The 144179-nt window shown below is 42.6% G+C and overlaps 2 protein-coding genes and 1 non-coding gene across 4 annotated transcripts; 1 reads left to right on the top strand and 2 right to left on the bottom strand.

The window, feature by feature from the left end:
- Positions 1–17440: 17440 nt before the first annotated feature.
- On the bottom strand, positions 17441–17578 carry LOC119941113. Its single transcript, XR_005455141.1, has one exon. It is a non-coding gene; the product is annotated as a small nucleolar RNA SNORA7 (small nucleolar RNA).
- A 14284-nt stretch (positions 17579–31862) lies between these two features.
- On the top strand, positions 31863–80730 carry CENPF (centromere protein F). 2 transcript variants are annotated; one of them, XM_038761054.1, is made up of 20 exons: positions 31863–31909; positions 36029–36246; positions 38154–38350; positions 42664–42785; positions 43412–43503; positions 45628–45904; positions 47946–48148; positions 49825–49950; positions 52246–52374; positions 54001–54123; positions 61247–61370; positions 62592–66076; positions 66790–69096; positions 69940–70092; positions 71152–71328; positions 72365–72526; positions 73464–73623; positions 75640–76116; positions 77087–77274; positions 79955–80730. In XM_038761054.1, the coding sequence occupies exons 2-20, from the start codon at positions 36085–36087 to the stop codon at positions 80162–80164; spliced, it is 8874 nt and encodes a 2957-aa protein (XP_038616982.1). In that variant the 5' UTR covers positions 31863–31909; positions 36029–36084; the 3' UTR covers positions 80165–80730. The 2 variants fall into 2 exon arrangements, with proteins under 2 accessions (XP_038616982.1, XP_038616981.1); XM_038761053.1 differs by having other exon boundaries at positions 61235–61370.
- Positions 80731–84189: 3459 nt separating this feature from the next.
- LOC119940632 (spermatogenesis-associated protein 7 homolog) lies at positions 84190–139208 on the bottom strand. Its single transcript, XM_038760849.1, is given in 12 exon segments — positions 84190–84225; positions 84228–84296; positions 104910–104967; positions 111988–112065; positions 117324–117388; positions 120077–120137; positions 120296–120774; positions 122431–122552; positions 130870–130917; positions 133699–133791; positions 134763–134806; positions 139030–139208. Coding segments are annotated over 12 exon segments (1332 nt in total).
- Between the last annotated feature and the right edge of the window lie 4971 nt (positions 139209–144179).

Raw genomic sequence — 144179 nt, 5'->3', positions numbered from 1 at the left:
TCTTCCTGCAGTTAAGCATTCACTTATTTTTGTCTATTCTCAGCACCGGTGTATATAGGTATATTCAATTGAGCATCCGATTTTATTTATTCCAATTCCACTGCTCATGAATATTTCTAGACCTGTCTGCCTCCCCACTGGAGTGTAAGCACCTCACGGCCAGGAAACCTTCAGTGAACTTCTCAAGTACTTACTACAGGGTCTTGCTTTATGGTTACTAATGGGCCCAGGCAATGGGACCTAGCAGTTCCTTGCTCCCACACTAATGAGGGTTAACAGCAAAGTTCTTCTCCAGCACCCCTGAAATGTCTTCTCCTATCTAACATAGCTTGTTATGGAGCAACCCTACATATGGCAAATGCTATTTGGGGAATGAGTAGGGGATAAGTCCACTCCCTTCCCCATCCCCACCAGCTAGCTACCCATCAAATTTCATCAACATCTAAAGATAGAGGAGGAAGAAGCTGGCCCCATCGCTATGGAATCTGATCCGGGGTTTCTCATGGCCCTCAGACCCCTCTTCCTAGTCTCTTTTCTGGGCATTTTAGTGGAAGAGGTAGTAAAGGAGTTACTGTTTCCTATTTTATTTCCTTTCCCATTGGAAGGAGTTGGGGGTCGGGGGGAGATCTCCATGGGAAAAACTTTGCACAGCAACAGGCCTAGCAATCTCTGGCTAAGGGAAGAAGAGAAGGAATGGGAGAAGGAGGAAAGAGGAAAAAGATAGGAAAGGGGGTGAGGAGAAGAAAGGGACGACGATCAAAAGGGGGTTAGAAATGAGGAAGAGGTTGAAGGGGAAAGGGGAAAGTCAGGGGAGAAGTGAAAAAGAAGGGAATGAGGAGAATTTCCCTACTGCATTTTCTATCAATGAGGTATATCAAGCGCTTACTGTGTGCAGAGCACTGTGCTAAAGCACTTGGGAGAGTACAACGCATCAGAGTAGGTCGACACGTTCCCTGCCCACAACTCTGCAGCAATGAAGCTCAGTGGCACACCTGAAAAGTGCTCCAAGTCTACGGGTTTGTGGAGGAAAGTCAGGAAGAATAAGATCCGAGAGGGGGAGAGGCTTTCAAACGGGTCTGCCCAGAGAACGGTGTCTCCTCTGCCCTCTTCATGATGATGATGATGATGACAGTATTGGGTAAGCGCTTACTATATGCCAGGCACTGTTCTAAGCTCTGGGGTGGATACAAACAAATCTGGTTTAACACGGTCCCTGTCCCCCGTTGGGCTCACAGTCACCATCCCCATTTTCCAGATGGGGTGACTGAGGCCCAGAGAAGTAAATCGACTTGCCCAAGGTCACACGGCAGTCAAGTGACGGAGTCGGGTTAGGACCCACGGCCTTCCGACTCCCAGGCCCGGGCTCTATCCACTAGGCCATGTTGCTTCTTCATTGCCCCCCCCGGAGACCCGTCTGGCTAAAGGGGCAGGGCAGCAGGGGGAGAGGAGGGACAGGACCTAGGGGTCGGACAGACAGCCAGAGAGAGAGGGAGGGAGGAACTGCCGGCTCTACATAACTACATATCTATTCTATTTATTTTATTTTGTTAGTATGTTTGGTTTTGTTCTCTGTCTCCCCGTTTTAGACTGCGAGCCCACTGTTGGGTAGGGAGTGTCTCTACATGTTGCCAATTTGTACTTCCCAAGTGCTTAGTCCAGTGCTCTGCACGTAGTAAGCGCTCAATAAATACGCTTGATGATGATGATGCCGGCCCCCCCCAAACTCCGGGAATCCGTGGGGAACACTAAGCGGCCTTCTGGGGTCGGGATGGAGGGGGAGAAGGGGCTTCCCCTCAACAGCCCCCGCCTCTCTACAACTCCAACCCCCGGGAATGGGGGGAATACGCTTCAACCTCCAGGATTCAGGGGGGGGATCCGCACTAAGTTAAAGTCTGACCTCTTCCCGCACCCCCTGTCCTAACCCAGCCGACGGGGAGGTCCGCTCAGTCCCTTCTCCGCAACTTGGCTCTGCAGCCTGCCTCCTCCGGGCAGCCAACCTGCCTCCTCCGGGCAGCCTGCCTTCTTCCTCCGGGCAGCCTGCCAGCCTGCCTCCTCCGACGCGACTCCCGAGCCGTCCCTCCCGGTTCGGCAGCCGAAGCCCCCCTCGCCCCTCTTACCTGGTTACACGGCCCTGCGTCCCTCCCCGCGTCCCGTGTCCCGTGTCCCGTGTCGGGGGCCAGCGGCGGCGGGGCGCCTCCGACCCCCCCAGGAATTTATGGGTCGGGGGAGGGGGCCTCGGTCCCGGGGACACGGCCGAGGACGAGGAGGAGGACGACGACAAGGAGGAGGAGGAGGAGGAGGAGGAGGCCGGAGGTTTCCGCTCGGGCCGGGCGGGGTTTGGGGGGGTGGGTGTCAGCGGGACCCAGCGCCTCCAACCACCTGCCCCGGGCCCGCGACACTCGGGAAAAGTTTTGCAGGAACTTTGGGGTCCGTCCGGCAGGAAGGCCGGCGGGCGGAGACGGGACGGGAGCAAAGAGCAGGGCGAGCCCGGGGGAGGGGGCGGCCGCGGGGCTCCGGCCTCGGGGACGTCACAGCGCTGGAATCCCAGGAATGCGGGGCCGCCGCCGCCGCCACTTCTTCTTCTTCGTCTTCTGCTTTTTTTCTTTCCCCTGCCTTCTCCCCATTTGCCTTTGCAAATGGGCCGACTTGAAACACACCCAGCAGGAGGAGGGGGAAGGGGGGGGAGAGGATTTTCCCTAACCAATCCTGCGGCGCTCGGTTGGAGAGCCTGCCCCCTTGCAAGAAGGAAAACTCCACTATCTACCATCACCCCCGGAGACCCCAGAGAGAAAGGAGACTGGTGGGCAGGGAAAGGACCCCCCCCCCCTCCCCCGGGAGAAAGCTAAATCCCTCACCCCCAACTCCTCCGGACGGGGCAGAATATCCTAGAGGGAGAGGCCTAGGGAAATCAAGGTGATCCCGAAGCCTACACCGCCTGCTCGGTTCCTTAGAGGAAGCCTGCTGGAGGCCCCCAGTGGCCTCAATTCACCCTCTCGATATGCCCTTTTGTATTCCCCTTTTTTCAGTGCCGAAAAGAAGCATTAACGTTTTACGAGGGGCATTAGATCATTTTCCCTGGAATCCTTTCACATTGCCCCTCCCTGGGCCTGGCGCTCAAAGCGCTGAAGGGAAAAAAAAAACTATCCCACCTCTCTTTGAAAAGGTTTTCTAACTCTGCCCTTTGGGCCCATTCCCCGACTCCAGCTCCCAAATATGCCCCATTGGCATTTGACCAAATTCCACAGTTGTCCTCCCCTTTTTCAGCAATTATACCTAAATCCAGCCCCCACCTTCTTAACCCCCAGCACTTCAGAGTCCTAAAAACCACCAGTCATCTTTGACATGTAGGCATATATTTATACAGGAACAAAAGTAGGACTATGGGATATTCACTTTACCTAGAGGAAGAAGGCATCTGTAAGCACCAAGTGAATCAAAACACCTTCCTAGTCTCAGAGCAGTTCATCTTGCCTCTGGAATGCAGCCCAGATCCCACTCAGCCCCTGAGGATAGTAGTATGAACTGAGATTGATCTGTAGGATGTTCATCTGAGGACTCAGCTGACACCCTGTGCAGTCCCAGGTCAACCCCTCTGGAGGCTGTCACGTGATTCAGGTCCACTCCAGGGCAAGTCCAGTTGGGCCGTATGCCCCGCCAAACCAGCTCCAGGCAGACTGTGAATTACAAAGAAGGAAAGCAATGGAGGATGCCTAAAGTCATGAGTTTGTGAGCTCTGCAAGGTCAGGGACCACTGCTGTTGTGTGTTTCCCTGTGCTTGTCCGCTGTACTCTGTACATAGAAGACGCTGAACAAAGACTGCTGCTGATGATAATGATTAAATTGCAGTACCGGTTGTAAGAGGAGGAATAGTTTTATTGTGTAAGCACTAGGAAGTGGTAGGATGTCTGACAATTTTCCAATAGATCTTTCCATTTTAACCACAACTCGATCCAGGGCAAACCCAATGTGACCACATTTTCCAGAGCCGAGAGGAGGATAGAAAGTAGAGCTTCCAGGGATTGGGTCTAAAAGTCTGAGCATTGTGAGGAGGGAAAAGTCAGGAAAGGGAGACAAGTATGAAAAGACATTATAGGCCGGAAGTACCTTGTGGGCAGGGATTGTGTCTATCAACTCTAGTACACTGTATTTTCCTATCAGTTAGTACAGTGCTCTGCAGTCAATAAATACCACCGAACTATTGACAGAAAAGCACAATACCGAGAGAATCAATAATCAGTAAATGGGAGGGAGAACAGCTATCTAATCTCCATTATACAAATGAAGAATCTGAGGCACAGAAAAGTGAAATGACTTGCCCATGGTCGTAAATCTCCTGACTCCCAGTCCTGTGCTCCATCCACAAGGCCAGCTACTTCCATCCACTAGGGCAGGCTACCTCCGTGGTTCAAGAAATTCTAGTTTCCAATCCTCCTTTTATTGAATAGAAAACAAACCTGGGACCTCAGTGATCATCAAGCAAAAGGAAGACCAACTCAAACTCATTTTTCTTTTTAAATTGCAGTACCTTTTACCTAGCATAGATATGATTCCTGAGTGCTGTGGCCAGTAATTATTAGAGCAGGCTAAGGAAGCAAAGGGTAAATGTGTAGAAAGAGGTCACTATGGCTCTCAGATATCTTTCCTCAAGGCTCAGTTGTGCATGGACTGAAGCAGAAGCCCATAACCTTGTAAACTTCCCAGCTCTTAGAACAGTGCTTTGCACATAGTAAGCGCTTAATAAATGCCATCATTATTATTATTATCTAGCACTGAGGCTTGCCTCTCTCTATTCAGCTGAAGAAGGGGGAGTGAGCCAGTTGAGTGGGTTAACGAGAAACTAGAGTGAAACAGCTGAAAGGGTCTTTATTTTTTTTAAAGATCTTCAGAGAGGAAGATCCCCACAGTTTCCCTCCACAGTCTGTTCCAGTAAAATGTAAGCTTCTCAAGGGCTAGGATCATGTACACTAACTCTACTGCTACTTTCCAAGCATTAGTATGGTGTTCTTTGCAGAGTAAGGGCTCAATAAATACTATTAATTGATTCCAGTGTTTTATCATTTTTACAGTCAAAACCTTTCTTTTGTCCTAATGTGTTCTTTCCTGGTGCAATTTAAACCCATTTCTTTTGGTTCGGCTCTCCATGGCTATGAAGATTTAACAGATCGGTTTCCCCCTCAGAAAGACCTCCTTATATGTGGCGAGTTATTAGGCTATCCCTCGTCTTCTCTTCACAAGACCAAACAACCCAAGACAAATGAATCTTTCTTCACAGGATCTGTTATGTATCCCTTTAATTATTTTTGTTGCTCATTTCTGGATCCCCTCCAGTTTCTCCAAAACCTTTTTAAAATGTGATCAAAACAGTTAGAAGCATTGTCAATGATCCACTGTCTTCGATAAGTGACATTCAACTATATTTGTCTTTATCACATCACTATTCAATCATAGATTTCATCAAGTAACCTAATTTACTCCATTTTTGTCTGGTATCTTCTGCTCACACCTCAGACTCCAAATTTCAAAGTTCCTGTTCTCACCTTTCTTTAACTTCATTTTGCAAGCTCTCAAACGCTGATGAGCCCCTCTAGACTATAAGCCCCCCATAGACTGTAACTCCCCTTTAAATTGTAAGCCCCTGCCTCTAGACTATAAACTCCTGGTAAGCTCCTCTACCAATTCTGTTCTTTTGTACTCTCCCAAGCACTAAGTACAGTGCTCTGCACACAGTAAGCACTCAATAAATATGATTGATTGTGATAGGAATCATGTCTACCAGCTCTATTTTATTGTACTCTTCCAAGCACTTAGTACAGTGCTCTGCACACAGTAAGCACTCAATAAATACCATCGATTGATTGATTGGCCGGCTTCTAAAACAGTGTGACAGCTACCTTGAAGGCATTTCCTGTATAAAGTAGCTTACACTTGCAGCTATTCCTACAAATCCCAGTTTATTAGGCATGTCAAGAATATCCCTGAGCCAGTGACCAGTGATCCTTCAGTGACCTGCCAGCACCATTAAGTAGCAAATGCCTTTGCTTCTTTGAAATCTTCAAACCCCAGGGAATTTAGTGGGGCTAGCCTGAAGAGCCTCCAAACTCTACAACTGCAGAGGACTTCTGATAACTCTTATGAGGGAGGTTAAAAGATATCTGTAATTACCTTCATCTAACCTTCCCCCAATTATCTGCCTTACTGGAGGATTGCCATATGGAGCGCTGGAGCAGATTCGGTGGCAAACTCAACTGTCCTGAGGCAAGTGAAGGCCTTCTGAGTTTTAAAAATTACAGGTTCACAGGAAATGAAGAAATCAATGAAACAAGTATTATGTTAGGCATCTTTAATATTTTGTGATACCCCTCCAATCTAATTCAGTGCATATTTTCCGGACAGTTCTCTGCACCTCCTAGAGGCTCCAATACTAAGGCAGGCAATCATTTTGGCTGAAGGACCATAGAGATTTTGGAGGCTTGCAGGGTGCCACACATCAAGCCCTCTTTTCTGCTCTCAGGGTGGGGCAGGAAAGGAGAGAGAAACAGAGAGAGGGAGGGAAGGAGGGAGGAAAAGGAGGGCAGTCTAAACTGTAGAAGTGTAGCCACTTCTTCCTATGGTGCTCCTTTCTGCCTCCAAGCAGAAGGTGACAGTCATTTACCGTCCCCCAGCACTGTTCTGGAGTTTTCAGGGTGCCGCGAGGGGGCTGCTACCTGCAACTCTCTCCCCCATCCCCCCCAAGCCTGTCAGAACCAGGAGCTAGGCTAGGTCTGGCCCAAGGGCCAGATTAAATCTCTTGGTGGGGTGGGGGAGCTCTCTCATATTTTCCCTCACTGGGCTCTACACTCCTCAATGCAATTGTAGTCACATTCACTATGCTCCTCCCAATCAATATCATTACCAATTTCTCTATCGGTATTAATGAGTGCCCTCTGTGCTCGGAGCACTGAGCTAGACACTAGGGGGTACATTCAAAATATGTAAAAGATGGGATCCCTACACTTAAAAATAATAATAATAATAATAATAGCATTTGTTAAGTGCTTACTATGTGCAGAGCACTATTCTAAGCACTGGGGGGATACAAGGTGATCAAGTTGTCCTACGTGGAACTCACAGTCTTAATCCCCATTTTACAGATGAGGTAACTGAGGCTCAGAGAAGTGAAGTGACTTGCCCAAGGTCACACAGCAGACATGGTGGAGTCAGGATTCGAACCCATGACCTCTGACTCCAAAGCCCGGGCTCTTTCCACTGAGCCACGCTGTTTCTTTACACTTGATGTTCCCCTGCTGTGTGAGAAGAAACAGCGTGGCCTATTGGAAAGAACACTGGCCTGGGAATCAGGGGACCTGGGTCTAATCCCAGCTCTGCCACTTGCCTGCTGTATGATGTTGGGCAAGTCGCTTCATTCTTCTATGTCTCAGTTTCCTCATCTGTAAAATGGAGATTAAATATCTGTTCTCACCACCCCTTTAAACTGTGAGCTCCATGTGGAACAGGGACTAAGTCCGACCTGATTATCTTAAATCAACCCCAGTGATTAGTACGGTGCTTGGCATGTAGTAAGTGCCCTGATCTCTCGCCTTCACTACAGTATTTCCTCCTGCCTGCAAGACATCTAGACTTGGATGTCCCACTGACTCCTCAAGCATAACATGTCCCAAACCAAACTCCCCATCTTCTCATCCAAACCCTGTGTCTTTCCTCCTGGCTTTCCCAACACTATAGACAGCGCCACCGTCCTCCCTATCTCACAAGCCTATAATCTTGACATTATCCTCAACTCACCTCTCATTCAACCCACATACTCAGTCTGTCACCAAATCTAGTCAGTTTTACCTTCACAACATCCACCCATTCCTCTCCATCCAAACTGCTACGACAGTGATCCAAGCACTTCTCTTATCCTGCCTTGATCACTGCATCAGCCTCATTGCTGACCTCCCTGCCTCCTGCTTCTCTCCACTCCAGTTCATATTTCACTCTGCTGTCCTGGTCATTGCTCTAAAAAATGTTCAGTCCATGTTTCTCCACTCCTCAAGAACCTCCAGGGGCTGCCCAACCACCCCTGCATCAAAAAGAAACTCCTTACCATTAGTTTTAAAGTATTCAATCACCGCCCCCCCACCCCCACCCCATCTTACCTCTTTGATTTCTCAAAATTTACTTACAATAAGGAGTATAAGTGAAAGGCTATGTCACTTACACTGGCCACCTCCAAATCATCGGCAAACATCTGGCCCCCTGGATTTACTGGGGGAAAACCTCAGAACAGAGGTGTTAAATTCCTAGGTGATTTGGAAAGCAAAAAGGGAGCAACAATGTATTTGTTTCAAACATCTGCAGCTGCAGCTCAGATCCCCCTCTGTGAAGAGGGGACATGAAAGACATCTTAGACTGTGAATAGCAACAGGCAACCAAGTCAAGGGGAGGGAATCTCACATGTTTGCAATCCCCCACACCTTCCCAATAGGGCCTGAATCAGATGATAAAGTTACCTGTCTAGGGCCAACAATAAATCAAAACCTCCCTGAGACTCAACTAGCTTCCCGGCTATGTAGGGGTGAGTCCAGTGGTTGCCTATCAACCTCCATATCAAACTCCTCACTATTGACTTCAAAGCTCTCCATCACCTTGCCCTTTCTTACCTCACCTCCTTTCTCTCCTACATCCCAGCCCGCACACTCTGCTCCTCTGGTGCTATCCTTCTCACTGTGCCTCCTTCTTGCCTGTCCCGCCGTTGACCTCTGGTCCATGTCTCTCCTCTGGCCTGGAATGCCTTCCCTTCTCAAATACATCAAACAATCACACTTCCCCCTTCAAAGCACTTATCCTCCAAAAGGCCCTCCCAGACTAAGCCCCCTTCTCCTCTGCTCCCCGTCCCCTATGTCACCCCAACTCACTCCCTTTGCTCTACACCCTCTCCCCACCCCACAGCACTTGTGTATCTGTACATATCTATAATTCTATTTATTTATATTGCCTGTTTACTTGTTTTGATATGCATATATCTATAATTCTATTTATTTATATTGATGCCTGTTTACTTGTTTTGATGTCTGTCTCCCCATTTCTAGACTGTAAGCCCGGTGTAGGCAGTGATTGTCTCTCTTTATTGCTGAATTGTACATTCCAAATGCTTAGTACAGTGCTCTGCACAAAGTAAGCACTCAATAAATATGATTGAAAGAATGAATGAATGAGTCAGAATGGGGTTGACCCTTGGAGTTTTAAAAAGGCCTGAGTAATTTCCACAAACAAGGGCAATTAGGGAACAACTTTGGGATAACTACTGAGGATACAGAGATGCATCTTTATGTTCTTATTCCATTCAGCCGGACTCTTGGTGGCCTTCTCAAATTTGACAGTGGAAGCAGCAGAATGATGATGATGATGATGATAATAATAACAATAATAATCATAATCACTATAATAGAATTTGTTAGGCATACTATGTGTCATGTACTGTATGAAGTGCTGGGTTAGATACAAGACAGTCGGGCCAGACACAGTGCCTATCCCGTATAGGCCACACGGTCTAAGTAGGAGGGAGAATGGTAATTCATCCCCACTTTACAACCTTTCTGCTCTGTACTGTTCAGTATTTTGTGATTCTGCAACTTCATAATATTTAATACAGTGGCAAGTGTGTAAAGAATTCGGCTAGGGGTAGACGTAATGATAATACAGGAATTTGTGCTGAAAAATGTTAGTCATAGCAAGCAGTATCTTCAAAATATCTGCCCCATAATCCGTTAATTCCCCCCAAATCAGTGGTTACTAGGATGTGATTTCCATACAACACGAGGTTCTTCAAGAATCAAACTGCTGTGTTTTAGCAGAAGTGACTTCACATAGAATTTCTTTCCGGACATGAAAACAAAGGATGGAATTTTATATGAGGCTTCCCAGCCTCTAACTGCCTACTTCCCATCTGTTAAGCCATTTATTTTTCTCCTCTCTTATAAAACTGTTCCAAGACTTAAGACTCACTTCTTCCACCATGAAACTTTCCCTAATTAATCAGTTTGATCCCAACATACCACTGACTCCCTTCAACCACCACACCTACACCATCCCCATGAACTCCACCCTGTGATTTTGAATGGGTTCCAGATTCTTATGTATAGAATATTATTTATCTCTTCCCTTGTCTGGATTTAGATATATATTATTATATGACTGCTTGTTTACAACCACTGGGAGGGCATCAGTCACATTATCTCCTTCTTTTGTATCTCTAGCACCCAGCAAAGAGCTTTTTGCACAGTAATAGCTAAGTAGACGTATTTCTATAGTCATTTCTATAGCTTCCAGTGAAGGTATAGCTTTAGATATTAAAAAAAAAAATGACTCTGGAGGTAGATATCTGTTCAAATCAGGGAAAACCTTAATTTATTCTTGCAATCACACATTATGGACCTGAGACCAATATATTTATCCAAACCTTTCAATATGTATTTTAGTCACCACCATTTCTTATAGAATTGAATTATATATTCATTAACCATTGGATTTTTAGAGTTTTACACAATTTAACAATTTCTACCTCCTAAATCTTTTTTTTTTTAATGAAGGGTATTCCCCCGCAAGACTGTAATCTCATTATGGGCAGGGAACGTGTCCACTAATTCTGTTATACTGTACTCTCCCAAGCGCTTAGTACAATACTCTGCACATAATAAGCACTCGATAAACACCAGTGATTGACTGATCCTCAGGCCTCTTAGTCTACCCCTTCTCCAGCCCTACTGCTCACTCCCTGCTAAACCCCCTTCCTTGTCTGACCTGAATGTTCCATCCTGCCTTGTAGTCTCTCACCTGGGCTGAGAAGCAGCATGGCCTAGTGGGTAGAGCATGGTCCTGGGAGTCAGAAGGACCTGGGTTCTAATCACAGTTCTGCCACTTGTCTGCTGTGTGACCTGGGCAAGTCACTTAGCTTCTCTGAGCCTCAGTTCCCTCATCTGTAAAATGGGGGTTAAGGCTGTGAGCCCAATGTGGGACAAGGACTGTGTACAACCCAATTATCTTGTATCTACCCCAACATTTAGAACAGTGCCTGGCACACAGTAAGTGCTTAAGAAATACCATTATTATTATTATTATTATTATTACTGATCCTGACACATTGACCCGAGCAACTTTTTCCTTCAGGATTTCTGACACTTCTCCTTTAGAGCCCAACAGGGTGTCTCACCCATGCCACTCTGCCCCACCCCCGTGGAGGCCATGATCTCTGGGTTTCTGGGTTTTGGGGTTCTCATTCTCACTGTCTTCTCAGCTCCTTTCTCTCTAACTCCAGCCAGGGGAAAGAGAACCTCTGGAGCAGATGTTAGAAGTATAACATGGTCAACAAAAAGAGGAAAAATGATTCTGGCAGGCAGAGGGAAGCTTAATCCCTTTCCAGTGTAGGCAGATGACAGGAATGTCCCACTGAAGAATGAGTAAGCAAAATACCCATCATGAAAAGGAGTGGGAGAGCAGGAACGCAGGAGTTTGAGAGAGTTTACTGGCTCCAATCAGAGTTCTGCTATTTAGCAACAATCACTATTTAGCAAGGATCACATTCCAACACCCTAGTTTGCAAAATCCAGGTTTCTAAACAATCAGCTACAGGTCAATTTTAAATCATAAGAAGCTCAACAAACCAGGGTTCTTGAATTTACACACTCAGCTTTCGATTAGTCAGTATCTTGCCTTGTCTTCTCCCTTTTATCAAAATGCCTAAGAGTTTTGTAGACACAGTGTGCTCTAGTGGAAAGAAAACAAGACTGAGAAACAGGAGGCCTGAGTTCCATCCCTACTTCTGCCATCTGCCTGCTGACTTGGGCAAGTCACTTAACTTCTCTGTGCCTGTTCCTCCCTCCCCTTTAGACCGTGAGCCCCGTGTGGGACAGAGAATGTGTCTGATCTGATTATGAAGATTTGATTTTTGAGTCTGAGTTCTCAGATCAACCAATCAAGCAATCAATTGTTTATTGAACACTTCGTGCGCAGAACACTGTATGAAGCCCTTGGGAGAGTACAATATAACAGAGTTGATAGACTTGTTCCCTGCCCCTCTATATCTAGTGGGGGAGACAGACAGTAAAGTAGCAGATATGCCAATAAGCCCTGTGGAGCTGAGAGTGGGGGTAATACAGATTACAGATCCAAGTGCAAGGGCGACGCAGACAGGAGGAGTTGGGGAAATGATGGCTGAGTCAGGGAAGCCCTCCTGGAGGAGATCTGCTTTTAATAAAAGCTTTGAAAGTGTGGAGAGTGATGGTCTGTTGGATATGTAGGGGGTGGGAGTGCTAGACCAGAGGGTGGGTTAGGGGACAGTGCCAAGATAGAAAAGATTGAGGTTCAGTGAGTAGGTGTTCAGTGAGTAGGTTGGCATTACAGGAGCAAAGTGAGTATGTTGCGTTGTAGTGAGAAATCAATGAGGTATGATAAGAAGGGGCGAGGTGATTGAGATCAAAAGGCAACAAGAGGAACCATGTCACGCCCCCATACAAGCAGATAGATAAGGAAAAAAAATCTGGAGAATACTATATTAATCTTGTCCACTCTTCCTACTTGAATTAGAGCAAATGATCCTACAGAAGACCAGGCATTTTTCAATAACGGTTTCCATTCTTCCAAAAAGCACTAAGATTAAACTGTCACAGGTTGGACTGCGTCAACTATTTGTGCTCTACTCTCTCCTTCTCCTTCAGTCACATTTGACTGAATTGAGGAGAAGAGGCAGGGGTTATGCTTTGGCTTGAATGCTAGGCATGCACTGAATGAGAGGATAAGCACATTTCTTCCTGTAAGGTGCCAGGACAAAGCACATTCCTGTCTACACCAACCAAGGACAAATTGTTCTGGAATCTGACACACAGACATAGTTACATACCCTAGCAGGACTCTGGCCTGAGATACATTTGCACATCTTTGGAGAGAGGAGCTTTGGAAAGGCAATAGAGGAAATCTCCGGATTTGCATGTCAAGCCATATTAAATGTGGCTTTGTTATCTCTGGGTTTATAGATCACATAGCAGAAGTCACGAAATGACCAGACGCCCTAGAAGAAAGCTGACATTTAAAAGCACAGGGGAAAGCCACCACACTGATTTTTCCCCTCTTTGGTTAAGTGTATTCATTGAGCACCTATAGCATGCAGAGCATTGTTTCTGTGCTTGGGAAATTACTAAGATAACCATTCCCTGCCCTTAAGGAGTTTATAGTCCCATAGTTGGATTCTTCATTTTCACCAAATCATTCCATTTTGGCCTAGAAGGATTTTTCTCATTTGAGACCAGGGATGAAAGTAAAACAATTCCTAATGGGAACAGAGCAGCAGTCATGCTGGGGGCAGGGGAAGGGGCAATAGGCATTGTACAGGGAAGGGGGGGGCGGGGGCGGTGATGCAGTGATAAGTGGGTGTGGGATGAGGGCACAGAGCCAGCCCACTACCAGGAGAAGGTCCCAGGACTGTCTGGCATCAGAAGGCACTGAGTGATGCTGCCACTTTATGCCACCTCCACTGTCTCCCGGGCAGGCTCCAAGTATACACAGGGCCCACAACCTCCAAGTAGGGTCCAGATGGCAGTGACCAGCCTGTGCCTGCTAGTGACTGAAAAACTGGGAGGGAAACTCAGGGTGGAGTCCTGCAGATACTCCCGGCCAGGGTTCACGGGGACAGGGGCACCATCCCCCAGCTAGCTGTAAGGGCTGAGGGAAAGGATTTTCATAGCAGAACAGTCACTCCAGAACTTTATATGAATAACAATAATGGTATTTGTTAAGCTCTTACTATGTGTCAGACACTGTACTAAGCACTGGGGTGGATAAAAGCAAATTGGGTTGGACACAGTCCCTGTCCCACGTGGGGCTCCAGTCTCACTCCACAGTTTACAGATGAGAGAACTGAGGCCAGAGAAGTTAAATGACTGGCCCAAGGTCACTCAGCAGACAAGTGGAGGAGCCGGGATTAGAACCCGTGACCTTCTGACTCCCAGGCCCATGCTCTAACCACTACGCCATGCTGCTTCCCCCCAAAATATGGAGTCCTTCGAGCTGGAATCAAACCAGCAACCTAAGGATCCTTGCCCAGAGCCAAGTTTCAGCCCACTCCAGCTTACTTTCGGCTTTGTGAGTGGGACCTAAATAATGTCTTTGGTTTACTTTCCTCTACGTTCCACTGGCATAAACCCCAAATCACTTTTTTGGAACACCTGGTCTGACATCCAAAAACACCTTAGGCGGGCCTCAGGCCCACAGCCAGAGCAAGAATCCTCAGCTGCAACAATCAAACTGTTCATCGATGGGACTTCCGATTGCCCAGGCAGGGAGGAGCAGGGAGCCTGCTTGAGCTTTCAAAGGTTATATGAAATAGAAAACTCTCAGCAGCGACTTGCTGTGGTTTTAAGTTCTGACCTGGAAGTTAGAAACACGGTGAACTTCTCTTCTCACAGCACTCTAATCAATAAGCAGCCAGCCATTGCCCAGAGCCTATGAATGATGTGGTACACGACTGTGACAAAATGTTTTCACATGATGTCAGTTTTTAAAGCAAATTATGGCAGGCAGGAGCACACAAGTTGGCTTGTTCTTGCTGTTGATTAGGGTGCTATTTCAGGCTAGGCAGATCAAATACTTCCCTAGGAGTTCTCTGTGGGTCTTTTCACGCTTTTTTTAAACCTCACTCAGCCTAGGAACCTTCGTTAGGATGCCAACTAGAAGATCTTATGGGTCACATTTACCTTGCATTTCACAAATAGGCGCTTTTGAGGGGTGCTTACCGTAATTACAAGGACATTTTCTTGCCGTTCAAGCTGCTGTGCCTGTCGGTAAGTTGATTTACAAGCTCATTTTCAAATCCTCTCTTGGAGAAGGAATTTGGATTACATAACCTTGAAAAACAAACCTGATGCCACCCTGCGTGAGCTAACACGTTGCAGTACTTTATGGCCTAAGGTTATTGAGCCAGCACCCAGTTTCACGGACCAAGGAGAGAGCAAGCACATCATGCCAATAACGTCTGTCCCGTTGAGCACAAAGCCAGTTTTGTTAAAGTTGCACTCCACCTGGGTGGAAATGAAACTAGAAGCTTTATCTCTTTCCAAATCACAGTTAGGTCAAAGGTATTTGATGATTTGAGATCGATTAGAAGGGTGACGGACTGTGTTATTGTTAACATCACCAGATTTATTAGAGCAATTCTATAAGACAGTTCTTTCAGGTTGTAACTGAAGCATCTGCACAGAATCATTAAGAGGTTTTAACCTGTAAATCCCCTAATGGTGATTCTTCTGAACTATAGCTCTTATCAAGAAGCCGCTTTATTCATTTATTTTTTTTAACTCCTCAGAGAAGTAATGAGGCCTAGTGGAAAGGATAATGGACAACAGGAGACCTGGGTTCTAATCCTAGCTCCATCGCTTACCTGCTGTGTGACCCTGGGCAAGAGACCTGTCTGCTCTGTACCTCTGTTTCCTCATCTGTAAAATGAGTATTTAATGGCTGTTCTCCCTCCCTGTTAGACGGTGAGCTCTGAGAGGAACCTAGAGGAACTGTGTCTGATCTGATCATACTATATCTACCCCAGTTCTTAGTACAGTGTCTGGCATATGGAAAATGCTTAACAAACATTATTATTTTTGATTACTACTAGTAGTAATAATAATAATAATAACCCTCCAAAGTCTTGAAAACCAGAAACGATCCACTCGTTCTATCATTAGGCTCATGCATCGAAAGGAATCAGCTAACATTAGCTGTGAGGATGGAACAGTGACGTAAAAAATAAACTGGAGAGAAAGAGTCAAACTGGAGAGAAAGAGTCACCCTGCTCGAAGTAGAATAAGGCCTATTCTCTGCCTTGATCAAAGATTTGAACCCTTGGCTCGATTTCTTGTAGTCCTGCTTCCAAACCAGAACAAACCACCACCCTAATTCAGCACTCATTTTAAAAGACCAACATGGCAGTATTAGAACTCACCAAATTTTAAGAACCTGCAATTCTTGTAGCCGATGAACCACTTCCCCATTTTGTGATTGACTGCAGGTCAGCTGATGGTGAAGAGTTGTTAAGGGAGGAGGAGGAGGGTTTAAACTGCACCAGTGCAGTCACCCCTGATGTCTCCTACCGGCTCCCAAGCCATTGGAGGATCCTCTCAGCAACCTTCCAATGGCCATGACTCCTCAGACAGTGGAAGGCGGGAATTTCTGAGTCTGTCTATCTATCTATCAATCAGACTTCACTGTGGAAGGAAGCAGCTGTCTTAGAAACAACCGTATCCAGTCAGCTGACCATATTTTGCGCATTCCTTTAGGGTCACTTAGCTAATCTGGTAAAAAGATCCCCGGAGTTTTTCCAGTTTTCCTAAGAAACTGCAGTTAGAACCCCCAGGGGAGTTTTAAATGTCACCCTTCTTTGCAGCCTTGTATTTCCTCTTGCCTTCAGGACATCTCTACTTTGGTGTCCCACTAACACCTCAAACTTAACATGACCGAAACAGAGCTTCTCTTTTTCTCGTACAACATCTCTCCTCCCCGTGACTTTCCTATTACTGTATACAGCACTGACTTTGGTTACAGCACCTGTAACCTTGACATTATTCTTGAATCATCACTCTCATTCAACACGTACATTCAAAGTCAACAAATCTTGTCGGGTCTACTTTCACAACATCTCTAAAAATCCGCCCTTTCCTCTCCAGCGAAATTGGTACTATGCTGATCCAAGCACTTATTTCCTGCCTTGACTAGATCAGCCTCCTGGTTGACCTCCCTGCCTCTTGTCTCTCCCTTCCTTCAGTCCATACTTCACTCTGCTGCCCAGATCATTTTTCTGTAAAGCCATTCAGTCCATATCTGCCCACTTCTCAAGCTTCCAATGGTTGCCCATCCACCTTGAAAACAAAGAGAAACTGCTTAAAATCAGCTTTAAAGCACTTAATCAGCTCATTCCCTCCAATCTTACCTTGTTGATTTCATTCATTCATTTAGTCATATTTATTGAGTGCTTACTGTGTGCAGAGCACTGTACTAAGCACTTGGAGGAGTACAACAGTAAACACATTCCTTACCCACAGTGAGCTTACAGTTGAGATGAGGAAACAGACATTAATATAAATAAATTACAGCCCAAGTGCTGAGGGGCTGGGAGGGGGGAAAGATGTCTCCAATGCCAGCATATTCACTGTACCTTCATCCTAACACACCACCAACCCCTTGGCCATATTCTCCCTCAGGCCTGGACCTCCCTCCCTCTTCATAGCTGACAGTTCACCACTTTCCCCACCTTCAAAACCTTCCTAAAATCACATCTCCTCCAAGAGACTCAAGTTTACTGCGCAGAAGGAGGCAATGGTAAACCACTTTGGCATTTTTACCAAGAAAACTATGGATACGCTACCAGACCACTCTCAGGGTCACACCTGGAGAGTCTGCTGCCCAGCACAGGGGAGTTTTGACTTGTAGCAGATTGCCTTCAACTCCCTAACCACTGCCCAAGCTAGGAATGGAATGGGTATGCCTCTGCTTGACTCTCTCTCTCATAGTCGAGGCTGATAGAGTACTGGAAACTCTCCAGGTGTGACCCTGAAAGGGGACTGACTGACTCAGTGGCTTTTTCAGGAGAAATGATAGATCATGAAGTGAGGTGATGGATTGTGCTTCTCTAAGTACACACAGAAATTCTGGGCTATGCAGAGGAAAAGACCATTTCTCTGCAGGGCTATTTAGATTCTCCCCAGTACCATCTCTCTGCCCCTGCTTCTTCTTCTTGGTGGGGCTGTCAGTTGTGCCAGAGAGGCAGAATTCATCTCCTTGGGAGCCCTCAGAGCTGAAACAATTCAGATTGTCAAATCTCTGGGGTCTGTTTCTCCTGACGGCCAGACCCTCACCCCAAGGAGCTTGGACCCTTTCCCAAAACTGTCAGAGGGATGTGACTAACCCTCTTCTGCTTGCAGTTGCCTCAGATGCCTGGCTGGGAAATCAAACATCATCATCATCATTATAACAAGTGCAGAACTTGTTGAGTACTTACTATGTGCCTGGGACCGTACTAAGCACCAGGGTAGATACGAGGTAAGCAAAATGAAGATAGTTCCTGCCCTGCATGGGGCTCATGGTGTAAGAGGAAAGGAGAACAGATATTGAATCCTCAGTTTACAGGTGAGGAAACTGGAGCACAGAGAATTTAAGTGACTTGCTCCCGGTTACCTAGCTGGCAAGTCGTGAAGCTGGGATTAGAACCTGGGTCTCCTGAACCTCAGGCTTGCACTTTCTCTACTCTGCCATGACGCTTGATCAGAAGCTCCTCATGGAGCTCACAGTCTTGGCACTTTCAGTACATGGGCTATTTCCTGTCTCTTTCCTTTATCCCAACTAAGGGCATATTTTTTCAACCTTCACCTCATTACCAGATCTGAGAATCTGTGAGGTAAAGCCTAATATTGGCATACTGCTAAAGCCAAGAGTGTTATTTGGCAAAAGACACCTTTGTTTTTGCAGAGAATCCATTTATAAAGGACTGAATTCCCCTGGATTTGGGCAGAAATTACTTGAAGGAATGGCCTAGTGCTTGTGAACTACTTGGAAGAGCCTTGGTGGGAAAGGTTGGAATTGACGAAATTACCAAGTGGACACTTCATCCATATTTACTAACTTAAAGAGATAATCATCAGACAACTCTCTGAAGGCCAGAGTAAGAGGAACGAATCCTTAAATCCATGTCACAGAATGGTCTCAGTCTATCCCTTTGCTTTGTCAACACCTCATTCTATTGTGTCAACTCAGGGAGCTAGATGAATCATGTTCCATAACGTACATCCTCCATTGTCTAGTTAGACTATTGTGAAAGGGTGGCAAAGACAGTTTAAGATATAACTCAGATGTGTAATGATACAGACTGACATTTCCCTAAACAATTTTTTAACGAGAGTTGGGGGGGGGGGGGGGAAGAGGAGTTATTCTTGGCTCTTCCACTGATTTATCTGTACACTCTGTACAAATTACTTATTGCCTCTTAGCTCCAATTTCCTAGTTGGAAAATAGAGATCAAGGTGGAATGAGACACCAGTGCTTGGAGTTCTTTGATGTTATTAATGAAAAGAGAATAAACAGCATTTAAATAGATATGTTTTACAGAAAATTATTTTGAGATTCACAAGTCTAAGCCTCTCAAAATGGCAGCAGGTTCTTAAATTGTAGGTTCTGGACTACTCAGGTGTTTTTTGTGCAATTTGGTCAAAGGCAATTGATAGTCCTTTAAGAGAAATTAAGCACACCACCTCTTGCACAGTGTGATCTTGTAATTGCCTTAATTAGTGCTAATTGAATTCTTATTCCATGTGGATCCTCCTAAGCTCAGAGGAATTTCTAATATTGTGCCATTTGAATTCATTTACACTAACGATAGGCAACTTTTAGAATGCTACTTTTGTGGACTTATACTTCATTCTGTTCCACTCAAGGCACTGCTGTCATTTATTGAGCAATCTCCTTCTCTGGGAGAGATAAATGAGAAAAGAACATCTAGAGAATTACCGAGAGAGGGAAATTGACTACAGAACACCCAAAGAGAGGAAAAAATGGAAGGCATAAACACAGTATGTGGGATTTGTTAAAGTATGTATTTCTAGTGCATAGGGAATCACCTAGTGGCAGGAATAGAGAAAACTTTTTAATTTTTCTATTTTTAGTTCAATTCCCTCGCGAACAATGTCCTAAAGACTGTAGTTGATGTAGGACTATCAACAAGAGGGAGTGAGCCCCCTGCGGAGTGTAGGGAAAGGGAAGTGTGGAAGAGGTTTTTCTGCTCCAAGCATTCTGTGTCAAACAGTCCTATTAATGGTGATAATGATAATAACATTAGTATTTGTGAAGTGCTTACTTTATGCCAATCACTCTATTAAATGCTGGGGTAGTAGTAGTATTCACTAAGTGCTTACTGTGTGCACAGCACTGTACTAAGTGCTGGGAGTGACTTTATGGCTGGGAATTAGCCACGGTCCCTGCCCTTTGGGGGTGCTCACAATCTAAAATTAGATGCAAGATCATCAAGCTGGACATGGTCCCTGTCCTGTGTGGGGTTCAGAGTCTAAGTAGGAGGGACAACAGGTACTGCATCCCCATCTTACAGATGAGGAAACTGAGGCACCGAGATGTTAAGCGATTTACCCAGGGTCATCCAGCAGGCAAGTCGCGGAGCTGGGATTGGAATCCAGGTTCTCTGACTCCTGGACCCGTGCCCTTTCCACTAGGCCATGATGTTTCTTGGACCAGGTATCCCAGAGATGTTCTTGGGCAGTGTAACTGCAGGCAGACGCAGTGCTGGAGCAGGATCACCATCCTGTGGGGAAAGGATAGGCCTCCATGTCTACCCCACCACTGCTATGAGTCTTTCTGCAACAACTCACCCTTGCCCCTGAACATTTTTGTACATATCCTTATACTCTACTTTTTCCTCTACCTGTAGTTTATTCTGTCTGCCTCCCCCAGTAGACTCTAAGCTCTTCTCTTATGTATTTGTTAAATGCTTAACAAATTAACAAAGTGCTGGGGTAGATACAAGTTAATTAGGTTGACCCAATCCCTGTCCCAAAGGGGGCTCACAGTCTAAGTAGGAAGGAGAATAGGAGAACTGATGCCCAGAGAAGTGAAGTGATTTGCCCAAGGTCATGGAAGAGTGGATAGAGCACAGGCCTGGGAGTTAGAAAGTCATGGGTTCTAATTCTGGCTCTGCCACCTGACTGCTGTGGGACCTTGGGCAAGTCGCTTCACTTCTCTGGGCCTCAGTCACCTCATCTGTAAAATGGTGATTGAGACTGTGAGCCCTATGTGTGATAGGGATTGTGTCCAACCGGATTTGCTTGTATTCACCCCAGCGACTAGTACAGTGCCTGGTACTCAACAAATACCACAAGTATTATTAATTAGTCTTATAGCAAGCAATTGGCAGAGTTGGGATTAGAATCCCAGTTCTCTGACACCTAAGCCCGGGCTCTTTCCACTAGGCCATGCAGCTTTCTCCCTGCTTTGTGAGCAGAGATTATGTCTACCAATTTCTGTTATATTGTACCGTAACAAACTCTTAGTACAGTACCTGCATCAGTAAAAGCTCAATAAATACTGCTGATATCTTGATTGCTGCTCTTGCTCCGGGTGTGTGCAGCGAAGAGGAGTTTCTCAGCCATGCTGCTCCATAAGGAAATTTAGCCTGAACTGGTGGAGTGAGCCAGCCTCCAGCATATATGGAGCCCAGTCCATAGAAACCGGTTGAACCACCCTTGAATGGTCCTAAGCTATGGGCATAAGACATTGAGGTTCTTTGGATTTTAAACATTTCCTCTTGCTTTTTCATACATGATTGGCTTCAGTTAAATCCCAGGGAAGTCCCACGTTTTTGTTACTCCATTCTGAAACAATGCCAACATTCCTACAATCACTGCTATTTATTGAGCACTTGCTGTGTGCACAGCAATGTACTAAGCGCTTGGGAGAGTACAATACAACAAAGTTGGTAGACATATTCTCTGTCCATTAGGAGCTCACAGTCTAGAGGGGGAAACAGCTAGTAAAATAAATTGCGGATATGTACCTAAGCACTGTGGGAATGAGGTTATTTGTTGCCGAATTGTACTTCCCAAGCACTTAGTATAGTGCTGTGCACACTGTAAATGCTCAATAAATGCAATTGAATGAGTGAATCAAGAGCCTAAAGGATGGAGATCCAATTGCGGAGACAGACAGAAGGGAGAAGGAGATGGGGAAATAAGGGCTTAGTTGGGGAAAGCCTCTTAGAGGACACGTGATTATAATAAGACTTTGAAGCAGAGGAAAAGTGGTGGCCTGTCGTATATGAAGAGGGAAGAAGTTCAGGCCAGAGAGAGAATGTGGGCAAGGGGTCAATAGAGAGACAGACGAGATCAAGGTACAGAGAGTAATTTGGTGTTGGAAGAACGAAGTGCGCAGATGGGGTTGTTATAGGAAATCAGCGAGGTAAAACAGGATGGGGCAAGTTCATCAAGTGCTTTAAGACTGATGGTAAGGAGATTTTGTTTGATGAAGAGGCAGGTGGGCAATCATTGGAGGATTTAGAGGAGTGGGTAGATGGGAAATGAATTGTCCTTTAGTCAAACGATCTGGGCAGCAGAGTGCAGTAAGAACTGGAGTGGGGAGAGGCAGGAGGTTGATGCAGTAGGCAAGGCAGGATATAAGTGCTTGGAACTGTGTAGTTAGTTCAGATGGAGAAGAAAGGGTGGATTTTAGTGATGCTTTGAAGGTAGAACTGGCAGGATTTGGTGACAGATTGGTTATGTGGGTTGAATGAAAGAGGTGAGCGGAGGATAATACCAAGATTACAGGCTTGTGAGACAGGGAGGAGAGTGATAGGAAAGACAGGGGGACATTTAAATCCTTTTTCAAAAGAATTGGTTAAGTGACTCCACTTAACAACTAACAACCATTACTTGTATTGAGCACTTACTGTGTGCAGAACACTGTACTAAGCACACTTAACTGGTGTGCTAGTTGCCAGATAAACTAAGAGGGATAATAGACTTGGTTTTTACAGCTTTGTAATTCAAAAAGGAAAAAAAAATTAACATCTTTAATTTTCAGGTAAAGAAACTAAAATACATTGGCCAGGTCTATACGGGGAAATGATCTAGTTAATTCAGGTCCAAAAATAACTCTGTCTCAACCATATGGGTCAAGCAAAAGTATTTTTTGCCTTGAAATATCCAGATAAAGCCAGAGTGTTTTTTTCCTGAATTATCTGGATAATTTGATTATGTATATGTGGTATATATACATTGACTTGTCTCAGGTATCATGAGGTGACAAGTCAATTTTAACCCTAAATTCTTGATAAAAATAACGATATTTGTTAAGCATTTACTTTGTGCTAAGTGTTGCTCTAAGTCCTGAAGTAGATCCTAGGTAACCAGGCCAGACATAGCAGCTGTCCAACAGAAGGCTCACAGTCTAAGTAGGAGGGAGAACAGGCACTGAACCCCCATTTTACAGATAAGGGAACTGAGGCACAGAGAAGTAAAGTGACTTGCCCAAGGTCTCACAGGAGATATGTGGCACAGCCATATTAGAACCCAGAGTCCTCTGACTTCCAGGCTTGTGCTCTTTCCACTAGGCCCTGCTGATCATTTTAACAAGGATTTGAGATGGTGAAGTCTTCTCAGATTACATATCAATAGCAAACCCAGAAATAATAATGGAAATGCCTCTCCTGAGCACCATCTCTTAGAATATCGGGGTTGAAGGGGTCAGGGGAGCCTGGGCACCGTTTCACAAGGTAGGATAGTGGGTATTGCCCTCTTGGGATTGGCGTGAGGGGATAAAACCATTAGCTTCACCCCCACGGATTTATGGGTAGAGAAGACAGTCATAGCCTGGCCTGTCCTGACTCTTGGAGCTCAAAAGGGACCAGAAGTGGAGCCAAGACACCTACTTGCTCCCTGCTGGCAGACATAGCCACCTGGCCTGGCCCCAGGATCCACAGGGACTGGTCCAGATACTCTTCTTGCCCCAGGCCCCGGAGCTCATGGAGAATGAGCTATAAACTTGCCTTGATGGCAGCTGCCCCAAACTGCCTGGGAATGCTCTGGGGGCAATCTGCCCAGCTGTCTCATCTCACCACCCTCTCCTTCCCCTGATGCAGCAACTGCTGTAGCTCAACTGGCCCATCCTGAGCTGCCACCCTACCCACTGGTGATGGCAGCTGTCCTGGTGGCGGTGGTGAATGTGACAGTGGGAGGTAAATACCCTCGTCTTCTTTCTAGGCGCTTAGTATAATGCTCTGCACAGTAAGCAGTCAAAATACCATTAATCAATTCTATGCCCGTTTTCTCTAGGAGTGGTAGTAGTTATAGCATTTTTAAGTACAAGTGTAAAGCACTGTAATAAACACTAAGAAAGAGTACACAGCGATCTGCACAGGTGGTCTCTGGCCCCCTCCTCTCTCTCTTTTCCTTTCTCTCTCCTCTCCCCCGACTTCCTCTTCCTTCTCTCTCCCTCTTTTCTCTTTGAGGGATGAGGCAAAAAAATGAAGGAGGAAAAGAGGAAAGGGAGAGGAAAGTGCAGAAAAGCAGCGTTGTCTTCCCGTGTGTCCTGCCCCTCAAGGCGCTTCATGCCTGTACTCAATGCTCCACCCTTCGTTCTCCACTGTGCCCAAAATGTAAGGTTGGCCATGTTGGAGGTCAGCAAACGTAAAACTATATAAGAACCTGGGGACATACTGCTGTCCTTGGACTTGGGACATAATTGGTTCCTGAAAAGTGCACCTAAGGCTGAAATATGTCACAATATATTTTGCCCAAGAAACATTGTTATAAACAGGGTAATTAGTGGGTAAACCATGACTAAATACCTTTTTTAAATCACAACTACCCCAAATTGTGTATTAAATCAATTAGAGATTTGTTTTAAATAGAGGACTCTCTGAATATCTATTAGCATGTGACTGACTACTTATTATTGCATTCTGCAGAGCCATGGAAGGTCATTTACATCTTAATTACTTCTAGCCACTGTGACCAATGACTTTCTTAGCCTCAGAAGAGTAGCAGAGAGTGAAAAGTAGAAATGGTATTTGGGCGGTATCATCCACATCATTATCCCTATCACCCCCTTGATGCTGTTGGTTCCTATGATCTGTATGTCTGCAAGCTGTGTTTGGGTGTGTCTGAGGGTGAGGGTGCATTTTTTGACCTCTTTGACCCTGTGACTCCATTTCTATCCCTCTGCCCCTTCCCAACTCTCAATCCCTATCCCTATACTAAACATGAACTTTCTGCTAGTTTCCTGGAAAACAAAGGAGTGAAATAGTGTGGTCTAGTGAAAACAGCCTGGGAGGCAGAGGGCCTAGATTCTAATTACTGCTCTACTGGTTACCTGTTGTGTGATCTTGGGCAAGTCACTTAACTTTCTGTGCCTCAGTTTCCTCATCTGTAAAATGAGGATTCAATTGGCCTATACTCCCTTCCTACTTAGACTGTGAGCTCCATGTGGAACAGAGACCATGCCTGATCTGATTAACTCCTATCTCAGCACTGAGAACTGTGCTTGACACACAGTAAGCGCTTATTAAATCCCACAATAATCAAAACAATTCTTCATCAATAGGACCCCACGCTGTTTTCCTCCTGGGGATTGTTGTCCAACAGGAACTCAAATGATTAGCTATCATTTTCACTTTCCATGCCTCTGCCCCATAGTGCCAACGTGACTTGAGTCAGACAACCCCTCTGATGAGGTTTATTCATTCAATTGTATTTACAAGCACTTCTGTGTGCAAAGCACTGTACTAAGCATTTGGGAGAATAAAATATAACAATAAACAGACACGTTCCCTGCCCCAAATGAGGTTTACACATGAGCTTTTCCACTCAAGTTCTGTGTGCCTTCCTTTGGATAAGACAGTAAAGAACTGTTTCAGGGTTTACTTCAAGTGGTGGGCATGATGTAGCCTAGTGGAGAGTGCATGAGTCTCAGAGTCAGAAGGACCTGATTTCTAATTCCAGCTCTGCCAATTGTTTGCTCTATGACCTTGGGCAAGTCACCACTTCTATGTGCCTCAGTTTTCTCAACTGTAAAATTGGGACACCTGGTCTCCCTCCTTCTTAGACTGTAAGCCCCAAGAGGGACAGGGACTGTTTCCAACTCAAATAATTTGTTCCTACCCCAGCACTTAGAACAGTGTTTAACACATAGTAAGCACTTAAATACCATGTTAAAAAAAACAGACCTCCAAAACACCACTTATGCTGGGAGGCAACAGAACTCCACAGTTCTCTACCTCTCAAAGCACCAACCTACTGGACATTTGGTTATGATTTTGAGGTTCAAACAACCTTGGTTCTAACCCAGGTTCTAATACTTTCCTGCTGTACACTTCACTTCTGTGGGCCTTAGTTTCCTCACCCCTAAAATGGGGATTAATAACTGCTCTCCTTCCTATTTGGATCGTGACCCCTGTGTGGTACAGGGACAGTTACCTGATCTGCATGTACTGTGGTTACCCCAGAGCTTAGTGCGGTGTGTGGCATATAGCCTTTAATAAATACCTTTATTATTAGTCTCCTTTTTCATCCTTCTGATGGACAAGAGTGTGGGAAGGGGAGAAAAAGTTTAACTTCAGGGACTTCTGCAGATCAGTGGAAGGTCATTTACATCCTATTTGCTTCTACCAGCTGTGACCAGTGACTTTCTTAGCCTCAGAAGAGTGGCAGAGAGCAAAAAGTAGAAATGATATTTGGACCATTATCAACGTCATAGTCATTATCACCCCCATGACACTCTTACTTCCTAAATGACTAGGTAGCCTTAGAAGCATTTGCCTTAAGGTACTGTTCCCAACTCATTGATGACCTTCCAATTGTATAAAATCAGTCCTTCTTAAATATGCTTACCAAAGTGTTTCCAAACATCCCTTTTGGGACGTTTGGGAAAGGACGGGTCTTTGAGCTTACCTTATAAGACAACCAGGCGATTATGCGCCACTTTGCAGAGTCAGCACAATGCTAGGGATTGACAAAATGAAAGAACAAGGTTATATATCAATCTATACCAAGGAACCTCGATTCCTCTTTGGATTCCCTGAAGTGAAACAACTAAGGGAATACAGAACTCTCTAAGAATATTCTATCCAACAGGGTTCTGAAAGTCAAGTTAGTAGAAATCCAAACAATAAGGGAGATAGGGAGCATGATCATAGCAAGGCATTAGACTACAGAGCAAACTGGAGAGTAATTGACTGCAAACACCCACTAAATTCTAAGCCCTGTGAGGGCAGGGATCGTATCCAGCAACTCTAGTGTATTATACTCTCCCAAGGGGTACACAGGAAGCACTCAATAAATACCATTGATTGACAGAGCTGCAGAGTTTGGCAATACAGCTATTGCTGCGGGATCAGCAATCCATAGCCCTGATTTGGGGCAGTGAGTGAAGTTGGGAATGGGATCTGGATTGCCAGTATTTGTGTGCATTGGAAAGAGGAAATGATAGAAGGGCAGCAATTTCACAGAGAAAACCTCTTATCACCTCCTCACTACATTGCCCTATCCCCACAAGAGAGTCAGGGCCTCACACCTCAAGTGCATTTGCTGTAATCCATCATATTTATTGAGCACTTACTCTGCGCAGAGCACTGTATTAAGCACTTAGAAGAGAACAGTGTAACAGACAGCTTCCCTGCCCACAAGGAGATTACAGTTTAGAGGGATGAGTCCCATTTGTATTTTTTGCCCAGGGCCAGCTTCCCATGGCTGGACATAACATCTTCCCTTCCTTTTTCCCTACTCCTGTCTGCTTCCTGCAGGTAGTTGGTAAAATGCACTGTCCTAAGCACTTGGGAAAGTACATCAGAAACATGAGACACATTTTTGCCCAAAAGGGGATTACAGGCATTAAAATATTTACAACTAGGGTAAGCAGAATAGGGAATTGTCTGTACAGGTAAACACATGTATACACAGATACTGAGGAAGGGTGTAAATAAATAATTGCCTTAAAGACATGTTATATGTACTGTTTTCTCCCTAGTACTTTGAATATAGTGCTCTGTATACAGTAAGTACTTAATGTATTTTGCCAATTGACAATTACTAGAAGTATTGGGAGATAAAGGGGGGAAGGTTTGTTGGAAGGACCTGGGATTTTAGGAGGGCTACGAACATGGGGAAAGAGTGATCCATCAGACTGGAGGAGGTGTGGGAGGGAAAAGTTCCCAATAAAGGAAACAGCATAAGTGGAAGGCACGGAGGCCAGAGAGTAAGTGGCAGCGGTGCCTAGTGGAAAGAGTGCAGCCATGAGTTCTAATCAATCAGTCAATCAACACTATTTATTGAATGCTTACTGCATGCAGAGCACTGTACTAAGTGCTTGGGAGAGTGCAATACAGCAGAATTAGCAGACCCATTCCCTGCCCATAAAGAGCTTATAGTCTAGAGGGATGCATTTACAGTCTATTCCACTCACACAACTTGTCTGCTGTGACCTTCATCAAGCCCCTTAACTTCTCTGTGCCTCAGTTTCCTCATCAATAATATGAGAATTCTACACCCATTCTCCCTCCTACTTAGTTTGTGAGCACCATGTAAGACAGGGACTGTGTCCGACCCTAGAGTTAAGTACAGTTCTTGTCATATAGTAAGCACTTAATAATAATGATGGCATTTGTTAAGCGCTTACTTTGTGCCATATTGTTGGAAAGAGTGCAATCTGCCCCAGACTCATGGTATTGCCTTTGCTATCTACAGAATGAAATAAGTCCTTGCTCCTCACAGAAGGTGAAAGATCAGGTCCATAGCAGTGTGTTCTGAGTTTTCTGAAGTCAGGTGTTACCTGTAGCATGTTGGCTTCTCCTGCTTTAGACAGTTAAAGTGCCTTGAACTTAACGCAGGATCCATTTCATACCCGAGCAAGCGATTCTGGTTTTACATACTATATAAGACAGGACTAGGAAACCCACTTAGAACAATGCTCTGTCCAGAGTAAGCACTCTGATCAAAGTAACTAAACTAACCAAAGTAATCCAAGTAAACTTTTATTGGGCAAAGGTTAACAAAAGCACTTGGAGCAGTGCTTTGCACAAAGTAATGGGAAGCAGCGTGGTGCAATGGATAGACCACAGGCATGGGTTCTAATCCCTGCTCTGCCACTTGTCTGCTTTGAGACCCCGGGCAAGCCACTTCACTTCTCTGTGCCTCAGTTACCTCATCTGCAAAATGGGGATTGAGACTGTGAGCCCTATAGGGCACAGGGACTATGTGCAACCCAATTTGCTTGCATCCACCCCAGCGCTTAGTGCAGTGCCTGGCACATAATCAGTGTTTACCAAATACCAGAATTATTATTATAATACTATTGATGGTGCAAAGGTTTAAACCCTTATAATAATAGTACTAATAATGGTATTTGGTAAGCACTTACTATGTGCCAAGCATTGTTCTAAGCGCTGGGGTAGATACAAGATAATCAGGTTGTCCCATTTGGGGCTCATAGTCTTCATCTGGGTTCTAATTCTGGCTCCACCACCTATCAGCTGTGTGACTTTGGGTCAGTCACTTGACTTCTCTAGGCCTCAGTTCCCTCATCTGTAAAATGGGCACTAGGACTGTGAGCCCCATGTGGGACAACCTGGTGATCTTGTATCTACCCTAGGGCTTAGAACAATGCTTGGCACATAGAGAAGCAGCGTGGCTCATTGGAAAGAGCTGGGGCTTTGGAGTCGGCGGTCACATGTTCAATTCCTGGCTCTGCCAATTGTCAGCTGTGCGACTTTGGGCACGTCACTTAACTTCTCTGTGCCTCAGTTCCCTCATCTGTAAAAGGGGGATTAAGACTGTGAGCCCCAAGTGGGACAACCTAATCATCTTGTATCCCCCCAGTGCTTAGAACAGTGCCTTGCACATAGTAAGCACTTAACAAATACCATCATTATTATTATTAAGTGCTTAGTACAGTGCTCTGCACACAGTAAGCACTCAATAAATACGATTGAATGAATGAATGAACATATACCATTATTATTTACAGATGTGGGAACTGAGGCCCAGAGAAGTTAAGTGACTGGCCCAAAGTCACATAACTGACAAGTGGTGGAGCCGGGATGAGAACCAGGTTCTCTGACTCCCAAGCCTGGGCTCTTTCCAGTAATAAAAGGATAAGTAATAAAAAGATAATGCAACTGAGTAAAACAAGGAGGGCCTGCAAGAACAGTGAGATGGAGTGGAGGAGATGCTGTCCTGAATTTGGGCTGGCGAGGGACAGGGGAGCCAATGATAGCCCGTTGTGTTGATTCATTCATTCATTCAATTGTATTTATTGAGCACTTACTGTGTGCAGAGCACTGTACTAAGCGCTTGGGAAGTACAAGTTGGCAACATTTAGAGATGGCCCCTATCCACCAATGGGCTCACAGTTTAGAAGGGGGAGACAAACAGCAAGACAAAACATGTGGACGGATGTCATCAGAATAAATAAAAATAAAGCTAGATGCACATCATTAACACAATAAATAGAATAGTAAATATGTACAAGTAATTATGATGGTATTTGTTAAGTGCTTACTATTGTGCCAAACACTGCTCCCGGAAGGCTCTTCTCCTCAGGGCGCCAGAGAGGCCCGCCATAGACGCCCGGGACTCCGTTCCCGAGAGGCCCGCCCGCCATCACACCGCGTGGCCCCTGCTGCTCCCGGAAGGCTCCTCTCCTCCGAGTGCCGCCATAGACGCCCCCTGCTTCCACACACCCCCCGCCCCACTTAAGCGACCTTCCTTATAGTGCCCCCCAACCCCCCTTCCTGGTCCGGTCCTGACTGACTCTCCCCCCAACCCCACCCCGGGAAAAAGGCCCTTGTTATCACCAAGTTACATTAATGGCAACCTCATTCACACCTACTCAGCCCTCCTGTCCCGCCATCGACCCCCGGCCCACGTCATCCCCCGGGCCTGGAATGCCCTCCCTCTACCCATCCGCCAAGCTAGCTCTCTTCCTCCCTTCAAGACCCTACTGAGAGCTCATCTCCTCCAGGAGGCCTTCCCAGACTGAGCCCCTTCCTTCCTCCCCGCCACGTCCCCCTCTCCATCCCCCGCATCTTACGTCCTTCCCTTCCCCACAGCACCTGTATATATGTTTGTACATATTTATTACTCTATTTATTTATTTTACTTGTACCTACCTATTCTATTTATTTTATTTTGTTAGTATGTTTGGTTTTGTTCTCTGTCTCCCCCTCCTAGACTGTGAGCCCACTGTTGGGTAGGGACTGTCTCTACATGTTGCCAGCTTGTACTTCCCAAGCGCTTAATACAGTGCTCTGCACACAGTAAGTGCTCAATAAATGCGATTGATTGATTGATTGTTCTAAGCACTGGGGGAGATACAAGTTCATCAGGTTGTCCCACAGTCTTCATCTCCATTTTACAGTTAGGGTAACAGATTTGTTGCCAATTTGTACTTCCCAAGCGCTTAGTACAGTGCTCTGCACATAGTAAGCGCTCAATAAATACAATTGATGATAACAGACACGGAGAAGCCAAGCGACTTGCCCAACTTGTACTTCCCCTGCGCTTAGTCCGGTGCTCTGCACAAAGTAAGCGCTCAATAAATACGATTGAATGAATGAAAAGTCACACCGCTGACCAGTGGCGGAGGCGGGATTCGAACCCGCGACCTCAGCCTCCCAAGCCCGGGCTCTTTCCATTGAGCCACGCGGCTTCTCTATTTTATTTATTTATTTACATATTTATTACTCTATTTATTTATTTATTTATTTTACTTGTACATTTCTATCCTACTTATTTTATTTTGTTGGTATGTTTGGTTCTGTTCTCTGTCTCCCCCTTTTAGACTGTGAGCCCACTGTTGGGTAGGGACTGTCTCCATGTGATGCCAATTTGTACTTCCCAAGCGCTTAGTACAGTGCTCTGCACATAGTAAGCGCTCAATAAATACGATTGATTGATTGATTCTCTAATGGCCCACGCTTGTCTATCTAACTCTTTTAGACGCTGAGCCCACTGTTGGGGAGGGACTGCCTGTATAGGTTGCCAACTTGTACTTCCCAAGCGCTTAGGACAGTGCTCTGCACACAGTAGGCGCTCAATAAATACGATTGATTGATTGATTGATTGATTTAATGGCCGCTGGCTCGCGGGGGGGCGCGCGCCCTCCCTCCCAACAGCCGCTCGCGCCCGCCTCCGCGGCGGGTTTTTGAATCGATCTAAATGGACCAATCAGAGGCCGCGGCTTCAGCGCGGCGAGGACGATTGGTCGAGCGGCGCCGGGGCCTGGGGGCGGGTGGCCAATGGGCTGCGAGATGTGGGCGGGCGTTGCGGACTAACGGCCGGTTTTGTTTGCGTCGAGGTGTGGGGGAAGGCAAGGCCGGTGGCAGCCGGAGCGAAGGGAAGGGAAGGTAAGGAGAAAAATCTCCAGCGGCTGCCTGTCTGCCAACCCCTTTCCCCCCAGACCCAACCCGGTCTGCAGAGATTCGGGGAGCCCAGTCGACTGTAAACTCCTTGTGGGCAGGGATTGCGTCTATCAATTCTGTTATATAGTCCTTTCCCAAGCAGTTCATGCAGTGCTCCCTGTCCCTAGTAAGGGCTTGATAAGTACTGCTAATTGCCATGCTCTCTTGACACCACCAATCGTAAGATAGACTCTTGGAGGGGTAATTAAGGCTGGGGAATGGGGTCGATATCTTGGAGGAACTTTCAGGCTAATAGAGAGAGAGGCCCTCCAAAATGTAAAAACCTGAATGACAGAGATCTACTGTGAACGTCTGCAGCTAGACAGAAGGATACCCTAGATTTAGGTATACTAAATATATATATATAAGGTATACTCCCCCTTCTAGACTGTGAGTACGTTGTTGGGTAGGGGCCGTCTCTATATGTCGCCAACTTGTACTTCCCAAGCGCTTAGTACAGTGCTCTGCACACAATAAGCGCTCAGCAAATACGATTGAATGAATGAATGAACCTACGCATCAAGCAAAAACTCCTCACTCTCGGCTTCAAGGCTGTCCATCACCTCGCCTCCTCCTACCTTACCCCCCTTCTCTCCTCAGCCCGCATCCTCCGCCCCTCTACCGCCAACCACCTCACTGTACCTTGTTCTCACCTGTCCCGCCATCGACCCCCGGCCCACATCCTTCCCCTGTCCTGGAATGCCCCCCTCCCTCCACACATCCGCTAAGCTAACTCTCTTCCTCCCTTAAAAGCCCTACTGAGCGCTCACCTTCTCCAGGAGGCCTTCCCACACTGAGCCCCCCTTTTCCTCTCCTCTTCCCCTCCCCACAGCACCTGTATATATGATTGTACAGATTTATCAATGTATTTTACTTGTACATATTTACTATTCTATTTATTTTGTTAATGATGTGCCTTTAGCTTTAATTCCATTTGTTCTGACGACTTGACACCTGTCTACATGTTTTGTTTTGTTGTCTGTCTCCCCCTTCTAGACTGTGAGCCCGTTGTTGGGGAGGGACCGTCTCTATATGTTGCCAACTTGTCCTTCCCAAGCGCTTAGTACAGTGCTCTGCACACAGTAAGCGCTCACTAAATACGATTGAATGAATAAATGAAGGGCCCGGGCTGCCGGGGGGGCGGGGGGACGACTCATCATTATCATAATAATGATGGTGTTTGTTAAACGCTTACAATGTGCCAAGCACTGTTCTAAGCGTTGGGGCAGATACAAAGTGATCAGGTTGCCCCTCCTGAGGCTCACAGTCTTCATCCCCATTTACAGATGAGGTCAATGAGGCCCAAAGAATAATAAATAATGGTATTTGTTAAGTGCTTACTATGCAAGGATACAACAGCAGACAAGTGGCAGAGTCGGGATTAGAACCCACGTTCTCTGACATCCAAGCCCAGGCTCTTGCCACCAAGCCATGCAATAATAATGATGGTATTTGTTAAGCGCTTACTATGTGCCAAGTACTGTTCTAAGCGCTGGGGCAGATACAAGGTGATCAGGTTGCCCCTCCTGAGGCTCACAGTCTTCATCCCCATTTACAGATGAGGTCACTGAGGCCCAGAGAATAATAAATAATGGTATTCATCAAGTGCTTACTATACAAGGATACACCAGCAGACAAGTGGCGGAGCAGGATTAGAACCCATGTCCTCTGACATCCAAGCCCATGCTCTTGCCACCAAGCCATGCAATAATAATGATGGGATTTGTAAAGCGCTTACTATGTGCCAAATACTGTTCTAAGCACTGGAGAAGATACAGGGTCATCAGGTTGTCCCACCTGGGGTTCACAGTCTTCATCCCCATTTACAGATGAGGGAACGGAGGCCCAGAGAAGTGAAGTGATTTATCCAAGGTCACATAGCAGACAAGTGGCAGAGCTGGGATTGTAATGATGCTATTTGTTAAGCGCTTACTATGTGCCAAGTACTGTTCTAAGCGCTGGGGTTGCCACAAGGTAATCAGGTTGTCCCACCTGGGGCTCACAATCTCAATCCCCATTTTACGGATGAGGTAAAGGACACCCAGAGAAGTGACATGACTTACCCAAGGTCACACAGCAGACAAGCGGCAGAGCTGGGATTAGAACCCATGACCTCTGACTCCTAAACCCAGGCTCTTTCCACTAAGCCACGCTCCTTCTCAAACTGTTTTCTCTGCGGGGCACTGGGGCTTCTACAGTTTCCTCACCATCTCACTTACAAACACTATAAGCGTCGCATGGCATCTTCTATTAATGATAATAGTATCTGTTGAGCGCTTACTATGTCCAGGCACTGTACTAAGCGCTTGGGGTAGATACAGGCTAATCAGGTGGGACAACGAGTTTACAGTCCCTCCACACTGTACGCTCCTGTGAGCAGGCAATGTGTCTGTTTATTGTTTGTTCGTTCATCCATTCAGTAGTATTTATTGAGTGCTTACTGTGTGCAGAGCACAGTACTAAGTGCTTGGAAAGTACAACTCAGCAATAAAGAAGACGATCTCTTCCCACACCGGGCTTAATTCAGTGGTATTTATTGAGCGCTTGGAAAGTACAATTCAGCGATAGAGATGATCCTTGCCCGCAACAGGCTTACAGTCTAGAGGTGGGGAGACTGACTTCAAAACAAGTTTGTGTCCAACCTGATTACCACGTATCCACCTCCAGGGCTTAGAACAGTGCTTAGCACATAGTAAGCACTTAACAAATACCACAATTATTATTATTATCATCATTGTACTCTCCCAAGCGCTTATTACAGTACCCTGTACACCGTAAGCCCTCAATAAATATGACTGAAAGAAAGAATGACACAATCTCTGTCCCACTTAGGGCTCACCATCTTAATCCCCATTTTACAGATGAGGGAACTCAGGCACAGAGAAGTGATGTAACTTGCCCAATGTCACACAGCAGGCAAGCTACAGATCCTGATCTGCATCTCAGGTTCTTCCAACTCTCTGGCCCCGCACTTGTATCCACAAGGCCACGTTGCTTTGGACTAGAGGGTGAGAGGGGCTGGGTTCATCATCATCATAACTGTGATATTTGCCCAACACAGGGGTAACTACAAGTATAATCAGGTCAGACACAGGGCCCACAGGCCAGAGGGGAGTGAGAATGGCTGTTTGCTCCCCCCCCCCACATTTTACAGATGAGGAAACTGAGGCACAGAAAAGTTGAATTGTCTCCCTCTTCAAAGCTGCCAGACTACAGCTCTCCCCATCTTCAATCAATCAGTGGTATTTATTGAGCATTTATTATGTACAGAGTCCTGTCCTAAGGACTCGGGAGAGTACAATACAAGATAATTATCAGACACATTCCCTGCCCATAATGAGTGTACAAGGCCTGTCTGAAGTCTCATGTCTTTCAGGAGGGCCTTACTCAACTTCTATTCTCAAATTATTTCCCCTCCAATGATCATCTCAGTACTTTGTCAGTCAACTCTCACACACCTCCATGGCATGGTGGAGAAAGTAGGCACTTGGGAGGCAGAGGTCAGCATGGGATTAAAGAGTCTTGCTGCATCACTTTTCAAGAAAGTGGTTGACTTTATAAATCTGACGGAAGAAGGTGGCCCTAATAGAGAAGTGTGCAGAAGGGGTCGGTCATTAGCCTAGAGCGCTTACTGGGTGCTGATCGCTGTACTACATTCTTGGGAGAGTACAGTAGAGTTAGTAGGTGTTCAGAGGGAATTAGCCTACCACAGTGTGATTTTTCAGGGGATGCTGTTTAACTGGAATTGGATAAATTCATCACCCAAGTTGAAAACCACTAAACTTAGAACGACACACTTCTACTTCATGATCATATTAATTATTCAACATTGTTTGACTCACTTAAGAAATTAAACCATAGATTGGTGGTGTCTATCATTACGGTATATAGCACATAAAGGAATTATCACTTTGCGGAGGTTTTTGGAATGGTTCTTGATTTATATCAGATAAGTCTATGGGGAAACAAACCCCGTGATGCAAATGGCACCCTCAGTCTCTAGAACTTCATTCCTCTTAAGCCTTTCCAGAGGACCAAATGTAAACTTAACATTTCTCTTTCCAGGTTTGTTTCTTTTTTAAAAGAAAACACTGGTTACCTGGTAAGGACGGCCAGGCAAAATGAGCTGGGCTATAGAAGAATGGAAAGAAGGCCTTTCTACAAGAGCCCTTCAGAAAATTCAAGAGCTTGAAAGCCAGTTAGACAAGCTGAAGAAAGAGCGCCAGCAAAGACAGTTTCAGCTGGAGTCTCTGGAGGCGGCGCTGCAGAAGCAAAAGCAAAAGGTAAAGCGACCCTTCCTTCTCCGATATCCCAGAGCACTGTACAGCTGCTCGGCATCCAAAGTGGCAGGTTAGAGCCCGTGTCAAAGGCAACAACAGAAAAGGGAGCGGCAATGGTGACAACTGCTCATGTGTACAGCAGTAGGTCTGAGCATGGTTTACATTGCAGTTTAAATTGTTTGGATTCACCCAGGAACAATTCCTTGTCTCTGGCCTAAATCAGACCTTCAAACACAGACCTGCATATGGGTCCTACGTGCAGTTATGCCTTTGGGTGGGTTGTACTTTTAAAAAAGACAAGTTATGGTTAAATTCAGCATAAAATAATTACCAACCTATTAATATTAAAATGAAAATGACACTGGTGAATATCTTTAAATGTTCTAACAAATACAAATTTGGTGCTTCTTATAAGTGGAGACAGCTATCCAAACTTCTGCAGACACTTGGAAACTGGGAGCAAAGACTGGAAAGGGACAGGATGAGAGTGACAGAGAGACGCACATTGTCGCACATGCCCACAGAGGAGGCACATTCACGCAGATGATTTTCCCCGCACATTGAGGATGGCAGCAGCAGGTGGATGAGCGAATTGGAGTTGACAGCCCCTCCTCAAATATTGCCTCGCATCCTGGCTTGCCTGGCTTCCTGATCTGGGGTGATGGGATGCTTGGGCCACTGCTCATTGGGGAGTGTGGGATTTGCAGTAGCTGTAGCCACAACAGCAGTAGCCCCATCGGGCTAGTGCAGGAGGCAGTTGACGACATTTGGAAGATGGGAGCCCCAGCTGCTTCTTGGTCCTTCTGCTTCTCTGCTGGGGCTAGCAGTTTCTCTGGCTGCACAAGACCTTTAGGGTTGACAGGCCCACCCCGAGTCTAAACAAACTGCTACTCGAGTGTCAACGGTGATGCTGTAGTATGGAACTCCTGCATGTCTGCTCTGGGCTTTAGCTAATGACACAGGAATCCTGACTAGTAATTATTGGCAATCAGGTCCTTTGCCTGCCTGCTGAGCTGAAGATTTTGTCCCTTCTAGACACCATACTTTAGCCTATTTGTAACTTGTCCTTACGGACAATATTAGTGGAATTGTGAAACATGATTTTTCTCCTCGTGTCCAAGAGCCCCACTCGTTTGGGAGCACGTCCAGGTCGCCACATCGAGGTAGGCAGACATGTGGATTGCAGTTTAAAAATGTCTAGCATCGGCAGAGTAGGGAAGGGGCTAGAGTAGGGGAAAGCCCAGACAGTGGTCTGAGTGGATTTCTTAGGTTGGATGCTGTGAAGTGGAACTTTCCTCTATTTTTGGACATTTAAGATTGAAAAAGTTTAAAACTAAGCCGAGAATTTTCCAGACAACTGAGTCGTGTCCATGGTGGGTTAGGCATTAGGAGTAATTTCCTACCAGAAAAAACTGTTGCACAGTTTAGTGAGTTTTGAAAAGAAATTTGGAGGGTCTCCACTGGGAAACTTTGGAATAGCTCCACCCCTCCCAGGATTAGTTGAGGTGCAGTCATCCTGTCTGAGAACGGGGAATGGACTGGATCAGTGTGTCCAATTTTTTTTTTTTTTGGTTCAATTACATGTTGAAGGCATGAGCAGGATGCGGGGGTTCTCACAAGTTACTTAATACCCAGAAGCCCTCAGGCTTGCACTGGGCATGTGACAGCTCATCAGAAGTATGTCCATAGCCACACACACCAAGAGGTCACCATTGTGCACAGATGTTGGTAACCACTGGACTGAAGGGCCTCCCAGCCCTAAAACTGGAACCCAGTAATCCAGACATTACATTTGGGTGAGATTATTTTTGTGTTATTGAAATCATCATAGCGGTTGGGTTTTCCATGTGTGATTACTAGAAAATTCTAAATAGAAGGGATTATATTTTTGTTTGGATGATTCCAATTAGATTGAAAATGAAAAAACGGAGGCAGCCACGCTCAAGAGGGAGAACCAGGGTCTGATGGAAATGTGCGATAACTTGGAGAAAACGAGGCAGAAGATTTCTCATGATCTTCAGGTCAAGGAGTCACAAGTGAATTTCCAAGAAGGACAGCTGAATTCAAGTAAAAGACAAATAGAAAAACTGGAATTGGAGCTTAAAAGGTAAATGGAGAGGGTTTTATTTTGAGCTAAACCATTTTAGTTGCCTATTTAAATGTTATGCCCATACTAAGTTGTGGTTCTTATTTTAAGTTGGCTATTGAGTTTACCTGGACTTTTTGGAAGCTAGTGAACACCCAGGAGGGTGTATCAGGATAAAATAATTTTATTCTTCACACTTATATTTTTTTGAATTCCCTTAATAGTTGCTGATTGTTTGATTTTTTTACAAGGTTTTTCAATTCATGAACAGACTCTGTATGGGGTAAATATAAACATTCACTGCCAGCAGGGAGAGCCCAGCTTAGATTCAGAAATGTTTGTGAATCTCTGAACCAACGTTTCCAGACTTCAGCCCTGTACTCCCCTTTGCTCCTCTTAGCCTCAGGGTCTAGGGAGGCTGACATCAGGGGGTGGAGAGTGGGCCAGAATTTTTGTCTTCCCCTCTAGACTGTAAGCTCCTGGTAGGCAGGAAAATGTCATCTAACTCTTTTTTGTATCACCCAAGCACTTAATATAGAGCTCTGCACATACTCATCACTCAATAAATATTATTGATTGGCTCCATGGACCAACCACAAGGCCTGAACAGTCACATCCCATGGCTAAAAGTCTGTGGGTACATGAATTTGGACAAATGATTAAAGCCCATTGGAAAATCCCCCTTTTACTTTATTTCAAGTGAACTTGCTTCCATTTGAGACATCAAAAAAATGTGTGACTTTGAGAGGTATTCTTTCCTTAAATGAATAAACAATCCAAACCATAATTGCGTTTTAGCAAAAGCATACAGTGGAAACACACATTGGTGATAGAACTGAGGGTGTTGTAAATGAGTTAAATCAAACAGAGGTCTCACAGCAAACAGGTTTTCTCTCTCTGTCATCAAAGTTTCTGATGAGAACCAATTAATGTTATTTATTGAGTGCGTATTTTGTGCAGAGCACTGTACGAAGCACTTGGGAGAGTTCAGTGTAACAGAGCTGTTTGACATGTTCCCTGCCCACAAGGAGCTTACAGTCTAGAGGAAAAGGAAATACTAGAGAGTGCTGGAAATTCACTGGCCGATTCTCCCAGATAAACATGAGGATTTGCAATGAACTCAATTCCTTGAGATGTTTCTCCTTTTATTTTTTCTTTCATCAATGTATGTGACTGCTCGTCACATTTATTATACTTGTACATATCTATTATTTATCTTGTACACATCTAGTCTATTTATTTTATTTTGTTAGTATGTTTGGTTTTGTTCTCTGTCTCCCCCTTTTAGACTGTGAGCCCACTGTTGGGTATGTTTGTACATATTTATTACTTCATTTATTTTATGGGTATGTTTGTACATATTTATTACTCTTCATTTATTTTACTTGTACATATCTAGTCTATTTTATTTTGTTAGTACGTTTGGTTTTGTTCTCTGTCTCCCCCTTTTAGACTGTGAGCCCACTGTTGGGTATGTTTGTACATATTTATTACTTCATTTATTTTACTTGTACATATCTAGTCTATTTATTTTATTTTGTTAGTACGTTTGGTTTTGTTCTCTGTCTCCCCCTTTTAGACTGTGAGCCCACTGTTGAGTATGTTTGTACATATTTGTTACTCTATTTATTTTACCTGTACACATCTAGTCTATTTTATTTTGTTAGTACGTTTGGTTTTGTTCTCTGTCTCCCCCTTTTAGACTGTGAGCCCACTGTTGGGCAGGGACTGTCTCCATATGTTGCCAATTTGTACTTTCCAAGCGCTTAGTACAGTGCTCTGCACACAGTAAGCGCTCACTAAATACGATTGATGATGATGATGATATTTATTACTCTATTTTACCTGTACATATCTAGTCTATTTTATTTTGTTAGTACGTTTGGTTTTGTTCTCTGTCTCCCCCTTTTAGACTGTGAGCCCACTGTTGAGTATGTTTGTACATATTTATTACTCTATTTATTTATTTTACTTGTACACATCTAGTCTATTTTATTTTATTAGTACGTTTGGTTTTGTTCTCTGTCTCCCCCTTTTAGACTGTGAGCCCACTGTTGGGTATGTTTGTGCATATTTATTACTCTTCATTTATTTTACTTGTACACATCTAGTCTATTTATTTTATTTTGTTAGTACGTTTGGTTTTGTTCTCTGTCTCCCCCTTTTAGACTGTGAGCCCACTGTTGGGTATGTTCCCACTGTTGGGTAGGGACTGTCTCTATATGTTGCCAATTTGTACTTACCAAGCGCTTAGTACAGTGCTCTGCACACAGTAAGCGCTCAATAAATACAATTGATGATGATGATGATGATTTGAAGTTGGCACACTACTCCTCAGTGATAAGTAACTGCGTGTGTGTGGATGAAATGACTGGGTTTCTACAGTCTTTTCTCACTGCCCGTTGTCAGTTGCGCAGTAACTCGTGCTATAATGTATTCTTCTCATTTTCATTTCTGAATGAGAGTTATGAAACTGCTGAGTTGTGAAGCAAACATTTCAACAGTATGTGATAGCATAGATATATATGTGTATGTGTGTATATATACTTCAAGACAAGGATAAAGAAGCCCAACTGCATTGGCAGACATTTTCAAGTTAATGCTGTCTCCAGAAACAAAACATTTATTTCTGTTGAAAAGTTGTATTCAGCATCTTGGAGATACATATTTTGATCTTTTGGAAAGAAACAAGTATTTGAAGGATGTGTGATCCCTGTTGCTTTTGAACATATTTTGATCTATTTCAGTGGGAAAGTGCCTGCTGGTGGAACTACAGGTCGAACCTTGAGGCCAGCTAAAAATCATTGTCACTTTTCTTATGAGGAAAGGGGATGCAGTCTTTTAAGGCATTTTGCTCTGACTGACCCTTCCTATTGACTAACACAGCACCATGGGAAAGGGAATTTTCACCTTGATGGGGCAGGTGCTTAGGCAGGGGTGTAAAAATAAAGGTGGTCAAGGGCTTCCCCCAGCTGGGGTTCAAACCAAAGAGCCTTGCTGTGGATTCAGGAGAGGCATAATATCCTCCCAGTCGGATTTACTTTGTTCTTGGCAATCTTTGGATTGAGTGAGATCGTGCAAGTGTTCCTCATAACCAGCAGCCCAAATGTGTGTTGGGTAAAAGTACTCTTGTCATCAGGTCACAAACCTTGGGGGTTTCTGTACATTTTTGACCGTGTAAATACAGCCATTCTATGGTCAATATGTAGATCTCTGCATAGTATCTATTTTGAATTACATTTTTCAATTTGGATTTGCTATGGAGTCCATTTCTGACCTCTCAAGTCTGGCTTTTTAGTTTTGCCCACTTCTCAAGAGAAGGGTGGTGTTGAAACCTATATGCAGGTTGTTGCACCTTTATCCTTTGGGCTTTGGAATGAGCTATGAAATGTATCAAGTGCAAAGTTTACTGGCAGTGTAGTATTTCATGGCAATACACAGCAAAACCCTACCTGGGATGGGAAAGCGTTCTTGGAAAATATGTCTTGATTGAGTCTTGGAATCTCTAAATTACTGGTTAGCCCACTGGGGGCCAGGGATCTTGTCTGAAACAACTTCCATCTTTTTTTTCCAACTGTTCAATAAAGTGTCTTGCACACTGGAAGCACTTTAAGTAGTTAATAAAATAATTTAATTGAATGTTAAGCTCTTACTATGTGACAAGGACTGTACTAAGCAATACAAGATAATCATATCAGACATAGTTCCAGTCCCAGGGAGAACAGGTATTGAATCTCCATGTAACAGATGAGGAAACTGAGGCCCAGAAAAGTTAAGTGACTTGCCTGTGGTCATAAAGCAGCTAGGTAGTGGAGCCAGGCTCATGCTTTTTCCACTAGACCCTGCTTCTCAAAGTAGTTCTATTTACTGGCAAATGTTAGTTTTTCATCATTCTAGCAAGAAGTGGGATCTGAAAATGTAATACTCAGTTTCTTTTTGACATCAAGGATTCATCTGTATTGCAGTTACCTCCTTGAAGTTTTGGGATGGAAGGATGCCAGGTCAAATTTTCCTTCTCGTCCTCTGTTTCTCCCTCTCCCAAAACCCCCAGCCAACACACACACCTTCCCCTTCCTTTCCCTCAAAGGTTGACACAACCCTCTTTGACTCTGGGAGCCTTGCTATGCCAGTATAAGGTGAAGGGCTGGAAACTGGAGCTAGCTGGGATTGTGGGGTCCAACTGCCATTTCCCCCCAGGAATCAGTATTCTTGGGAGCCACATTATGGTGAATGTGCATCTCTTAGATATGCATGACTTTTGACTTTCGCTTGGGTTTTCTATAATGTTCTCGCTGTCTTAAGGAGTTAATTCAGGGCATTTTTCAATCCAACAGGTGCAAATCTGAATTTGAGAGAGGTCAGCAAACTTTATTACCTGGAGATAGCTCGGTGTCACTAAGCAGTACACCACAGAAGAGTTTTACTGCCCCTCTGACACCAAGCCAGTATCATAATGGTAAATGCTTTGTTACTTTGTTCTATTAGACTAATAAATAGAAAGATTGAAATTGCCATGCCAAGCCTCCCCCTCCTTTCCATCCCCTTGCACTCCTACCCCATTTGGGCACATTTGGGTTCTTTTTGGGAAAAAATGACCATACTTCCTTGTTTATAGTTTACTTTGTACACTGATTAATTGATTGAAGACTGGTTATAATTCTGTGGTTCAAGTTGAACGGGTAGAGTTTTTGAGTTTGATATTATTATTATTGTTTGTTAAAAGGAATTTGGTGTTTTTAAGCATTCTGTTTGGAAGATGACTTTCAGAAAGTTTTAAGATATTGTGGGCCCCTCTATTATCTTAGACTTTATGCAGTTTATCTTGATAAAGGCATCCTCACAGTCATTGTAAGCACTGTGGAATCCCCTGTCCTAGTTTATTGACAAGTGTTTTTGCTTGGTGCATTTGTTAGTTTGCTCAGTTTGAAATTGTGCTGAAAATGCTGAGTATCACATGGTCTGACAAGTCTTTTCTCACTAGGCAGCCTTTGTGTAAGGCATCAGGTGTCAGGTGTGAGTTAGAAGACTTTACATGATTCCCAATAGTATTGAAAACACAACAATGTTGCATTGTATTTTTAGATGCTAAGTTTAAGGAACTTCAGGAAAAATACAATAAAGAAGTTGAAGAAAGAAAACGATTAGAGGCAGAGGTGAAGGTGATGCAGGTTCAGGTAAGCCCAGTACAAGCAATCTGGCTTATCTTAACATGGGGGAAAAAGTTTCTTGCTGTTTCAATGCCTATGCAACAGACATGAGCAAAATAGGAATTACCTAGTTACCTAGAATTACCCCTGCAGTGTAAGTGCTTATTCATCCACTCAAAGAACAGACGACTTTAGCTCTTGTTATTCTCCATGGCCATACAAATTCCTGTGATGAAACCTTTTCAAATAGCATTGCCTAATGATCAGAGTAACATTTAGGGACGTAGTTGCCCCAGATTCTAACTGCTTCTCAGGTATAAGACAATGGAAGTTATTAGTCTGTATGTAACTGTGTTGAATTATTTTTGAGGAAACGGGTAATTTTATAAGTGTAGCCGTATTATCATTTCTGTTGTCTTTGGCATTAGCTGGCAAGATTTATTTTTCCCATTTTAGAGATGAAAAAACAAGTCCAGTGAGGTGAAGAGTTGTTTATGGTTAACCAGGAAATCTATCCCAGTTGAAAGTTTAAGCTGTTACCCCAATTCCAGTCTTGTACTCTCCATTGTACCATACTGAATGCATCTGATGTCTCGCATAGACGAAACTTGTTCATACTGTTGCAGTTACATTTCCATTTAGAAATCAGTAGGACCAACAATTCAGAGCCAAGTTGCTTATTTCCATAGAAGACAAAATATAAGGTACATGTTTACTGGGATTTCAACCACACCTCAAGGGGCAAAGATGTAACTGATGACTTTAGATAACAGTTCAAGATAGAACTAATGGTCCATTGAATCTCTCAATGAAGACAAATTGTAATCAAAACTTTGTGCTATCTTAAGTTGCTACATTTACCAACTTTTTAAGATAATAATGGTATTATGTGCTTACTATTTGCCAAACCTGCTAAGAGTGAGGTAGATAGAATATAATCTGGTCAGGATTCCTGTCCTACATGGGACTCATGGTTTAGGAGAGAGAGAGAACAGGTTTATTTGTAAATTTTTTTTTTTAATAAGCATTGTACTGATGAGGAAACTGAGACCCAGAAGTGTTCAGTGACTTGCCCTTGGTCATACAGCAGGTCAGAAGCAAAGGCAGAACTAGCGCCTAGGTGCCCTGACTCCCCATCCCATCCTCTCTTCCCCCAGGCTGCTTTTTCATCCCCCATTAATCCCTGTATCTCAAACCTTGGCTCATTCCACATATGGAGTTTCTGTTGCTGTAGTTAAACCTTGGCTCGTTTCTGTTGCTGGATAAGACATGTAGTGTAGTAGAAAGAAAATGGCCATATAACTGATGGAACATCAAAGATATGGAGTATATCAGTGGAAAGAGGACCTCGCTCTTTGAAAAAGTGACAGAGTAGTACCACTGTCTTTTGGTACTACCATTGTTTGTGGGGGTTGGTTAGAGAAATCCCCACAAACAAGGTGAAACCATGAGTGCTGTATACAACCAATTGTAGCTACACTTTAAGCCCTAGGGAGATTATCCCCCAGAATGGTCATCCGGGCTTTCCTTGTTGGAAGGAAGGAAGGGAGCCAGCCACTGGAGAGGGATGCTTGGCTAGTGGCAGACAGACAGCAGAGGCTGGGGGCTCATCATTGCCTCAGCCGTGAGTGTGGGTCCAGCCAACCTTGGATAGACAAAACTGCACAGCAAGAAATCAAAGATGCCAAACTAATGGCATTTATTGAGCCAGTCTCACCTGAGTGCATCACACTGCACTATACGCTTGGAAAAGCACAAGACAAGTTTCTTGTCCACGAGGAGCTTACATTGCACTTTGATGGTAAATGAAAGGAGTCTAGGTAGGTGATAAAAGATGAAGGCCATCTTAAATACATTTGGGCTTCATCTGATACTCATTGAACTCCTCAGGTGTTGATTGCCCAGAACTGTAGAAAATTCAGTTCAGTGCCAGGTCAGCGGAAGAGAGCAGATAGTGTAAATAATTTCTACAGCACCTCAGCCTATTGGATAGATTTGCTGGTTCTCATTGGAAATTTTAACTGACCTTAAGTAAAGATAGGAGCTATTGTGCTGGCTAATTTACGTTATGGAGAATGAATTTTCCCTTAAAGTTAGAAATGCAAATATGGGGACATTCAAGGAATTTATAATTGCTTTGCTGTTTCATAGAAAATGAATCAGGCACTTCCCCAAAGCACTGTCAGTCATCGAGAGATTGCTCGGCATCAAGCCTCTTCATCAGTGTTCTGGCAACAAGAAAAGACCCCAAATCGTTTTTCAGCCAATACTCAAGAAACTCCCCTTAAGAGAGGTTTTTCTGCATCCCATTTCCCTTGGGAACAAGAGGCGACGCCAAACAAGCCAGAGAGGAAAGAGGCTAATACCAGTGTCTGCGATAATTCTTGCAATTCTCAACTGATGGACCAGTTAAAAGCACAGAACCAAGGTAACTTTGCAGATTGACTGTTCCTGAAATATAGATTCAAGACTTTCAACTGCTTTGTAGACGGTGATAATGTTTTCTTACACATATGGCTTATTTCTGTGGCAGACTGTAGATTTTTCTGCATTTGCAAAATGAAATATTTTATTTTGGAAAGTACGTCGATGGATTAAATTCTACATTCTCTCACCTTGCCATTGCTTTTTTTTTTTCCCCCTTAAGCCACTGGTTTGGGGTAATGGGAGTCTACTATATGTTGGTCTAAACAGTCCCTAAATTTGTTGAAAACTCACTGCTAATTGGTATAGAACTGAGTAATCCTATGAGAGCAAAGTCTCTGGAGGATTCAGCGGTGTAGGTGGATTTTTTTAAAAAAATATTGTATTTGTCAAGCACTTACTATGTCAGTCACTGTTCTAAGCGTGTGGTAGGTAAAAAGATCATTAGGTTGGACAGAATCCCTGAGCCACATAGGGCTCAAAATTTTAATTCCCATTGTACAGATGCAGTAACTGAGGAACAGAGAAGTTAAATGACCTACCCACACAATTGGTGGAGCCGGAATTAGAACCCAGGTCCTCTCACTCCCTGGCCTGTGCTCTTTGAACTGGGCCACACTGCGTTTTGTTGTAACCATTCACTTCTAAGCACCCCCAAATGTTAATTGTGCTGTAATCCCAGTAGTAAGGTTTGTTATGGTAGAGAGCCTAAATAGCAGCCTCAGAAGCCCTTGTTTTTTCCACCAAATAATGCCCTTCAGTTTTTCAGTTTGGAGACACCATATAAGTACTGAGTATGTGAAGCTGGTTAACAGGAAAGTCATTGCTGGGTGAAAACAGAAGGAAATCTATTTCTTGTTTCTGTAAACCTGGGCAATCTTTCATTTTGGCAGAGTGGTGGTATTTGTTCGATTGTCTTTAATCTTTTTAAGGAGGAACATTTCTGAATGAAACTTGGCAGGGGAGAAACAATGGCATCTGATGACAAAGAAAAATGTTAGCCTTAGAGTTTTTGGGAAATACTCTTTTTTAAAAAAACAAGACAGTAACACTCTGGCAGAATGTTCAGATTTTTAGCTACAAAGCCATCCTATAGAATGAGTCTAGATTTCAAATAGTTGGTGAACATTTGTTTTGTCTTTAATAAAAACAATTCTCATAGGAAAGAAGGCAGTGTTTTCTAGTAGACTGGCTCACAAACCTCTCTGCCCAGACCTTCCCCCATTTCGCATGAAACCAAATTTCAGAGGAGCCTGGCTGTCCAGTGGAAAGAGCTAGCTCTGGAAATCCAGAGACCTGAGTTCTAATGCCAGCACTGAAGTCTCAGGCCTGAGGCTTGTTCTCAACCAGAGAGTGAATTCTCAAATTTCGGAGATCCTAAGGTTCTTCTCTCATGTTACCTTAACAGAGACTATCTCCAGGGCTCCAACTTTCTCTCCTTTTGCCATTACCATCCTTGGAAACTCTAGACCACTAGAATAGTTTATTTCCCAATCGTTATTCTGCCTTCCATTTTTCTGCCCCAGCTCCCTGAAAAGGCAGGTGCTCAGAATGACTGCATGTACAGGGCTTTTGGACTGCTGGGACTTCTTGTCCCACGGCAGCAGCCCATCCAGGCTTTTTTTCCCCCACTGGTCTCTGTCCCACTGCTTGAGAACCCTAGATTGAATTTTGCCACTTCTGTGTGTACAGGTGCTGGCTTTTTATTGAGCATGGAGACAAACTGGGACCAGGCAGGGGACTGAAGTTGGAGGGGTCTTCCAAACAGAGAAAACAATATCCTAATAACATTTTACTAATTCATGTTTAACCACATTTCATTCAGTCCTCTAGACTGTAAGCTTGTGGGCAGGGAATGTCTGTTATATTGCTGTGTTGTACTCTCCCAAGTGCTTAGTACAATGTTCAGCACACACTTAAGCACTCAATACGATTGATTCAGGTGAGTTGTTTTTGATGACTCCAATTAGACAAAATACAAACTATTGTCACTGGTAAAATTCCCATGAAAAATTTTAGTTATTGACAAGTGTTGTTGTTTTAAGAACTAAGGAGCAAGGTCAGTGAATTGGAACGTCTTCTGCAAGGACAAGAAAAAGACATGAAAGTCCATATGAATAAACTGCAAGAGATGCAAATCCAATTGGAAAAAACAAGACTGGAGCTCATGGAAAAAGACAAAGCTTTGAACAAAAGCAGAGATGAACTGACGAGAACAGCGGCCCAGCTCGACCAGGCCATGGACAAGGTAGCCAGCCCCTTTCTGATTGCTGTTTCCCAAAGCTCTGCTCTACTTTCCTTCTGGACTCAGGCCAGATCTTTTCCTTAGTCCTGGTGGGCTCATACCATTCAGTCAAGCCTGCTCAATTAATGTCAGTAGTGTACAATCACAGAGCTTAAGTGGAATTGCAATGTTTTCCAAATAGGGTGGTTATGAGTGAGATTCTGAGGTGGCATTAGGATTCTGAACATTTCTAAAACAGGCCCACAGAGCAATGTTGACATCTAGTGGCCACTTAATCTGATTAGAAGAGTGCACTTTACTGCCCAGAGAAGAATGTTCCTTTCGTTCTTTAATTTTTAAATTCCATTACAAATTTGTCCTGGGCCTACCTCCGCCTCCTGGTCTCTTGGTGTATCATGTTGCTGAGGGAGCACCAGTAGAGGGAGGCAAGTGTTTATTATTGCTTACCCGACACAGGCATCCCAAGCTGTGGTGAAGAAACTCTAGACTGTAGGTTATAAAATGTCAGTGAGCGGCTGATAGTATTCAAGTTTTATGGAGCCAATTGAATATGGAGTTCCCATTGTGAAAGGAGACAAATGCACCAACACCATTTTGTCTCCTGGTAGTCAGCAGTGACAGACCTCAAATATTTATCGACTAACTTCTCTCCTGGAGAAAATGTGCAGGAAATAATTACTATCTCTTGTTATGGTTGTGCCATAATAGTAATAATGGTGTTTAAGTGCTTACTAAGTGCCAAGCTATGTACTAAGCACTGGGGTAGATACGAATAGAAAGATGGCATATAAATAATCATTGTAAGACATTGCTGTGTGTGTTAGGTCTATAAGTTTAAAAAGTTTATAATGACCTGTGACATAGAAACTCAGGGCCATAGTTTATAGAACTGCCTAAGGATGGTGGCAAACCAGTAAACAGCATATGAGTACTCACAAGGAGTTAAAAAAAAAAAAGGCCCCAACTGCTAGGAGTAGGACAGTTTTTCTTGGGTGGCATCTTTCTTAATCTTTTATGGAGTATTAGATTAAAACCGAACATATTTATAATGTGCCTTCAACAAGATGGAAAAGTGTCAGATGAATCAATCTAATCGGTATTTATACTGTATGTGGAGCCCTGTACTAAGTGCTTGAGAGATTACAGTGCAACAGAGTTGGTATATGTGTTCCCTGCCCACAATGAATTTACAATTTAGAGGGAGAGAAGCCAGTGAAAATGTCCTCTTCGTGTGCTTTTAAGCATTGCCCTTGAGTTAACTAGCTGAGAGGGCAGCTTTAAATTCAGTCACGGTGCAGGTTTTCAATTAGTTTCCAGAATAACTTGCTGGGTGCATTTGTGAAGAAGGTCTGTAGGTAACCAACTTTTTCCTGCAGAAATACATTATCTCTTCAATTGCAGCCTGGTTGGAAATCAGTAGTGCGTCTCCTTAAAGTGCTGTGAACTTAAAGGGAAAAGTGATAACATTACTGAAAGAAGAAACCCATCACAAAATCTACTATGTTGATTGCCTTATGGAACCTACTACGGGCAACTTATTTGCAGATGCCAAATGATTAGGAAAAAAAATGTTCAGGACCAACTAGTTAAAATATATATGGTATACAGTCCTTTTCTGCCTTTTTCCTGTATTTGAAGATGACTCTTAGTTTGCATCCCAGTGTTTCATTTTTCACTAGGGTACAACGCTGGAGCAAAAGATGAAGAAAATGACAGAAGAATTGAGCTGCCAGCGGCAAAATGCAGAAAGTGCCCGGTGTTCACTGGAACAGAAAATCAAGGAAAAAGAAAAGGAGTATCAAGAGGTAAAGGGGAGGCGTGCTTTAAGATCATTTCAACATATTTTTAAAGGCAAACCTAGTTGGCTATTTTAAGCAATTCTCCAGAGGCTGTTTAGTCTCATTTCCTCCTCCCGCTCCGTGACCATTGTAATTGTTCACTGATTCCTTTCTGAAAGTACTGATGAGTAGAATAAGGATAAAAGGGACGGTTTAAAACCACCAGGTTTCCTCTTCATCACAATCCCTATTTTTCTCACGGTTTTGGTTTGTAGGAAGAAGGTGATGGTAAGAATTCTCCAACAGTGTCCACCACGTTCTCTGACTCTGAAGCAGGATGGTAATACCAATGAAAACAGTATTGCCCCCCTTTCTCAATCGCTTTCACTGGGGGCCTACTGACAGGGAAATTGGGTGACATTTTTCAGGTGCTAATCCTGAGATTTGGCAGATCTATTTGGAGAGGGTGGGAAGATAGAAATAATAGAGTCTCTAGAGCCCAGCCCGGAATAGGCCCACCCGTGTCCCAGGATTTGAGCCAGTAGGGTCAAGCTGGGCCAGAACAAAAATTAACACGTCTGGTTTGCATGAGCTCAACAGGCTCCGTCCCTCTGCCAGGTGAAGCAGAGTAAGTTTACCCAACACACGAAGTAAGCACTTAATAAATGGCATGATTTTCCCCCCCTCCTATTTTAAAGCATATAATGAAACATCTCTATTAATAATAAAAATTGTGCCATTTATTAAATGCTTACTCTGTGCTGGGGTAGATACAAGGTTAAGAGATGGATTATGAGCTCTGTGTCTGTTTCCCTTGTTTGTTAAATGGGGTTAAATACCTGTCTAATACCTGACAAACAGATTATGTCCAGTTGGGGCTAAATAAGGGTAAATTTCATCTCTTTGAAGACAAGACAAGATTATAATTCCAGGAAATATAATTATACCTTCATCAGATGCACTATATCATTTAGGATAAGATTAAAAGTAGCCCCTTTAATAACCTCCCAACACAATTTCCTTATCACTTTGGTCTAATCTACACTCTAGCCTTATAGAGTACAGCTCTGAAGAAGGAGTTCCCAGTGTCCCCATTACCCAAACCAAGCTAACAAAATTTCTTCTTTGGGACTGCTTCTGTAGTCAACTCAGACTGCACAGATCCCTGCTTCCTTTTGCCTTGGTACTTTCCTGTATAGGTCAAGTCTGGCACTTGGGTCCCAAGTCTTCAGAACCAGGTAAAAACACACAAAACCAACTGGAGTTAGGTCCCCATGGGCTCCATCAGAGCTCCTTCTCCCCTAGTTTCCACTTCCACTGCCATAAATACTAGTGAGGGAGGTGGAGAAGGGGGAATCAATATTCCTTATTCTGGTACAATTCCTTGCTGTACTGTGAACCCTTGAGGATAGGGATGGTATCTGCTAACTGTACTGTATTCTCCTAAGTGCTTAGTGCAGTTTAATACTCTGCTCACCCAAGACCCACAATAAATACTAACGATTACACAGAATAACATAGAAATGGCTTATGAATCTTCCCAGTGAGCCCTTTGTTGGAATCTAGGACAATTCTGCCCCCACGGTCAAAATCAGTTAGTCACCAGTTAAGGGATTTTGGTCAGTTAATTAATTGGAACCTCCATTTGAATCTGAAAGAAATTTGGAGTTAGGACAGTCTGGACCCTGAATTTTACTGTGCCTGTTAGTCTTGGACGAGTCCTGAAAATCTGGCCCAAGTGTGGCTCGGAACTGGACCCACAAGAACAGTCTAGAAAGGCTCATACTTAGCTCTGCTTAGGTCAAAACTAATCTGAAACCTAGCTATAAAAAGGTCTGGTGGAAAATTATGGATTTGAAATCATTTGGTGGTTACTAAATCGATTCTCAGCCACCTCTTTTGATTGTTTCAAACTTGCTATAGACTTAGGGTGTTCTATTCCATGAAGATTATTGCTATTTTGAATCCCATCATTCTGTTTTTAAACTGGATTAGTAATCTACATTTGCATTTATCACTTCACATCATCTTCATCCTCCAAAGCTATAGAGAAAATCATAAGAATTCAGAAGGTTACTTTCTATTTAGTCGAATCTTTCGCCTACCTTTGAAAAGACTTGAATTTGATTACCAGGTCTAGCAGTTATGTCGACTGAATTCTGTTGTAAAGTTGATGAAAAGTCTGGTTCCTTGTTGTCTGCGACTCTCTTCATCCTAACGATGGTAGAATGAAATTCAGGAGACTGTCCCCATCCTCTTCCTCCACCACCACCCCCCAGATGAGTCTGATGGCTGTATTGTTCTCCTTCCCAAATTTTCCAGGAGCTGTCTCGTCAGCAACGTTCACTGCAGGGGCTGGACCAGGAATTGACTCAGATAAAAGCCAAGTTAAGCCAAGAGTTGGAGCAAGCCAAAAATGTTCACAACGCACTGCAGGCAGAATTCGATAAAGTAAGATTTTTTTCATACCTCCATCTTATTCTGAAATGCTGACATCACTAATATTGTTCTTGATCACTTTTGATTCATTCTCAGAGTGTGTGCACCCTTTGTGGTTAAAATGACAATAAGTTTATTTTATATTTTATATACTCACTCTATTGGTTTGTTTCCATGAATTTTTTTTTTTAAACTCAACAGCTAGTATGGAGATTGTGCCGGTTCTGTTTCTGAGAGCTTGGAAGAGTACAACACAACAGATTTAGCAGACATATTCTCTGCCCACAAGGAGCTTACAGTCTAGAGGGGGCATCTGGCTTTTGCCCCATGTGGCTTTTGTTACGGGAGCAAAAAATTGGGGTGTCAGGGCTTCTGGTAGTGAATTGAGTTGTAGGCCAAGCTCTTTTTAGATTCTGAGCCCTGTGAGGAATGGAGGCTGTGCCTGATTCCCACCTGAATTGGCAGTGTCATCCCTTCAGGTCCTGTTTAAAGAATATGAGTGAGTTAGTGTATGAGAAAGCCACTTACAAGCCTATCTATCTCTCTCACCAGTGCTTAATCTATTTTATATGACAGGAAAAGTAAAGCATTCCCAGATATTGGGCAGTTTGAACCTTTTGCATAAATGCTAGCCTGAGTTTATTAGTGTTGAGGAGATACTTTTAAAAATCAGCTTCTGTTTCAGAAAGACACAGCATTAAAGTTGCATCATATCCTGTTGTATTATCACTTTAATGGTTGGGGTATGTAGGCTTTGGGATTTGAACATTCACTGCCTTCCCGCCCTCCAGTCTCTCAATTTTTTGTTGAGCCATTGAGAAAAAACTGAAGCAATTCTAAGCATGTTATAGTATTTTAGTTTCAAAAACCTTCCTAAGAAGTCACTTAATGGTTTTGCTAGTGCAAATATATGTAAAGAAGAGCTTTGGAAACCAAGGAAAACATTGGTTCCATGTAGATTACAAGCTAAATGCTCAAAAATATGGATATTGCCATTATGAAATACCAAATCCCTGCATTTTGGGGTTGTGCAGAATATTCCTGTCTTTAGGGAGGATGCCTCCAAATCAAAAATACAGGAAATGCACAAACATAAAAAGAGTTACACAGATCAGGACAAATTTGTATGTAGAGCCAGTCAAGGATTTTAGTGATCACTTGTCTTTTTCCCTTCAAATGGCCATGGACCCAGGTGGGGCGATGACAGTGGTAGTTGTAGCTTCATATTTGCCCTCCAAGTTAATAGTAATTTGTAGTTTATTTGTGATAAATTATTCTAAGTGCTTTGGACACCTGTAAGGTAAAGATCAAAGATAGAAACTTGTGTTGGTGTCTTTAGTTAAGACTAAGTCAAAAGTTCATGATGCAGCTTGAAGACATGCTCCCCTTCTCTGAAAGGGAAGTTGTGAAATTTGGCCTGTTTGACAGGAGGGTTATCTTTTTTTGTTTTCTGTTCTTTTCTTGTTTTTTGTTTTTCTTTTTTTGTGTTTTTTTTGGGGGTTTTCCCTCCCATGGTCCTCAGGTCTTTTTCAGTCACTCAAGGGAAAGGACATAGGATTAATTGTTGTTTTGTAAACTTACCTTCAAGAATAAACTTTTCTTAAAAATTATTGTTCAATGTGTTATTTTCTTTCCTAGATGATATCAGTGAAATTGCAACTTGAAAAAAGTTCTGATGAACTTAAGCAGAAACTGTGTAGAACAGAACAGGCTCTTCAAGCAAGCCAAACACAGGAAAATGACTTGAGGAGAAACTTTGAGGTATATGCATGAAAAGTAATTGGGATGATGAAATTATAAAGCAGAAACTAATTATGATTATTAATTGCCTCTAAAGGCGTTCACTCAGGATTTCAAGCCAAATTGCAGTATGAGGGATAAAGGATATCAATACAGAGGGTTGTCATTTTCTACTTAGTTCAGAATATTCATCTTTTGTAACAACTGGTCAAAAGAGGTGAACTGGTGGACGTGCACAATGAGAGAAAGGCAGTCAGGCCCGGAAAATAAAAAAGACTGTTCTTTTCATTTTAATCTAGGTGAAGACTGCATATCATTAATATTACAATTTCTGTTAACTAGTAGTATTTTTCATCCCTTCATAGACTTTTCAAATTAGTTATACCACAATAATCAGAATGTGTCTGTACAGTTGGGCTAGAGTTACTATTTTTGAGTCCAATTTTCTGTGTTAAAAACGATTCTCCCCAGCCCCCATAAGTTGGGCATTTTGGGAGGAGCATTAATTCCTTCCGACCAATAGCAGGTATATCATGGGAAAACACAGTGACTGTAGCAATGCTTCAAAGAGCCTCTTGGTCTTAAAAAGTTAAAGTTCCTTCCAAAGTGCGTGCTTACTTTATCAACAGCTAAATTTAGGAACTGGGAAAAGTGGGCTCCATCTATGTTGAAAATCCTCAATTCCAAATGTAAGTGAAATAATGTGGTTTCTTCAATCATGGTTTTCCATCTGTAGTTACTTTGTAATTGGCATTTCTTTGAATTTATGCAATGAGCTTGGCATTTTATAGTAAAGGTTTTAATTAAAAACTCATTGAGGGCAGTTAATAGAGTAGCAGTTTGAACAGTCATCAATCTAAATCGTGTTGAAATGTACTTTACAAAGAGAAGAACTGCAGACTACCATGGTATTTCTTTACTATTAAATGAAGATTATTTTCCATCAGTTTTGTGAGTGTGTTTGTGGCCACATGTGTGAGGGAGAGAATGGAATTTTTGTGGTAACTTTTTGGGATGCTCATCCTACATCTGATAGCTCCTTGGTTTCCTTTGATGTCTTGTTTTCCGCTTTTCACTCTTTAGCTGTGGCTGTCCCTCAGAACTCTGCTTTAGGCCCTGTACCCTTCTCCTTCCAATTCAGTCTTGGGGAGCTCATCAGTTCACAGGATTTCAGCCACCTCCTATGTGCTTTCAGTTGGACAATTCTAGTCCTGATCTCTCCCCTGGTCTTTTGTTTCCTCCTGATTCGGGGACCTGTCTAGCTGGATCATCTGCCAGAACCAGAAACTTAGTATGGACAAAGCTGTGCTCCTCCTCTTCCCACCTAAGCCTTCTCTTCTGGCTAACAACACCACCATCTTGATGCCATCTTTGAGTGTTCTTGCTCTCATGCCACCATTGGTTTTTCTCTGTCTTGCTGATTCTCCCACAGTCAGTGTTTTTTCTCAGGTCTTACCATTGCAGCTCCCATCCTGGTGCATGCTCCTTTCACATTCATGCGGAGCTACCGAAATACCCTCACTTCTTTGTCTCCTCTCTCCAATCTGACTTACATTCAGCTTCACATTTCGCCTTTTTAAAAAACCACTGATCAGAGCAAACCACTCCCTCAAAAAAAAATCTCTCCTTCTCGAAGTCCCTGTCAATCTTCTGGCTTTGTAATGGCAAATGTTTTTACATTTTTAGCAAACAAACACTTTTTTAGGGAGTGGTCTACCTGTTCGAATGGAGAATTTTGCCAGCTGCTTGCTGGAAACATTTAAGAATAGGAATGCTCAATTAGAATGGCACTTTTAAAGTGGCATGGCAAAACTTCCTGGAAGCACAATTCTACCATGGTGCCTTTGAAATTAATCAATAGTATTTATTAAGTGATTGTTTTGTGCCAAGTTCGGTACTAGGCTCTTGGGAGAGTGCCGTAGAGAGAGTGGGTAGACCTCATCCCTGCCTTAGCTGATCTTACTACAGTCTGGCTGGGGAGAAACACTGTATCTCTGTAGTTCTGGTGCTTTCTGTGTGGCTTGGACTGTTGAGGTTCCTGGGATGAAATGCAGGTCTGTGCAACTGCAAGGAAACCAGCCAGATAAGTTTTCTCGAAGAAATGATTGAATAGATGTATTTGAAGTTAAAATCAAGATAAGGAAAACATCCTTTTACTTCTTTAGCCCTCAAGATGGACTTGCTCCTTGTCAGTAAAACAGCCAAAGGTCAGAGAAGACATCTGCCAGTTTTTTGCCTGCGTGGAGGTAGGGGGATGAACTAGAGCTAGGTCTGACATCTAGTGAGAACTTAAGAAACCAAGGTACTACTGGGGAAAATGATGCCTCAGTAGTACTACTTGGTTTTTAAATTTTATAATCGTTCACATCAAGATTTTTGTCCAGATAAAGTAGGTACCAAACCTTAGCCTCCCTGCTGCTCCCTTGCTTCATTTTACTGTTGTACATGTTGCATCCAATTAAAAACCATGTCCAAACTAGTTGAACAAGCTTATAGGTTTTGGAAGCAAAAGTAACGTGACAGTTGTATAGGAAATTTCCTTGTTTATGTTTGGTAAGCTAATATGTTGCTTCAAATGATAAGCTATCAAGACTGAAAACATGGATTTAACGGTCCAATCAAGTATAAAACTACCCTGTAGTATTGAATTGGTGTAACATGTAGTCTGCGAGTCAGCCAAGGTTGCTATGCCAGTGCAAAGACATTGTGATAGAGAATTAACTTACTACCGTGTTGATGATCCAAATTTGGGGACACATCACTAGGGACCTTCACGAGCATGGAAATCTGGGTGTCTAGGTACTCCAAGGAGCTTTATTTGAGTGCCAGATGATGAGATGGCTCGGGGAAAAGAACATCTTTCTCTTCATATCACTCTTGTGATATATAGCTCTGGCCCAAAGAGGACACATTAAGCTTCACTCATGAATGAGATTGTGCCATATCTCCCAGCAAGTGAAATTTGTCTTGTCTGGCTTTAGGAAATGATGCTTCCCTTGTTGCTCCTAAATGGAGCTGATCTGGGTGGAATTGCTTACTGAGCTGTAGTGTTGGCTCCCCGTTATAGGATTTTTGTGTTTTTCCAAGAAAATACCTAATTTGCAAAAACCACGTGAGGATGCAAGTGTGGCCGTGTTGAATACATCCTTGTGTACTTAACTTGTTGTTGCTGATGAGCCACCCAATCAATTCTTAAGTGGCTTTAGCCTCACTGAAACTAATTGCTCGTGGATGGTAGCCTGCAAATTCCATTTTCAGATGTTCAGTATATAAACCTCAGCCCTTTACAATTCTTGAGTTTTGTCACAGCCATATCCTTATTGGACTTCTGGGTCCCTGGTTTGGCTGAACATTTTTTTTTTTTTTAGTTAGAACCAGCATGTATGGAGCCAGTGCCAGAAAAGATAAAATCAGAGTTCTCAGTCATGTTAAGCTCTTCATCAGGAGTTCTTTGATAAGTCCTTGGAGGTTTGCGGCCTGGTCTTTTCAGATGCTAAGTGAACAAAGGTGCTCAGGTGGTTTCAGGCACAGACAACTCTAAACAGAAGTGGAATCAAAGGTGGTCGGGTGGGTTTTTTGCTCTTTTTAGAAAAGATGATTATTTTGGTTGGCATTTTAGGACAATAAAATGCATGAGGTGCATTTGATTCTAGTTGAAAGAAGGCAGAAAGGAAATAAAAAGCAGCGACAAGTTCCACTGTGTGACGATGAGCCTAAGGAAATATTGACTAAACAGCTGCCAGAAAGTCTTCACATTCACTTGCTTAGCCAGAATTTCTCTCTTCTTGAATTTGGCTTTTGTACCCGGGAACCCATCTGCTGGTAGTAACTAGACTGATAATGGAAGGCAACCTTCCAGCAAAAGCATTGCCAGTGCCATCTGTTATCTAGCAGAGAGCAGCAGGCATGAGGGGGTGAAACTTGTTTGTTTCTTTAAGAACCGACTTAGATGGGATAGAGGTTTTGCACACTTCTTAGGAGTACATTTGAAAAACAGGCTAAATAATAAAATAGTCATGCTCCCTAAACAAAAAAAAATGTTTTGGCTTTAAGACTGAAATGTTGGGTCAGGTTTTGTGGTGTACTGCTGAGTATTTATTTATTCCCAGGGACACTGCCAGTGCCTGCTTATCTTGCTATTGAGGGAGGGAGTAGCATGGGTAGTGGAATTACTGCAATTCATTTTTCATCTCTAAACCTCACTGTGGTCAATAGTTTCAAATTTTTCCTTCATCACCAAGTCCTTTTTTTTAAATAGCATTTCTTAAACGCTTACTATGTGCAAAGCACTGTTCTAAGAGCTGGGGGGGTTACAAGGTGATCAGATTGCCCCACGGGGGGCTCACAGTCTTAATTTTACAGATCAGGTAACGGAGGCACAGAGAAGTTAAGTTACTTGCCCAAAGTCACGCAGCTGGCAATTGGCGGAGTCGGGATTTGAACCTATGACCTCTGACTCCAAAGCCCGTGCTCTTTCCACTGAGCCACGCTGCTTCTCTATCCTTTATCAGGAGCTGCTGATAAGAAGAAGCAAAGTGGTTGAGTTTCATATACTCATGTTTTCCCCTGCTCTTCTGTTGGAGCAGATATCCATGAGCAGCCCACAATCAATCAGTGGTATTTACTGAGTACCTAATGGATTTAGAACTCTGTATTAAGCTCTAGGGAAAGTACTACAAAACTAAAAGACATGGTTCCTGCCCTCAGGTAATTTCAAATGTAGTCGGGGAGATGAGCCTGAAATTGTTGACAAATAGTGGATGCAGGAGAAAGAATGTTATAACTTAGAAGTCATGTGAAAAAATAACTAGAGGAAGCATAAATTAACAGGCATTGAGATGTGTTTGTGTGTGTATGTGTGTGTGTATTTGTATATAAACATACACACAAATTAGATTATCAGAGGAAAGAGGAGAAGTAAATGGCCCTGATACTCCAAACACAGGTAATCAGACCCTGAATAATTCAGTTGGATTGCATCTTGTGTTGATCAGAGACTGCCATCATTTAGTTTCTTTGTGACCTAAATTTTCTAAATTGCAGAAAAATATAGCACAATATCACTTATCTCCAATTACCCAAGTGGACATCCAGAGAGTCCATGGAGCTGAGTTCTTAACAGTGGGAGTAAAAAAATATAACTCTTTACACGAGTCTAGTCAGGGATGCCAATACTGGCTAAGGCTTTCTTCTAAGAAACTGAATGGGAATTGGGTGCTTACAGTCATTCTACCTGACTCTTGTTCGGCTCTGGGGAAATTAATGATAGTTGTTTTCAAGCCTCCAGCTCACACAGGTAGTGTCGAAGGCACTCCCAAGTTCGGAGTTGTTTTTTTCTTTAGACAGGAATGCTGAATCAAGTGTGTGTTTGATCCAAGTTCTCTGGTTCAAAAGAACCAGGATTTCCGGGGTTGGGGGAGACATATAATCGGGGTCCCACTGTAACTGTATGTTCAGAAAAGGTTTGCAAATTATTTGGTAGGAGCAGTTCAAGTATGCCTAGGTTATGATGACATCTTAAATAATGGACAAATAGACATTTCTGAAAAGAAAAAAACATCTTAGGGTTAAGGCTAAGAGTGATCTATCTACATGTTTTTTTTTCTGAAGAGCGTGAATAACCAAGCAGAAAACAGAAAAAAATGCCTGATTGGTTCAGATCAATGGTGTATCCAACCCAATATTCTGGCTCTAAATGGCAATAAAAGGTTACTGGGAGGAACATGGTGATGGAAACATTTAGAACAGTGTTCTGAACTCAATAAATGCCCTTGGTGGATTGACTGAAATCCATCTTGCTGGTCATTAATGTAATATTTATCACTTTTGTAGTTATGCAAGCCTTTTCAAGCCTTCTAACATCCTTAACTTTGCTTTAAAATTCCTAACATTACCTTCATTAATTCATTTTATCATCTCTTGTCCGTGAATTTTTCTGAACCCTTCTTGAAGCTATTGCTAATGTTCTGCCTGCATATCTTTCTTTGGAAGCTAGTTCCATATTCTTTTCTTTGTCTTTGTCAAAAAAAAAATGTTTCCTTTAGTTAGTTTTAAAAACTAACCAACTTCAATGGGTGGCATAATTCTAATCCTGGTATTGAGATTTGGTGAACAGTTCTATGTTTGCTCTGTCCTCTTTCCACACCCTAGGCTGCTTGAGGGCTCAGCCTCCCCCCAGCACTGGCCCTCCACCAAATACTCCTTGCCATGGCACTGAAATCCTGTCCCACCACCAGTGCCGAGAATGAGTGAAAGAAGCAAATCTTTAGATTATTTAGGATGCCAGGAGGATTTGTTTAGATTTTTATTTCACTGAAATTGTAAATAATTTCTGTTTTGTATTCATCCCTTAGATTATGAGCATCTACTACAGTGTTATATGTGTAGCTTAATGGAAAGAGCATGAGACTGGTAGTCAGGGAACCTGGTTTGAATGCCCACTCTGCCCCTTTCCTGCTGTGTGATCTTGGGCAAGTCACTTAGCATCTCTGTACTTCATTGTCCTTATTTGTAAAATGGGCTCACTTGGTGAGACCTTTGTGGGGCAGGGACTGTGTCCATAGTGTGATTACCTTGTATGTACTGCAGTGCTTAACATAGTGTTTGGTACATAGTAAGGCCTTAATAAATAGCAGAATTATCAAATACTGTGTGCATTGTAAACTTATATTCTTTTATAATGACATATCCATATGTACATGACTTAATGAGAATTTGTATGTAATGAGGGGGAAATATAATCCCTGCCTGTTATAGTTCATAATTGAGTGCTTTATGAATGCCAGTACCCAATGAGCACCTGGGAAAATGGACATATAGAAATCATTTAATTTTGATCAGAGGTCGGGGAGTACTTGAAATTTAAATCTGGTTTCTGGACTTAAGCCTATTCTGCTCTGTACTCTCTTCATAGTATTCTTTGTTAAGGAGTTGATTTTTGAAAATGGCAACATGAATGCATTTATCTATGGCTTCTTTTTTAACCCTTGTGCTAAACAAAACATCACTGGCCAATTCTGTGTTTGTTTTATATTTTGCTAAAGGGCAAAAGCATATCAATTGCTTTAAATTTGAGGTTCTTTCCTTGTTTTCTTTTGAAAACACTTGGTTATAACTGAATGTTTTGTTTTAGGGAATGAAACAGGAAAAAGACATTCTCCGCAATCAGACAGATCAAAAAGAACGAGAAGTCCGCCAATTGGAAGAAGAACTCAAGGAAACCAAAAAATGTTTAAAACAGAGTCAGAATTTTGCAGAAGAAATGAAAGGTAAAAATGGGCTCTCTTTTGACAATGGAAATTTCTAAACTATTGAAAAGATGGACTATTTGATATGTTAAAGTTCCTTGGAATTTTAAATTGAACTCTTTTTAAAAGACATAAGAAAGCTGAGTTCAGCTTGTGATGGAGGAAACAAACTTTACTGTATGTTTCTTCAACTTTCAGAGCAAGAAAAAGAGAGTTATTATTGGGAACATATTGGTCCCAAAATGGCTACTAAGTTGCATCACTTTGAAATTGGAATGGTAAATATTTTGCAAACAAAGCAATATGGTAGATTAAACTTATTGCCCCAGAGTATTGTTGGATATCTCATAAGTGTATTAGTTAAATCCAGGCCATTCAGCTCTTTGGTCCTTAAAATTGTCTTTGTGGTATAAAACCTATTTTTAAATTTTTGGGTACCAAGCTCCTAATGGCCTTTTTCTTTAGACTACTTAGTTGACTGACTGATTTCACTTAGCTACTTTCTAGAGCAAAAGAACTGGGCCACGAAAAGCTAGCACGTTTGCAAAGGAGTATATTTTATTCCATGTGTCTTTTGAGTCATATGTTTATCTTTATTCCCTTCCCTTTATATTCTCCAACAAGAAACTGGTTGAAAGTTAGAGTAGGTTTGCTGTGCAGGCATTTGCCTTGTCTGGCCAATCCTTAAGGCAGATGTTGAAGAATTATAGGGTTATTTTCCACTTTTTTTCTCATGGTCCTCAATTTGGTTCAGGGTCCATTTCTCTTTGTGGAAGCAAGGCTGTGTGATCTGGCTAGGATCGGCATCTGAGATGGAATCAATTCAAGAGTTTTGCTCAGCCTTGGACTCCAAGTGGAGCAAGAATAAGGGGAGACTGTCTCACCCTGGAGTAGATCAGAGCCGTTGTCTTGGAACAATTTGGGGGATAAAGAAATGTATCCTCAGTGTCCACAAGCCGATGTCCAAATAAATTCCATGGTTGGCTTAAAGGTCTGTGGTTGTACTGCTTCTATTCCCTTTTGGGTCCTTTGGATAAATCCATATAGCTTGTCTTGGCTATATAGAGAGATGCCAAAAATTCAACAGTCCTTCTCCTTCCACAAGATGGGAAGAGAATGCAGCATTAAATTTTACTCTTCCCATATAAGTAAATGAATGGTTCTGTGCAATTTTGTGACTGGCTTTTTAAAATTTCTACTGAGGGCCAACATTTAATGGAGGCACTTTTTTCAATTTTATAGATCAGAATGTCTCTCGGGAAGCAATGGTAAAGACACTTCAAGAAAAACTAGCTCAACAAGAAAATTCTCTGACTCTGGAAAAATTAAAGCTAGCAGTGGCTGATCTGGAAAAGCAGAGAGAGTTTTCTCAGGATCTGTTGAAAAAGAGGGAGCACCATATTGAGCAGTTAAACAATAAGCTAAGCCGAGAAGAGAAAGAATCTGAAACAATAATGAGCGCCTTGGGATTGAAGGAGAAAGAGTGTGAAGAACTAAAGAGAGAGACAGTTTTGTTTTCTCAGTGGAAAACTGAAAAGGAGCAGCTTTTAAACCAACTTGGAGCTGAAAAAGAAAGATTGCAAAGCACAATTAATAATTTGGAAGTTTGTCTCCAAACTCAACAATTGAAGAATTGTGAAGACAGTGAGAGAGTCAAAATAATGGAGACTGAAAAAGAAAGCTTTAGTGTGGAGATGAAACACCTCCAGAAGAAGATGGAAGGCAAGAGTGCAGAGTTAGAAGCTCAGAAGCTAGCCTATGCCGAACTCCAACAGAAAGCAGAGTGTTCTGATCAAAAGTATAAGAAGGAAATAGAAAATATGTCTTGGAAAATAGCTCAGTTAACTGGGCAAGTTGAGGAGCTAGAGCAAAAGCTGCAGTCTGTGTCAAATGAAGCACTGGAAAAAGACCAACGCTACCATGAACTGCAGGTTGACTATGAGAAAATCAGTATGTTAGTGAAATCCAAGGATGATTCTGCCCTGATGACTGTTGATGGCTGTAGGCCTCTTTTGGTCTTTGACCAGCAGTCTATGATGAATAATTCCACTGCAGATGTAGTAATTGGAGAAAAACAGAGTTTATTCTCAGGGGCGACAGGTCAGAGTACAGATCTCAGCTTAGGAGTGGGACAATATGAAAAGAACGCAGCCCTCCTACAAGACAAAGTGTCTTCACTTGAGATTTCACTAGAGACTCAGAAGCAGTTGAATACTGACCTTCAAACACAGTGTGAAGAGTTGGTGAAAATAAAAGCTGAAATAGAAGAAAACCTGATTAAAGCAGAACAGATGCATCAAAGTTTTGTGACTGAAACTAATCAACGTGTTAGTAAACTACAAGAAGACACTTCTGCTCAGCAGAATGTTGTTAATGAAGCACTAGTTGCCCTGGAAGACAAGGAGAAGCAGCTGCAAACCTTGAATGAAAAGTTAGAAACTAGACAAGTGGAGATTCAGGACTTAAAAACCAATAATAAGTTGCTTGAGGACTCTATGAAGCAGCTACATCTTGTGTCTGAAACTCTGAGCTCAGATAAAAAGGAAATGTCTGTTATCCTCACTCTAAAGGAAGAGGAAATTGAAGACCTGACTAAAGAGAATGGAAACCTTAAGCAATTGAATGCAACTTTACATCAGGAAAAGATTAATTTAGTCCAGGAAAATCTTACAATTTCTAACCGTGTAGTTGAAAGAGAGAAAAACATTTCTGAATTATCCAAGAACTATAATGAGGAAAGACAAGCCTTGTGTCAGAGATGTGAAGAAGCTGAAAAGGATCTTGGGATCATTCAAGAAAAATACAAATCATTAGAAGAAAGGAACATCAATCTAGAATGCGTGGCAAATGAGCACAGCAGTCAATTGGAAATTAGGAAATATGAGCTGGAACAGCTAGAGAGTGCACTGGCAGAGGAAAGAAAGGAGTACCAATGCCTACTAGCATCATCCGAAGAAGAGAATCGGAACTTGATTCAAGAACTTGAGAGGGTGCAGGGTGTATTTAAAGCTGAAATAGAAGAAATCCAAAATGTCTCTCAAGTTGAGATTAGCAGTTTAAGACACGAAGTTTCAGACTTCAAGGCCTTACAAAGTACAATGCAGGAGAAACATGATGCTTTGCTCCGAGAGAATGAAGCACTGATGGAAGCAAACCAAACAAAGGATGAAGAGCAAAGACGTGAGCTGACTATTGTGGGGAATTTAACAGCTGAACAAATCAGAGAGTCAGTGGAAGAAAGGGAAAAGGAACTAAATCAACTGCAGGTTCAACTTGAAGTTCTTCAACAGGATCTTAAAGCTAGGGACATTGCTGTTGACAGTTACAGCATACAAGTAGGAGTGCTGGAAGCAGCTGTAAAAGCCCTGGAACACAGACTCAGAGAAAGTGAATCAGAGAAAGAGGCATTGCAGCAAGAATTACAATTAATTAAGGAAGAATTAAAAGCTTCAGATTCCAAGTTCCAAGAGGTGCAGCTGAAAGACCAATCTTTAGATCTCAGTGCCTATGAAGACTGTAAAAGAGAAATGGATGAGAAATATGCTTCCATTCTCCAAGAGTTGTCATCGAGCCAAAATGATAATGTACAACTATTGGCCTCTCTGCAGGAAACAAAGAGCAAACTCAGCAAGTTAGAGAAAATGTGTGAAATGTTGCAGTTTGAAAAGTTAGAATTGACATCTGCGCTGAATGATTCTAAGTCCGAGTGCGTCGTGGCCGAAGAGGTAGAGAAAATGGTAGATGATGTGAAGATGCTAAATGAGGAAAATACTGTCTGTCAGGATGACTGCATGGAGCAGAGTGGTAAGGATGGCGTTGGTGAACCATCCAGTGAGCCAAAGCCCGAATCCTTGAAACTTCAAAGAAGTGATGTGGAGGGCAGTGCTGGTGACTATGAGAATTTGAAGCTGTCCAACCAAAAAGTTCAAATGCATTTTGTTGAATTACAGGACAAATTTTCAACTTTACAAAGCGAGCACAAAATTTTACATGATCAGCACTGTACAATGAGCTCCAAAATGTCCGAACTACAATCCTATATCAACACTCTCAAGGCTGAGAATTCCGTGTTGTCTGCAAATCTGAAAAATATTCAAACTGACTTAGTGAGTCAGGTGTCTCCAACTAAAGATGACTTTGGGTTAGGGGAGACCGAGCCTGTATTTTCTACCCCTTCTGTAGATGAAATTTCCAGTCTTACAAGTTGTGTGGAGTCCTCTTTTTACAAAAATCTGTTTGACCAGACAGGGGAATCATCTCTGCTGACCAGTTTAGAGGAAAATTCTTTAGAAGACCAAGTAAGGGCTGACACTGAACTGGCTCACTGCAGTCCGGGGATGGACAACAGAAGTAAGAAGGACATCGAAACTGATCTGGAAATGAAGATTAAAGAACTTGAGACATTGTGTCAGGTACATCAGCAGTCCATGAAGAAGCTTGAGGAAAAACTTGAAAACCAAGAAATAATGAAAAATGATGAAATACAAACACTTAAACAATTATTATGTTCTGAAAGAAAAGAGCTAGATTGCCTTAGGAAGCAATGTTCGTCAGAAAATGAACAGTGGCAACAGAAGCTGACTAGCCTAACCTTGGAGATGGAGTCAAAGTTGGCAGCAGAAAAGAAACAGACAGAGCATCTTTCCCTAGAGCTAGAAGTAGCAAGACTCCAATTACAAGGTCTGGACTTAAGTTCACGGTCCTTGCTCTGCACCAGGATTGAAGACGTAAGGATTTTCCTCAGATTTTGTTTTTTTTTTAAATGGGTTATTATTAAAACTATGTGTTTGGGGAGAATGGTGCTATTTTAAAATCTGTTTCTATTGGGGTTCCTTTTGACTTAAATTAGCCTCAAATTTCTGAGGGCTTTAATACCTCCTAGAAAGTGATGCCTAGGAAAAACAATCATTAGATTTTTGAAGTTACAAAGCTAAGGAAATGCACATTATTTGACATACTAATAAATTCAAACCTGGGAAAAATAATAGCTGTGGAACACCAGATCCGTTGGAAATAGATCATAATTCAGATCTATTCCTAGATTGTAACCTCTAGACTGTATGCTCGACTTAAACTGTAAGCTCATTGTGGACAGGGAATGTGTCAGTTATATTGCTGTATTGTTACTTCCCCAAGCATTTAGGACAGTGCTCTGCACACAGTAAGTGTTCAGTAAATATGATTGATATAGGAAATAGGTAAATTCACTATTGCATTCATTTAATCATATTTATTGTTCTTACTACATCCCCCTGAGATAACGAGGAGGCATCATTATCCCCATTTTACAGGTGGGAAACCTGAGGCCCAGAATTATTAAAAGACTTACCTAAAGAAGCAGCCATCTTTAAGCTATTTGCATGCTGAAATAAACTCTTACCACTTTATATTTTTATGGAAAAAAACCCCTAACATTCTTGTCAATCTATTATAATTGCAGACTACTCTGGCAGAAAATGAAAGCAGTGGCTTGGGGGATTCAGAGGAACACATTTTAGGCCCCAAAGAAGAGATCCAAAAAGATGACGATCTGCAGATAAAAATTCCCTGTGATGTTAAGCAAGAAGGAAGTCCTAAAAATGTGGTGGTAACCATACTCACTGGAATAGGCTCTGGAGAAGAGACATCAGAAATCAAAGGTGGAAGTTCGCCAGTCAGAAGCAGTGAACCTTCTGAACGTTATTCTGAACTCTCATTTTGTAGTCAGGAGACCTCTATGGCTCCTATGGATTTCCTGGAGAATCAAGTTAGCATTCAAAACATGCAGGAGAAACATATACCCAATGAAAATCTGAGCCTGCTTCAAGATGTGGAAGAAAGTGATAAAAAAGAAGACAAGTTGCTGAGTGAAATGAAAGAGTTAGATTCCAAAATAGATTTACAGAAGCAAGAATTAACTGCAAAGAGTGGATCCCACACAGAATTGGAAAAATTAGTACTGCTACTTGAAAGAGAGAAATCTGGCTTGAATGAGAAAGTGGAATCTCTTTCTTGTGAGAATCAGCAGTTATCACATAAAGTGGCAGTTCTGGAAAAACTAAATTCAGAGTTAGAGATTTGCAAAGTCAGAGTTGCAGATGTTACGGCTATTAATGATGACACAGCAGTAGCAGAAAGAGTCTGGAAAGAGAAGTTTCTTGAAATAGAAAATGAACTAAAGAGGGTGAAATCAGAGAAGGCTAGTGTGGAGAATCATGCCCTGACAATGGAATCTGACTTTGAGGAGCTTCAAACACAAAGGCAGAATTTAGAAAACGATAACAAAAATAAGCGGGAAACAATTACCAATCTTCAAGAACAACTTTCTGTGATTACATCAGAGCAGAGCCAGCTTACTGAAAAACTGAACACTTTGTCAGAAGAAAAAGCAATAGTTGGTCAAACCTGTGAAAAACTGAAGGAAAAGATAAAAGCGTTTGAGACCAGTGAAGAGGAGTCTGTCCGACATATTCGAAGGGTGGAGTCTGAAGTGAAGGAAAAAACAGTACTAGTTCAAGCTTTGTCATCTGATATTAGCCAGTTATCAAGAGATAAAGATTGTCTACAGTCACAGCTGCAGAACTTGGACAAGACCATGCAGGCGTTCATTCTGGAAAAAGAAGAGTTTCAAAAGCAAATCAAGCAATTAAATGAAGAGAAAGAGTTGTTTCTTCAGGAATTGGAAACTGTGCAGACCAAATTGAGCTTGTCGGAAGGTGAAATTGTAAAACTCTCCACATCTCTGAAAGGCTCCCAAATTGAGAAGGGTGAAATTGCAGCAAGACTCAATTCGACCCAAGAAGAGGTACATCAGATGCGAAATGGCATTGAGAAATTGAAAATGCACATAGAGGCTGATGAGAAGCAAAAACAGCACATCACTGGAAAGCTGAAAGAAAGTGAGCGGAAAGCAGACTCTCTTCAAGACAAAGTTGAGGTGCTTGAAAGACAATTGCAGATGTCAGAAGAAAATCAGGAAGCTATGATTCTTGATGCAGAGACTGCCAAAATGGAAGCAGAAACACTAAAAACAAAGATAGAAGAGTTAACCAGAAGATTGCAAGGCTTAGAGTTAGAATTTGGTACCTTGAAATTAGAGAAAGAAAATGTGGATGAAGAAAAAGAAACCATAGCAAAACACCTCCAAGAAAAGCAAGACAGAGTGTCTGAATTAGAATCATGCAACTCTTCATTTGAAAAACTATTGGAAGACAAAGAACAAGAAATCGTACGGATGAAAGAGGACTCTAAAAATGCAATTGAGTTGCTACAGGTGCAATTGAAGGCTCTAAAGGACAAAATAGAAGCTTTTCATAGTGAGCACAAAGCATATAAAGTGACAGAACAGGATCTGATTAGTCAAGTGGATGGCCTTGAACGTGACAAAGTTCAGTTGCTACAGCAACTTGAAGAAACTCAAAGTAAGACTGCTTCCTTGGACTTGTCACTGAAAGATCTCATTCAGGAACTGGAAAGCCATAAGCAGAAGCTTGGTGAGAAGATGGCAGAAAATGAAGTGCTGCTTATACAAGTTAAAGATGCAGAACAGCTCTCCTTGAAAGTGTCCCAGATAGAAAATGAACGGGACCTCTGGGAGAAGGAAAGAGTGGATCTCCAGAATCGAACAGTGGAATTAGAACACAAGATCCAAGTGCTCTCCAAGAATGAAACTCTGCGTGATACCTTAGAAGCTCTTCAGAGTTCTTACAAAAATCTTGAGAATGTCCTTGAATTAACAAAGGCAGAAAAATTGGCCCTTCTTGAAAAGGTAAGTGGCCTAAACCATTTGTAGTAGTTTTGTTTTTTTTTTTTTCCTTTAACCTGGAGAAAGTCATCATGTGGGTGGCCAGATTGCAGACTGGACTGTTTAATTTTCACTATTTCCAATATTAATGCAGGTGGAACCTTTGGGATGGTATTGGCTTTTGCTAATGGGCAACATCTCCAAGTTTCACAGCATTTAACCTTTCAAAAATGTATGGGTGAGAAGGTGGAGCCTTGACAGTCATTTAGAGCAAATCACCAGAATTGACAGAAAATTCTTCAATTGGCAAATCATAGCAAAATCCCAAATATAAAGAACAGTGATGGTATAATAATCTGAAAGGGGCTTCAAGAGACCACCTAGTCCAATACCCTACCTCCATGTAAAGTGAAAAGATTACTGAGATTCCTAGGAGATGCACCAGCCAAGTAATAGCTTGTTCCAGGCCAGAGAGGCCATGTTGTGTGTTGCCTTCTAAGTCTTGCCTAGTGGGAAGAGCACCGGCTTGGGAATCAGAGGACTAGCGTTCTAATCCAGGCTCCACTATTTACCTGCTCTGTGATCTTGGGCAAATGACTTCATTTCTCTGTTCCTCAATTTCTGCATTTGTAAAATGGGGATTCAATACCCATTCTCCCTCTCCCTTAAACTGGGAGCCCCATGTGAGACAGGGACTATGTCTACCCTGTCTACCTTGTACCCAAGTGTTTAGTACAGTGTTTGGCAGATAATAAGCACTTAACAAATACTACAGTAACATTACTAATACATGATATGATGATTAAGTTCTACTGTTAAAAACCCCACAAATGATATTTTAAAATGCATTGTAAAATTAAATTTTAGGTAAATGCAATGACTGAAAATAGTGCCATTCTCCAGAGGAAGATGAGTGACACAATACAAAATATGACGGTGCTACAAGAAGAATTTACTGGAGAGAAAAATGGGCTGATTGAAAAAGTAGTGGTCATGGAGAGACAAGCAGAAATTAACAAAGTAAGTGGCTTTTTGAGTGGCTTATATCTTCGGTGTTCAGAAAGGTGTTTTTTTCCTCACTTCAGTAAGTCCCCAGACAACTAGGTGTTAAACTATCAACAGCCTTTAAAATGTCTTTTTTTCTCCCTCTTGCCCCCCAATAAATCTGTTAATAAGAATAATATCATAGCTTGAAAATCAATCGAACTTCATCCATGGTTCACTAAAGAGCCTATTTTTCATAATCTGGTGTATTATGATAAGCATTTCAAATAAACCGCAGTTTTACAGAGAAAAGATAACATCTTGGATGTATAGCTCATTTTGGCTCTGTCGCACTGTGTTGTTAAGTATGCAAAGGATTTCCTATAAATTAATTCTTATAGTTGAAATTGAGTCAGCTGTATAATTATTCTGTGCTAATGGAGGGGAGACATGGGAGGGGAACAAGAAGTCAAAAGAAAACTGTAACTGCAGCTTGACCCCAATCTAGGGGCTGGTTTTGAAAGAGTGGAATTTGTCTATGGCCATTGCTGTGGATGCTGGATCTTCACTGTGGGATGTCAGGCTCACAGATAGCGAGAGCAGAATGGCAGAAATTACTACTGTGAATACTTCTTCTACTACTACTACTGAAAATAATGATGAAGATGATATTTAGAACTTGCTGTGTGCCAAAAACTGTTCTAGGATAGATAGGACAATCTGATCAGACACAATCCCTGTCCTACAGGGGGCTCAAGTGTCCCATCAAGGAGGATGAAGAGTTTGCCTGTCTTTTTCTTAAAAATCTGAGAGATGGGCATCTGTTACTTCCACATCTACTATAAGGATGTTTACTTAAATAGATCCTGTTATTATAGATAAGGTCACTTTAGGCAGAACTGATTTTTGAAAACTCTTTGTTGCTTGTGTTTATCAGCAGGTCTCCTGGTTTCAAATGTAGTGTTAACTTGATTGTAGATCTGGTGTCGCTACCACGAGACACAAACTCTTTCACATACTCTTCACTTTTTCCAGCGGAAAACTTACAAATGCAAAAAATGTTTTGGAAATACTAATTCCAAATTTGGTGTGTAGGTTCAAATCGACAAAATCACACTAGAAAACAGCAACCTGAAGAAGACTTTAGATTGTGTCCAAAAGGAACTGAAGGAAAAAGAAGTAAAAATGGCAGAAGAAATCACTGAATATCAGAGCAGGCTAAATGAAGCGGACAAGAAACACCAGGCTATTCTTGTGGATGCCAATGAACAGGTAAATCAGGTATCATGGAGGGCCCCATTTGGGTTTTCATTCTTAAACTCTAATCCTCATTGTGATTGACATGCTGCCAGTATACTAAAATACTTGGGAGAACTCACTCTCTACTCCGCAGCTTGTGCTCACTCCCCGAAACCCGGCATGCTTCATTTTGTTGAAATAAAATACAGAAAATCTTGTGGCAGAGAAGTGACGAAGTTGAAAAGATTTGCTTTGAGGGAGTCACATTGTACTCAATCTGCCATTGGAGAGTCATTTTCTCTTAGAATAAAATGTTAATAAAACCTAAGTACCTGTAGTCACAAGAAGCTTGGTGTGCATTACCAATTTTCTCTTCGCAACTGCTATTTAGGGAAGGTGGAGCACAGGCTAGAATTATGCCCATGAGGATTGAAAGCCCACCTCACTTACTAACTCTCAGCCCATTTTTGAAAGCAAGACTTTCTGATGGGGATGTGCAGTGGGGCTTTTTAAGTGAGACAGGATGGAGGGAGTTTGAAATTTCTCTAGTTCTTGCCCCCTTGAACATAGTTCCCTCACCCTTCCATCCATAGCTCTTTGGTGACAATGGGAACTGGCAGAAGAGAACTTGCACCTGTGCTCTTTCCTGAAGACCCTTAAGACGGGTACAGGGAAAAGATTCAAAGCCCAAATTTATTTTAAAATACCTTGGGCAAATAATTTGTTACAGTGTAAATTTGCTGTTATACAGGACTATTTTCTTTTCTTTTTTTTGGTGAAGTGCTATTGCGTGGGAAAATATCAGGTTGGTGCAGGGAAGTGAACTTTTGAGAGTGAGGTGACTGGATTCTTATCCTCATCTGGGCAGATTCTTTTTTTTTTATACCTTTGAACATGCTTAGTTTCTCAGTTTCTCCATTTGTAAAATGGGGAGAAATAATACTTACATGCATATTATGAGAATAAAATATGAGAATTGTTGTAAAAACTTGTTAAATGCTTAGGAAGAAAGTGTTCTAGCAATCCAAGGCATTATAATACCATTGCTTTTTTCTCCTCCGCCATCTAGCATAAAATAGAAATCAAAGCCTATCAAGATAAACTGAATTCCACAGACCAGTGTCTTAACTTGCAGAGATTGGAAATGAATATCTTAAAAACCAGTAAAGAGGAACTTACCAATTCTCTGAAAACTACTAATCAGGTATTAGAAGAACTCCAGAAGACTAAGGTATGTTCCTTGTCTTGTAGCCCCAACACTTGTTTTGTTCTGATGAGTAAAGTTATCTTGTGGTTTAGAAATTATCATGCTGACAGGGAAATTGTCAAGAGAATGCATGTTGTTGAGAGAGAATTATCGGCACTCTGTACAGCCCCAAAGTATACGACTGACAGAGTAGTGTGGGCTTCTCAGATCCATGAGAACAGTTGTATTTGGAAGTATGAGTGATTCAGGGAAGCAGATTGCTCTTTGCCCAAAAACAATATAAAGAGACGTTAAAGATGAATTTAGGTAAGTTTTACCTTGGCCAGTTATAGACCCTGCAGCCCTGAACAGAGTACAATCCAATATAGTTCCATAGCATTCTGGGATTTCTAGCATCACTGTGAATACAGGTTCAGTGGGTATACTGCTCATTCCCCAAGTCCTATTTTCGTAGGTGTTAGCTATACGGAAAGGAGAATGTGTAGGAAAAACTGGTTAGTAATTTTTCATTGATGTTTAGTACAGCCATACTTATCCACATCCCAGTTATCCTGATCTCTGGCGTAATTGGACTGCCTGTGTTCAATACACAATAATTTACAATAGTTGTGCTTGAACTATTTTGGGTTGCTTGGCATGTGTTTGCCGAGTTACGATTCAGAGCTACAGTAAATTGCCTGCTGCCAGAAGTGAACTACTACTTTGTATTACATTGTTTGCTAAATAAACAATTTCTCTGGATTGAAGACCAGTGAAAATGTATCTCTCTGGATTTTCCAGACATTCAAGTAGTTGGATTGTACCCAGACCTAGTCAGCCTGAATGTTTAAAGTTGTATTTTCTAGGGGAAATATTTTAATGAAGTATTCTAGTGCCTTAATGATCTGACGAAGATGCGTCATCTAGTGATTAGACACTAGGAGTAGTATTTAAGTCGATTTTTCTTATCTTTGTTTTGTAGGTGGACAATCTGAAATATGTAGCTCAATTGAAGAAAGAAAATGATTCCATACGGGGGAAGTTGCAAATGTTGTTAAAATCCTGTAAACAGCTGGAGAAGGAAAAGGGAGCATTACAAAAAGAAATGACTGAATGGGAAGCACTGCAGAAGCAGAAACAAAGTAAGCATTCCCTGAGCAAGAATGACCTGATTAGTTCTTCCAGGCAGGAGGTGTTCTTCAGTTAGCACATAAGTTGTTTAGGGGGTGGACTTTCATTAAGTATAAATCCGAAGTCTTGTCTTGGTAGTTGTCCATATTAGGCCCCAATTTTGGGCTTGTGGTAATTTACACTTCGCACATTCTTGTCTTTTAACTTTTGCTCCGTTACAAACAATGGGGTTAATTGCCTGAGGTACCCTGAGTTAAGAAAATCTGTCCCCCGTCAACCGGTGCTGCACACATCCCCACAATCATTTCTTCTGACATTGCCAATTGTGTGCCATACTGATAAGCCTGTGCTGTCGGAAGAACTCTTCCTAACTTCCTATCGGCATTCTTTCCAAAATGTGGGTGAACTTCTTGGTATGTTTGGTTACCACAGGGTCTCTGGCTGGCCGTTTCTGTATCCATTCTAACAGTTTTATGTATCAGGTCCATTAGAAATAGAGTTGCTTCCTCTGCAAGGAAGGATTGGCTTGATTTTTCTTTTTAATTTTTATTTATTTGGTCTTTTACTCCCCATTGGCTAGAAAGTGCTGAGCACATCACCAAGAAAGAGAGAGAGAAGTGGGTATCTGTCCCTCTTTCAAGCAAGGTCTTGCTGTTCTAGGCAACACACACATGCCCTTTTGCCAAACAGGTCACTCAGTGCAGGGAGAACGCTCTGATCATCTTGAAAGTATCATAGTCTGCCTCTGTAAAGCCATCAAGCTGCACAGCATTTTGGCAAAATCATAGTGCTCCCAGGGATATAAAAAGAGGATTTAATCTGATTCCAGGCCTCCACCTGAATTCATTACTCAAGCTCATCACTCCTTCAGGCAGTGCCAACCCGGGGTTCTCCATTCTAAGCTCCTCATTCTAATATGGCACAGGAGGGTGGGGTCTTTCCCTGGAAATGGGCAAGAGGGAAGGAGCCACTTGCGTTCAGGGGGTCCAGCTGGAGATTATAAGAATAATAAGAATAAAAATTATGGTATTTGTTAAGCACTTACTATGTGCCAAGCATTGTTCTAAGCGCTAGGGTAGATACAAGGTAATCAGGTTGTCCCACATGGGGCTCACAGTCTTAATCCCCATTTTACAGATGAGGTAACTGAGGCACAGAGAAGTGAAGTGACATGCCGAAGGTCACACAGCAGGCACGTGGCAGAGCCGGGATTAGAACCCATGTCCTCTGACTCCCAGGCCTGTGCTCTTGCCACTAGGCCATGCTGCTTCTCTATGGGGCTGGGGCCTGTATGGGCTTAACAAATACCACAATAATAATAATAGTAATTATTATTACTAGTAATAGTAATAATTAGTAATGATAGTAATTATTATTATTATCATCATCATCAGTGTGCTGAAATCTCAGTCAATCCATTTGACTTGGCTGTGCTCATAAAAGGAATAATGAAGGGGGTTAAATAGCTGGTTAAGCTACATGTGTTGGCTTATCAGAGGGTATCAGTGATCTCTGTCACAGTTTGGCCACTCCCAGGACTCACACCACAGGATGACATGCCAAGCAGTTGTAGCTGGTGTGTTTAAAGGCACAGGTGCTTACTTCTGGGGTGATGACAGCTCTCCCAGCTAGGAACAGCAACTCTGGAGATCTTCACTGTCTATTTGGACACCCATACTCTTGCTCTCTGGCCAATCGGGTCCCCAATAGAAGCAGTGCCATTGAGGAGTGGTCCTTCCTGGCATCACAGTTCTCGGACTGTTGCCCTGAAATGGCAGAGTTGGCTGAGACTGTGAGCACCCAGTCTGTGCTCTGGGCCTGGTTGGGCCCAGGAACCATATCCAACTGTGCTCACACTCCTTTATTATACTGATGATCGAGAGTTGGCAGTGGAGGGGTTTCTCTCAAAATTGCGACCCAGACGAATGACGTTTTCTTAAATGAGGTGCTAAACTTGCAGTGCAATCATCAAAGAGCAAAGTCGCTTTGAATTTAGTTAACATGATGTGGCATTTTGACCTGAACAGGTCCTGCTGCCAGTGTTAGAATGGAAGAACTGATGTCTCAGCTTAAAGATCTGAAAGAAGCTTTCGAAGAAAGATCCAAGGAGGCTGATGAAAACTTGGATAAGTACTGCAGCCTGATTGTTAATTATAACAAATTAGAAGAGGCCAACGAGATGTTGAAAACCCAGGTCTTCCTCCTGAATTCCCAGCTGAGTCAGCCGGTGAAACGCACCCTTAGGAGTTCTCCTTCGCAGTGTGCAGCTGGTGCCACCAAGTCTCCGGTTCAGCTTGATGGTGAGAAGACGACACCAAAGGGTGGAAATAAACTTTCAGGCAAGAGGTCAAGGTCATATGGAGCCAAGGACAGCATTGGAGGATTGGAGCCTTGTACACCAGAGACTTCTTCTAAAAGACTGAAAAAGGGAATGACTCCCTGTCTGAGGAGCAGTGACCACAGGGACTGTGAGCTGCCGGGGCTTCCAGAGGTAGTGCAGAAAGGTAAGCAGAGTTTGGAACCCCGACTAAATCTACCCCTCCTCATTTCTGGAGCCACTCTGAGGCTTTGCTTCTTGGAGGCGTGAGCTTTTAAGGATGGGTAGAGATCGGTGTTATCTGAAGGAAGCAAGAGTCCAAGAATCCCCTTCAACATCTGACTAATTTCACAGACTGCCTGATTTTTATTCTTTGGTTTTCATGCTTCTTGACTCTTATACTCTGAAGACTCCAGTCCTTAAATGACACATCTTTCCCCCGTGAGAGAGAATGGCTCAGACCATGAGCTTGTCCTCTCTGTGTAATGTTTTCCTTTTTCTAATCTTTTCCTGTGGTGTTTTTTTCCTCATTGCTTTGAAAGAGAAATCACTGTAAATTGTCCGGAAATGCAGAGGTACTTCATAATAATAATAATAATAATGATAGTATTTATTACGCGCTTACTATGTGCGAAGCACTGTTCTAAGCACTGTGGTGGTTACATCATGATCAGGTTGTCCCACGGGGGGCTCACAGTCTTAATCCCCATTTTACAGATGAGGGAACTGAGGCTCAGAGATGTTAAGTGACTTGCCCAAAGTCACACAGCTGGCAATTGGCAGAGCCGGGATTTGAACCCATGACTTCTGACTCCACCCGTGCTCTTTCTACTGAGCCACATCTTCCTAGGAGGTTCTGAAATAGGTTTGGGAGTTAAAAAAAAAAATGCAACCTCTCAGGCCTCAAGCAATTGTTTGGAAATTGCAATTCCTTGCCCAAACTTTCACCTGTTGTTTCACAGCTTCAGGCAGTGTTTTGTACCCAGTTGGACCCTCAGTAAATGCCACTGACTGGCTTACTGTTTTTTCCAGGTGACTCTTCTTTCGTTTGGAGCAAGACGAAATATTCCTTAGAATTGCTTCAGCTTGAACTGGGCATGTAGTGTTTCTGCCTCTCTTTTCCTGGCCCACCAAATTAACAAAACATTTCCCTACAGGATTTGCTGACATCCCTACAGGAAAAACTAGCCCGTATGTCTTGCGGCGAATGACGCTGCCCACGAGGACCAGCCCTCGCCTAGCAGCTCAGAAGTTATCGCCGTCCACTCAGTGCTCCCAGAAAAGCCCGTCGGAAAATCTTGTTGAGACTTCCAAACCAACAGCTGGGGGCAGCAGATCACAAAAGGTAATGCTTGTGCATATTTCGCTCCCCCTTTAAGACCCCAAGAAAATAAAGTATCCTCCTGGGTGTTTGGTAGTGTGAGTTGCAGCCCACAGCTTATCGGCCTTTAATGTTTGACCTTCTCTTCAGCATTAAGTACATAAATCAGTGATGATGAGAGTAGGTGGAGGGGCTAAGGAGAAATAAGAAGTCATTATTTATGACGGTTCCGTTAAATCCTTGACTGTATGGGGCACTGCAATGCCATGTATAAATAGTTTCACTCGACATCGAAGGGCACGGGTGAGTAAGCACTGCGGGTAACCAGGAGGCTCCTTTTCTTCAACCATCTGCAGGGACACTTTTTTAAGAGCAGGAATTCACTCTAATTCTAATTTTCACTGGCCTGAACACTGCTTTGGACAAACCCACAATACCATGCAAAAGTAATGGATGACAGGATAAAGTTTTTAAAGCGATATCCAGCAAGCCCTGTTTCTGGACCTGTCTACTGTTTTTCATCCTTTAACTCAGATTAGCTAAGGAACTTGCCTTTCAAATTGAATGCCAATACAGTGCTAACCAGAATCTCTAGCAACACACCATACATACGTATGTGCACGTAGGCATGTGTGCATATTCTCTCTCTCTCTCTCTCTCTCTCTCTCTCTCTCTCTGTCTCTCACACACACACACACACACACACACACACACACACACACACACACACGAGTCTTTGGCACCTCCTAGATCCGCTTTGAACTGAAAGACATCCTGATGCTGCCCCTGGATAAAATGTGGACCAATAGCCGCTACCTATAATACCCATTGGTATTGATATCTGTTAGTTGATATGTAACTAAAAAGGCCAGTAAATGAGCTACAAGCCCCCAGAACACTTGAATTTGTGCCCTGGGCCTTTGTGATTTACAGGTCTAATCCTTTTCATAAACAGTAAACACACAAGCAATTAAACTGGCCAAATGTTTGGTACTAGTGGCAAAGACATTGGTGTCATGAACAGATTATTACAAAAGCAAGCCTAGTTAACATGCAAGACTAATTGCATTCCTTTTGTTGCTGCCAAGTACCCTCAGCTTGATATCTGAAGTTGGAGTAATTTTGTACAGTAGTCTGGGGACATAGACCTAAGAACTTTCTTGTGTTTGATGTTTTCAGAGGTCAGTGAAGCAATGACGATTTACCAGATAGAAATGTCCCCTCTCTTGTGTGTTGTTGGACTGAGGGAAGCTCCTGTCTTTGTGGGATTCCAGATATAAAGACTTATTGGAAAGCTTTGCACACTAGGGGTCCTGCTAGCCAAACAGTTCTGGGATCCATGGGATGATTTTTGGGAAGCTTTACAACAGATCTGCTTCAATTGCTTTAACTAAGACACTGGTGGTGTGCGGAATTGCTGAGGGAAGACAGGCCATCCAAGAAACTGCAAACGTGAAAATTAATGAATGTCCTGTGAGTAGATGGGAAGAGGAACCCACAAGCAGGATTTCAGCTAATTTTCCTTAATGTAGCCCAGGATTCCTGCCTCTTACAAACATGGGGCAAGGTTTACTAAGCAAAGGGGACTCTTTATTTTTCACTGTTTAAACACTTTATGCAAGAACTAATGGTTCAAAGCAGTGGAATTGGGATTAAGGAGGCCCTGGGCTTTGTCTAAAGCTTCCTTACTGACTTTACTGAGTGCTGACAAATGAGTCATTTAGTGTGTCTATATGTACTGTTGGCCTGGGCAATAAAAAAAAAAAGGTCAAACATAGTGATAAACATTTATTGAATGTATAGCATCAAACTAACTCTCGGGTTATGTGTTAAAAGTGGATGTGGTTTTTATTCAAGGAGTCTAGAAGGAAGGCGATATTGTTTTAAAGCACACACACCACACACACACCCCCCTCTGGGTTACAGCACCTCTTTGAGACTGGTAGATCACTGCATGGACTGGCTGATTAGAATCATTCTTACACTTGGTTTTAAGGTACTAAACTCCCCTGCATCATGTGTCCTATCACACTCTTAACATTACTCACATCCTATGCAGCAAAGTGGCCATTTTTTAGGCTGTGTCTGATGATCTATCTTCTGATTACTGCCTCCAAAGCTCCCCTCCCTCATATCCTTGTCTAATCCAGAAGGCTCAAACAAGATCCCCATCCCACTGAAAACACATCTGAAAATCTCACCAAAGTCTCTACCACCTGAAATCCAGCTGCCCTTAGTCTATCAGTTTAAATCAAAGTTTTTAAATCCCCAGGAATGTGACAAAGTGAGGTATAGTGCAGCATGTTTGCTATGTTACCTTGTAGACTATAAGTATTTAGTAAGCAAAGAGCTGTATGTTTTATGCTCTGAGGCACATGCTTTATTGTGACTTCATATCATATCAATAAAATCCCACATATCATCGTAGGAAGTGAGGGGTTTTGGAGGGCATTTTTTGGTGTGGTTGCCACAGTTGGAGAACCAGTAGTATAGGATCTTAAAGCATATTGCTCAAGAAGTTGTTTTTTAGCAACATGTTGGGCTTTCGATGAGAGGTCAAACTGAAGGAGAACCGATAAGTAAAAGTGGTCTATGTCTCTGTAGCTTTTTTAGGTCTTTTAAGGGGTTCATTTCCTCATTTTGAGGTTTGCAAAAACATATGTTTAATGAAACTGCCCCTAAAACAGAGCGGTCGCTGTTGCAGGTAACAGAGGCTCAGGTGCACACAGCAGGGTTGCTGGCCACACATGTGGGATCTACCGGAAGGTCTCCCCTCTCTGTGAATAACCTCTCCAAGAAGATTTCTGCAGGCAGCCCCAGACCAACTCTCAAGGCCAAGAAGGGAAGACCAGCCACAAACCAACAACTGTCATCTGAACCAAATCAACAAGATGAAAACTGTAGGGTACAGTAAGAACCTTAGAACAGGTTTGTCCATATTCTTACAGAAAGCTGGTCCAGATGCAGGCCATGTCTGCTGTAGCCCAGTAGTATTTTCTTTTAATGTATAGAAGAACGGCTCTGTTCATTTATAAAACCAGTGGTTTATTGTTTTGGTATTTTGTAACATTTGAATCTGGGTGTGTGGCTGGATAGGGTGGAAATACTTGAATGTTGCTCTTGATCTGTTTTTGCTGTAAATAGTCCAGTGTACTTTTTAATAGGGGGGTGGAAAGTTGTAAAATGATCCAAGTAAAGGGTAAACTAAGCTCAATAATTCCATTTTTGTATATAGTTTTTGAATCTTCAATTTTAGCATTAGGATTAAACTACTAAAGAAAAAATAAGTTTTCACTTCTTGATAGCTGAAAACCTGTCAGAAGTATTACAGTTTTTCTTCAGCAATTCAGTAAGCCTCCCCTCCATTTAAGCAAAAGAAAATTGTCTTTTCACAATTAGTACGTATGTTTTGCCTTTGGTAGAATGAGGGGTTTAGAAGTATGTATATAGAGCTGAACCACAATAAAGGTTTAAAAAGCACGTTCTGCCTCCATTATTTGTGTAAATGGCCACCTCTTTCCACAGGACTATGCTCAACATGCAGGTAAAGAGACACTTGTGAGCTAGGGCTTCCTATATTATTAGTGACCAAGACTGATGATCAGGTTTTTGCAGAGGTAGGTAAGGATCCCTCTGGTACCGCTCTGCTGGTGAGCCGAAGGGGACGTCTCCCTGGATGGCAGGCTGCCAGCTGTACCAGAAAGAAGAGGTCGGCCTCCTCCCCTTCAGTGGGGAGAGGGACTGGGTGAAGCTTTCTGCCCTCCAGTTTCCCCTCCTTATCTCTTGATGCGAAAATCTTGGAGCCTTACCTCAGGTAAGATAACCTTGGTTGAGCTGGTGGACGTGTAAAGCAACTCACCCTGGCCCTCCTTGGTATGACCAATAGGTCTCAGGTAATGGAAGCAGCATGGTAGTGGATAAAGCACGAACCTGGGCATGGGTTCTAATCCTGTCTCTGCCACTTGTTTGCTGTGTGACCTCGGGCAAGTCACTTCACTTCTCTGTGCCTTGGTTACCTCATCTGTAAAATGTAGATTGATACTGTGAGCCCCACATGGGACAGGGACTGTGTTCAACCCGATTTGATTGTATCCACCCCAGCACTTAGTATAGTGCCTGGCACATAGTAAGCGCTTAACTATCATTATTATTAGTTTAATTTTTTTCTAAATTACAAATAGTTATGCACATTCCCAGTATTGGAGGGATGGACGCTCAGTTAAGAGCTGACTTTTGGGCTTTACTTCGTCCACTTTAGTTCACAAATGTTGAATGAAAAAGGCATGATCAATTATGATGTAGAATGAGGAAAGGATATAATTTCCTATTGGTATTTTTTTTAATCTTGCAAATAACCCTGCTTCCAAATGAGGGTCCAAAAAAGCAAATCCCAACCCATAAATAAGAGCCTTTCATTAAGCAGCCACCTTGATCCTTTTAAATGATAATTCTGAGAATCTTAGAATTATATTGTCTCATTCTTAGCCTGAAATAAGTCTTGCCTCTAGGACTGCTCCAGGCTAAGCCAAGCTGTTTGTGGATTACCTTCTCCCTTTGCTTCTCATTTTCGATCTCTTCTGGCCCTATCAGCATTTTTTTTTCAGGAGATCCACAACACCACCAAAGTGGGCAAGGAAAATGAAGAAAGGGAGTAGAGATGCAAGCTAAATACAGTGCTAAATAAAACTCAATCTGGCCATGGCCAATGAGCAATTGCCTGGGATATAGACAAATATACTCAACAATAGCATTTTGGGTTAATTGTCCAGCTGTGTAAATGAGATTGAAACATTTAAACAAGCATCAAGTCTTAGGGTGCCCTCCTTTTTGTTATAATGTGGTGGGTTTTGGGGTTTTTTTTTTTTAATGGCATTTGTTAAGTACTTACTATGTGCCAGGTACTGTACTAAGTCCTGGGGTAGATTCAAAATAATCAGGTTGGACACAGTCATGTCCCACTTGGGGCAGACAGTCTTAATTGCCATTTTACAAATGAGGGTATGGACATAGAGAAATGAAGTGACTTGCCCAAGGTCACACATCACTCAAGGGGCAGAGCAGGGGTTGGATCCCAGGTCCTTCTGACTCCCAGGCCTGAGCTCCATCCACTAGGCCACGCTGCTTCCCAAGAAAAACTTCATGGTAGGGGAAAATTGCATTAAAATAATCATATATGCAATGAGAATTAGTAGCTTAGGAAATAGATGGTTCAAAAGATCACCCTGACTAATTGAGAAGCAGCACGGCATGGTAGGTAGAGTATATAGGCCTGGGGGTTAGAAGGTCATGGGTTCTAATTCTTGCTCTGCCACTTGTCTGCTTTGTGACCTAAGGCAAGACACTTCACTATGCCTCAGTTCCCTCATTAGGAAAATGGGGATTGAGACTCTGAGCCTCATGTGGGTCAGGAACTGTGACCAACCCCATTTGCTTGTATCCACCCCACCACTTAGTACAGTGCCTGGCACATAGTAAGTGCTTAATAAAATCACGATTATTATCATTATTATTATTAATAAGGTTTTTCCATACAGATTCTCAGGCTATTGTTCTGTTCCCCATTAGCAGAAGGCTTGGTTGGTCCCCTTGCTGCTCACAGTACATGTACAGTATGGCAGAGGCTGGGTAACGTAACAACATCTTGGATAAAGCCTTCCTTACCCCCCCACACTGTGCATCTTGGATACAACGTAATGGCAGAATTGGGGCAAGTTCTTACAACAACGCCTGTCAGTCTGGTTTCAGCATGCTGCTTGTGCCCCTGAGCGCAGCATCGAAGCTGGGGCGAGCACTGCAATGGGTGTTTTCCCTAATATCGGGTCCTGCAAGAACACGACTCTGACAACAGCAGAACTGACTGTAATTAAGCCCTTTGATACTCTCCCCCACCCCACAGAGCACTTAGAGAAAAAAAATTTAAGTGCTTACTATGTGCCAGGCACTGTACTAAGCGCTAGGGTAGATACAAGATAATCATTTTGGACACAATCCCTGTCCCACATGGGGCTCAATCTTAATCCCCATTTGACAGATGAGGTAACAGGCACAGAGAAGTTAGGTGACCTGTCTGAGGTCACACAACAGACCTGACTCCTAGGCCTGTGTTCTATCCACTATGCCATGCTGCTTCATCATATGATTCTATCAAAATCATATAATGAAAATATACTTATCAGAAATGATCACATGCCTGGGCAGTTATTTTTTTCCAGCTTTCTATAATCGATTTGCCCACAAGCTTTGACTGAGGCATTTGTACCCTCCACTGATCTTTGCCAGGGGCTGGAGGTGAGGGAGGAGGAGACTTAAGTTGGGGAATGGTATTACAACGGTGCAATGATGCTCCTTAATGCTAATCTACAGTACATAATAATAATAGTATTTGTTAAGCACTTACTTTGTGCCAGGCACTGTCCTAAGAGCTGGGGTAGATACAAGATCAATCAATCAATCGTATTTATTGAGCACTTACTGTGTGCAGAGCACTGTACTAAGCGCTTGGGAAGTACAAGTTGGCAACACATACAATACCTACCCAACAGCAGGCTCACAGTCTAAAAGGTTGTCTAAAAAGTTATCTAAAAGATAGGTTGTCCCATGTGAGGCTCACAATCTTAATCCCCATTTTACAGATGAGGTAACTGAGGCCCAGAGAAGTGAGGTGACTTGCCCAAGGTCACACAGCAGACAATGCATTTCTGACTCCCCCCAGTCAGTCGACTGTATTTATGGAGCACTTACTGTGTGCGAGCACTATATTAAGGTCTTGGGAGAATACATTATAAAAAAATTAACAGACATATTCCCCACTCACAAAACGTTTACAGTTCTTCACTTGCTCAGGTATCTTGGTGCCGTGTCCCCAATTCACAACCATTCTGTGGTTGCCACCAGATCAAGGAGCGGGATGAGATAGGTTGAGCATCCCGTAGCAGATCCTCATAATCTTCTGGCTGCAAACCAGCAGAGCTGAGAGAACCATCTTCATCTCTGCTGCTGATGGTCAGTTCATCCTTAAGCTGCTCGAGTACTTTTTTCATCTTTACCTGGTAGAGAGAGGGGAAAAATAAGATTTATGATTATTCCTCCCCTGCAGAAATTAGACAATGAACTACGTAGACTTACACTTTCGGGGGAACAGAAGAAATGCCATTTTGGATTATATGACTGGACCATCCAGCCCATTCTGTTTCTACTAGTATTTCCAAAAGGTGCTTGGAGGAAGTGTTTGATAGTTTTCTCTTGCTTATCCACCTCTGTGATACAGAATTATCTTCAGTCTGTAATGATGAAGGCTACAAGGGGATATTTTCAAAATGACTAAGGGTGTGGGCAGGTTAAACATGGATTATTTGTTTACCAAACCCACAATATCTAGTTGAGGGGTTTGATGCCCGAAGATTATACATTCCAATCAAACAAAAATAAATATTTTATTCCACAAAGGTGGTAAGCATATGTTATTGTCAACATACAATCCCATTTCCCATCCCAACCATAGGAAGAGTTTGAATAAGTTCATAGTTGGAAAGTCCTCTATGGGTTATTGGAAGGGAAAAATTAAACAGAGTATTTGAAGCCCTGAGAGAGAATCAATTGTAATTTAAGAGGGAAACATTCATTTTCAAGGGAACATAGATCGTGAATGGATTATTCAGGTTTTAAAAAATCCATAGTCTGGATTTTTTTTTTGTCAATTTGGGGAAAATCGTATTTACACGTAAATGTTTCAAGAAAATCTGGTTTTTCTGATGGTTCATCCGTATCTCTTCCATTCCTAGAAACTGCTCTCGTTAGCTCAGCCTCTGAGATGGGAGGGGAAATGGCATTTACACATATATAAATGGGGGAGGGTTAACCTAATTGGCATTAAATGGAATAAAATTTGAAAAATCAATTTCTTAATGATAACCGTATGGAAGGATGCCTGGACAGCAGATATCATTTTGTTCCTCTAAGCATCCTTACTGCCAACTGCTGAAGGCAGAATACAGAGCTGAATGGACCATTCTAATCCAACATGGCATTTCTTATGTTCTTTCTTTTTAATATTGTCCTCAGAATAGACCTATTTTCCATGAGCTTATCCAAACTTCTTGAGCCCTTGGATATTTTCAGCCTGCAAGACTTTCCTTTCTGGTAACTAATTTCCTGTCCTCACCTGCTAGGAGTACAGTATGACTTCATTTTTTTTTTTAAAGTGTGATTCAACCTAGCTGTGTAAGAAAGTAAGTAACTGTACAAACTGGCCCTCACCTCTTTGGGAGGCCAAAGAGAACTTAGGATCAAAAAAAAAAAACCAAACCCCCCCCGATAAGTGGTATCCGTTAAGCGCTTACTATGTGCTGAGCAATATAGTATGTGCCGGGGTACAAATTTATCAGGTCAGACATAGTCCCTATTCCGCATGGGGATCATGGTCTAAAAAGGATAGAGAACAGGTTTTCAATTCCCATTTTACAGATGAGAAAACTGAGGCAGAGAAGCTAAAAAGCCATGCTGCCCCTCCAGATGGCTCTTAGACTTCTCCCTTCCTGGATACGTCCCCAAAGGGCAGGGTGAGGCACTTGGGGAAAATCCGGAGAGTGCTGGAGATTCCCGATTAGGGAACCTAACACCTTGGGGAGCTGTCTCTTCTGCTGCTTCCTCTATTGTAGTCTCAAAGCGCCCAGTGTTTCTGCCTCCCTGGAAGGGCATCAGAGTCAATCAATAAATAGTATTTACTGAGTGCTTACTATGTGCAGGGTGTTGTACTAAGCACTTGGGACAGTACAATTTAACAGATTCCCTGCCCACAATGAGCTTACAGTCCAGAGGAAATGCCATAATAATAATAATTATTAAGGTATTTTATGTTACTATGTGCCAGGCACTGAACTAAGCACTGGGGTGGACACAGTCTCTGTCCCACGTGGGGTTCACAGTCTCCCCATTTGACAGATGAGGCAACTAAGGCCCAGAGAAATGAAGTGGCATCCTCAAGGTCACACAACACACAAGTGACGGAGCCAGGACTACAACCCATGCCCTTCTGATTCTTAGGCCTGTGATGTATCCACTACGCCACGTCCTTCTCAAAGCCCCAGGCCTTGATGCCAGATCCCTCCCCATTCCCCCCACCCTCCTAAAAGGGGCTAGGTGCTCTTCAGGCACAACGAGCGTCTTCACAACTCCTAGGTGCCACTTCCAATTTTCTCCCATCAATCAATAAATAGTATTTAATGAACACTTAGTGTGTACAGAGCACTGTAGTTAGTGCTTGGGAGAGTCCAATACACTAGAGTTGGTAGACACGATCCCTGCCGCCAAGGAGCTTACAATTTAGCAGGAGCACGACTCAGCCTATGCGAGGCAGTAAGCACGCTGCCACTCTCTCCCACTGCCCCCGCTCCCACAGAGGAGTCGAAAGTGGGGCGGCTCAAACCCCAAACTTCCCTAGGTCATAATGCTGGACAGCCTAGTTAATGGGAGAAGAGAGGGCCAAGAGTCAATCTCCACGTGAAGGCTGGATTGTTTACCAATCAGAGCAGCGGGCACTTCCTCTGGGAACACCTGTCATGACAACGGCAGGGACCATGGGATGGCTGTAGCTAGTGCAGATCAGCCCGTGGATGCAAGGGCTCCAGGCTAATCCAGGGCCTTCTGGAGAGTCGCCACGGAGGCAGTCCAAGATGTTGACCCTTAAAGCAACAAACAGATGATAACTAGGCCAAAGGAAGCCGTCCTGTGGACTGGCCGAGAAGACAAGATCTCACGGCGGGAGGGTAGGCACCGAGCCAACAGCCGTTCCATTGAATAACACAGATGTGATTTTGGCACCGGGTGGTTCGGCTCGCTTTGAATTAGTGAGAAAGAAAAAAATATCCTGGAATGGTGTTGAACTCTGGAGCAAAACCACCACCTGGTTCGAGGTGGAATGAATATCTGGGGCAGAGAGGGGATTCATCCCGGAAGGCTGGAGGAAGGGGTTGTGGAGGCAGAGGACAACCTCTTCTGATAACTTCAAGGACAGATTACCTAAGAATCTTTGAAGACTTTTTAAAATTAATTGTGAGGCAGTAAAGTGACTCTCTCTCTCTCTCTCTCTCTCTCTCTCTCTCTCTCACACACACACACACACACACACACAGAGATTAATTTGGCTGTCAGCGATATCTTCAAATATGAAGGCAAACAGAGTTGGTGAACATTTTAAAGACTTGCGAAAATTTCTGTGAGCTCAAAAATGTTTTTGAACCTATCTTAGAAGTAATAATTGCAATAATTGTAATACTTTAGGGCTTCTTATGTGTCAAGCACCGTACTCAGCATTAGGGTAAATAGAGAAGCACCGTGACCTACTGGATAAAGTACGGGTCTATACTCTTAGGGCCCCACAGCATTTATGTACATGTCCATAATTTTTTTATATTAATGTCCATCTCCACCTCTAGACTGTAAACTCATTGTGGGCAGGGAATGTGTCTGCCACCTAGGTTGAATTGTACTCTCCCAAGTGCTTAGTATAGTGCTCTGCACACAATAAGCTCTCAATAGCATTGATTGATTGTTTTTCCTTATCTACATCATTTTAAATGTTAGGAAAGTAAAGGAAACATTAACTGGAATTTGAGTTTAAAATTCTGTACACACATAAAATGTCTCCAATTCCTTGAACAATATGAAGCTTAGTACTTCAAAGCAAAGAAGTGGACACAACCTACTGAGATCATCACCTCCTGATTTGCTCTGAGTTTGCTCTAGCCAAGCCCCCATGAGATAAATCAGGTAGACGTTGCTTCTTTTCATTTGAATTTTTTTCCCAGCAAAAAATGAATTTTGATCATAGCTAAGTGCTGTTGGATTTTTCACTCTATTTCTGGATTCTCTGAACATTGGTTTGCAAACAACGGTTTGCTTTGAACATATTTAAGCCTTAATGACATTAGTTGATTTAAATTTCCTGCAAGGGATTTAAAACATGGGTGTTCCGTATGCCAATAAAGTACAATTAAGGCATAATGTAATGCTTTATTTTGTGGTATGGGGGACATTGTATTTACCCAGCAATGTCCAGATAGAAGCACTTGAGTTCTGAGGAGACACTGAGAGCACCCCACCACCGCCTTAAAAATTGTTTCGTGGCTGGTGATGATGGTCAAATAGCCCTTCACCCACTTTAGTGGTAGGAACAGCTTTACCGCTTGGCTTCCATTTGCATGTTTCAGAGCTGGAGTGCAGTGCAGTCCCTAAAAGATGGCTTCCTTCCACTTTTTTCTGATTTTCAGTAACTGGAAAGCTGCCATAAATTTGAACTAAAGGGGTTGTGCCTCATTGGGTTTGGGTTGCTTTTCTGATTCTTTCAAATTGTTTCAAATCACCTTGGGCTTACCAGTGTACCAAACTCTTGGAGTTTCTTTCCTCTTGTCCTCTTATGTTTGACTGAATGAGCTGGGACTACTGTTCATTGCAATCATTGTCCTTTCCACTGAGGCACAGCAGGGGACTAGAGGGAGGAAACAGGAGCAGACTGACCTGCCTCTGGGCAGAAATCAGAAGCAGCAGCGCGCCGTGAATGGGGGCTTGGGCAAGATTGGGAGACCAGGAGGCGGACCTCAAACAACTGCTTCAAGGAGCAAATGAAGCAAGGGCAGCATGGGACAATCTGCAGGTGCTTCTCCTCCTTGCCCCTGCTTGCCGAGTCCTCAGCAAGAACTCTGGGTCGGCCTAGCAGGAAATGGAGTGGTGGTGACAGGGGTAACGGAGAAGAGAAAGCAGCAGTTGTCGCCCCAACAATCACCACCACCCTGCTGCTGCTCCCTGGAATTGGCTGCCGCTGATAGGTGCATCATTCATTCATTCATTCAATCATATTTATTGAGTGTCTACTGTATGCAAAACACTGTACTAAGCACTTGGGCAGCAACTCCAGGGGTCTTGGGCAGCAGTGGTCACAGTGGGAGCAGTGTCTAGTATTAGTTGCCTCCACACCTCCCCATTCCATCAGGTGAATATTGATATATTTTTAATGGTATTTGGTAAGTGCTTACTATGTGCCAGGCACTGTATTAAGCTCTGGGGTAGATACAAGCTAATCATGCTTCATATGGGGCTCACAGTCTTAATCCTTATTTTACAGATGAGGTAACTGAGGCATGGAGAAGTGAGGTGACTTGCCAAGGTCAAACAGCAGACAAGTAGTGGAGGCACGATTAGAACCCAGGTCCTTCTGATTCCAAGGCACATTCTCTAACCCCTAGGGCATGCTACTGCTCAGGCCATGCTGATTTAGTTCTGATAAGTATTTCTCTGGGAGTGTGTGTATGTGTGCTTAGCGTTTTGGAGGGGTATTGGAGGTGTTGAATGTGTAATGGAGGATGTGACTCTGATTGTATCTAAGTATGGAGCAGGGGTGTCACCGAATGCTGTGTATGAATGGGTGTGTGTGAGTGCATGTATGTGTGTGTAGAAACATTACTGAATAAATGTGTGTGTACAGAGGGGTTATTGAATATGTGTGTGGGTGTGCATGTACAGGTGTTCCTGAATATGTATGTGTGTGTGCATGTTTGTGTGTAGAGGGATTACTGAAAGTGTGTGTGTGTGGTGGGGGGTAAATGAATATATGTGCATGTGTATATGTATATTTGTGATGGGGGTATCAGTGAATGTGTATGTTTGTATGTGCAGAAGAGGGATCAGTGAATGTGTTTGGATGTGTGTGGGTTGTCAGAGACTGATCAAATGAATGTGTTTGTGTGAGTGTGTGAGGCTAAGTGTGTTTCTGGAATTGAGGGCTTGTGTTCGTAGGGGAGGTGGGTGGTTGTGTGAGTGATGAGTGTGAAGGGGTGCTGCATGGCCTGATGAATACAGCATGGACTTTAGAGTCAGAAGGACCTGAGTTCTAATCCTGACTCCACCACTTGTCTGCTGTGTGACCTTGGGCAAGTCAGTTAACTTCTCTGTGCCTTGGTTACCTCATCTGGAAAATGGGGATTAAGACTGTGAGCCCCATGTGGGACATGGACTGTGTCCAACCTCATTAGCTTGTATCTACGCCAGTGCTTAGTACAATGCCTGGCACATAGTAAGTGCCTTAAATACTATTATATTATTATTATTATTACTATTATCCCTGTCCTCATTGCCCTAACCCCAGAAGCCAAGCAGACTCCTGGTTTTCCATTACTGACTCGGAAAGAAGTGCTTATCATTGTGAAATTTTGACAGTCCCTGCACACTATGCAGCCTCCTACAATATCAGTAATTTTTTTTTGCCGTAGGCAAGTGAAGTTTAGTGGATGGTTTAGAAAAATAATCACTGGATTTTCCTTTCATACATTCTGATTATTTGTGTTTCCCGGGAAAGTGAAAGTAATTTTTGGGTGCAGAATTCCTCCTGGACAAAAGGCCTCTTCTTTCTGCTTTATTTTTGTCTAATTTCTAGGTTACAAAGCCTTCAGCATTAGAACTCAAGGATAAACAACTTTCAGTTAAATGGAAATTCCAGCCCACGAACAGAGCTGGAGCCTCACTACCACTGGGCAGGGGAAGAAGGAAGTCTTGCATGACTAGGTGTTCTGTCACAGGTCGAGGAGGTAATAATAATAATAAAAATGATAGTATTTGTTGAGCATTGTACTAAGTGTTAGGGTAGATACAAGATCATCATGTCCCAACAATGTAACTCACAGTCTAAGTAGGAGAGAGAACATGTATTGAATCTCCATTTTGCAGATGAAGTACCTTAAGGCAGAGAAGTTGGGACTTGCCCAAGGTCACACAATAAACAAGTGGCATGTGTAGGATTAGAATCCAGATCACCTGACTCCCAGGCTCGTGCTCCTTCCACTAGCACATGCTGCTTCCCATACTTGGGGTTCCATCCTGACCCCCAAACAGCCTCAGAGTGGGGGCTTATCAAAGTCTCACTTGTGGCTATTGTGGGGACCCCACAGTTGTGGTGACCCTAGGGCCAGGAAGGGATTCCCAGTTTCCTCCCCCACCTCTTCCCCTTCCATCTGGGAAGGGGATGAAGTATTTCCGGCCGCCCAGGAAACCTTCCAGGAGTGGATCGGCTGAGGCAGTTGGTAGGGGGTCGGCATTTTCTCCAAGTAGCAGGGGCACCAGCTGGTGGTGGAGATAGGGTTGCCACTCCCACCTCCACTCTTGCCTGGTGGCAGTTGCAGCACCCTCAGTGACATAACAGCCCAGGACAGGACAGCTGAGCTGAGCCTTTCCCCCAGCACCTCTGCTCCATGAGGGAAACCAGTAGCCCATGAGTACTGCCCAGGATGGGCAAGTTTTGCTACTGCCTTCACCTGCTCTGGCATAACTATGATGGACACTCCCTCTTCTATGTGAGTGGTGGCAGCAGATGGTGGGGTAACAGTGGTGAGGGTCTCTCCTCTTCTGCCTTTCCCTCTTCTACCCCCTCCTCTCCTTTTCCCTCTCTCCTTCACTTTTCTCCTCCTTTCTCCATCTCTTCCTTTCTATCCCCTCCTTCCATATTCAGATCTACATCTGGGACACTCCACCTTGTGCCATTTAGAATAGGAAGCCCTATACACTAACTCAAGGTTTTCCATCAGCAGGCCAGAATCAAAAATCATATTTATAGACTGCTTACTGGTGTTCAATAAATACGATTGATTGGTCAAATATTGTCTTCTAACATGATGAATACTGCATGCTCTCTCTCTCTCTTTTTGTCACATATGTAGCATGTTCCTCTTTGTCCATAAAGTTGGGTTTGTCTCTCTCCCCAGTAAGGCCATAAACTGCTTGAGGCCATGAGCATAATTTTTTCCTAGCCCTGTAATCAGTCAATAAATTAGTCAATTTTAACTGCCTAAAACAGAGCTACATCATCATCAATCGTATTTATTTAGCACTTACTATGTGCAGAGCACTGTACTAAGCGCTTGGGAAGTACAAATTGGCAACATATAGAGACAGTCCCTACCCAACAGTGGGCTCACAGAGGGCTCTTGATAAAGACTGTGGACTCAGTGAAAGATGGGGAAAGTAATTTGCAACTTTCCAAAATGGGCATTTTCTTGATTGCCATTGATGCATAAGACTAGAAAGAATTTCCAAAGGCTAATTAGCCCATCCCACAGCCTCTAAGCTGAATTGACCCTAAACCCTCCTGCCCCATTGAAAGACTTTGTGCTGTTTACTGCTGGGCAAACCTTGCCAGAGCCAGGACAGACTGCAGAGGACCTGCAAAGACATCCCTACTCTCATCCTTGTCCATTCCTGCACTGACTCTCTTGTGGGAAGGATACTATTTCTATAATTGTCTTTAGCATTCTTCCTGAACCTTGCGGTCAGCATGACATTTTTCCATCCCTCCACCCTAAAGTTGCAGTTCTCCTGGTCTCATATACAGAGGAAGATTGAACATTCCTTTTCAATGTGGTTACAGTACCAAGCAGAAAGCTGTGCTGGAACATGAGAGGAATGCAGCTTTGGATTTCTCCTAGCAAAACTCAAATTGCCAAATGCTGCCATTATTTAACATGCTTTTTTTCTGATGGACCAACTCCACAGCCAGTCAGAGAATATTGGTGACCAATATCCCTCTTCGAGACTATCAGTTGTGAACAGAAGCAATGTGGCTTAGTGGAAAGAGCACGGGCTTGGGAGTCAGAGGTCATGGGCTCTAATCCCGGCTCTGCCACTTGTCAGCTGTGTGACTTTGGGCAAGTCACTTAACTTCTCTGTGCTACAGTTACCTCAATGGAAAATGGAGATTAAGACTGTGAGCCCCGTTTGGGACAACCTGATAACCTTGTATCTCCCTCTAGCACTTTGAACAGTGATTGGCACATAGTAAGTGCTTAACAAATACTATCATTATCCAGTGCTTAGTGCTTAAGTTCTTAACAAATACCATAATTATTATTATCTTAATTACAGCTTGCCTGAAATAGTTCAGACAATCTTTCTGTTTTCAATCAATCATACTTATTGAGTGCTCATGGAGGACAGGGCACTGTACTAAGCACTTGAGAGAGTACAATACAACAATATAAGCAGACACTGCCTGCCCACAAGGAGCTTACAAGGGGAAGACATAAAAGGTAATAAATCAAAGGTATTTTTTGAGCACTTATTGTGTGCGGAGGACTGTACTACATGCTTGGGAGAGTACACTACAACAGCACTGGTAGACCTATGGAGTTTATACTCTAGGGGAGGAGAGAGAGATAGAAATATATGACGATATGTACCTGAGTGCTGTGGGGTTGAGGGATGGGTGAATAATGAGGCAGAATCAAGGCAGTTTGTATCATTCCCAATCTGCAAAGGGAAGAAATGATCCCTGGTTTCTAAACCGAAGACAGTGCTAAGCAATCCAAGATGTGAAAATTTCCAAAGTGTATGGGTCTGGAGGTCAGAGAACCTGGGTTCTAATTCTGGCTCTGCCAGTAGTCTGCTGGGTGACCTTGGGGAAGTAACTTAACTTCTCTGTGCCTCAGTTAACTCATTTGTAAAATGGGGATTAAATCCTACTCTCTCCTACTTAGAATGTGAGCTCCATGTGTGACAGGGGCTGTGTCCAACCTGATTTATTTGTATCTACCCCAGTGCTTAGAACTCTGCTTGGCACATAGCAAAGTGCATAATGAATTCCATTATTATTATTATTACTACTACTAATAATAAAATAGCACAACTTTTTTGGGGACAGCCAATCACTATCATTTTATTGAGCAATGACTTGAAATGACAAGTTGAATTTCTCACTCACTTTCCTGAGTAGTTCTGTGTTTGATGGCTTAGGTTCCCTTCCAGCTTTTTGATTCTAAAGAACGAAGTTTGGAAAAGCACATCAAACAGAACATTCCCCCAGCACAGTAGGAAAGAGATGTAATTGGGAAGAGAGTAAAGTGATTATTGGAAGGGTGATTAGCAGATTGGAGTCAGCCAGAGAACTATTCTGCAATTAGTAGAAAGACTGATGTCTCGGTGACTAAAAGGACAAGTCAAAACTGGTTCAATTTGACCCGCAGAGGGGGGAGTTAATCAAAAAAGAATAAATCCTTAAGGGTGGAGGGAGTGGGAAACAGATTAAAGATTCATCACTGGCCCTGGAGACCAGGGTTAATGGAATTCTCGAGAGAAAATTTCCTTAGGGAAGAGCTCAAAGGAAGCCCTAGTGGTCCTCTCCTGATGGTTCAGACAATAGAATCTTTGAAGGAGGAAGAGGAGGGACTTGGGAGTCGGCAGGGAAGAAATTTCCCGAAGCTCCCTCTGGCCTGACCATGGCCTAACTCCATGAAATCGTTTCCAGCTGAAATGGCAGGGCCCAGGGTGTTCTGAAGCATACAGCATTGCCAAGCGAATGGACAAAATGGCCAGACCTCAGGCACCAGGCAACCAGACCTCCATGCCCCTTCCCTGCTCCCTCCTTCAGCAGGGAACTGAGGCCTCCTATGGGTGGCCACAAACAAACAGTCCCTAACAAAGAAGGGATTTAGCCTCAGAGTAAACACATCAGGGCTTCCAACAGAATGAAAAGGGAAATAAAATGGAAGAGGCCCAGAACACACATACAATTGTTTCCTCTCAGACTTACTAAAGGCTCCAGAATAATTCTATCCCAGAGAAGCACACAACCAGTCCGCATTGGCCACAGGGATTGGGGAACCTAGTCCATCCAAGAACCAGCTATTGACCCAGATTCACATCTCCAGCACAGGTCCCATGAAGTCTCTCTTCCCTGGTTGCCAGCAGCAACCATCACTCCACTCCATCAGCTTCATTTAACTGCTCCATTTAACGACTGTCACAGTCTATCGTATTATTGAGTTCTTACTGTGTGCAGAGCACTCTACTAAGTGCTTGGGAGAGTGCAACATAACACTATTATATTTCCTGCCCACAATGAGCTTACAGTCTACAGCTTACAGTCTAGTGTCTGCCCCATGAGAATGTAAGCTCTTGTGGACAGGGAATATATCGCTTGTTTTGGGCCTCCCAAGTGCACTGTATAGAGCATTCCTCCTCCTCCTACTACATGGACATTATGAATATGTGGGGGTGCTATGGCAGTGGTAATGCCATACTTGTGTAGCAAATTTGGGCATGACCCCGCTGGCCCTCAAAGACCAATCTCAGGCAGAGATATACCCTGCTGAGAGCCCTCCTCCAATCCCATCACCTATACCAACCTGGAGAAGAATCAGGCTCAAATTGTGCAGGCAAGAAGGAAGTCTTCTCAATTACCTCATAATAGTCCTTTAAAATGATTTCCCCCACTTATTTACTCTCTGCCTGAAAAATCCAGTGACTTCCCTGGGGCTTCTGAGAACATGTACCAAAAGCAAATGAAAACACTTTGCGCTCTTCAGAGAAAAGGCACAGTATGAATCCCGGGGACAAAACCTAGCTGCTAAAATTCCAGGTAAAGTCAGAGAAGTCTGTCTGATGGGGAACACTCTGAAAACTACCAGGACCCTGGTTTCCTCAGGAAAATATATTTGGAGACTCTCCAAAGAACAAAATCCAATCATGCAGCCTTCCTCTTAGCTATCTGCTCATCTAGATGGCACTTCATTTTCTGTTTGTATTGCTTGGGGGCTTACTCCTGCTCCTGCTGTTTAAATGTGGGCCCATTGATTTTAACTGAACAGCAATTGAGGTAAATTGATAAACACTATACTATGTACCTACTCATGAAATCATATCTGTATTTAAGTTGGGCCCTGAACATTGTGTCCTGATGGAACACTTAACAGATACAGTTCACACTATAATCAAGTCTGATGAACAAAAAGCTTCCAGTAATTTATCTAGGCCCATTTTTGCCTGCTGGTTTTGTATTTCGTCTGAATATGCTTTGTACAATGCCATTTTTACCATTTTCAAACTCAGGCTGACTCCTAAATTAACGGGTTTACTTTTCAAGTTGTCAGTGGCAGAAGCTTATGTAATACATAACCCTCATTTTCCCTCATTACTGGGAGGGAGATGTTTAAATAATACAAAACAACAGGTAATGCAAAACAGGAGAAGTGGATGGGTCAAGCCCCAGCAGGACAGGGAGGGAAAGCAGATCCAGGACCTATCTGGGTTAGGTGGGAGCGCAACCTAAGGTACAAAAAGACTCCATTTAGTGGATGGACTGTAACTGTTGGAACTAGGGAGAAAGTTGGAGAGAAAGCAGGCTCACTCCTGTTGAGAAGCAGTGGATAAAATATGGGCCTGGGAGTCAGAAGGCCTGGGTTCTAATCCCAGCTCTGCCATATGTCTGCTGTGTGACCTTGGGCAAGTTGCTAAACTTCTCTGGGCCTCAGTTCTCTCAACTGTAAAATGGGGATTAAGAATGGGAGCCCCATGTGGGTCAGGGACTGTGTCCAACCCACTTTGCTTGTATCTACCCCAATGTATACAGTGCCTGGCCATAAAAAAAAAATTAAAAAAAGTAAGTGCTTTAACAAATACCACAATTATTATTATTATTTTGAAAATTCTTCATCATCACCATTCTGCATTAACAATGGCTAATGACCACATACTTTGTGCAAAGCAACTGGGACAGTTGAGTGTTAAATGACCATATGAAGAAGAAACAGTGTGCGCCAAACCAAAAGTTTTAGCCAAGTAGAGAGCATTTACCACTATTTCTTGTGCCAGACTGGGAATATTTTTCCCAATGAAGTTAAAAATGCCTAATGCCTTGTGTTACATCTAATTATTGTAACAATAATAATTACAGTATTCATTCATTCATTCAATCATATTTATTGAGCACTTACTGTGTGCAGAGCACTGTACTATATGCACACACTATGTGCCAAGCACTGGACTAAGCACTGAGACAGGCACAATGCAGTCAATCGTTATTCCAACTTATTCCACAGTCTCCCTTTTTTTTTGGAAGTCATGTTTGCAATTGTTTGCTATCAGATTCAATTGATTTCTTCACCATCGAGTGTCTTTCTCCCTAAAGTGAAATTTTCTTCAATCTATATTTACATTTACTTTTATTCATTCCCCACCTCATTTCACATTAACTTAATCAATCATTGTTCAAGTCTGCTCACAGTAAGGGCTCAATAAATACTATGGATTGATTGATTCTCCCAAAGATACAACCCAAATAAAGGACCATTCTTCATTCTGGATTGCCCTGAAATTTTTGGGAATAAAGCATAGCCTAAAAATGAAACCTGGCAAACCAATATCTTGTAATTTGTCTTCTAAGTGTACAACTCAGATTCTGCCAGGATTAACTGCCAGAATCCCAAAGATGCACTTAGAGAGGAAAAGCATAGGGCTCCTCCCATTTAGCCAATCATTTAATCATTTCTAGGAATGGAAATATGTTCCCTTTCAATATACTTAACCAGTTTTGGGAGTTGCAAACACAATCCAAACAAGCCATTCCTTTTCTCTGTTGCCTCTACTGAACATACCCATTTCAATATCTTCTTTCTCCAGATTGTGAAATAAATAAAACTTAACCTTCTTTACTACTGACCTGGCTGAAACCCTAATTAACCAGGAAGAGATAGGCAGACTTTGGCAAGGTTCACTTAGAAAATCTCAATACCCATGGGCTAGAATTTAACCAAACTCATATACTTCCACAAAACTAGCTTCTCGATTTAATATGTCTGCATTGAAAGCCCATGTTTGAAAGCTGACACCAGGGACCAAGGAAGTAGTGTAACCTAAGTTTTTCCATAGACCAAATTCAGATCAGTTAAGTTTCCAAGAAAACATTAAAAGATATTTCACTACACCCATCGGAGGACACCGTAATGGAATCCTCGCTCAGTTGGTATCATACTCTGCTGATATTGGTTAGTTTGTTTTATGTCTCTCACTGGGGATCTTGCAACCTCAGCATATGGGTTACTGGCATAACATGAGGCTCTGAACCATCACAAAATCTAGGAATTGAAGGTGCACATTCTGTAGAAAATATCGCATTTCTCATCGCTCTTAAAATAGCCCACGGGCTTTTGCTGCTCTTCACAGGTTCCCTGGTAGTTTCTCCACTAGGCGGCTACCTTTCCAAGATGACTTGAACGCAGTTTATCATCCTCCCTGGTAGTTTCTCTACTAGGAGGCTACCTTTACAAGATGACTTGAACGCAGTTTATCATCCTGGATGTCTAAACCCTGAAAGAACGAGTGGAGTTTAGTGAAAAAAGCACAGGACTGGAAGTCTGGGTCCCTGACATCCAATCCTGGCTCCACCACTTCCCTACTGTGGGAACCTGGGCAAGTTACTTAACTTCTCTGTACCTCAGTTTCCTCTTTTGTACCTACTAACATGTCTATCAACTCTCTTTGCACGCAGTAAGCACTCAACTACAACTGATTGATCTGCAATATGGGTTTCAATACCTGCTCTCCCTCCCTCTTAGATTTTGAATCCCACGTGGAACAGGGACTGTGTCTGACCTGAATATCTTGTACCTACCCTAGAGCTTAGTACAGTGTTTGCCACGTGGTATGTACTTAAATGCTGCAATTACTATTATAAGGTAAAACAGAGCTAGAACAGAGAGCCTTCCAACTCTTGAATGCTGTATCATTCAGTCATTTGGATCACAGAGGTACCTAGCCCTAGAGATTTCAAATATAAAGTGAAGAAAAAACAAAACCAAATGAAAGGATTTGGTGTTTGAAATCTGCCCCATCTTCTACTCCCTCCCCGTTCCCATGAATACTTGTCCTTCCTAGCACAGAAGAGGTGGACCACTCAAGGAAGGGGGTCAGTTCATCAAAGTCACATCTTGACTTTTTCTGAATTACTGCACTCTTTGTGAAGGCTTAAAGAACAGTCAAGAGTCCAGTTGGCCCCTAGAGGGTATTAGTCACCCTATAAATGTTAGTTTTATTTATTTATAGAGTCCACAAGGAAATGCTATTCCACAGTGGAATTGAAAAGAGAGTCATCTGCTTTTATAGTTACTTCTAGGTAGTACAATGTTATTTGACTATCCATTTTCCCAGATAAATCATACTGCAATTTATTCAGGGAGGCAATTTCAAGCTCCTGCCTTCTGCAGGTCTGTCGAGGAAATTGGTAAAAACTTTACTAGATGCTAATGGGACCATGGATCCTCATATAGGAAGACATTAAAATAAAGAACATAGTGACAGGTTTTCCTGTGACCTGAGTGTAAGAAAACAAGAAAATCTCATGAAAGTCAATTAAGGTGACCGTGTGTGATGGGATCATGTGAGTTATGCAGAGTCATAAATGTTGACTCAGGAGAGGTTAGAGAACACCGGCTGGGATATTTAACAAATCATCATCATGAAAACAATGACTCCCATATGGCCTGCAGGCAGTTTGGACACAATAATTCATTCATTCATTCATTCAATTGTACTTGGTGAGCGCTTACTGTGTGCAGAGCACTACACTAAGCGCTTGGGAGAGTATGATACAACAATAAACATTGCATTCCCTGCCCACAGTGAGCTTACAGTCTAGAAGAGGGGAGATAGACATCATGGGAAACTCAATTGCCCAAGGTTTGAACCAACTGGGAGTGGAACAGGAGGTGGGAGAAAGGGGCTGAGGGTGAGAGAGAAAAGAGAAGGGGGTAGGAGGTGAGAAAGGATTCACCACCTCACTCTTTCCTGGCTGTCCAGCTGGCCAATAGTTGAATCTCTGCCCAGTCCACCCCTACTACTTACACACTTTGGATGATGCCATAGATAGTTGCCTGGGGGTACCAAATTAGTGTTCCAGTAGTCCCAGGAACAAGGCAGTCAAATGTCAAAGTTCACCTCCCTCCCTCCATCCTACGTGCAAAGAACAGTGCTTTGCATGTAGCAAGCACTTAGTAAATGCCATTATTATTATTATTACTCTTACCTTCCTTGGTACACAGTCATACTCCTATTTCTGGAAGTGTGCTTCCCTTCCAAAATCTGCGGGGGTTATTTTTAAACCAAGAGTGGCCATGGGAGAGCATATGGGGCAGGGGAAGGTAGATGATCAGGATGGTTGTAGTGGATGTCCCTTCTCTCTGATGAATAAAAATGGCTCTGCCTGTTTGATATGCAGATTTTGTTTTGTTTTCATGTACGTTTAAGTAATGCCAGAGTCTCTCCATAAGTGAGCTATTCCTGGGGTCCCTAAGCATCTTTGGAAACTGAAGTTGCATTGGCTTTTAGAGGGATCTAGGCTACTATGTGTAGCTCAGAGTCTGGAGTTCAAGCTGGAGATGGGGAGGAGGTAGTAGTAATGGTATTCATTTGAGCATCTCCTAAATGCAATGCACTGTACAAACACTTGGGAAGCACAATACACAAACAAAGCACATTCCCTGCTTATGAGGGGCTTATACTCTAATAATAATAATAATGACATTTATTAAGTGCTTACTATGTGCAAAGCACTGCTCTAAGTGCTGGGGAGGTTACAAAGCGATCAGGTTGTCCCATGGGGGGCTCACAGTCTTAATCCCCATTTTACAGATGAGGGAACTGAGGCCCAGAGAAGTTAAGTGACTTGCCCAAAGTCACACAGCTGACAAGTGGGGGGCCGGCATTTGAACCCATGACCTCTGACTCCAAAGCCCGTGCTCTTTCCACTGAGCCACGCTGCTTCTCTATGAACTCTCTCCACCCCCTTGGAGTTATCCTAACCCAACAGTCACAGAGGGGACCAGTATCTGTATTTGAAAGTTTCCCAGCATCTGATTTGGAATGCTAGCAAATTGAATAAATCAAATATAGTGAATAACTTTTTAAATAACTTGATAGATTAAATGCTTTTTCTAAAGCAGTAGTAAAGACACTGGGGAAATCTGTCTTGATTATTTAACTGAGACATACATATATATATTTATATGTTGAAAAACCATTAAGGGTGTTTATAACATAAATTTATGTGATTATTAAATATTTATTCAGGAAATCTTCCCAGACTAGATGATTCTAGCCTCCCCTGAGCCTAGCAATTACCTTTCCCCCTGATGTCCACATCAAATCAACGCAATAAAAAAGATAGAAATAGAAGCAGAAAACAAAAACAAAACAACTCCCCCCAAAAAGAAACCCACATTAAACAGAATCTGCTGACCATTGGCTTGAAGGCTTTACACCAGTTCTCTCCTTTAATCGGTTCCTTTCAGGCTAATCTGAATTTCCCATCTTCTTTTGTAAATCTTCTCTTCCTCCCAACTTTTCCATCATAGCTGATAACACCACCATCCTGTCTGTCCCAAATCAATTTTCTAACACTACTTTGCCCTTGTCAATCCTAATTCCAACTTATTGCTCGAACAACTCAAGAGCAAGGCTTGTATCTACTAACTCTATGTATTTTACTAAGTTCTTAGTGTAGTACTCTGGACAGGTGTAAGTGCTCAGAAATAAGAGTGATTGATTAACTGATCAGAGGGTTCTTCAGTTCTCCAAGGGAATGGGACTGGAATGTAGAATTCTTATCTTGGAGGCTCTAAGATGGACGCATCATACCTTAAAGATTTCTTCTTTTTCTCCACATTCTCCATTTTCTTAAAATTTTGCCCCATCATTTTCTTCCTACCTAGTAATTTCTTTCTTTAATTCTGCCAAAAATGAGTTAATTGATATAGAGCTTCCCTTCCTCCAACCTTTCTCACCTGTAATTATGACAAGTGCTACTCCGGCCACCTGTGCTTCTGACCCCATTCCCTCTCATCTTATGAAATCTCTCGCTCCATCCCTTCTCCCCTCCTTAACTTCCATCTTCAACCGCTCACTCTCCACTGGTTCCTTCCCCTCTGCCTTCAAACATGCCCATGTCTCTCCCATCCTAAAAAAACCCTCTCTTGACCCCACCTCACCTTCTAGTTATCGTCCCATATCCCTCCTACCATTCCTTTCCAAACTCCTTGAACGAGTTGTCTACACGCGCTGCCTAGAATTCCTCAACAACAACGCTCTCCTCGACCCCCTCCAGTCTGGCTTCCGTCCCCTTCACTCCACGGAAACTGCACTCTCAAAGGTCACCAATGACCTCCTGTTTGCCAAATCCAACGGCTCATACTCTGTCCTAATCCTCCTCGACCTCTCAGCTGCCTTTGACACTGTGGACCACCCCCTTCTCCTCAACACGTTATCTGACCTTGGCTTCACAGACTCCGTCCTCTCCTGGTTCTCCTCTTATCTCTCCGGTCGTTCTTTCTCAGTCTCTTTTGCAGGCTCCTCCTCCCCCTCCCATCCTCTTACTGTGGGGGTTCCCCAAGGTTCAGTGCTTGGTCCCCTTCTGTTCTCAATATACACTCACTCCCTTGGTGACCTCATTCGCTCCCACGGCTTCAACTATCATCTCTATGCTGATGACACCCAGATCTACATCTCTGCCTCTGCTCTCTCCCCCTCCCTCCAGGCTCGCATCTCCTCCTGCCTTCAGGACATCTCCATCTGGATGTCCGCCCGCCACCTAAAGCTCAACATGTCGAAGACTGAGCTCCTTGTCTTCCCTCCCAAACCTTGTCCTCTCCCTGACTTTCCCATCTCTGTTGACGGCACTACCATCCTTCCCGTCTCACAAGCCCGCAACCTTGGTGTCATCCTCGACTCCGCTCTCTCATTCACCCCTCACATCCAAGCCGTCACCAAAACCTGCCGGTCTCAGCTCCGCAACATTGCCAAGATCCGCCCTTTCCTCTCCATCCAAACCGCTACCCTGCTAATTCAAGCTCTCATCCTATCAATCAATCAATCAATCAATCAATCGTATTTATTGAGCGCTTACTATGTGCAGAGCACTGTACTAAGCGCTTGGGAAGTACAAATTGGCATCACATAGAGACAGTCCCTACCCGATAGTGGGCTCACAGTCTAAAAGGGGGAGACAGAGAACAGAACCAAACATACCAACAAAATAAAATAAGTAGGATAGAAATGTACAAGTAAAATAAATAAATAAATAAACAGAGTAATAAATATGTACAACCATATATACATATATACAGGTGCTGTGGGGAAGGGAAGGAGGCCCTCTGGACTACTGCACTAGCCTTCTCTCTGATCTCCCATCCTCGTGTCTCTCTCCACTTCAATCCATACTTCATGCTGCTGCCCGGATTATCTTTGTCCAGAAACGCTCTGGACATATTACTCCCCTCCTCAAAAACCTCCAATGGCTACCGATCAATCTGCGCATCAGGCAGAAACTCCTCACCCTGAGCTTCAAGGCTCTCCATCACCTCGCCCCCTCCTACCTCACCTCCCTTCTCTCCTTCTACTGCCCAGCCCGCACCCTCCGCTCCTCCACCACTAATCTCCTCACTGTACCTTGCTCTCGCCTGTCCCGCCATCGACCCCCGGCCCACGTCATCCCCCGGGCCTGGAATGCCCTCCCTCTGCCCATCCGCCAAGCTAGCTCTCTTCCTCCCTTCAAGGCCCTGCTGAGAGCTCACCTCCTCCAGAAGGCCTTCCCAGACTGAGCCCCTTCTTTCCTCTCCCCCTCGTCCCCCTCTCCATCCCCCGTCTTACCTCCTTCCCTTCCCCACAGCACCTGTATATATGTATATATGGTTGTACATATTTATTACTCTATTTATTTATTTATTTATTTATTTTACTTGTACATTTCTATCCTACTTATTTTATTTTGTTGGTATGTTTGGTTCTGTTCTCTGTCTCCCCCTTTTAGACTGTGAGCCCACTGTTGGGTAGGGACTGTCTCTATGTGATGCCAATTTGTACTTCCCAAGCGCTTAGTACAGTGCTCTGCACATAGTAAGCGCTCAATAAATACGATTGATTGATTGATTGATTGATTGATTGAAGTAGCAAAACCGTCCCTTTCAATCACTCAATCAACCCATCAATGGTATTTATTGAAAGCCAAATGAGTGAAAAATGTTCTTGGCAGTGTATATTATAAAAAAGGCATCTGTTCCCTGCTCTCAAGTAGCTTACAATCTCTCTTGGGGGAGGCAGACAGAAAAAAAGGGCTTTGAAATACTTTATGAATTATTATTTAAGGGAAATCACGTCCCTTAAATAAATAAATATTATTTATTATTTAAGGGAAATCACCACAAAAATGATTTTTCAAGTGTAAGTAGTCATAATTTGTTATTTGACAGAAGAAAAATCCATTTTTTCCTTTCTCAAGTTTTGTTCCATCAGTGCATTTTTCCCATTAATTATCTTATTTTTATGTTTCACCACAGGAAGTGACTCTTAAAGAACTTTATTTTTTAAAGTATGGCTCTGTGTATTTCTCTCCATAACATACTTCAGGGCAAAGCTTTTGAAGCTGAGGGAACTTTGAAGCTTTGAAGTCATTTGTCTATCGACAAATTTTCAAAACGGTGGAATTACAAACTCTTCTTTGCCTTGCATGGTCAGCAAATGACAGAGTGAAAACCTGTAGTGACAAATATCCTCAGCACCAAGAGCCTAATTCAAATCAACATGCATAGTAAGGGGATTATCGAAGGACTTTTGAAGCAGTGATGAAAATGAGAATACAATTAAAAAGGGAAGGTGTGAAAGATACTTCCACTCAGTTGCTCAAAAAAGAATGTATCCGAACGAACGGATGATTGGTGTTATTATAAAATTAAGTCCTTCATTTAAATCTGGTTCTCGTCTGAAAGCACCAAACTAGAGTCTTAAGCATAAACGGTGGAGCTATATGAATGGCGCAATTCTAGCTAAGCTATTTTTACAGGTTTTTTTTTTTTGCTTACCTCATCAAGGTCAGATCTTCTGATCCTTATGTGTGTTTGAAATACACTGTGAAATGCCCTTTGAAACAGAAGAAAAATTAAAAGCATCAGCAAAAAAATCACCTCACCTATAAAGGGCAATATATTTCACAGTGAAAAATATTGATAGACCCATGCAACAAAATTATATAGGCACCAGGCTAGATCTCAGCTCTGCCAAATGTTTTTTTTTGCTACTAAAGCTATTTATCCTTCCTGTTCACAGGGATGTTCACCACTTTTGTTCTGAAGGGCACTCAGCACTTTGAACAGGGCTTGACACGTAGTAAGTGATTACAAGTGCAATAATAATAATAATGATAATACTCCAACCAGCCTCTAGGCTGGGAAAAAAGGAGCTACTGGATATCTCTCCAAACTGTCTTTCTGTTTCAATTCTAATTTCTGGTTCAAGAAATAAATGCCCATATAAATACAAATAAAGGCTCCACAAGCAAGGGTTCCAAAACAAAGATCAAAGAGCCTATGGGCCACAGAGCATAATCTTCTTTTACACATCAACTACCATAAGAGAATTTTTCTCTCTCCACTTCCAGCCTTGCTGGCAACATTTCAATTCCTTCCGTTTTCTGAGATTTCATCTTCTTCCCTTCATTTTCCACACAGTCACTCACAAAAATGTTATAAATCATTTAGGCTGGTTTTGTTTTGGAATTTCCATAGTCTTATCTTTTTTTAGAAAGAGCATTTGTCAGCTTCCTCTGTTTCAAGCTGTGCACTTTACAGTTTTCATGGTCAAATCAGCTTCCTGTCCATGGACTGAATGAAAACTGAGTGCACAGATATGTGATTTGCAACGTAGCCTAGGAGTTCATCCTCCAGCAAATACAATTGATCATCAATCAATCAATGGTATTTACTGAGCACTTACTATGTGCAGAGCACTGTACTAAACCTTGGGAGAGTACAATACAACAGATGAGATAACTGAGGCACAGAGAAGTGAAGTGACTTGCCCAAAGTCACACAGCTGACAATTGGCAGAGCTGGAATTTGAATCCATGACCTCTGGCTCAAAAGCCCATGCTCTTTCCATTGAGCCATGCTGCTTCTCTTATACAGGGCAGGGGTAGGGTCACTTAACTTCTCTGAGCCTCAGTTCCCTCATCTGTAAAATGGGGATTAAGAATGTGAGCCCCACATGGGACAACCTGATTACCTTGTATCCCCCCAGCACTTAGAACAGTGCTTTGCATATAGTAAGCACTTAACAAATGCCATCATTATTATTACTACAGGGGTAAGTCAAAAAAGGGTCATTTGTCTAGTACTTAGAGATGATCGTTGGTTTCTGTCATGAGTTTACTTTGGCCAAACATGCAAGTTTGTTGAAGGATTGCCAGCAGTGTTTAGACTGTAAGCTCTCTGTGGGCAGGGATCGTACCATCGAACTCTATTATGTTGTATTTTCTCAATGCTCTACACCCAGCAAGCACTCAATAAATACCATTGAATGATTGCTTGAACACTTCATTTGTACATCTGTTAGAGAAGCAGCATGGCCTAGTAGCAACAGTCTGGCTCTGGGAGTCAGAGGACCTGGGTTCTAATCCTGGCTCTCCACTTGTCTACTGTGTGACTTTGGGCAAGTCACTTCATTTCTTAACAAATACCGCAGTTATTACTATTATTCTCTGTGTCTCAGTTACCTCCTCAGGTTGTGAGCCCTATCAGGAATAGGGACTGTGTAGAACCTAATAATTTTGAGTCTACCCCAGGACTTAGTACAGTGCCTGGCACAGAGTAACTGCTTAACAAATACCATAAAAACAATAACTGTTAATCGAGAAACTGTAAATTTCTAAAGCATCACAATTTCTAAAATCAAAAGTCATAAAATTAACCTTCAGGAAACAAAAGGCTACATTCACAATGCAAGCTGGTTGTGGGCAGGGAATGTCACTGTTTATTGTTGTATTGTACTTTCCCAAGTGCTTAGTACAGTGCTCTGCACACAGTAAGTGCTCAATAAATACGATTGAATGAATGAACAAAAGTAGAAGATTGGAAGTTCCCAGAGGGGAGGAACAGCGTTTCCTCCTCCTTTGTTAACTCCTCAGATGCTCTGCATCCACTGACGCTTCAGTAAACACGATTGACGATTGATGCTAAATCTTAACCCAGTATGGGCTGCTGTGATTCTCAAGGCTGTTCAAGCCTTGAAACACTGAAGAACCCAGGGTAGTGGCAAGGGGGTGAAGTCAAAAGGATGGGAGGTCCCAAGCTGAGAGCACCTTCTAGAACTGCCCTCTCAGAATGAAGGACTTTGCATGCTGTCACCAAACTGTAGCCGTGAGATAGGGACATTCTTGCCTGTGGAGCCCAGAGAAGAGAGATTGAATCCCTCACCATGCTCCTACCACTGCATTTAGTCCTCTGGGCAATTTTCTCTGCTCTCTCCCCTCCCCCGGGGTTGCAGCCTTTGCGGGTTAAATGTTGAAATGTATTGGATCTTGTGTGTACTTGGCATCAGATTGGGAGTTTAAATTTTCTAATACTCCCATCCATAATACATATCCTCAGTGACACAGGGACTTTATATGCTTTCAAGAAACAAATGCAACTCAAGACCTCAAGACCCACAGTGATATATCATTCATTTATTCATTCAATCGTATTTATTGAGTGCTTACTGTGTGCAGAGCACTGTACTAAGTGCTTGGGAAGTACAAGTTGGCAACATATAGAGACGGTCCCTACCCAACAATGGGCTCACAGTTTTGCTTTATTTTCTCTTCCCCCCTCACCCCCCCCACCATGAAGTCAAGATTTGGGGTGAGTCAGATGAAATTTAAATGCTCTCCTGGAGTCAGCTGAGACATGATCAAACTTGTTTGTTGGTTAGTTGCCTCCAGGGCTGAGGGACTATGAAAGGCTGTGCAGGCCTGGAGCCAAAATAATCTCCTTGTATTGTCAGAAGAAAAGGTCCCACCAATTAAGGTGCAAGTCACAAATGAGGGCAGAATGGGAACATTAGTAGTGGAGAAGTGCTTTCATTATGCCTCAACTGGCTTTGGAATTTCAGACTTGCTGGGAGTTTAATAAATCATAATGAAAACCACAGAGTGGGAAATTTAGAGAAAAAAATTAGAAAATTGCTGGTGGATGAAAAGTGACTCAATGCTGGCCCTGGACTGTGTTGAGTTGGTTCCAGTATCAGTATCAACAGAATTTCTTGAACATCTACTCCACAGAGAGCAACATACTAGGCACTTGGGGAAAAACCCAAATGAGCAAAAGATACAATACCTGCTCTCAAGAAGATTGCTCTCCAATGAGAGCCCCCCGCTAGGGACAGTGTCTAATTCCCACCAACTTGTACAGTGCTCTGCACACAATAAGCACTTAATAAATACTATTACTGCTTCTGTAGACATTAACTGGGAAATATACAACAGTTAAAAGTGGGCAGAGATATATGTCACAAGGGAAAAAATCATTGTCATTGACTGCCTAGTATTCTCTCCCTTCTCCCCTCATGCCATTGGCAGTTTATGTCAGATTTCCTTGGGTTCTCATGTCAGAGTCCATTACCCAGTTTGTGGACTTATATCAGCTCACATCTATTTCACAAGACCTCAGATCTGTTGCTTCTAGTTGAAGATATAGTGTCAATTAGGTTAGGTACTGAATAGGAAATGTGGGTTTTTTTCAATTCCATTAAAACTCTGCCAAAACAGGAAAGTTGCTTGCCTGTCTCAAGCACATAGTCAGCAACCTCCAACAAACCCAAGCTACTAGTTGGTTTCAAGAGATATTATAAACTGGCTTACTTAACAGATGCAGCATTCCTTCTTTGAATAAAGGATATTGTGTATTTTGCTAGTGCTTATCTCAGAAGAATTAACTAATTTACTGGATCCTCTCCCCTATCATCTTGAGAGAAGGAAGGAGCAGGAAAGAGAAAGGATGAGGAAATGGGCATAAATTTGTGAAATAATGAACTAGACCAAGTGTATTTGTGGGGGAACAGAGACAACTGAGGATAATGATCGATGTTTCTTGCTATCCATTAGATATCATAGATATTCCCCTTTTTACTATTATTGCTTTATGATCTACAGAGAAGCCACATGGCATAGTGGATAGAACACGGGCCTGGGAGTCAGAAGGTCATGGGTTCTAATTCTGCCACTGCCACTTGTCTGCTGTGCGATCTTGGGCAAGTCATTTCACTTCTCTGTACCTCAGTTACCTCATCTGTAAAATGGGGATTGAGACTGTGAGCCCCATGTAGGACAAGGACTGTGTCCAACCCAATTTGCTTGTATCCACTTCCAGCACTTAGTACAGTGCCTGACACATAGTAAGTGCTTAAAAAATACCATTATTATCATTATTATTATTATATCTCATCTCCCATGGGTGTGGTGGGAGCCTTCTCTGTAGCATGGATTAAATGGAACTTTTCTGGCTTTGAATTTCCATTTCACTGGTAGCAAAGATACATTTTCTCTTTCTTGAATGCCTATTTTCATTCATTCAATTGTATTTATTGAGCACTTAATGTGTGCAGAGCACTGTACTAAGCGCTTGGGAAGTACAAACTGGCAACATATAAGAGACGGTCCCTACCCAACAATGGGCTCACAGTCTAGAAGGGGGAGACAGACAACAACACAAAACATGTAGACAAGTTTCAAAGTCTTCAGAACAAATAGAATTAAAGCTATTTGCACATCATTAACAAAATAAATAGAATAGTAAATATGTACAAGTAAAATAAATAGAGTAATAAATCTGTACAAATATGATGATGATGGCATTTATTAAGTGCTTAACTATGTGCAAAGCACTGTTCTAAGCACTGGGGAGGTAACAAAGTGATCAGATCGTCCCACAGTGGGCTCACAGTCTTAATTCCCATTTTCCAGATGAGGTAACTGAGGCACAGAGAAGTGAAGTGACTTGCCCAAAGTCACACAGCTGACAATGGGCGGTGCAGGGATTTGAACCTATGACCTCTGACTCCAAAGCCCGAGCTCTTTCCACGGAGCCACACTGCTCAGTGCTCAAATATATATACAAGTGCTATGGGGAGGGGAAGGAGGTAGGGCAGGGGGATGGAGAGGAGGAGAGGAAAAAGGGGGCTCAGTCTGGGAAGGCCTCTTGGAGGAGGTGAGCTCTCAGTAGGGCTTTATTCAGCTAATAAAGTGGACAATCTTATATTCTTCGGGTTAAAAATCTAGAACAGGAAAGTTGTTTTCTACTTAAGGGGAAATACTCTATTGGCTGTTCCAATAGAATCACCCAGCAATATTGTCAAGAAAACCAAAGGAAGATGGAGGCCGTACAGTCTGGTGGAAAGAGAACGGGACTGGGAGTCAGGAGACCTGGGTTTGAGTCCCATGTTTGCTGCTTGCCAGCTGTGTGAACTTGGGCAAATCACTAAACTTCTCTGTGCTTCAGTTTTCTCATCTGTGAAATAGGGATAAAATATCAGTTCTTCCCTTGTGCCTCATGTGTCCAATCTTCATCTTGTACCTTCCCGAGCACTTAGTACTATGGTGTTTGAGCCCTGGACCCCTCAATCTGGAGTGCGGGAGCCGTGGCGTCTCCTAAAGACTGGACTCAGTCAGTCGCAGCCCCCCTCTCTTCTTTCCCCTCCCCAATCTCTTTTCCCACATATGAAGGGGGAGGCATAGACATGTGCCTCCCGCACTATGCTACCTTCTCATTGGCTGACCTGCACCATTGTTTTTCCCTTCAGCTTTTTGGGTATCGAATTACTATACATCTCTGCATAGCTCTCTCCCGACAAATATTTGTCTGGTGCGATGGTTAGATTTGCCTCGGGAATTCTGGCCAGAAACAAAAGTTTTCTGCAACAACCTAATTTAGAGAAGTATACCTTAGCCTGTGCAGTGTTGGCGCTTACTTGGCCGTACTTGTTAAGCGCTTACTATGTGTCAGGCACTGTTTAAGCACTAAGGTGGTTACAAGCAAAGCAACGCAGTCCCTGTCCCATATGAGGCTCATAGTCTTAATCCCCAGACGAAATTTACAATGAGATTTACATGGGCCATAGATCTGGGGCCTCACAATATTCCCACCTGTGACCCCCTGTGGCCCCTGTCTGAGAGAGAGGCTGGGTGGCCACCAGGGCTCAGATTAGGCTTGATCAGATGCTGCTTTGTGCCAAGGGGTTTGTGCCAACAAATACCACTGGGCTCAGGCCCAGTGAGGTTGACTGGGCCTGCATCAATCAATCAATTGATTGTACTCTCCCAAGCACCTTAGTACAATGCTCTGCACATAAATAAATACCACTGACTGATTGATTGATTCAACCCATCAATGGTATTTATTGAGCACTTCCTGCATAGGATCCTTACATCCAGATCAATTGGAAACACATTTGTACAGGCAGTCCCCAATTGGAGACATTTCTAGTTAAGACAGATGGCTCTTGGCAACACTTCTCACTGTGCATCCTGTTTCAACTTTACGACATATTGGTTTCAAATTTACAACAGTAGCTTTATGATACTGACCCTGGGGACGCAGACAGTACTGCGGTGGGGAAACCATTGGAAAATGGGGAAACATTGTAAAAAGACACATTGAAGGAACAAATCAAAGGATGGGAGGAAGGGTCCGGAGCAGGGGAGGGGTGACTACCTGATCTCCTGGGAGGGTCCCACGTGTCATTTTACTCAGAAGACATAAAGGTTAGCTATTTTACCTTGTAGCTTCTCTGATTCAATAGAACTACATGAATCCATTTATTTTAGACATTTATCATTCATTAAGTACTCAATTCTGCATAATTTGGTTTTAGAATATGAGATATGAGGAAATGGGTTCCAAGTTTCAACATTTCAACTTGACACAATTAGCTGAAACAAATGTGTATAAATCAGAGGACTACTCATATAAACTTGCCCTATTGAACATTTTGGTTGAAGAACAATTTGGTAAATATGTGAAGTGTATAAACTATCAAAAATAAAGGTGTACAGCCCTTAAATATTCAAATTCACGGTGCTTGACAATGCAGTTCAGGTAAATTTAAATTGAGCTACATTTGGATACTTACTGGTTGTGGAAGCAGCCTTTCATCAAAATGTCATTGGTGACATCCTGAAGAAACTGGAGGTATTTCAATTCTTCTTCCCTGTACAAACACAATAAATAGTAAGGATCAATATGCTCTGCCAGAAAAGAACCTTCTAATTCATACAAAGAATGCTGGCCATTGTGCGGTTATTTTGAAAGCCTTAACTTTTATATTAACAACATTTTTAGGATATAGAAACAGATACAGTCACTCTTATGATAAACATTTCCATATGCATTTTGGTTAGAATTTTGTAAGGAAATTAGGGAATGCAAGCCTGTTTGGATATCGTGCTATGTGGGGTTGGAAATAATGCTTTTACATGTGCACCTGGCATTGGAAACTGAAGCACAGAGAAGTCAACTCCCTTACCCAAGGTCACACAATAGGCAAATGGCAGAGATGGGATTAGAACCCATATCCATTGACCCTCAGGCCTGTGCTCCTTCCACTAGGCTTCACTGCTACCACCCACTAGAGTGCTTTCAAGTTCCCCAGAGCTTTACATGAGAGGAAAACCAGATCGGGTGGTACATGCTATCCCGTTTAACTTATTCCATGCTGTCATGAGATGAGGGCTCAGGAAGCTGGAGTCAGAATACAGTTTTGAGTCACCAGGAAGCGCTTCCATCTCTACAGGCTAAAAGCATCATCAAAAGTCTTTGAAACAGTCTTCCGGGAACTGCAAGATGCTGACGACTATGGTCTTCAGGCACAAAGATAGAGGATGTGCATATGATGATGAATCACTTTACAGATTTGGCACAGCTCTATGGGCTGAAAATAAGTTTGAAGTAAACCACACTACAACCGGGAAACCCTCCGCCCAACAGTGATTTCATCAGCACATAGAACTTAAAGCTACACTACATTTTGCTACCCAGGCAGTAGTCGAACAGATGATAAATGGATAGACAGAAGAGTTAAAAAAAAAAATTAAAAAGGCCTGCATGGCTTTAAGCTGATTAACAGAAAGAGAGTGTCATGGGGGCACTCGAGCACTATACCTAATTGATGGTTCACCATGTTGCAGTGGGCCCAACATTACGCATGGTCCTGAGATCTGAACCCTCCAAAGAAACAGGATGGCCTAGTGGATACAGCACAGGCCTGGGAGTCAGGAGGACCTGGGGTCTAATCCTGGCTCTGCCACTCGTCAGCTGTGTGACCTTGGACAAGTCACTTCACTTCTGACTGTCTCAGTTACCTCATCTGTAAAAATGATTAGACTGTGAGCCCTATGTGGGACAGGGACTGTGTCCAACCTTATATCTACCTGGCACGTAGTAAGCGTTTAACAAATACCATAAAAGAAAAAAAAATTGCTTCTTAAGCAGTTTCACCAGCACTGCCCACTAACTCTACTCAATATCATGTGACAGGACAAGATTACCAGGCACAGGGTGCTGAATTCAACTCAGCAACACTGAAGCAATGCCCATAGCAATACAGTTTCGCTGGGCAGTGTATGTGAAGAGCCTGTAAGCTCTTTGAGTGCAGCAATTGTGTCTACCAACTCTAGTGTATTATAATACTCTCACAATACTTAGTACAGTGCTCTGCACACAGTGAAGTGCTCAACAAATACCACTAACTAATTAATAAGGGGGAGGTGGGAGAGGTAAGAGACGGGGACAGTGACCAGGTTCCCTAAGGAGGAATGTAGAATGTGGAATGGAGGATGCCAGGTGAAGAGGGAAAATAATTTATCCTCACTCCTCTCCCAATATTATCCAGCCCACATGCTTTGCTTTTCTAATGTTAACTTCTTGCACCTTGCTCTCAAGGCTGGCCCCTTGCTCATGCCCCACTTACTGCCCAGAACTCCCCTCCCCCTACACTCTCCCCATCTTCAAAGCCCTTCTAAAATTAACTCTCCTCCAGGAATCCGTCCCTCACTAATCTCTCATCTCCCCATCCTATTTCCTTCTCCACAGTGTTACCTATGCACTAGTCCTCATGCCCTAATCACAAATAGAGACCTTCCCCAACTAGGTCCTCATTACCTATTTTCCCACTCCATCACCCTTGCACCTGGATTTGCACCCTTTTATTCACTCCTTCCCTCAGCACCCCCAGCATTTATGTAAATATCCTTAATGTATTTATTTACATTAATGTGTTAATGTCTGTTTCCCCCTTTATACTGTAAACTCGTTGTGGGCAAGGAATGTACCTACCTACTTGGTTATATTGTACTGTCCCAAGCACTTAGTACAGTGTTCTGCACCCAGTAAGAGCTCAATAAATACAAACTGATTGATCATTTAGGAACTCATCCCTGCTCCCTTTCCCTCACAGCATTTATGCACATATTTTTAAACTCTTTTGTTTCCCTGTACCTTGAATTTATTTTAGAGTTTCTCTCCCGCCCTAGAATGTAAACTCCTTGGGGGCAAGGTTCATGTCTACTAACTATGGTACTCTCTCAAGTGCTCAGTACAGTGCTCAGCGCAGAGTTAGGGCCCAATAAAGATGCTTATAAAGGAGATAATTTTGTTGAAAGAATCCAGTCAGTAACAATGTTAAATTTGGTTTGACCAGTACACCTTCCCAGCCTGTCCCTCTCCCTCTGCACTTTAGGCTATAGTTTGCGGTCACATGAGTGGGAGGGATGGTTAGGGGTGGGAGGGAGGGAAGACAGGATCATTCTTAGGAGTAGATAGATAGTATCTCTCCATTGAGAAGCAATGTGGCCTAGTGGACAGAGCATGGTTGTAATACCAGCTCTGCCATTTAGTTGCTGTGTGACCTTGGGCAGATCACTTAACTTCTCTTTGCCTCATTTCCCTCATCCGCAAAATGAGGATACAGTACCTGCTCTCCCTCCTAGTTTAGACTGTAAGCCCAATGTGGGACCTAATTATCTTGTATCGAACCCAGCACTTAGTACAGTGCTTGGCACATAGTAAGTGCTTAACAAATGCAACGACTATTATTTTTTATTAGCATTACTGGTTTTCCTACTGCGTGCCCTCATCAACTTGTCTTTTGTGCCTGACAAAGGACGACAGTCTAACACATTCCTTGCCTTCCAGACCAAAGAGGGTCATTTGTCTACACTTGTTTGGTTTTACAGCATCTGGCAGTAAGTTGTTTCTTGGGGCCACCCCTTCCTCGTATTTCAATTTAAAGGGTCTGAGATTATGTACAAGCAATGTCTTTTGTAACCTGGTTCCCCTCTAGCTAGTACTCTTTCAACCACTGAGTTATTACAAGAGACTCAGGGGAGGAGATAAAGAGGTATATCAAAACCTTTTGGAATTTCTTTGCTCACCAAGAGCAACACCTGAGAATAAAGATGAGCATTTGTGCACTTGTAAGGCAATGATGATGATGGTATTTGTTAAGTGCTTACTATGTGCCAAGCATTGTTCTAAGCACTGGAAGCACTGTTCTAAGCACTGGGTGTTAAGCCTTAATCCTAAATGACAGATCTGTAGCCATTCTACTAAACCTTTAAATCATTCTACTCTACTCATCTCTTTCTCTTTATACACACACACACACGTGTGTGTGTGTGTGTGTGTGTGTGTGTGTGTGTATATATATATATATATATATATAAATATATGGGAAGCAGTGTGGCTCAGTGGAAAGAGCTCGGGCTTCGGAGTCAGAGGTCATGGGTTCAAATCCCGGCTCCACCAATTGTCAGCTGTGTGACTTTGGGCAAGTCACTAAGCTTCTCTGTGCTTCAGTTACCTCATCTGTAAAATGGGGATTAAGACTGTGAGCCCCACATGCGAAAACCTGTTAACCTTGTATCTATTCCAGCTCTTAGAACAGTGCTCAGCACATATTAAACGTTTAACAAAAACCATCATTATTATAATATATAAAATATATAATATACATAGTATATTATTATAATATATAATATGTATTTCCTTTTTTAATTAAGAAATACCGGGTAGGTTTCGGGGATAGGAGCCCAGATGGGCTGGGTCTCTGTACAGCATCCTATATTTACAAATGCCAGCAAGGAGGGCATCTTTGAGGGCAAGCAAACACTTTTCTGGTCAATACAGATGTCTCCAGCCTACAGTCTATTTTGGGGGAAGTTGGGGATAGCAAAATTGGCCTCCTGAAGTAATTTCTAGTCATGGAAATCCAGGAGTAGCCAAGAGAGAAGCAGGATAGCCTGTTGGAACAAACACAGTCATAGGAGTCAGAAGACCTGGGTTCTAATCCTGGCCCTGGCACTTGTCCACTGTGTGATCTTGGGCAGTTATTTAAGAAGTCATTTAACCTCTCCCTGCTTCAGCTTCCTCATCTGCAAATTAAGCAATAGATAGCTGTCCTCCCTCCTACTTAGATTGGGAGACCCTGAGGGACAGGGTTTGGGTCCAATCTTATGATCCTGTACCTACACCACTGTTTAGCATAGTGCTTGGCACAAATGCCACAATGACCACTATTGTTATTATTGTTACAGAAAAGGGGTGCAGAATAAGTTTACTTGAAGGTCAGTTTTTCAGGAGTTCTTGATCTCCCTCACTAGACCATAAGTTATTTGAGGAAAGGAATTACATCTCCTAACTCTATTGCACTCTCCCAAGCACTTAATGCAGTGCACTGCCCCAACTAAGCACTCAATAAATACTATTGATTGATGTATTTATGTCCAGTTTGCTGCTGTTAGTTGGCTTGGCTCAACTTTGTTCAAAAGGAGGAATGTAACCTGAAATCTCAGGTGTGTGGGTGAGTTGAAGGGCCACAACAGTGAGGATTCTGTTCTTAGATGTTTTGGTTTCAGTTTGGGAAGAAGGGGGCTTCATAACTGGGGCTCAAGGTAAAGGCCAGCACCTCAGATAGAGCATTCCTGTTTGGCACAACACCTGACAGCAGAAGGTGTTTGATAGGTCATTTTGAAATCCATATTATGTAACTAGAACCTAGTCCATCAAGAGGGGGAATGGAGCAAATGCTCATGAGCTTGGCAGGGCTACAGCATGCGGTATGAAATAAAAACGTGCCTGGTATTTCAACAGTAATATTTAGCAGTTCAATGGGTGCCTTTCTTATTTAATGCTTGCCAAAGGTGAAGTCATCTCCTATTCCTTAGCCAGCTGGTTAGGAACCTTCCAACATGCAAATTGGCCTTTTCAGGGAGCAGTAAAGTTTTTTTTTTTCATGGTATTTGTTTAGCTCTTAACTCTGTGCAAGGCACTATACTAAGCACACTGATTAGTTCTCCTTGCCTAGGTCGGAATCTTAATATCGACAGTGGTGGCCAAAGCTGTGACTGACTCCCATTTAACCACTGGGATAGACTAATAGTTTAAAAGAAACAAGAAGCACAACATGCTTACTTTTCCAAGAGGGCTGAATGTAGAGAATTTGATGTTCCAAATTCTGCAAGTGACACTTTATTTTCCTATTAAACAAAAAGCGGTACAAAAAACTTCATCATTTCAGATCTCTATATTACTTAACTTCTGTGAGGACCAAGCAGGGCAAATTGGGAATGTATAAGATCTATGTGGTATTCTTATGACTATGTGTGTCTTCAATTATACTTTTGATTATTTATTCTCATTATCCTATTTGTAAGTCTTGAAGCTGAGGAAGAGGAGTATCTGTGGAGGCCCCTTTGGGTGAAGGGGATTCAGATGATGGGGTCACAGCCAGTGATGGATTAAAGATGGCACTGTAGGCTTTTGCTATCATGTGATTTCAGAGAAATTTTATTTTTCCACTCACACTGAAGCCCATTAAGCTTATATATCCTACTGGAAAGTGTAGAGCTGAGAGAACCAGAAAAGCTTGGTTTTGTTTTTATATGGTATTTGTTAAGTGCTTACTATGTGACATTCATTCATTCATTCATTTATTCAATCAATTGTATTTATTGAGCGCTTACTGTGTGCACAGCACTGTACTAAGTGCTTGGGAAGTACAAGTTGGCAACATATAGAGATGGTCCCTACCCAACAGCGGGCTCACAGTCTAGAAGGGGGAGACAGACAACAAAACAAAACATATTAACAAAATAAAATAAATAGAATAAATATGTACAAGTAAAGTAAATAAATAGAGTAATAAATATGTACAAACATATATACATATATACAGGTGCTGTAGGGAGGGGAAGGAGGTAAGGTGGGGGGGATGGGGAGGGGAAGAGGGGGAGAGGAAGGAGGGGGCTCAGTCTGGGAAGGCCTCCTGGAGGAGGTGAGCTCTCAGTAGGGCTTTGAAGGGAGGAAGAGAGCTAGATTGGCAGATGTGTGGAGGGAGGGTGTTCCAGGCCAGGGGGAGGATGTGGGCCGGGGGTCGACAGCGGGACAGGAGAGAACGAGGCACAGTGAGGAGGTTAGCAGCAGAGGAGTGGAGGGTGCAGGCTGGGCTGTAGAAGGAGAGAAGGGAGGTGAGGTAGGAGGGGGCGAGGTGATGGAGAGCCTTGACTTTCCTCTCCCCCTCCTCCCCCTCTCCATCCCCCCGGCCTTACCTCCTTCCCTTCCCCACAGAACCTGTATATATGTATATATGTTTGTACATATTTATTACTCTATTTATTTTACTTGTACATATCTATTCTATTTATTTTATTTTGTTAATATATTTGGTTTTGTTCTCTGTCTCCCCCTTCTAGACTGTGAGCCCACTGTTGAGTAGGGACCATCCCTATATGTTGCCAACTTGTACTTCCCAAGCGCTTAGTACAGTGCTCTGCACACAGTAAGCGCTCAATAAATACGATTGATTGATTGAGAGTGAGGATTGATTGGTGCCACTGGAGATTTTTGAGGAGGGGAGTAACATGTCCAGAGCGTTTCTGCACAAAGATGATCCAGGCAGCAGCGTGAAGTATAGATTAAAGTGGGGAGAGACAGGAGGTTGGGAGATCAGAGAAGAGGCTGATGCAGTAATCCAGTTGGGATAGGCACTGTACTAAGCAGTGAGATACTTAAAGGCCCATGGGGCTCACAATCTTAATCCTGATTTAACAGATGAGGTAACAGACACGGAGAAGTTAAGTGATTTCTCTGTGGTCACAGAGCAGGCCTTAACTTCTCTGTGCCTCAGTTTCCTCAACTACAAAATGGGGATTCAATTTCTGTTCTCCCTCCTACTTAGACTGTGAGCCCCATGTGGGACAGGGACTGTATCCAGCCTCACTAACTTGTATCTATCCCAGAGCTTAGAAGAGTGCTTGGCCCATAGTAAGTGCTTAACAAATACCATTTAAAAAAAAGAAAATAAATTACAGAGCCGAGATTTCGTCTCGGCTCCTCTGACTCCCAGGCCCACGCTCTTTGCACTAAACTATGCTGCTTTATTCATTTATTCATTCAATCAATCAATCATTCATATTTACCGACTGCTTACTGTGTGCAAAGCACTGTAATTAGCTCTTGGGAGAGAACAATATAACAATAAAAATCTATTCAATCATGCAGAACACTGTACTAAGTGCTTGGAAAGTTCAATTCAGCAATAAAGAGAGGCAATACCTGCCCACACAGGGCTTACAGTCTAGAAGGGGGGAGACAAACATCAAAACAAGTAAACAGGCATCATTATAAATGAACTGAATTACAGATATGTACATATATACACAAGTGCTGTGGGGCAGGGAGAGGAAGGTAGAGCACAGGGAGCAAGTTAAAGTGATGTGGAGGTGAGGGGGAGCTGAGGAAAAGGGAAGCTTAGTCTGGGAAGGCCTCAGAGGAAGTGAGATTTCAGTAATACTAATTGATGGTATTTGTTAAGCGCTTACTATGTGTGAAGCACTGTTCTAAGCACTGGGAGGGATACAACGTGATCAGGTTGTCCCTCATGGGGCTCACAGTCTTCATCCCCATTTTGCAGATGAGGTAACTAAGGCACAGAGAAGATAAGTGGCTTGCCCAAGGTCAAACAGCTGACAAGTGGCAGATCTGGGATTCAAACCCATGACCTCTGACTCCCAAGCCCGTGCTCTTTCCACTGAGCCACGCTGCTTCTCAAGTAGGACTTTGAATGGGGAAGGGGGAATATGATTGGCGGATTTGAGATGGCATTGGTGGGATACAAGTAGATAAAATAAACATACACATTCCATGCCCACAAAGAGCCACAGTACCTTAATGGGGGGCTGCGAGGAATCGTCAACATTGCGTGACCAATGGCCACCTTTGGAATGCCTGCAAAATATAAGGCAGCTGAGCAAACCACTCAGAGATTTATTGTGGTTTCCTAAATTCACCTTAACATGATATTTAAGCAAATAGAGCAAAATCACTCACAATTTTATTTCCAACCTTAGTTTATGGGATCCATTTTCCTTCATTTGGCATTTTACCTGGTCAAATCCGTCTGTCCGCGACTGTATGCCTGTGCCGATGCAAGCCGAGAGCTGCCTGGGGAGGCCGACTTCTTTTGCCTGGGAGGCGTGTAATACTTATATGTTGACAGGTAGGATTTTCTCTGTGTCTTTAAAATTCGAGGGACAAAAGGCTCACTTGGTGAAGTGAAGCAGTCAGAATGTTTATGGAGGATATCGCCACTGTATGTTTTCTTTAGAGGATCTTGAAACACATTTTTCATGGAGATAGGGTGGGCTTCTCTCCCAACCTGACTGGTTTTCTGCCGGACTGGATTGGGCCGGCAATCACAGGATTCCCGACCAACATGCTGAACAATGTCCTCAAAGGCCTCTTGGGCCAACAGAACAGGTAATGGGAGCTGAGGATGTCCTGGAGACCGCAGATGGCCTGTGCTTCGGGGTAATTCCACGGCATACTGAGATACAGGCAGAGGACATTTTCTAGTCATGTACTCCTGTCCATTGAACAAAAGTAGGATTCAGAGGTTTTGTTTTTCCAAAACTGAATTTTAGAAAAAAAATATTCAATGACTTCAACAGCAACCATGATATGGTTAGGTGAATAGTCCTACAAAAGGGTTTTCCCATCAATTTTCAAGTTAAATTATCTCTTGATTTCCTTTCCCTTATATAGTGGCATCCAGGAAGATTCTTGTAGGATCGAATGCCAGCTCAAAAGAAAAAAAAAACCCCAAAAACTTACTTTACAGATTTGCAGAGAGACTAATCAGCCTACTTCGAAAGGATTTGTGTGCAGTAATACTGTAACATTTATTTATATGGGAATGGGATGGCTGTAGTTACCCTGGTGACCTAACAAATCATCGGGGAAGCAGTGTGGCTCAGTGGAAAGAGCATGGGCTTTGGAGTCAGAGGTCAGGGGTTCAAATCCCAGCTCTGCTTCTTGTCAGCTGTGTGACTTTCGGTAAGTCACTTCACTTCTCTGTGCTTCAGTTACCTCATCTGTAAAATGAGGATGAAGATTGTGAGCCCCCCGTGGGACAACCTGATCACCTTGTAACCTCCCCAGCAGTTAGAACAGTGCTTTGCACATAGTAAGCGCTTAATAAATGCCATTATTATTATTATTATTCCACCTAGAAATTTACCCATTGGGCGCGTTTTAATTGAAGGAATTAAAATTGAGCCTAGTCCACACAATTGGAAGTTTAGATAACAAGACTGGGCTCTGCTTCTAGGAACAGGAGTACCCCACACATGTTTTTATTATCCAATTTTTTTTTCAATTGCTAAAACTCACCTCCGTTTGGATGACCAGAATTGGATAATAAGTGCTCCCTGCTCCAGGGGTACATTGGGAAGCAGTGTGGCCTACTGAAAAAAGCACAGCCCTGGAAATCAGAGGAGCTGGGCTCTAGTCTCTGCTCTGCCACTTGCCAGCTATGTCCTTGGGCAAATCACTTTATTGTGCTTCATTTCCTGTTCTCTTTTAGACTGAGTCCCTTGTGGGACAGGGATGGTGTTTGATCTGATTATCTTGTAACTACCCCAGTATTTACTACAGTGCTTGGCACATAGTGAGCACTTATAGGCCACAATTATTACATCAATCAATTGATATTTATTGGGTGCTTACTATGTGCAGAGCACTTGTCTAAGCGATTGGGTGAGTACAATGCAACAGAATTAGCAGACATGCTCCCTGCCCTAACCAGCCCAGCTGTCATTCACGGATGTAACTGGCCCTACCCAGCACAAGATGCTCTCCCCTTTTTTTAAAAAATGGTATTTGTTAAGCACTCACAATGTGCCAGGCACTGTGTTAATCACTAGGGTAGATTCAAGCAAATCAGACTGGACACAATCCATGTCCCACATGGAGCTCACTGTCTTAATCCCCATTTTTCAGATGAGGTGACTGAAGCACAGTAAGTTAAGTGATTTGCCTAAGGTCACACAGCAGACATGTGGTGCATCTGGGATTAGAACCTAGGTCTTCTTCAAGACCATGCTACTTCTCACACCATTCATAAACTGAGTGAAAAGGAGACCTCTGATACACCTTCACTCACTCCTGACTTTGTTTGTCACACAGTCTATCTGGGTGAATTTCAAAGTTGACAGTTCTGACAACACAGACCTCTACTCACCTTCGAGGGCTTTGGGGAAACACTTTGGGAATTACACAGGGATTCAGAACAGAGCCGAAAGACTTCCTTCTTATATGTTTTCACTGCATTAATCAGTTTTCCTTTCCTCAGTTGATCCTTATCTGTGCACATGACAAAAACCACAGCAAATTTTGTAGTATCCCCAAGCACTGGGAAGTAAAGACGGTTTAATTTAAGAATTGTTCCTAAAAAAGCCAAAACAGATACCTATATCTACTGGCCTGCAGAAGTGGTAAACTTAATGGCAGGATGAACTAAAGTGCTGTGATAACTACGTTTCTGTGAGCTCACTCTGGGCAGGGAACGTGTCTGCCAACTCTGCTGTACTGATTTCCCCCAAGCACTCAGTACAGTGCTCTACATATAATTCAATATATTCCATTGATGATGATGCAAAAAAAGGCCCCTCCTACTTTACCGCACTGCTAATCCAGCCTGTGCACTTCGCTCCTCTAATGGCAACCTACTTACTCACTGTACCTCCATCTCATTTATGAAGCAGCATGGCTTAGTGGAAAAAGCATGGGCTTGGGAGTCAGAGGACATGGGTTCTAATCCCGGCACTGCCACTTGTCTGCTGTATGACCTTGGGCAAGCCATTTAACTTCTCTGTGCCTCAGTTACCTCATCTGTAAAATGGAGATTAAGAATGTGAGCTCCGCGTGGGACAACCTGATTACTTTGCATTTAACCCAGCGCTTAGAACAGTGCTCAGCACATAGTAAGCGCTTAACTAATACCATAATTGTTATTGTTATTTACCTCTCCACCACCCTCTCATGCACGTCCTGCCTCTGGCTTGGAAAGCCCTGCCTTTTCATATCTGACAATTACTCTCTCCACCTTCAAAGCCTTATTGAAGGAACATCTTCTCCAAAAGGCTTTCCCTGGCTAAGCCCTCTTTTCCTCTTTTTCCACTCCCTTCTGTGTCACCCTGATTTGCTCCCTTTATTCACCCTTCCCTCAGCTCCACAGCACAGTAAATATCCAAATTTATATATTATATATTTATATGAAAGTATGTCTTTCCCCTAGACTGTGAGTGCACTATGGGCAGGGAATGTGTCTATCATCTCTGTTATATTGTACACTCCCAATCACTTAGTACAGCGCTCCACACTCAGTAAGTGCTCAATAAATTTGATTGATCTATTGATTTTGATTTCTTCTTTTTTCATTTTTGACTTGCACTGTGAAGTCTCAATTGTTTCTATTTTTAGAATTTACTGCTAAAGCCCAAGGGCATCCTGCTTAGAACTACACCACCTGACTTTCCTATCATTTCGTGATCGATAAGCGAAACTAGCCTGAGCCAACAGCAGGTGAGCATTTAGAAATTTCAATTACAGAGCTGAAGCAAGAAGACCTTTCTGGGCAGTAACTATTACAAAGCCTCTTTTCCAGACTTCCCTTGATCAAAGGCAAGACAGCACTGCTTGAGACTCAAACTCAGGATCAAAGAACTAACATCTCCAACAAGACCTTGTCTTGAGTCTGACAGCTATAAGGATCAAAGGCTCTTGTGAATTTAGAGGTTTTACAACCTGATTTCGGTTTATTTTTGCTTTGTTCGAAAGGGTGAGGACTATCCAAAGTATTTAGGGTGATCGGTGTTTCCAGGCAGACTTATTCCATTCTGCCCATGCATGATATTACCTCTTGGTAGTGTCAGACATTTTGGGAGGGGCATTAACTCTTTCAAACAGTCAATGGCATTTTTTGAGCCCCTGCTGAGTGCAAACCATTAGCCTAAGTGCTGGGAAAGTACAACAGAAGTAAAACACTGCGCCCTTTGTCTACAAGAGAGTTACAATCTAATGGGGGATATGGACCTACAGAATTATTTATTCATTTATACATTACTTTTATCAGCACAGTTTGTGCTTGTTTCCCCAGCTGACCCCACTGTCTCTACCCAAACCACCACAGCTACAGGATTTGGGCTAAACTGGACTGGTTGGGTTAACAGAGGAGGCCCAGGAGTGGACCATCAACCTTCTACCTCTCCTGCTTGCAGCCCCAGGGACCACCAAATGTCTGGGCTAGGCCAGGATAGGGCAGATTCAGGGATGGCTGGGAGGGCGGGGGGGTGAGGATTCCTTGTGGCTGCCCTTTCTATTCTTATCTATTATATTCCTCTATCCCTGAGTGAACTCAACCACAGAAGCCTCTTGGCTCAAATCTTTAGGGACCAGTGCTGCAGGAAGGGCACTACCTTTCCAAGTGTAAACTTAAAGAAATGATTAGCATCACCTGTTCCTTGTGTCCCTCGTTCTGGAGGCGGTGGGGGCTGCACGGGGGAAGGGACCTGCCCAGCTGGTAAGCAAACTAAATGAATGTATCAAAAATCAATGCCAATTACAGGGAAGAGAATGGGGGTTGCGGGAGAACCATGGAGCTGGGGAGGAAGATTCAGAAGTGCAGGGAGTGGGAGTCTGGATCTGGGAACAGTGTGGTTAAGACAGGTACATGGGAGTTGCTGAAAAATAGAGGAAAAGTTGTAAAAAATGTGATGGAGTGTAGGGGAAGGGAAGGAAAGTTTACAGTGGCTGTGCAGGGGAGCAGAGGAGGAAAAGACAGGTGGGAGGGAGAGTAAGCCGATCGCCAGACAGGGTCACTAGAAAGACCTGACGCATTCATTATATTCTTGCCGATGAAGTAAAAATCAGCTCTCCTATCATGGAACCTCTCTGACTCAAAATAAATACTTAAAATGTGTCATTACTCACTTTTAATTGAATGAATATGCAATTCTGGGTAATTTTGAGGAAAATAAGATATTGGCCTAGATTCAGGAGCCAATTCCTCATTTATAACATTGTTTCTATGAGGAAATTGGTTCCGACTTACAACTATTATATTTAAGATGGAGATTTCTGCAACCACTTGAGTCATATATCTAAGGACAACCTGTACACTGGTGCAAGGTACAAAATAGTCACCTAGTAGGGATATATTTAATCAAAATGAGATTATATGCTTGCCATGTGGGTTCAAATTCTCTTTGATCAAATTTCAACCCTGAAACTTCTTGTTATTTGCCACCACAAATACAACTCTAACTCCATGAAGCTCAAAAAAGTCTCCAAAGTAATTTTAAATAGCTCTAATACAATTACTTGGTGAGGGACACAAGGAACAGGTGATGCCTATCATTTCTTTAAGTTTACACTTGGAAAGGTAGTGCCCTTCCTGCAGCACTGGTCCCTAAAGATTTGAGCCAAGAGGCTTCTATGGTTGAGTTCACTCAGGGATAGAGGAATATATTAGATAAGCAACATTGCCTAGTGTATAGAGCACGGGCCCGGGAGTCAGAAGGACCTGGATTCTAGTCCTGGCCCCACCCCTTGTCTGTTTGGGCCCTTGGGCAAATCACTTCACTTCTCTGGGCCTCAGTTCCCTCACCTGCAAAATAGGGATTAAGACTGTGAGCCCCAGGTGGGCCATGGACTGTGTCCAACCCAATTAGCTTGTATCTACCCCAGTGCCTAGTACAGTGCCTGGGCCATAGTAAGCGCTTAAAAAAATACCATTACAAAAGAACATACCAAACCAAACGCAAGCTAAACTCAACATACTAACTAGCTAGAGGTCTGCTACACAAAGGTTGGTGGTGTCAGAGGTGGAGGAGGGAAAAAGAAAGGTAGCTGTGGCCAAAGATGCCATAAAAATGGTGGGGCTACGACAGCGTCAATGGATGAAGTGGCCAAAGAGAGCCAGCACAGGGACTGATTGGGGGAAGAGGCAAAGGATGTTGATTTTTTTTATGATATTTGTTAAGCTCTTACTGTACTAAGTGCTAGAGTAGGTACAAGGTAATCATGTTGGACATAGTCCAGCTTCCACATGGGGCTCACAATCTTCATCCCCATTTTACAGATGAAGTAACTGAGGTCCAGAGAAGTGAAGTGACTTGCCCAAGGTCACTCAGTGGGCAAGTGGCACAGCTGGGATTAGAACCTCTGATTCCCAGGCTCGTGCTTTATCCACTGGGCCACTGTAGGCAGGTGCTTCTGATAACCAATCAACATTCACCCTGCACTAATAAAATAGATTCCTCCTTCCAAGGAAATTCATTCTTTTATCATAGTCCTTGGGGTCCCCAGGGGATGACAGCCATAAATAAATAGGGAACCAGAATACAGGATCACCTTTAATCTCAAATTTGGGAAGCAAGAAACAGAAAGCACTCTGCTTCTGAATTATATCAATTTGCAAGGACTGCTGCACTATTTATTGGAAAATTCAGGCATTTTTGGTTTCTCTCCCTCCGTTAAATTATCCATGAGTTCTTTGTGTACACAAATATTTCTCTTTGGTTTGAATCTGACTCTAAGACATAGCACCATAAAGAATAATGAAAATGTATATCAGGTTTATACTCCTAACTGTATTAATATCGTAAATTTTTAAAAAAGCACTGATCTTCCTTACATTCTGCATGACATTCTATTCCATCTCTGTATTTAAAGCCACGACATGTGAACAAAAGCCCAGATAGTAATGAAATATTTCATTTCAGCCAAATTTCATGGTTACAGAGTAAGCATAAAATGTCTTTCTTTATGAAGGCTGTCTAGTAACCCTGTAAATTGTGTGGCATAACAAGGCTTCTCTAATTTAAGTACTAAGCAACATTTAATGACCTTGAGGGTAGTTTTCAGCACAGTGTGTGGGAAATAAAGTGCTCATCCCCTGTTCCTGATTCACATCCCTTATTCCTCATATATTCTCTGGCATCTTTATAAGGCAGCACCAACAGGGAGAAACAAATAGAGGAAGCTCTGAGTTAAAGCCAAAGACATCCAAAGTAAATAATATTCAAACTTTAAGTTTTCTGAACCCAATTGGTCTATCTTGTCCTTTATCAATACTCCCAAGACTACCAGATTGTAAGCTTTCTGAGTTCAGGGAGCATGCTTACCAACTCTATTTTATTTTACTCTCCCATGTGCTTAGTCTATTGCTCTGCACTTGGTAAGTGCTCAATAAATGCCACTGATTTGCGACCTTTCAGTTATGACTGAGGGTAGTATCTTTACAAAGCTGGAATGAGAAAGAAGACTAAACACAGGTCCCAGCAACTCAATTCACTAAAAAGATCCAAGCCTGTACTTCTGCCTTACCCTTTTACCCGGGGTCAAAGGGGATGTCACTCTGTTGCTGCTGCCACTACTATCACTACCACTGCTCCTACAAGAACACTGTAGGCAGGGCCCACAGACCCCAGGAGAAATTCAACAGGGAGAGGGGCACAGCTAAGCTAAAGACTCCTGGCTCCCCAGAGAGCAGGATAGCAGGATACCCTGTGCAGGTACATGTGTGAAGTTTTGTCTCGTGTTGACCCTGCCTTAGTTTAAATACCTTTATTTGTGACTAGTGAATGAATTATGCCCATGGGATATGATTCAGTCTCATAGACCAGAACCAGTTCTTGGGTTCTAGAATCTGGAGTTGCAGGGAAGGGTTCTGGAAATGGTGGTAGAGAATGTCTTTGTTCCAGGGCACAGGCCTGGGAGTCAGAGGACCTTGGTTCTAATTGAAGCTCTGCTACTTGTCTGCTGTGTGTCCTGGGGAAAGTCACTTAACTTGTCTGGGCCTCAGTTTTCTCATCTTTAAGATAGGGGTTCAATACCTGTCATCTCTCCCACTTAAGACCACGAACTCCATGTGGGACAGGGATTGTGTCCTATCTGATTATTCTTTGTCTACTCCAGCCTTATAAGAGCACTTGGCACAAAGTCAGCACTTAAATGCCAAAATTATGATGATGATGATGACTACTGAGATTTTACCCTGCTAATTCTGTTGTATTGTACTCTCCAAAGGGCTTAGGACAGTGCTCTGCACATAATAAGCGCTGAATAAATACCATTGATTGATTGAGTACTCCTACTCCAGCACTTAGAACAGTGTATGGCACATAGTAAGAGCTTAACAAATACTGTTATTAATTAATCACATATACAAATGCTTTGCACATAGTAAGTGCTTAATAAATGTCATTAAAAAAAAGGCAGAAATGGGCTATCAAGATTTGACCAGTACACTTCTTTTCCTACCCTTAATCTGGATTTTTTAAAAAAGAAAGCTCTCTTTTCAATATGCAGTTGTTCAATGCCTCTCAATTAGAAAACACACAAGAGATATAGGTTGATAGCTCTAAGAAAACAGGGCATATAACGATGTTACATGCTCCTCCTTTAGGAAAAGGCAGGGGGCTGGGCCGGATGAACTCTAGGTACTTTCAGTCTTCTGATGCTGTAATTCTCTCTCTGCATTCACTCTGTCCCTAAGGATGACAGGATAAAGGAGTAGGTGGGAAGGGAAACCCATTTTTAGAGATTCCATATGGGTTCACCAATAGATGGCACCAGGTTTCAGGGCAAAGATGAGTAAATGACTGCAGCAAGCATCAACCTTTGCCCTGGTCTACCAAATTAGGCTGGTTAAAGTGCTAACTACATCCCTGCTTCCCGGAGATACTCAGGGTTTCCTCACTGTCACATTTCCAGGTGATGAACAAAGGAGAGAAATCAACCCACTTCTATACCCAGGTCCCAAAAGAGGAGAGTAAAGATAAATCACTGAGATTAAAAACTCACATCCAGAATGGTTCAAAGCATATGTTCCAGTGCCTGTAATGTAGCCAACCTTTTCATTCATTCAATCATATTTATTGAGTGCTTACTGTGTGCCTAGCACTTGGGAGAGTACAAAATAACATAGGTGGTAGACACATCTCCTGCCCACACCCTGCTTACAGTTTAGAGGGGGAGATAGACATTACTATAAATAAATAAATTACAGATATGTACATAAATGCTGTGTGACAGAGAGAGGTGAAAAATGATGCAAGGTTATCACTGAAGGGAGTGGGAGAAAAGGAAATGAGGGCTTAGTCAGGGAAGTCCTCAATTCATCCCATACTTAGGGAACTATATTGAGGTGGGGGTGCTGCTCAGACTAAGGCACAGAGTCAGGGAGTGGCAGAATCCCCTGCAGAGTTGAGCCACACAGCCCTCAAAATGGAGACTTATTTATATTAATATCTGTCTCCTCCTCTAGACCGAAAGCTTGTTGTGGGCAGGGACTGTGCCTACCAACTTTCTGTACTGTAATAATAATAATGATGGTACTTAAGTGCTTACTATGTGCAAAGCACTGGTCTAAGCGCTGTACTCTCCCAAGTGCATAGTACAGTCCTCTGCACGCAGTAAGCACTCAATAAATACTATTGATTGATTGATTGGAGGGATGGCAAGTTGGGAGAAGGGAGAATATTATGACCATTTCTGTCAACCAGGAGTTTTGCCCTTAGGTGTGCTTAGGTCTTGCTTGGCATACCACTTTTGACAGCATGGCATAGTGGATAGAGCCCGGGCCCGGGAGTCAGAAGGTCAAGGGTTCTAATCCCAGATCTACCACGTGTCTGCTGTGTGACTTTGGGGAAGTCATTTCACTTCTCTGTGCCTCAGTTACCTCATTTGGAAAATGGGGATTGAGACTGCCAGCCCCATGTAGGACAGGGACTGTGTCCAGCTCAATATGCTTGTATCCACTCCAATGCTTAGGATAATGCCTGGCATGTAGTAAGCACTTAACAAATACCATCATTATTATACCAGTATCCTCCCATTCATTCAATTGTATTTACTGAGCGCTTACTGTGTGCAGAGCACTGTACTAAGCACTTGGAAAGTACAATTTGGCAACAGATAGAGACAGTCCCTTCCCAACAACGGGCTCACAGTCTAGAAGAGGGAGAAAACAAAACAAGGAGACAGGTGTCAATACCATCAAAAAAGATAAATAGAATTATAGATTTATACACATCATTAATAGAATAGAGTAATAAATATGTACAAATATACCCAAGTGATGTGGGGAGGGGAAGGGGGTAGGGCAGAGGGAGGGAGTGGAGGCGATTGGGAGGGGAGGAGGAGCAGAGGAAAATGGGGGAGGGGGGCTCAGTCTGGGAAGGCCTCCTGCAGGAGGTTAGCCCACTTCTGGCTGTGGAAGAGAGACTAGAGCTGATTCATTTAAGAGGGACGGTAGTTTACTGGCTGGGATTTCATGTTGGAATTAAAAGCCTTTGATTATATTCCCAGACAGCCTTTGAACAAATCAACCAGTCCCTTTAGACCTCAGTAAAATGAAGATAAAAATAGCACTGGGAAAAGACTCTAGGATCCTTGGATAAAAGTTGTTATATCCGTACAAAGTATTACTATAAGACAGTTTTTATTTCACCTCGATCAGAGAAGGAATTAGGAAAACTTCCGACGTGCTTGTGCCTTTTCAAAACACCATGAATAATGGAAAAAAAAATAAGGCTGTCCAAGAAAAATATTTCCAAACAAAGCAAATAAAAAAAACCCAAAACATATTTTGAAGGCGAAGTAAAGCCAAACTCACATTTAATACTAGTGTGCAAGCTCCTTGGTGCCGATGAGTCAACAGCAGCTAAATTAACAGACAAAATATGCATGTTATTTGTGGCCTCAATATTTCACTTTAGAGAAACACTGAATAATCTCAACCAAATGGAAAAGACATTTGATTTACAAATGTTTGAAGGACTCTTTATCCAAAGGGCACTACGGCTCTAAGGGATGGGGAGGTATGAAGGTGTAATGTGTATTAAGGCAATTTAGCCCGAGGTCCTAAATGATAGTTTAGGATCACTCCTATTCCTCTTTAAAAAATAACTGTGACCATGTAAGTGTTCACTTCCAGGGTACTTTGATGCCCTGAACAGTCTCACACCTCTCTTTTCCTTTCTCAGTCCCCACATTCCTTCCTCTTCAGGAAACAATCAAGACCAGAGAGCCTCTCCCTACCTCTCCCATTCTCTAACCCTCTTAACCCTCCATCTAAACAAGCTGGAAGGACATAACTATGGGACTCAAAAGCAGTAAGTGCAGTATTCCAATCAGTCAGTTGATTAGGCTGAATTTAGACCCATGGTGTACACACACACACACACACACACACACACACACACACACACACACACACACACACACACACACACACACACACACACACACACACACACACACACACACACACACACACACACACACACACACACACCCCCCCCCCCCCCCCCCCAAAAGGTCTAGGTTAAATGTGTGGATATATATTTATGGTATTTGGTAAGTGCTTACTGCGTGTCAAACACTCTAAGTGCTGGAGTAGGTTCAAATTAACTAGGTGGGACACAGTCCCTGTCCCACATGGGGCTCACAGTCTAAGTAGGAGGGAGGACAGATTTTTAATCCCCATTCTACAGTTGAGGTAACTGAGGCACAGAGAAGTTAAGGTACTTGCCCAAGGTTACACAGTAAGCAATTGGTAAAACTGGAATTAGAACCCAGGTCCTCTAATTCCCAGTCCCGTGCTCTTTCCATTAGGACGCATTGCTTCTCATCTATATGTATATACATATATATGTATGCACACACACACATACATATATTTTATGTGTAAACTTTATATATGTATGTGTGTGTGTATATATATGTATATATATGTACATATGCACACATACATATACACACATCTCCTCATCAATTGAGAATCTCTGAAAACCGGCGGAGCGTATCTGTCATTAATACAAGAAATAGACTCAAGTGATTCAAAATTCCTCTTTGCTGTTTCTTGTTCTTTGACTTCACTTTAGACTTAGTCTGATTTTCTTAAGCTGATCCCAGATTTCCTCTAGTTCTTTTGCATTAACCCACCTGTAGTCTGTCTGGCGGTACATGTCATCCTTTTCTCTCTTTGCATATTCTATCCACAAGTCTGTATTAACATAGTTGTTTCCTAGTCATCCCAGAAAAACCCCATTGGAAAGTCCTTTGGAAGTCTCATCCACTATCTAGAAACCGAACATTACACTTTTGGATGTTGTTAAACTGCACAGCCCTGACCGAAGTAGGAAGGTCAAAGAGCAGCCAGTGATGGGTAAAGGTCTCTTTTTCTCTGTGTTAGTGGTTTTCAAAGATGACACTACTGATGGTGAGAGCCTGTAGCTAGTCTTTGGAATGCTATTATGCCTGCCCCATATAGGGCCTGCCTCTCTTTTTGACCCTGCCTCTTGGTATCCTGACCTTTTGATGCATTTGCTCATGAAGAGCAAACCTCCTCATTTGTAGGTTCCTACAAAAAGACCAAGAGATGGTTTTTGGCTTCAAGGAATTTGCAGTCTAATGACAAAGGGAACACAAAGATATGTTAGTACCATGCTCTGCACACAGTAAGCACTCAATAAATACAACTGAATGAATGAATATGTGGCGAGAAATAAAGACACATAGAAATGGATTGATTATGGGATATTAAGGGAACAAATTCCAGCTGGTAGACAGTATATTCAATAGTAGCGCCAAAAAATTCTTAGGAAGACAGTTCACTGATCTGGGTGGACCACTGATGATGATTATGGTATTTGTGCCAAGCACTGTTCCAAGCACTGGCACTGTTTGTCTGCTGGCTTCTCTTACACTCTATTCTTATGAGAAAAATCTGGCTAATATCAAACATGGCAAAAGAGAAGCAGCTTGGCCTACTGGATAGAACTAGTGACTGGGAGTCAGAAGAATGTGGGTTCTACTTTGGGCTCTACCACTTGTCTGCTGTGTGACTTTGGGCAAGTCACTTAACTTCTCTGTGCCTCAATTACTTCACCTGTAAAATGGGGATTAAGCCTGTGAATCCCATGTGGGATATATAATACAAGCTGATTAACTTGTATCTACTCCAGAGCTCACAATGTGCCTGGTACATAATAAGCAGTTAACAAATACCATTAAAAATATAATATAGATAAATAACACCAGTGAACGCTGCACAAATGAGAGAAACATATGAACCTTCCAATGAGATAATCTCTTCACCATAAAACAGCGTGATAAGAATCTAAAATTTCTAAAACAACCTAACAGGTCTGTATCTCAGGCCATCTTGTACATAAGTGCTGAGGGTGATGGGAATGATTAATGTGACTGGAGACAAATGAGTCTCATCTAGATGTCCTCCTGTGCTTGCAAGGGACAATGGGGCTTATTAAGTCATTTTAAATTCTACTAACAAATAGAACCCATCTGTTGAGTGCATGTGAGAGAGAATAGAAAGATCCCAGTCACTCAAGCATATGTGTAACCAGCAGACCTTTGGTTTTATGATATGACTTGAACTCCCAGCATGACAGATATAGTAATCATTACAGATTGAGAATACCTTTGGCAGATAGCAGTTTCCTGTGATGGGTAGCCATGTGATCCTGCATGAGGTACTGGGTTGTCAGCTTGGAGGAAGATCCAGGAAAAAAAGCTGAGAGACGGAAGAGCTTATTTTAGCCAACAGGCTCCAGAATTTCTCCGACATGACACCATTCTTTTAAAGTGAGGTCTGATTTTTCCTCAACAGCTTATCATGCAAGGCATTGATTTATTTTCACTACTGTATTCAATATTCAATTCTCGAGGCCTAAATTATTTGAAAGATAATTTATCACAATTTAATATATATTTTAGTCATTCAGAATTACAACTTCCGATAAATAACTTATGATGACTTGTAGGTATTCTTATTAAATCAGCTTTTTCTTATGTTTATTCCTTGACATCCGTACCTTTGAAGACTACTAAAGTTCATTGCTCAATGTTCACTTTTAATAAAAACCTTCTGACATTCTCTTGGGCCTGGGAAGAAACATACTTGCGTTTCTATCTAATCCCAAGAGGAGTTTACTTGTGAGGCTTGTCAAGTAATCCTCTTGGTTAGTCGGTTAAAGAGAAAGCTAAAGGACTCTCCAAAATACCTTAGCTGAGCCTGTAGGAGAGTTTCTGCTACCCAACAGACAAGCAACTACTAAGTGGGAGAGGCAGTAGTAGTAATGGAATTTTTTGAATGCCAAGGGATTCAGAAGGACCCACAAGGACCTGGGTTCTAATTCCAGCTCCGTCAATTGTCTGTTATGTGATCATGGGCAAGTCGCTTAACTTCTCTGCAGCTCAGTTCCATCATCTGTAAAATGGGGATTTAAAACTGCTAGCCCCATATTTGCCCTGTCTCTGCCCTCAATAAATACTAATTGAATGATTGAATTGTTACCACCAGGCAGCAATTCAGAACTTCTCATCTCCATCAATCAATGGTATTTATTGAGCTCTTACTATGTGCAGAATACTTTATTAACTACAGAATACTATACTATACTACACAGTACAACAGAATTAGCAGACAGATTCCCTGCAGAGAGCAACACTATTGATAACTCTTGACATCACCCACTCTCTTACCAGCAGACTCTCTGCAGGGCTCAGAACTGGATGTCTGAAAACTTCTGTTTAAAGTAAGAGAAAAAACACATTGCCTTGAACCATTCAATTCTCAATACTTGATGGCCAACTCTCCATTCTCTCACCATCACTTTATTTGCTATCTTTCTCAAAATTGCATCTACATTCTAAACTAGACTCTCTCATCTAACACCCCTGCCTTCTCATCCAACATCCCACAGTCACCACCGAGATCCATCTTTTCCTCATGTTCTCCATGTTGTTCTCTTTTCTATTCTTTCCCTCCGGTTCCATTCTACCTCTGGGGAAGCCTCTTGCCGGCATCTAGATTCCTAGTTCACTTTAAAAATTTTAGAAGGAAATGAAAAGCAATGTTCCTCTCTCCTTCCCCTGTCTCTGTCCCTAGTCTCTTTCCACTCCTGTCTCATTTCTAGAGGTATCAGCTTGCTAACAGCTTTCACTTTTAATTATAAAAATGGTATCAGATTTAATAGAATGGAATGGAAAGCATAAAGTCAAATGCTGAAATATGACTGATCCTGAGATTACATCGTTACCCTGGGAACTATTTTATAATTTATTGCTTAAAACACCAAGATTTTTTCTATCAGGTGCTAAAATCATATGATAATAAAATTATACTAAAAGAAATCTTTTTTTTAAACTAAATCCTGAATATTTTAAAAGGTGGCTATCTACTGAATGAGCCCAACAAAACTGTGAAACCAGGAGGCTGAATGTGTGGTTGGATGAATTAGCTGGGCAGCAACCAATCTGAAAAGCTTAAGAAAAGTTAGGGGAAGAACTAATTCAAATTCATGGATGAGTGATCCAAAATGGGTTACTGGAGAAAAGTTAGGGATATTATTAGATGATCCATCTGTAAATTCCAGGTGGATGCCAAGGAAGGCAACAATCTTATGTTTCCTCCGAGCATCTCTTTGCCACTCTCAGAAACAGAATGCTGGAGGGTTGAACCACTGAGGAGCAGTGTGGTCTAGAGGAGAGAGCACAGCCTGGGATTCAGAGTCTCTGTGCCTCAGTTATCTCATTTGTAAAATGGGAATTCAATATCCGTTCCCCCCAACTCCATAGACTGTGAGCACTGTGAAGGGCAGGGATTGAGTCTGACCTGATTGTCTTGTATCTTCTCCAGTGCTTAGAACAGTGCTTGGAACATCATATGCATTTAACAAATACCACAATGCTTATTATTGGTTTGACCCAGTCATGGCATTGCTTATGTTTTTATGCATTCATCACCTGCATGTCACTGCAAAGGTTTCATGATCAGTAACAGATGTAGGGGGATTCATATTCTTGGAGTGAGCCACATGTGAGTTACTCCTTTTCAAGCCGTTTCTGTTGATGTCTTGTCCAGATTTCACTAGACATCTTCAAGATGGTTCTCTGTGCAGTGTTGCTTGCTATTGGCTCTGCTTCTGGTGATGTAACTGTTGATGCTGTCCCGTGACTGGTGTTAGGTTCCACCCTCAGTTTTTTGGGGGGGTTTTGATGGCATTTGTTAAGCACTTTCTATGTGTCACGCACCCTTTTAAGTGCTGGGGCAGACACGGTTTAATCAGTTGGACACAGTCCCTGTCCCACATGGGATTCACAGTCTAAGTAGGAGGGAGAACAGGTATTGAGTTCCCATTTGCAGCTGTGGCACCTGAGACACAGAGAACCGAAGTGACTTGCCAAAGATCACATGGCAGACAGGTGACAGAGCTGGGATTAGAACCCAGGTCCTCTGATTTCCAGGCCTGTGCTCTTACTACTATGTTGCTTCTAGGCCAATCTAGGGGTTTGTCTGAGTTTACATGCTGAATGAAGTAGTGCCTTGATGGTTTAGCGGTTCTGATGGCTACACCCCAGGTACTAACCCTGTAGCTTAATAAAAAAATTCAATGGTATTTCGTGTGTGTGCAGAGCACTGTGTTAGGTACTTAATAAAGTACAAGAGAGTTGGTAGATGTGCTCCCTGCCCACAGAGAGCTTACAGTCCAGAGGGGAAGACAGACATTACAATGTTTTAATGGCCTATGAGTGGTTACCAGGACAGAGAACTACTCTTTGCTCATTCTCTCCATTTAAGCCTGTAGAACTTTTTGGTTTTGCTATTTCCCTTGATCGTTCACACATCTCCTCCTGCATCAAATTCCCTCTCCCCTCACACCTGCCACAGCCTCCATAAAAGCCCTACTCAGAAGCCACCTCTTCCAGAAGGAGTCCCTCAATTAAAAACAATCTTTCTGGTCATGTCACCCTTTCAGGCATCCTGAGCCCAGATGTACATTTCTATCTGTCTGATTTAACTGTAAGTTCATTATGAACAGGAAACATGTCTGCTAGTTCTGTTATACTGTACTCACCCAAGCAGTTGGCACAGTTTCTGCACATAGTAAGTGTTCAATAAATATTATTGCTTACATATATCTATAGTCATGTGCCTATTACATGCATGCAATTGATTGATAATGGCATTTGTTAAGCACTCACTCTGTGCTAAGCATGGTGTTAAGAGCTGGGGCTCTTGTGTTCACCATTACTCTTCCATTAGTTTGTAAGTTTCTTGGTGTCAAGAATCCTACCTCTTTCTTCTAATGTTTGTTCTTGAACTGTTCTCACCACCTCATCCTGAGTCCCTCTTCTTCCCAACTTCTCCTTCACACATCTCACAAGTCCTCTCCTCATTAGCTGTACGCAACTTCATTTGCTATGTTTTCTGTCCATTACCCCTGTTTTGCAAATCACTAGTCTAGCCCGAGCAAATGCACTATGTTTTTTTTTTTCCCATGGCATGCAAGTGTTCACTATGTGCCAGGCACTATGCTAGATAAGCTAATTAGTTTGGACATAATCTACATACCAAATGGGGCTCACTGACTTAATCCCCATTTTACAGATGAGGCAAGAAAGTGACCTTCACAGGTGACAGAGACAGGTTTAGCATCCATTTCTTTCTGACTGGCAGGCCCTTGCTACTTTCCTAGATAATCAATGAGTTCTCACTGTGTTGGGAGAAAACAAAACAGTAGAGTTGGCAGACATGATCCTTTACTACCATCACATCTCCTCCAAGAAGTCTTCCCTGACTAAGCCCTCATTTCCCCTATCTGCCCTCCCCTCTATTAAGCAGTTCAATACTTACCCTAGACCCACAGCCCTTATGTACTGATCCTTATGCTGTACTATTTCTTCTAGCTATAATTTAAATGTCATTCTTCTCCTGTAGACTGTAAGCTCTTTGAAGGCAGGTATTGGTGTCTACCAAATCTATTGTATTGTAGCTTTCCCAAGTGCTTAGTACAGTGCTCTGCACAGAATAAGCACTCAATAAATGTCATTGATTGACTGATTTGGAGAGTGCTCACATTATCTAAAAGTCCCTAGTATTCTATTTCCTATGAGATGACAGAGAACCTATTATCTTCACCAAGCTGTTTGTTCCTTGTGTTATCACAGCTTCTCGCACATTTTCCCAACTCTCACTCCCCAATTCAGTGTGTTCTCTTTCATCTAACTGGAATTACTTCTTATGAACCCTGAGAAGTGAGGACAGGCACTACCAGAACTTAGGCAAAGCAAGTTCAACAGTTCCAAATCCATTTCCCTCTATTACATGGCTCAAAGATGCCAGTTAAAATAAGGACTAATTTCATGCTTTTCATTTAAAAGCACTGTATTGAAGTTAGACTGTTCTTACTCATGAACAAAATTGGATCTCATTTTAGAAACTTCCAGCCACCAAAGAGCTCTCATCGACTTTCATTTGCAGTTAATTTATATTTCAGCAGAAGACCTGAGAATGCCAATAGTGGCTTCCTATTGGGAATTTTGGAGAAGAAAATAAAACATACTAAACCATCCGAGGATTGCATCTCCCACTCAAATTTGGGCATGAGCAGTCTGGGCGGATATTAGGGATTAACATAATATAATGTACAACCTTAATCTTAACTTCAGGCTTTTCCCCCTTAGGGACTTACAGCACTTCTGTTAGAATCATTTATAATATCTAATCATTGTTTTTCCAAATTCAACTGCTTTGAAGACTACTTTATTAAATGTGCTAAGCAACCCCAGCTGCGCTGTCTCACTTTAAATGCTTGGATTCTCCAGCCAAGTTAGAATTCACTCATTTGGGGTTTTAGACATTCTGGGCCAGGTAATGCATAAATTCTAAAGTGCTGAGCAACTTTAACCGATCACTTTCCCCACCACATCTCTCGTTCACCACCAAGTTTCTTCTTCTTCCCCACACCTGCCCGCAACTGCATTTTTCTGGCCCAAATTTTGACTGTTTCCTCTGCCATTTCCTTTTTCCTTTTGTATATTTTCCTCTTTCTGGCTTCCTTTGTTCCTGGCACTCTCACCTATTCTGCTTTTGAATCGACAGAGAAAAATGCTGGTTTTCCATTGGAATTTTCTCTGGTCCAACATATCTGCCACTGGGAGAAGGGTGGAAAAATTCTCAGCTTGGTTTTCTGGATGTGCCAATCATACAATAACTGGGCCTGAGTCCCAAACATTGTATCCTTCCAAGTTCCCAGAGGAATCACAGATGGAAGACACTCGTGAGGTGGTTGCCCTGAAGCACAGTTCTGAGTTACTGAACAATAAAGTGCCCCCACCCAGGTCTGGGCTGAGAAGGGATTTGTTTTTTAGTCCCTATGCAAAGTTGCTAGACAAAGCGCAGAGAAAAATATATGCCAGAGTCACAGGAACTCTAAGTTTATCATAGTTCTAGCTGGGGTTCTACATTAACAAATTACATAAAAAGGGGCTCGGTGCAAGCCAAGCCAATCAAGCAAAGTCAGAATAGCTCCAATTCCAGACTTTTAAATATTTCTCTACAATTGCACAGGGTGGTCTATAAAAATTCAGCCAGGTTGTATGGGCCAGTTTCTTTAGTGAGGATCTTTATGCATGCAAAAGGATGAGAACCAGCTCTTACACATCTTTCCTGTGAGCAGAATGAAGGGATCCAGGCTTAAACTTGCATCATGATGGATTTAACATAGAATCCCTCTTATATCTTTGTCTGATCTGAATCTTTTATCTCCTTCAGTAGTTAGTACGATATATAACACAAAGGAAACACTTAATATTGTCATGATTATCCCCCTATGTCCTCCAGTATCAAATATGGGACTGGATTAGAGAAGGAGATTGGGGGATTCCCCTTTTGTGAAAGACTTTGGAGAATGAACCCTTTCTAGGTTTAAACTGTGACTCTCTCTGCCAACTCTGTTGTACTGTATTCTCCGAAATGCTTAGTACAATGCTCCCTGCACATAATAAGCACTAGATAAATACCACTGATTGTCTCAACTCAAAGAAATGTCTCTAGATATCTTCCAATTGTAATATTCTATGTAAATAAAGAGAATATTTACACAGAGAACTTTCATCACTGGATTATCACCAATGAAAATACATGTATGGAATAAAATAATTAATGATTCAACGCTATGATTCATTTCCAACAATGAAACAGTAAGTTCACCAAAACAAATGTAAATATTAACATAAATGCATAATAAAAGAATATAACAAGATGATGAATAATTTCTTTAAAAGCATCAAGAAATTCATATCAGAGTGCTTTTAACCTCCAAACGGCACTGCTTATTTTTTCACACCCCTTTGTGAAAAGGCATTGCTAAAAGGAAAGTTAGATCCGCTGGCTTCTAAGCTTGCTTATTTACCAGGCAGTAAGCCAGACTAATTGTTTTAATATGCTGCCATTCAACATTTATTTTTAGCATTCTATCGTTCATTTATTAATTCAAAGCATAAATACTGCTGGGTTTGAGTGAAGTCAGCATGCTACCAAAATCCCAAAGAGAAAGGTGGTAACCTATCACTTGTTCTGTCTCAGTCACTCAATCAATGGTATTTATTGAACGTTCATGGTGTGCAAAGCGCTACACTATGCACTTGGGAGAGTATAATACCACAGAGTTGGTAGCCATGTTCCTTGCCCACAACAAGCTTAAAGTCTCAACAGATAACCTACCAATTTTGATTGGAAGAGGATGAAAGGAGAAGCTTTTTGGTTTCAATCCATTCTAAAATTGGTTTTTTAATGGTATTTCTTAAGAACTCACTATGTGGCAGGTGTTATACCAAGTGCCAGGATAAATACAAGCTAATCAGGTTGGACACAGTCTATGACCCACATGGTGCGCACAGTACTAATGCCCATTTTACAGGGGAAGTAACTGAGTCACAGAGAAGTTAAATGATTTGCTCAAGGTCACAGCAGACAAGTGACAGAGCCAGGATTAGAACCCAGGTCCTCTGACTCACAGGCCCATCTTCTTTCCACAAAACCATGTCACTTCCTGCTGGTTCCTGCTGCTGGTCACTTCCTCTTAGCAGTTCAAATAGGGGAGCCAATTCTGAATAAAGACCTCTTTTCTTCTTTCTGGATCTGCCCAAATTCACCTTCCAACACCTAATAGATGTGAATTAATGGGGCAATGCAATGATTAAAAAGCTCAGGGGACCCGAAGGGGTGAAGAATCTGGCCAAATTCTAACAGCAGCTGTACACAATGGTAACAAGAAAAAGCAGGAATTGGCACCTGGTAGATGAATGCAGTGCAAAATGGGGGAGAGTAAGTGGGAGAGAGTAAGTTCTTAGAAGGAAATCAAAGATTAGAAGCTGATGCCTGGAAAATTTCCTCCTCCTCCTCCATCCCAAATCATATTTTGAAACCAATTATTTTGTTGGCCCTTCTTCCTTCAGTGCTCCTTTTCCACCACAACCTTGTTATTCTTCATCAAAGTGGAAAGTAGAATAGATTGATTTGATACATTCCAAATCAACATTTCTTCCAGATGAAATAAAGGCCCAGCTTGCCTTATTGAGGACTGTTACATTTTTCATTTAAGGTTTTCAAGTTGTCATATTGGAATAGTAGCTCCATAATATGAGTTTTGTAGCTGTTCGTGTTTGCCTTGCTAAATAATAGGAAGTATTCATTTTTTCCACACACTCATAATTTGCAAATGATTGAAGGGGTTTTCCGCAAGGGGAGAAAGTATTTGGGTGGAGATTAAACATGAAATGGAAAGCTTCGGCCTACTTTTTTGGGAAAATGACGAACATATGCATGGGGGATATAATTGAGCCATTCAGTACCTTATTTAGCAAGTTTATTACCAAAAGGAATAACTTGATTTTTCAAACATCCAGTCAGTTTTAGATGGTCTAGGGTAATGGGGAAGAGGGGTAACATATTCTAATGAAGCCCCAAACAGAGTAAAAAACCCCTTCATTTAAATCTTCTACACCTAGATCTGTGGGCCATGTTGCAAAATGAACAGGGAGTACTGTGTTTGATCTTTCCTTCTATCGCTTCTGATGCTTGCCTTTGGGGAGGGGTTAATGAACAATAACATGAGCACAAGCCATGAGACAGAAACCAGAAGGAAATGATGTAGGAGTCCCGGATAATCCTCCCCCTTAATAATAATAATAATAATAATAATAATAATATTTGTTAAGCGCTTACTATGTGCCAAGCACTGTTCTAAGCACTGGAATAGATACAGGGTTAACAGGTTGTCCCATGTGGGGTTTACAGTCTTAATCCTCATTTTACAGATGAAGTAACAGGCACAGAGTGTTAAGTGACTTGCCCAAAGTCACACAGCTGACAAGTGGTGGAGCCAGGATTAGAACTCACGACCTCTGACTCCCAAGCCCGGGCTCTTTCCACTACTGTGAGGCCCAAGTAAGAAAGAAACTATGTATGATCTGACTGTATTTCATTGACCTCAGCACTTAGCATAGTGCTTTGCACAGAGTAAGCACTTACCAATATCGCAGTTATTATTATTATATGTTAGAATATAAACTCAATAAGGGCAGGGATCATATTCAAAACTTCCTTGGCATTTCCTTATAGTAGCCAGTACCAACCTTGGCATACACTTGACACCCAAAAGAAATCTGACTGACTAAACTGACTCCAAGAGGAGAGGAGGCTGCCTGTAACCAACAATGGACCTTTGACACATGTAAAGCAGCATGGCTTTGTGGATAGGCCATGGACCAGGGAATCAGAAGGACCTGGGTTCTAATTCCAGCTCCACCACTTGTCTGCTGTGCGACCTTGGGCAAGTCACTTCACTCCTCTGAACCTCAGTTAACTAATCTGTAAAATGGGGATTAAAACTGTGAGCCCCATGTGATACATGGGCTGTGTCAAACTTGATTACTCCAGCACACAGTACAATGCCCAGCACATAGTATGTCCTTAAATACCATTAAAAAAATGTGATTGTCTTCCCAAGAAAATTTCACTCTCTGGGCTTCACTACTGATGCATGCAGGGTTATTTCTATCTTCATTTGTATCAAGAATCAAAGAACTAAGAGTGGTTTACTTTTCAACTCTAAATAGGAATCCTGAAATCCCTCCCCAGATATATTCGTTACATGCCAAATTACAGTCTGAAGACAGATGCAAGCAAAATGTAAAAAAATACATTTACAAAAAACATGGAAAAATAAACTAAATCTGTCAGTTGGAGACTTATTAGAACACCTCTGGGGTCTATCGTTCATCTGAGATTTTTTTTTCATTGGCTCTCTCAGGCAAATCATTAAGAAGGGAACCACATCATTTTTTTTAGTAAATGAATAAGAGATACAGAGAAATAAAAATAATGAGAGCACCTATACAGTAAGAGAATCTTTATCAGATGAATAAAAAATCATCCTGATTATACTGTCTTTCCTTAACAATGTAATCTAAGGTGAATTGGAGAACTGAAAGTCAGAGAGAACAGACAAGCTGTATTTCACATAATGCTGGTGAATTACTAAGACAACAGATAGATGTCCATTTACCACATCAATTTTGAATTGATTAATAGACATGACTTTGGAAATATCTGCATGCTAGTCCTTAGCAAAAAAAAAAATGTGATTTTGGGAAAGGTAAGTAGTTCTTAAAGGAAGTGTACTGGTAATAAAAAGGATAGTATTCATTCAGGCAGAGTCTCACATCTCTGGAACTTCTTGTCCCATATGCATGAATGACCAACTGTCAAAAATCCACTGCTAAATGATCAGGAATCCCCAAATATAGAAAATTGGTGCAAAAATTTGAAGTTCAATCACTGAGAAAATGAATTGTCAACCAATCAGGCTAGGTCTAGGGTTAGTCAAGGTTATAAGTTTAGGACTTGGACAAGGGCTAGAGCAGGGCTTGGAAATCAGTTTGTGTGACTCTGAGTCAGTGATTTAACATCTGATGATTGAACCAATCTGTCTTTGACAGTTTGATGCTTGGTTTATGATGATTTATCATATTACTCCATCAGGATGTGAAACGTCCAAAAGTATGCTTCTCAGACTCAGTAAAGCACTCTGGACTGACAAATAATCAGGAGAA

Source organism: Tachyglossus aculeatus, chromosome 19, assembly GCF_015852505.1.
Source record: "Tachyglossus aculeatus isolate mTacAcu1 chromosome 19, mTacAcu1.pri, whole genome shotgun sequence".
NCBI classification, from domain to species: Eukaryota; Metazoa; Chordata; class Mammalia; order Monotremata; family Tachyglossidae; genus Tachyglossus; species Tachyglossus aculeatus.
The sequence above is the reverse complement of the archived record's forward strand: the minus strand, read 5'-3'. Positions and strand labels throughout refer to the sequence as shown.

Coding starts and splice junctions, on each gene's coding strand:
- CENPF (XM_038761053.1), top strand. CDS start 36,085: ATGAGCTGGGCTATAGAAGAATGGAAAGAAGGCCTTTCTACAAGAGCC. Junction 43,504..45,627: donor TGAAGGTGATGCAGGTTCAG/GTAAGCCCAGTA, acceptor GCTGTTTCATAG/AAAATGAATCAGGCACTTCC. Junction 61,371..62,591: donor TTTTGCAGAAGAAATGAAAG/GTAAAAATGGGC, acceptor TCAATTTTATAG/ATCAGAATGTCTCTCGGGAA.